The following is a 112,545-nucleotide window of genomic DNA, read 5'->3' on the forward strand; positions in this document are numbered from 1 at the left end:
CACACACACACACACACACACACACACATGCACGCACAGTGGTCCTGCTGACAAGCTCTTCCACGCCAGATTAATCTGGTTTACAGTCTTATCTGAGCACAGATAGCACCTCCACAGGCACATACACACACACAAACACACACACACAATATAATATCACAAACCACATTTGGACCGGGAGAAGCAATGAACAGGAGACATGCAAACACACACACACACACACACACACACACACACACACACACACACACACACACACTCGGTTACACACACAGACGCTGGTCACAAGAATACAATTGCCTGTTTACCTGCAGGTGGGCCAGTCAGGAGAAAACAGCCAAACAAAACAAACAATAAAAAAAAGAGTGAATCAAGAAAAACAACGGCTGAAAAGAGAGAAAGAACTTGTCCATGTGAGGGCTGCGAGCAGGTGGGGGGCAGCAGGAGAAAGTTTGGATTCGACAAACATCACATTAGTCACAGCAAGGAATCTCCACTCACTCTGCCAGCCAGAAAGAAATATAACCAAAAGAATATTGAGGCAGTAATCCTGCAAACTTCTCTGTCCTTTATGCCTCATGAAGGTCAACTCGCAGTTTAAAACATTCCTGTGCATCTTTCACTTCTTCCCATTGTATTTTTTTTATTCTTTTCATGTCTTTACTGCCAGGCTACCTGGCTCTGAAATGTTGATTAAGATTGTATCATGCACAGAACCATCCTATCATTTTAACAGTTATGATTCCTTCTCCCAAAAAGATACTTTACAGAATAAGTAATATTTTATTTGTCTTTTGTAGTTCACGAAGTTCACGAAGTCCAGTTTCCTGGAGAACCACCACAGCGAGAACTGCTGTACACACTGGCATTAGACAAAGAAAATACAAAGAAATATTCAGTGAGAGTGCAAACAATTTCAATTTGCTAGTGATGTGTATTTACCATAAAATCCTAATGAGGGTGAGAGTTGATAAGCTGAGTGTAGAGTACATACTGTAAACAGATGGCCAGCTGTAAAGTCAGTTTTGTACCAGAGGACTTCTTCCATGTTGTAAATATCAGGATAATAATAAAGTCAAACAAAACATTTCCTGCATTTAGTCTGCCTCCTTTGGCAACCCTCCCCTTCACCTTCCTTTCCTCCTCCACCTCCATCCTTCCTTCCTTCTGCTTCCACAGAGGAGACTTATTGATTTGGCGTCTCCTTTCCATGCTCAAGATGAAATAATTAGTTAATGTGGAAGAGAGAGAGAGCGGGAGGCCGAGCTCACTGAGGAAACCAAGAGATGATATGGAAAAAGGAGAAGAAAGAAAGAAAGAAGGAAAGAAAGAACGAACGAACGAACAAACGAAAGAAAGAAGAAAGAAAGAAAAGGGAAAGGAGGACATAGAAATAAAGATTTCTCTGCTGGGAGAGAAGCTACCAGCTAGGAGGATTAAGATGATTTCATTAACTATCCTCTGCGACTTCCCCCTTAAACCCCAGATTACACACACACACACACACACACCCACACACACACACACAAACACACCCACACACACACACACACACACCCTTTGCTCCAAGTTAAGTTCATCAGTTGTCTACACTGACGCCAACACAGTGAGGGCAAACATGTTTCAGCCCACGACCAAAGTATATAAATGTAAGACTTTAACAGTGTAATTTAACTGAAAACCCTTATTACATTCTTTAAACAGATTTCTATATTCATTCTTTACTTTAGATTCTACATCACATGCTCCCTATTTTCTTATGTTAATGATGCCGTATTTTAACGATCTATGATTTAGTTTCCATATTTTTTCCTGAAACTTGCTGACAGATGATAGGAATAATGATTTTCTCTCATACTGTTTGTGTTTTTAATTAAAAAACAATCAACAATATATGTAAAATGCACGAACACACACACACACACACACACACACACACACACACACACACACATATATAAAAGAGGCAAGACACAGCCTGACAGTTCAGTGCGTTAGAACACTAGCACACAGTGTGTCTCTCTCTGTCTCTTTGTCTGTCTCTCTCTCTCTCTATTAAATAAAACACAAGTACTATGAACATACAGTATTTAAAATGTGAAACAACAGACAAAACAAATAGCATTGTGAATGTGTTTTGACTGTTTGCGCATCATCACACACTCAGTCAGAACTCTACTTCAGATCAATAAGGTTGGCTGAAGCACATACTTTCAGAAAGATAAATAATTTCTCAGCTTCTGGATGTCCTCTCTTTCTGCTTCCTCTTCTTCTGTTCTTCTTGTACCTTTCTCTCTTTCCAGGTCATATTCCACCTCTTTTATGTATCACTGTATTCTGTCTTCGTCTTTCCCTCACCTACTGGATATGGAAACAGCCAAAATGAAACAAAGAAGAAGAAGAAAAAAAAAAAAAAAAAAAAAAATATATATATATATATATATATATATATGGCGTATATCAAAGTACTGTGAATGCACAACATCAACTAGAAAAACAGTGTTGTGTATTATTACAGTGACGGCGGGAAACTAAACTCCACTGTTCACTCCTCACAGGGAAAACTGGATGAGCGTCAATCCCAATTTCTCACCAATTTCTCTCTCTGCCTCAGTCAAAAACTGTGATTGTGAGCAAAGCTGAGTTGACAGGAAAAAAAAGGAACAAACAAAATGAGACACGCCAGCATCAGCGCTGTCTCTACCTTTATTTCTACATGCCTATAATTCCCACTCTTTACTATTTATGCTTCCCTCTCTTTTTTCTCTGTTTTTTTTTTTTGTATTATGCTCACTTCTTCTTGCTCCCTGCATCTCCCCTTTCTACTGCTAACCCTCTGTGCTCACTTGTCCAACCTCTCCCCTGCTTTGTAATGGACAGCTGTCGTCAGTGTGCGAGTTCATGTGTGAGTGTGTGTGTGCTGTCTGTCTGTACTGAATGCTGTGAGTGGCCTCTACTGGCTGACTGAAGGGAATTAAAATGATTCATAGAGAAACTGAACACAGAACTGTTTAACCACAAACACCCGCACACACATGCGGCAAAAAAGGTTTAATGCATGGAAAACTCACATTTTAAATGTGAAATCCCTTTTTATTATGAGATTGTGCAGCTTGCAGTGTAAAACAGAATAAAGTTATCTTTTTGTATGTCTGCTTTTGTACATATACAGTATACTGAATGTATACGTGGGTGCGTGGGTGCGTGTGTGCGTGGGTGCGTGTGTGCGTGTGTGCGTGTGGGAGAGAGAGTGACGCTATGCTGGGTACAGTATAAGGAACAGTAGGCCATAGATTTATTGCTTTCAGGGGAGTAGAAGGCTGTAGGCCCCAGGGGTCTGTCCTCACATCAATATAACAATGACACACATCGACCCAACAACGGCCCGCTTGCTTCATCACTAGGACAAAGTAGCATCAATAGTTACAGAGTGTGCCAGCATGTTGGTTAAGAATAGAAAAGAACAGAATAGAATGGGAAAGTAGATATGTAAAATGTTATGTAAATAATAAAGTAAACAAAATATGTGAGATTTGTATAAAATGGAGAAAATTTTGTAACTTTTATATGCTTTTTTTGATGCTATTTTGCTCAGGCAGAAACAAAAAAAACAACCATATATATACATGTATCACACAGGCTGCTGTAGCTTCCTTTGAGGAAACCAAGGTCATGTTTTAGTATGTGGTAGCATTGTGTCTAGGAATTTGGTAGTTTTAACAACATTAAGAGGAGTTTACATTCTACAATATTATATATAATAAAGGCTGATTTTGATACTTATACTTGATTAGTTTTAGACAACACATATAAACTTAAATCAAAATATAATAAAGGGATTTTGTGTTTTTCCCGAAATTTTCCCAAAATTCTACCACATGGAGAAAAGCATTTAATTCACAGAAAATATAATTTTACAGTTAAATGAACGAATAAAATAGGAAATAAAATTAAATCAATAAGAAAGTCTTTTGGTGGAAAAAAGTATCTATTTTTATTTCCAAAAATTTCAGGGGGTAGGTTGATTGCATACAATTATATGTTATGTAAATGCTTGAAATATGGATGCTGTGTCTGTAGGAAAATATGTCTTAAAATGCAAATAGTAAGCCTTAACTATTGCTGCATCTCCTACAACCTTCATACATAAACAAACACACCTCCCACAGTCACTACCAACAGCTCAACTCGCTCAGTGATAAATAGACTTATTCTGCAAAAATCAACAATGGTCAACATTGTAATCACCTCCTTTGCTCTTTTCTACAAGACTACACAAATTTCAAATGTGTGTGTGTGTGTGTGTGTGTGTGTGTGTGTGTGTGTGTGTGTGTGCGTGTGTGTGTGTGCGTGTGTGTGTGTGGATGCGCACACACATATGAATCCAGTAGTGGACCTTCTAGTTGTTACACACTCACAGCAGTGGCAGTGCGGAGACACAGGGAAGCAGCAGTAGTGGTGCAGAGACATGACACATTTACATAGTGAAATTATGCTTTACTATACAATCTAATCTCAAAACTCTCCTCCATGTTACAGGAAAAGATTAGCCAGATTAGGTTTTCCACCACATAACCCCCCTCTGGAAGCACCACCAGCTACACTTACTCTGTTTCCAGTAGCCTGTGAGTCTTTCCAGGACTTGAAAGTACAACATGATGCCTGAGGATTAATACTACAACATGAAAACGTCCAAATGGTCCGGCTACTCAGAGGCCTTTCCACTTGGTCCCTAACTAAATAGCTCAAAATTTGGTGGCCTGCGTAGAAGTTCTGAGGTTTGATTTTTATCAGGTTCAGTGAATTCTGAAGTCCAACATCCAAAGTAAAGACTCTCAGAAATACAGCGCCTAGATGTCTCACCGAATCCCTCATGTTGTTATAGGACTGTTTTGAAAATTTAGAGGTTGTGGGCTCAATTCTCAAGTAAACGATTGGCCTCAAAAGGCCTAAGAAACACTGTTCAAATGGTCCTCACCTTCAGGCTCGAGGAATGTGAAGGGGACTGCTGAGAAGTTTCGAGGTTAAGGCTTTGATCACAGTGATGCTCACTAAAATTTGTCCAGTGTCCAGAATTTCCAAGAAAAGAAGTTCAAGTGTGTCATGTCATATAGGTCAGGCTATTAGAGTCCCATTAATTTTTGAGGTCTTGGGTTCAATCCTGATGCACTGTTCAGCACCTATAGATTCAAAGGCTCTAACAAACATCGGTCAAATGTCTTTTTATAGCTAGCTCACAGTGTTAGAGGAGATGGCGGAAACCAAAGTGAAGCTGAAAAGCTCTCAGAGAGAAACTCCTGCAGCAGCAGCAAGGTGGTAGGTTATAGGAGGGGAAAACCATGAGCAGTCAGAGTAGATCCCAGCCATGCACATAGAATGTGTCTTACTATAATCGCAAAGGCGATATGGTCGTTGTATGACGATGTGGTATCAACATGCCAAGTGTCAACATGGTGTGTGTTGTGTGCAGACACACATACACCACATCAAATTATAAGGCATTTATATTCAAATGGACAGTGAATGCAGATAAGACCTTCATTCCCAGATCATCAAAATGAAAGGCCAGGAGGAGGTCAGGGTTCATGTAAATAAAATAAATGTCCTGATACCAATAGGAAGAAAAGCTGTCTCATATGAGAGACAAGCAGAGTGAAAAAAGAGAGAGAGAAAGAAAGAAAGGGAAGAAGTATATTTTCTGACTTCAGAGCAAATTAAAATAGGAAGGGATAGATAAATATTGACTTAGCAATGAGACATTCTTGTAGAGGAGATGGATTCTCAAGTAGATCCACATATCAAATGACAATGACTTTTTTTTTTCTACTTAACAAGTCTTTCTCTTCTGGTAATATCAGTAATTACTAAACGCTCTGAACATTACATAAGCTTATTTAAGCAAGAAGCTGTTTATCTCAGAGACCAAGTTGGAATAAGACTAAGAGCTCGGAGACAGAAAAGGGAAGAAAAAGAAATAAAAACAGGGAAAAGAAAAGTTCAGATACAAAAGATGAGAAAGACAGAGATGTGGAAAACAAATGAGAAAGAGGAGGGAGAGACAGTATGCTGTAACATTGAGTGGAGAGAGTTTGTTGCCACTGAGTGATGAAAAGTCCATATGTTACAGAGCCATCATAAATTATGTCCCAAAATGTATTGTAGAGGGGGCATGGGGTATGGTGTGTATGTGTGTGTGTCATCCAGAAATAGGACACCCACCCGGCTAGTCAGACAGCTAGCCCAGGAAACAAATAGCTCTCCTCGCCACCAGGACAGACCTGCTGCACCTATACCTGCCACAACTATTACTGCCCACACATACACACGTGCGAGCTTACTGCACACACTCCGAAACATGTATATGTCTATGTGCTAGCTGCAACTTACACATTCTGAAATACATACAAAGTGAGAATTTTTGTTTTCATCAGAACAGCATGTGAAAGAGAGAGAGAGAGATGATTCATTCTTGGTATAAGTACACCATCATTATCTTGTCATGGGTCCAAAGGTGACCTGTAAGGTTAAAAGACCTGTCGCAGTTTGAAGCAGTTCAGATGGATCTGCCAATCAGCAAGGCACTGTCCATGCTCACAGGCTTGTTCACAGCATCTCGAAGTTGTGAATGTGAATCGATGCATGTACAAACACTTAACTAACAGGTTTACCATCAGCTCTCGGCACTAACCTGATTTCTAAAACCTCATGCAAACAAGAAAACTAGTTTCTGTAATCTGGGTAGAGGATTGTAGAAACCACCTGCAACTCTTTTGGGGACAGGTGATTTCTCTGCCATGTGTAAGGTTGAATACGTTTCTCATTTTCTTTTACCATGTACACATGTGAATGACAAAGCCCTGAGTTGGGAAAGTATCAAAGTGACAACAAGCAGAAGGATGATAAATGCACATGAGAAAAAATGATTTCATTCACAGTCAAACTGAAAGTACAGAGCTTCTTTAAATCCAAGTTTGTCAGTTTTCACTGGTGAAAGATTTGCACTGTGAGGACAAGCTGTACATTGTCTCTCTACAGGCTCTGTTGTCTTGCTGCCCTGGCACACACACAAATACACATGCACACACACACACACACACACACACACACACACACACACACACACACACACACACACATACATGTACACAAAATCAGTCCTCATAAATAGACTGAGGGCACTAAAATGCACTTAAAATTATTATGCTGTGGTTGCAAAATAGTATGTGTGAAATCTCCTTTCTGATTCACTCAGAGTTACAGTAAGCACGTAACCACAGTATGTAAACGTGTTCTCCAACTACCTGCATATACCGACTCCTCTGAATGACCTGCTTTTCTTGTGTGCATGTGAGTGTCGGCTACTGTAGCAGCAGGGCATTGCTTGATAAGAGCAACATGCCCACTTGACTTTCCCAGATTAAAAAGATAAAGAGAAGAAGTGTATATACAAAACTAACAATCCTAATACAACAGCCTGTAGATCAGCCCCAGCCTGCAATATTTTAAAGATGCTTGGCACCTCTGGGGTACTGCATCTTCACTCTGATCCAGTAGGACACAGCCAGAGGTGGCTTGTGATCTTGCCCCAGTATATGATCCCAGACAAGAGAATGCAGTGCTGCTACCTGACTGTCTGTGTCCCTGCTCTGTTTGTGTGTTTACTAATAAATCATCCCATTACACATCATAAGTAGGCCATCATAATTAATTGGCCAGTCGAGAGAAGCTCTGATAACAAGCCCCCAGCGGTGAGCACGCATACACATACACACATACTGTATGTAGAAGCTTTCACACAAGCCAGCAATCACTTGTATTATGCAAAAGTATGCACACATAACAGCAAGAAACTGTATATGCTCATGCATATGGACGTGCCGGCAATCACGTATGTGTACACAAACATCAGTGCAAACAGAAAGTTACTGCTCTGCCACATTAGAAGAGGAAAACTTTGAGCACAGTTTGTATACATTACAGTAAGTACCTTCAATTTTACCCTCACTTTTACTAAAGAAATACTTACTTTTCATGTAAGAAAGACTACTGACAAAAAACTGCATGCTGTATGGACATGTATTTGTTACTGATTTTATTTAACATCATAATGTGAAGGGAGAAAGATGCAAAGTCAAAAGACCAAGCAAAATCTTAACAGTCTCCTTACCTCCTCCCTGTCTCCCTTCTGCCTCTCCAGTCTGCCATCTACCTTTCTCACCTATTGTTGGTACCACACTAAAGCAAGCTGCATGAAGAGCAATAATGCTTCACATCCTTGCAGTCTACGAGAAGGTCAGGAGGTATTCAGATACATGGAAACACAGGAGGAGAATGAACAATGTCCTGACACACACAATAGAGCTCACTGCAGGGGAGCCAGGATAGCCTATTCAATGTGTGCGGCTGTAGGTATGTGTGTGCCATGTGTGCATCACTGAGTGAGAGTGTCTATGCGTGTGCAGATATGCACACAGCTGCTTTGTTTCTTAATGTCTGCGTGCATGCACATATGTACCAGCATGTGACCATGACAATGTCCTATATAACATTAGTGAAAGAGATAGGGAGTGGAAGTGTGTGAGAGTGTTGATGCTAAAAGGAAAAGTGGGAAAGGTGACCCTGGAAGGAAGAATGAATGACCTCTGATACCCATCTTTAGATCAGAGGAGAAAAAGACACCTGATTGGGCTTTGAATAATTTAAAGGGACATTCCACAAAGGCTTGTAACCCCACCCTCTAACACCGAGCTAAAATAAACAAATGTTACTCTTGACTTCAGGTGAATGGCTGATTCAGATCACGTGTTGCCTGTGTATTCTTCAACTTTTATTATTTTTTAAGTTATTTATTATTTCATTTGTTTTTTCATACATGAAGGAGTTTTTATCTGAACTATAACGTATTCAACAGGGTAATCCGTTTTTCTAATCAAAGTTTTTCTGCGGGATTGAAGGTCATAGGAAGAGAGACGTGTGTTTTCGTGTGTCTTGATGAAAACCCAATCTCATGTGTTCGAAAAGTAAAGTCTAATAACATGAAAATATAAGAGAAACAAAGATTGTACGAACCACTGTACCATCTTGGTCAAACAATATATGAAGCTGTGATGATATATGAAAGAATAAAATACAGTGTATGTTGCAAACACACTGGCAATTTTGAAATCATCTTATAAATCTCAGCAGAAACTTCTAGCATCTTTTCAACCTGCAATAAAGCTCCCGTACAGACCTCGGACCTAATCAAACACCAAATTGTTTTCCAACAGAATCAATTCCTGTGCAGCAAATACTGACATTACTGATGACTAAATGGCAGCCCATTGAGATGCTTCATTTAACATGTCAGCTCGAGCAATAGCTAAAGACATGCAAAATGAAATGCTAAGTCAACAAAATCAGTCGACCATTCATCACACTAAACCTACTTTCTGTGTATAGAAAGTGTTGCTCCACTGGGCAGAAGTGCTTCAGAAAAATGGTAATTACTGTAATAGCTGTTAGGACTGTTTTAATATGTTGAAATGCAGCTCACTAAAAACTCATGAGCTGAAGAGGCTACTGGGAACAAATTAAAAAAGAAACACCATATACTATAGTACTTAATGACGAACAAAACAGACAGTACATTTTACGTATAATACACAACCTTATTAAAATGCCTCTGAATGTGTGACAGGTGGGATGTAGAGACTTTTAGAACTTGTTTATATCATGAAACTCACTTTGTTACCTTAGAAGCTCCAAACACCCAAAACAGATTTATCGGCTTAATTTGCTGACCTTTGCACCCACATGAGAGAAGGGAGAGAAAGAGGGAGGCCAAGGTCAGGTTTAACAGGGTCAAGTTCAGTCCTCCCAGCTGCATTGCATTATGCAGTCAGCTGACTGAATTAGCATGACAACCAGATTTAGCCAACATTTTTTCCCCAATTCATCACTGTAACACATGCACACACACAAAAGCACACATAGGCTACTTTACTTCACAAATGTTATGGAAATTGAATCTAGAATGAATACCTAGATAAATAGATTGATTACAGTTTTACAGTATCACAGTTTTTAACTCATTCACTTTGGTACACAATCCTTTACATTTGCAAAACAGGAAGTGCCTTTCTCAACAACAATTCATACAAACAGCACCACACAATAGATTACCCGCAAAAACCCATAACTTGCTCAAAATCCTTACTTTATTTTTTATTGTAAATATCTATTTTCATGAGATGCACCTCTGAGCTGTTAGAGAACTGGTTGATCATTGGTTGACCTAACGCAGAGGTCACTAATCGGCGGACTGCGGTCCGGATCTGGACAAAACAGTCAGACAGACAGACAGACGGATAGATAGATAGATAGATAGATAGATAGATAGATAGATAGATACATAGATAGATAGATAGACAGACAGATAGATAGATAGATAGATAGATAGATAGATAGATAGATAGATAGATAGATAGATAGATAGATAGATAGATAGATGGCGCAAAGGTACCTTATGCCCAGAGTTATTTAATCCAATAAACCTTATATGTTTGTTGGCAGCTGCTGAAGTTCAGAGAGAGAGAGTCAAGCGGGAGACAGAGCAAGAGAGAGGGAGCGGGGGGACACAATCTCCTCTTCATTGATCAAAAATTCAATTCAAAGTCTATAGACAAATATAAATGAGCTGTGCTGCCAGAAGTGTTTGTCTTCATACATATATACCTGGCCACACATATGTATACCCCAAAAACCCATATACACTCACAAAGGTATGTCTGTATGTGTTTGAACAAAGAGACCAGCAGGGTACAACTCAGAAAGACAGCAAAACATCAAATAAAAAAGATCAGTCAAATACTTCAAATGCCAACACTACCACTATCACACACAAAATCCATATAGCTGGTTGACTCGACAAGAGATTGAAATATATATATATAATATCTCCAGAAATGTAAGTGCAATATTCTTGACTTTTTTTTCTCTTTTGACTCAATGGCTCAATTAAGAATTTTTCCAAAATTGGGTATAATATATTAAAAAAACTTTAATTTTCTTATTTGGAAGCCACCAATCCCCCATTATTCTTAATATGTGTCTTTTCCCGTTTTAGTGGAAACTAAACTAAAACAAGTCAGCTTTTACTTTTACTTTTGCTGTTTCTTTTACTTTTACTTTTCTTTACTGACTTCTATCCTCTAATGTCAAACATGTCTTTGACTTGAGGTTAGGGAAAGAGCATCGGTTTGGTTAAATGTAAACACGTCCTATCTGAAGTCACTATGAACTTATTCCGTATTAAACCAGATCACAATCTTTTACAAACTTTAACCAAGGGCTGTGAGAGTCTAAACATAACCATAAAAAAGTTTAATAATACTATAGTCACAACAAATGGATATTGTACTGCAGGACTAGACAGACTGGCCAAATTTGTAAATTATCAACATATCCTCTTGATGTTGACAGGAAATGTAAATTGAATCCAGACAGAATTATGTTTCCTACCAAAGTCAGTGAAGTCTTGATGTAATAAAGAAGGTGAGATTCATGACTGGCTGGTTTTTCAAATCGTTTAGACAGACTACATATCACATATCATATCTTTGAAATTAAAAACTCGCTGGTAAAATGTATAAAAGAGCTAATGAGTGATCAGTGGAGTACAAGTGGATTAATAAGTTAATTTTGCAAATAAAACTGAATGGAAACCACAAATTACGAACAGTATATCATGCATAGACAGACTTACGGGCTGTTTCCATCCAACTGTCAACAAAACTTTATGTAAACTCTTTAAATGTTACAAAACACAAACAATCAGCCTTCATCAGCCATGTGAAGCAAATTGATAGGTTCCTTTACTGTCCAAAAATAAGCAATTTGCTAAGATATTTACATGATCAGTTAATAAGAAATACAAAGAAGAACAAATACATAACAGGGATGCATAGCAGGCGACAACTGCAGAAACACAGGCCCAGGAATACACACTCATCATTCAGCAAGGCAAAGAGAGATAGAGAGAAAAAAAGCTAAGTCTAAATTAAGATGTTGGATGCTGGCTTTCCAATAGGACCTTGACACAGCTGTTGACCTACTCATGACAGGATCCCAGTGCTGCGGATTTGGAATTCTATTAGTATTACCAGCTGCAGGGGAGGGGGAAAAATGTCATGCAGTCATCAGGAAGAGGCCAATCCATAGCTTCTATCCATCAGCCAATTACTGGTGCTAAAGTGGAATTAGATAGGTATTGACAATGAGAGGAGGTGGAGGGAGATTAGGGAGAGAGATGGAAAGAGTATGGGGGGGAGAAGAGAAGAAATGAAAAGGAGGTAGGAAGAGGAGAGGAAAAGAGCAGAATAAAGAAATGGGAAGTGACTGAAAAGGAATGGCAGGAACAGGAGAGAAAGGGAAGAAAAAAGTGCAAGAAAAGATATAAGGGCTAAAAAAAGGGGAGCGGGATGAAAGGGAGGAGAGGGGATTTTGGCTGGAGAGAGACAAGAGAATAGAAGAGTTGAAGGGAGTGATTATTGTGTCAAAAGATAACAGAGTAGCAACTGATCTTTTTATATGCATGCAGTGATAGACAATGATGTAATCTTTTAAAAGTTTTAAAAGTAAGTTTTTAAAAGATTATACTGACTGCATTCCACTTGCTTTTATACTTTCAATAACTTCCGGGAAACTCACGCCACCTGTGAAACCAGAGAGGAAATTTTTTTTTTAGTTTTGTAACATAATTGTTTCAGTAAAATTTAGGGTAATGTAGCAAAATATCAGTTTTTATGCCCTAAAACATGAGGCAAGAAATGTGCAATGCATCAAATCAAGGTCATTGTGACATACTAAAGCAGGGAGGGACAATCCATCCATTGAAATTACATTAAAATTAATCCACTGTTTGTTTTCACCTTGGGCCTCATCAAGTGTTGGGTGGAGTCCTTTTGGACAGGCTTTTTTGTAACAGCAGGGAGTGCTGGTCGTCGATATCCATCACACCTGAAACAGCAGCAAAAACAGCCTCCTGTTAACCCTTAAACTGAGCAGTAAGAGCTGCGATGACAAGAAAACAAAAGAGCAAGACGGTGTGTAAAAGGAGACAGGGAGAGACGGTAAAAAGAAAAGACAGAGACAAGAGTAGTAGAGGGAAAAGAGATGGAAGAGAAGGAGACAAAATAGAGAGAGAATATAAACTCAGAGCAATGTAATGAATTTATGCCTGGCTGGCAGATCTTTATAAGTTATTGGAAAAATAGCCGGGGCGGCGTATTGACACAGCTGGGCTTGAGATCAATACATTGAGAATGGGCAATACATTTTAATTTAAAACTGTTCAAACTTTAGCAGCAAATCCATGCGGCTCAGCACAGCTTCTTGCCCCATCCAAGCACACAGATACTTACGCATAGTCTCACACATATATGTACACACACACACACACACACACACACACACACACATACACACACACACAAACAAGGTTTGGTTGCGAGAGATAGCAACTCAATTCGGCTTGATCACAGCACAAACGCGCAAAACACACACACATAGACACAGCCAATAAGACGCTTGAACATTCCATTGTAGACTGTAATCAGGTCATATGTAAATAAAATAGCAAAATAACAGATTAACAGACAAATTTTGAAATGACCATGACTGTCAAGTCGTAAAGAATAGCTGCTGACCACCACAGTTCATTACAACTAGAAGGCAAAGTCCGAAGTGTTGAAATCCTACACCCAGGGGCAAAAAATATCTCAATAGATAACTAAATAAAAATCAGAATACAATTTGTCTTCCAGTGTGTCCACAGTTTAAAGAAAAAGAAAAAAAGGTCAAACTAGGATCAAAAGTAGAAGTTCTCTGCTTATTCTCTTACTCTTTGATAATCCTTTCCACCTTTTCTCACTGGGGATGTTATGTAATGTTTATTTCAAAACAAGAGCATGATGTTATCCATGAATATCAAATCTAACCTTGTCATGTGTCCTGGACTCTGTCTGTTTGTGTCAGTGTGAACACGTAAGCTTGTTTAATTGCGAGGGTGCATGTGTGTGTGGTTGTGTCCATGTGTGTGTACTGTGTGTAAACATATGCATGCATTAAACCAATAGCATCAGTAATTAAAGGGCCAGTTTTACCGAGGGATGAGTAGGAGGGCACTTTCGACATCTGTGTTCATCCTGCTCAATTAGCATAATTAATTAACGTTAATCAATCCAAACAAATTATTTTTTAACACCTAGAATAAATCACGACACATCTCTCCTTTCCTCAGCACTGACTGATCCAGCACTCTGCAAAGCATTCATTGATCAGCCAACAAATGAGACAATACTGGGCGATGAGGCTTTTTGTATTGTATTCCTATTGTATTCTGCTGTCTGAAGTCTTACATCATCCATCATTACCCTGCCACAAACAGATAGACTGTGATTAGAACTTGGTGAAATGAATAAAGACAAAATTTATAAATAGCTGGGCAGTGAACAAGGACACAAAACTTTCATTTATTTTCTATTTTTCAATAATGGGGAATACAGTATGCTTCAGAGAAAAACAAAAACCACAGATAGTTGCCAAAAATTTATTAAAACAAATAAGAAAGCTAATCAAATCAGATATGCAGGAGAACCGAAACGTCTGTTGGTTTGTAGCGATGATAACTGTGTCTGTAGTATTCCAGCACATTGGATCATAAAAACTAAAAGCAGTTTCACTAACTTTAGATGTAACCTCTGGAACGATCAGAAGGCCTGTACCACATGGATTAAGACTGAATATTTGATGATGTCTGTTGAGTTCCTTTCTTCCATTTCCACTGTCTTAAATGTAAAAGAAACATTTCTTTTTATACCAATGTCCTATTTAATAAGCAATGATGTCATGATCTTTTAGCACTATTTCCTGCACTTTCCCTGTCTCTTTTTCTCCTCTTGTCTTTTCTTTGTGTGTGAATGAACACAATATGAACAAAGTTGTTATTTATTGTGATGTAGTTGATTTACTCAACAGATGCAGTTGGTTTACATGTTTCCCAGACACTAAAGTTAAATCTGTGTTTCATTCTTAACTCATTCATTTTATTGACCTCATTTGCATAGAGTGCTCTGTATGGAGGTGATGTTAGTGTATGGTTGTATGGTCGCTGCTTTGTAACCATTGCAACTGCCTTGAACCCTTGTAGTATACATGCAATGTGTAATTTCCTTCTTTGCTCAGGATGGACTATGGTCATAATTAGCTACTACAGCCACTAGAGGGCTCTGTCACTTGAATGTTAACATGCGTCATTTGGGGCACTTGCTGAAACTATTGACTGTTGTTTTTCTTCGGAGGCATGTGTCACCATCAAGCGGCAACCTCCATGAACCAAATGAAGCCAACACGGAAATGCCAAAGACTGCAGTTCTTCAAATGGCCACTTGAGGCTGGCTCCAAAAGCGAGTTAATCCCAGTAGACTCCTATGTTAAAATGCCAAACATTTCAGCAGAAATAAATATGTTTACAGCCTGGAACAACTGTTTTGGTCTATATGGCTAATAACCCCCTTCGGACAACTGTGCGGGGATTGAATTTTTCTACAACTCATCCACTTAAATTTTATTAAGGCTTAGAGCTATGCATAATTGAGGGTGTGCCGCCTTGAGTGACAGATGGGTGAGCGTGCGCTTGCCACAAACAGGCATGCACCAAAGTTTCGGCTCCACACACACCCCACCTCTTTGCTCATTTTTCAATTAGCCAAGGGTTAGGCGGAGTCAGCACTGCTAAGATGGCTAAAGCAGAGTAGCCCACTTTGAACTTCAAACTCGCCCTTCATTAACCTATGGTTGACATCACGGAGGCTACGTCCATCTTCATTAACAGTCACCATACTGTAAAATTAAAAATTGGAAGTGTGTGTTTCATAGACTTCGGGTAACTGGCATTTGTCATTTGACTACAACAATTTGGATTGCGATTTTTGAGCACTTGCTCAGTCCAGTTGATATCATATGGAGTTCGGAATAATTTGCTAAAGCAAGTGTATTTGAGTTTGTTACATAAAATAGCATTCAATATCACTCAGTCAGCTTGTGATTAATGAAAACTAAGGACAAACACTAACATTATCAAGAAAATTATTCAATTTGGAAAGCCTCTAAAATGTGCAGTGTACATTTTACACTGGACACACTATAATTACTGTAACTCAGCAGTAATGCCACTCTTATTGATGATGATATTAAAATACACAAAAGATTGTTTCAAGTGTACCTTAATGAAAGCGCCTTTTTTCAGGCACCGCACTATCGTTTTCTTATTTTCAATCGTCACGGAATGAAATGGAATCTCGTAAGTTCTCTTAGTTTTTTTCATGTCATTAAAGTGAAGCATTCAATGCACTGCAGGAAAATACCACAAATATGAGGCAGGAAAAAGAAAGGTTCTACTACTTAAAATGTTAAGGAGCTCTTTAACACACACACACAGACACATATGTACAGTAGATAAGCTCAACACTGCATTCACACACAAACAGAAACCACACTCATTCCTGTAAACATGGCTATGCTTGGAGGGTGTACTGGTAGCACACCTGGTTAAACACATACCACATGTGAAGGCTGAAGGCTGAGTCTTTACCACAGCAGCTGGGTTTGAATCCAGCCCGCACCCTTTGCTGCGTGTCATCCCCTCACTCACTCTCTCTGCCTTTCCATCTATCTCTACTATCGCTGCCAAAAAATAAAGGGAGAAATGGTCAAAACATTTATATATATATATATATATGGCTGTGTATGGACCCTGAAGGTTTCATGAAAAGATAAAGGCAGTTTCAAATAGACTTTGGACACATGCACACAGAGCTACAGACATCTTCACATACGCGCACACACACAAACACACACACACACACACACACACCTCTAATATTGTTATATTGCTGTCAGGTTTTCAGTGGTGTGGGTTAATCAGAAAGGCAAGGGGAAGGGTGCTATCTACTCACCACACTGCCACATTTATCGATTCTATTTACACACAAATACACACACAACACACACATGAATTGACACCCATTTTCACCACAAGAACAGGCACCCATAACACCCCTTTAACTATTCCATTGGCCCCAAATAGATTTTCCCATTTTACGCTGTAGAGGCAGGGGAAACACTGGAGCAGAACTGAAAGTGATATAAATGTATCAAAAAACAGATGAACAAACACTGAGGGAAGATTTATTACTGGGGATTTTAATAAAAATTGGAGGCGGATGAATTGATTTTGGTTTAAGGGAGGGTGTTAGAAGGAACAATTTATCGAGATGGCCCAGGTAAGATGCATTATTTTCCGATTGTTATCCGGCTTCCCTGTTTAAGGGGCTGATTTGTGTTGTGTATTGCATTTTATGGGTAAGAAGGAAAAGGGAACTTTCGATGATTTAGGTGGGATGTATTAATCAAAGGCAGCCGGTGTGAACCATAGATCGCCAAGCAAAAGAGGTACAGGTGACAGCTCATTCTGCTAAAGAATGTTTTGGAGCTGCACATCACCGCTTCTCAGTACCCCCTTCTTCTTTGCACTCTCCTCCCTCTTTCGTTCTCTCTATGTCTCACTATCTTTCTCGCCTCATCATCTAAGTCTTTCTCACTTCCCTTCCTCTCTTGCTCTCTTTCTGTATCCATGCCTCTTCTCCACAGTTCAGTGCACACTTGGTTTTAATTTTATGAGGCTGAGAGTAGCTTTTAACCATCCATGCGGCAAATAAACGGGGGATTAGGAGTATTTAGTGTTTTCCTCCTCCCTAAAAGCCTCATACTTCCTCAGTGCTCAGTGACCTTTGCTGCTGCCTCTGACATGTGAAGAGACAAGCCCATCATCATCAGGTTTATACATTCACTCTGCTATCAGTTGGTGTGGTAATGCCTGTAAATGATGTACTGTTTGCCTTTGTACCAACTGCTTGGTTTCTGCTCTATTTTGCTCATGGTGTTTTGCCAGGGAATCTCTCTCTGTTACTGTATGTAAAAATATAACATCATATTTCCTTCTGTCTGTCTATTGCCATGTGCTACGTTACATCCCATTGTCTATTTTATTTATCTGTCCACATGCTGTGATTGTTTTGTTCTGTGATTAAGTCACATTTTTAACCACTGACAACTTACTCCATAATGCACACACACACACACACACACACACACACACAAACATAAAAAAATATATATATACTTTGCAAAGTGCAATCATGGGACCAGTCATAGACACCCCTGCCCTCTAAATCTTTGAGCCCAAAGCAAAAGACATAGACCAGTAAACACACACATGCACACACACACACACACACACACACACACACACACACACACACACACACACACACACACACACACAATGAAAGGCTATTTGGCCAGGCCAGTCACCTGTGGCCAGGGCTGATTTCTGTTGATTTGAAAGTTAGATTGGTCCTGTGATGAATGAGGCTTTTGTATGTGAGTGGGCTCGGTAAGAGTGTAATGGACTATATGAACTCTATAGTAGTACAATCTGATTACACTGTGCTCACACTTGATATTTTTGTATCTTATGTAACCAATTAAATTAAAGTAAATGTTGTATGGAAAAGACTCAAGGAAAGTACCTTTACATCTATATAACATACTTTAGGAAGACATTTTAAGGTAATTGTCCCATCATGGAAATCAGTTAGCGGTGAAGTGGGAAAACAAATCTGTCTGTGGGGATAATGGCCAAAAGGCCAAACCCAGTCAAAGTTCCTTGGACACACACAGTGAACCACAAATGCAAGTGTGTTGATGCGTGTTATAGTGTGGTCAATAACAACCAGTAACTACTTCACATTCAGGAGCATGGCCCGAGTCAAGCACTCCGAAAGGCATGTGACCACTAAAGTTCACCATACACTGTCTTTTATGATAAACACACTGAAGAATTCCAAAATTGAACGGGCAAACAAGGTTACCAGGCACACTCACATAGCACCATCCATACAATACATCCAACATTCAAGGATTACAACTTTTTTTCTTCTCCTTTACAGCAGGAATAAGATTTTTGTTCAGGTTTGTTCTTCCTCGTGGACTATAAGTGCTCTTAATGTTTATATCAAGTATGAAAAGTTAGTCACTGTGAGCTTTGTTGGCAGGGCAAGTTTAATTGTTTGGTCATTGCCATGTGAAGCTCTACAGGAACATATTATACAACTGAAACTGGCTGCACCTGAATGAGCATGCACACATCTACACATACAAACATTCGATAAACACTTAAGGTCAAACATGTAATGTATACTCCCACATGTGCACAAGGCACCATCACATCCCCACACACACCACAAACAGATAAATGGGATCAGGGGCTTCTGTAGCCCATGAATCATGCACAGAGGCCCATAGGGGGCAAAGGTCAAGGTCTTTATGAGGAGCTGAAAGCCCCCTGCTCTGAAACAGAGAGTTGTAATGTACTTTTTGCCCCCTCTTTTTCTCTCTCACTCTGGTCAGATAAGAGCCAAGCAATTACAAGATAATTCAGGAAGAAAAAGCTCTATCCATCTACAGGGATGGTGGTTATTGTGGCAGTGGGGTGTGGTTTTGGTATCAGTCTGGTTTGGGAGGCAAAAGTGGTTGGCATGGTGCTGCACTCGCAGCTGCTGTCAGTTGGTAATTAGTGCTCATTTCTATTTATCTGTCTAGCATAGGGACTGGAAGTCTGTTTTCCTTGGACCACACACATTTTCAGTACACCTTCTGCACCTACTAACATGTAACTTAAAAGTGAACTTAGTAGTGGCCAGTTTTAATTTCTGTGTTTTAAATAATCTAACTGGGGTGTGCAACTCCCTATGTGATCCTGTATCTGCCAAAACACAGCCAATTTTATCATATTGGAGGGGTTTGGGACCCGGAATATGGACTAGCAGCCATCGGACCAGACCCCACTGGGACAAGCACTGGACTGCCTTGCCCTGCTACAGGAAATCCTAATTCTGGGCACTGATAGAGATTCCTGCACGGTCTCCCCTGTGTCACATGGAACCAGTTTGAGGGAGCACTTTCCCAAACAGCGTTTTCTGCAGCCTATGTGGATGATGTCATCATTGTGTGTGACAACTGGGAGCAGGATCTGCAGATGGTGGCTGTAGTCCTGGGGTCCCAAAGGCAGGACTCATGGCCAACCCCTAAAAAGTGTGTAATTGGGCAGGGGGAGATTCAGTGTCTGGGGAACCTGCTGGCCCAAAGGCAGGTGCGCCCCCAGCTAAGATAAGTCCATCGCCATTACCGCCTGCCTGAGGCCCAGACTTAAAAATGATGTGAGGTGGTTCACATGGCTGGGTGGCCTCTGGCTGTTGGTCCTTCATTCTAAACTTTTTAGTGTTGACCAGTCCCCTGACTGATCTTGCTCGGAAGGGAGATCCAGTCCAGTAAACAGAGATGAGCCAGCAGTCATTTAAGAAGGTTAAAGTGTCCCTCTGGTGAACCATTGTTAACTCTTGTCTCTTGTTTCGTCTCTGGACGTGTAACAGACAGACGAATAGGAGCCCTTTTGTCCCACCCACACTAGGGAACAACAACAAAGCTTTCACCATTCACTGGGTTAATGTTTTTAATGGGATTGGTTTTGGTATTCTTGCGGGACCAAAGCTAGAAGTTATAGATACTGTGAATTGGTAATTAGCGCTCATTTCGCCAATTAAGGTTGTAGCTTTCCTCTCTTTCGACTGCTCAATTTCTTGCTCAAACTTACTTCAAAACAAATGATGCTTGTCAACATAAGGGGCTTCAAACAGATGCTGAAGGTCACAAAACTACATTAATGTCCCATTCGTTCTTATTTCCAGAGAAGTACCCCATCCTCCATCTATCATGAATTAGGCAAGGTATTACAGCAGACACAGAAGTCAATTTGTCCTCCTTTTAAATTTCATCAGAAGTTCCCCAACCCAGCATCTGTCCAGCATTAAACTGCTTATGGTAGACATGGTAGAAATCTTCTGCTTTTCCCCATACAGCATAATGTGCATTCATTCTACAGGAGAAAAAAAACACATCTCCAGAGGGCAGAGCACAAGTTAAGAAGCATGCAAAAAGGAACTTTGACAATAGCAACATATGTAGCTACAGATGTTCACACAAGAAGATGTTCAATTAATCATTAAGTAACTCCACATGTCACTGCCTCAACTAAACAAGGTCCAATGTATCTGAGCCAGTATACGTTCCTGTGTGTGTGCATGTATGTGAGTGTGTGTGCATGTGTGTGTCCCTGTTTGTGTGTCAGGGCTGATTGCTCTTGACTTCATTAATCTCTGCAGTGTGGTTATGATTAGCTCTCTGAGGCATGCCAGAGGACATCTGACACGCATGCGCGCACTCACACACTCACTGTCAGGTCTGGCCACCTCTCCAGCCGATCTCTCTCACGTGCCAATTAGCTGAGAGCAAAGAGAAATAGACTAGCTCTTGTGATGATAGCACATTCACAGTACACACACAGGCATGCTCGAGGTTTGTTATACCTCATAAAGAAGCAAGAGTGTGAGAGTGTTTGAGTGTGTGTGTGTTTGTGAGTTCAGAAGTTCAGACTACAGTACTTTTAGAAAAGATTCATAATTAAATGCAGGGCAGAGAAAACAAACTCTCCATACTAAATAGCCATACAGGTTGCTTGTTCCTATGCTCTGATACAACCCATAGGAGCATACCAACTGCCGGCATAACAGACATTCATTATCTTGGAAACAATAATATGACCTGTAGGAACGTACCAGTGGCAGGTACACTGGACCTTCGTCATCACGGTAACAATAACAAACATACAGTTAAGGTTGTGGAGTGGTCACAGTTTGGTTAAGTTTAGGCACAAAAATTACTTGGTTATGTCAAGAAAAGGTCGTGGTTTGGGTAAAGTGCATCCTTAAGGACGGGTTAGACTTAGGGTTAAGGTTAAAGGACATTTGTTGTCAAGGACATTTGTTGCCAAGGTTCCAATAAAAACAATGCGGTTAACGTTGTATAACAGTATTGAATAAAAGAAATGATGATGATTATTGGTTTCACTTTGGAAATGAACAATAAACTCTTGTGTGAATGTCCTGTGTTTTGTCAGCCCATCCATCCACGACAACCCCTATTGCACTTTTTCAGTCTTGGTCACCCAACTTCCTCCTCTGCTCCTGCCATAAGTATCGCAGTCACTAGCGGTTGCCCATGAATAAAATGTAACCATGGGTCATAATAAGTCGCTTGCACAGACAACCTATGGGGTTGTTTTATACGAGAAGACAGTCCCACGAGAAACAAAGAGACAGAGGTTAATGTCAAAGAAACAGAGAAAGAGACAGTGCAAAATGTTAAAAAGCCTGGCCAGACAAAGATAAAGCTAGTAAGCAATGCAAACCAGACAGAGCACACAAAAGACAGACAGGAATCAGAACAAGAGAGCAAGAGATGAGCGCATTAGTGGATGGGTGTGGGTAGATGAAAAGAACAAGTGAAGTGTAAGTGGTGAAGTGCTACAGAGATGGAGAAGACGGAGAATCCTCAGATGCATGCCTACTCCCCGCCATGATCAGAGTATGCACTGGGTGATTTATTTTCCCTCTACAATATTGAGTCCATGGAGAAAAAAAAATCTACATTCCATTAAACTACTGAGGGTTTTATTTTGAAAGGAGAATGTGATTGTGGGTGTGGATGTGTGGGGGTAGAGGAATGGCCATCAGATGTAGCAATCATGCAACTTAAAAATGTCTGCTCTTATCTTTATTCTCTTCTTCTCCCCTTTGTTTGCTGTTCTGTTGCTTTCCTTCCTTTCTATAAAAAGTGAAATGATATAATTAAAAAAACATTACTTCAAAATAGGAGAGGCTTAAAACAAACTTTTTCAGCCACATTCACTAAAACCTTTGCTAGTGATGCATACGCTGCATGTAGTTATTGAGCAAACTTGTCCACCGGAGTGTAGTTTGTCTGCCATTTGAAATGCACATTTCAGGACTGATTTTGCATAGGATATACTTTAGAGGGGACACTGTGCAAAAAACAGGAAAAGATATTGTAAGTGTTAATACCTGCAATGGATAAGGGTCACACAATTTGTGAGGTAGGTAGGTTTGGAGAGTGAGATGGAGATTTGGAGATGCTGCACTTTTATAATAATGACTTCTATCTTGGCATATCATTACATTTAGATTTTTTTTTCAAATCCAATTCAATACTTGTAATTCTTGCCTTGACCGTCTACACAGAAAACATACTGCCACATGAATGTGTGTGCATGCGTGTGTCAACACAGACAACAAAATGACAAATTGTTTAAAAGAAGAATGAGAGGAGTAATGATGGAACAATGATGCCACATGTGTACTGTAGCCCATGTGTGTATGTGTGTATGTGTGTGTGTGTGTGTGTGTGTGTGTGTGTATGTGTATGTGTGTGTATGTGTGTGTGCATGTGTGAGTGTGGTGATGAATCTCTCATTGTGACAGTGGGGCCGGCAGCAGCGAATGTCCTTCTGGGTGGGACATACACACACACACACACTGAGACACGCATACACAGATGGAAACGACCACACTAATGGATCACCCCTGTCTGCGCGCAATCCGCCACAAATAATGATGAACCACCCCTGCATTAAACTATTTTATACAATGCTCAATTCATTACTTCTCTCTCTCTCTCTGTCTCTGTCTCTCTCTCTCTCTCTCTCTCTCTCTCTCGCTCTCTCTGTGGGTATAGGTGAGCTAATAAAGGTATGATATTTCTCCTCTACCAGCACAATCATAGTTTTTATCCATTAGTAGGATATTAGGATGGGGAATGAGGAAAGGAGGGAGGGGATGGGATGGAGAGGGAAAAAGAGATGGCTTCAAATTGGTTTAAAAGCATTGCCACTGTAAAAAGTAACAGCAGCCCCAGGTGGAAAATATGAATGAGCAATTTGCATAGTTTTGGTTTAGAAGACTGGGGCTTCCCTCAGGCCTTTCTGAGCTCTAGGTGAGCTTCGGGATCTGGTTCTTTCCATATTTTCACTAACATTTTTAGTGTCACATAGATAACATCAGCTCAAACTACACGTGCTTTAATCAATTTTTGGAGTTAGCACCGTGTGTGTTGTGGGGAATTTTAATTATCTTAAAAGAAAAAAAGATGGGAAACAGGGCCTAGGATGAAAATACCCTGAATGATCCTAAAAAAAAGATTCAATAAAACTTGGTCGAAACAGTTTGACCAGACACTAAAGTCATTTTAGAGAAACAAACATTGCTATCCTGTTTTGTATTTTGTCCATGTTGTAAAGATTAAAATGAACAACATAGAATACATAACAACAAGTATTTTTGTATCCTTTTTTAATTAACATTTCACCACTATTGAAATGATTGAAATGATAGAATTATCCACAACCCCAGTAAAATGTTGACAGTTATTTATTGGTATAGAAATTCAAATGGACACAATATTGACATTAAAATGATAAGATGAAAAGTAAGCACATACAGCCCATACAATGTTTGGGTATTAATTGATTTGGGACAGATTCTATTAAATACTGATCTAGTGTTTGCACCAGATGCCACCATAAAGTAAGCCTAAAAAAAAGAAGAAAAAAAGAAAAGCTTTGTACAAAAGAAACAATGTGGCCTCAGCCTCATGTTCTGGCATGGGGCAAAAAAACTTAAAACCATCCATCATGTAATTGAGATGAATATGTTATTTTGTGCTAGACTTCAATCTAATTGATTCACATAGACATGTCATCATTAATCTTCTATCAACTACTTTTTAATTGTAATTATTTGGTTTATTTCTTATTTTCTACCTAATTTCATTATTTTATTTAAGACTATATTGGGACTAATTCATCAATAATCAAAAAAGGACATAAAACATTTATTTGGTTTATTAATGAAATGTGAGTATCATTTATTTTGTTTTTCACAAAATCAAAATGTTGTGTGTTACCTTCAAAATGTCTCAGGCTGTTAAAAAGTATGACAGTGGGTGAGAAAAAGATTTGACAGTAGCTGGTACAAGCCTCTTTTTTTGTCTAAAATACATTTTCCAGCTTCACTTTGCTCAGTGTGGGAAAGAAGAGAAGAAAGAGTCATTATGGATTTCAATTAAGTGATCCCTGGGCAAAGAGGGATGCATCAGAGTGGGGGAATTAATGTGCTGCGGACAGATGTTTAATAATAATGGCCGAACTGGCCCTGCCGAGAAACACACATTCCATCCGCCGCACCCTACTGTGGCTTTAGGGACACACAAGCACAGACAGACACACACACACACACACAGGCCCACATACACAGACACTAACATATAATCACTCATACACTGACACACACAATAATGATTCATACACACGCATCGTGCAGAGCAGTGTATGACAGTCTCACACATGCACTCACACATTTGCTCACAGACACTGGTATCACCACTGGTGTGCGCATGGGTCTTTATGACCAGTGCTGGCCACAGCGCATATGGCCCTCATTTAGGAACAATGGGCATGGAGAATGACTCGTTGGATGAGCTTCCTGACTGTGAGAGGTGACTGGAGGCATGTTAAATGACATGCCCCGTATGGAGAGATAGAATGAGAGATAGAGAGAGAGAGAGAGAGAGAGAGAGACAGAGAGAGAGTGCGTATACATTAGTAATGCTGGATAAGGAATTATTGCCCCAGTGAGCAACAAAAATGGTTTCATTGAGAGGAGTTAGGGGATGAAGAAAGAAAAAGAGAAGCAGAAAAGTGGAGAGAACAGGGAAAAGTGCAGAGAGAGAGACGGAAGGTGAAGATATCAGAACAGATGAGAAGGGAGGAACTGACTTGATCGAGGAGTGTATTACAAGTGTAGAGGGATGTGGAGATGGTGATGGTCTGGCTGGGTCTAGAAATGGGTCATTAGACAGAGTGTAAGCATCATGCCATTTTATGAAGTGCTCTCACTCTCCTTTCTGCATTGCTGTCTCACAGATACACACCTGGTGACACCTAATCAGTGTTGTAGCAGGACGAATGGCTTCCAGCCATCCTTACAGTCTTGTCAAAAACAACACTTCCCTAAGAATCTCTCTGTCTCTCTCTCTCACGCTCACATACAGTCTGTCACAACAACATTTCTCTGGTAATTACCAGGATGGCCTCTCTCCTGCCGCCCCTCGATGGATGGGCTGAGCCACCATGGGTTCACCCCTCCAGCCATAACTCTACCTAGGACGTCTGCCTACTGCTCTTCACCACTGTGGTGGCCCTCAGACAGCAAATTGGCCTCAGAGAAAGACAGAGAGACAGAATAAGATTCTCAACAAGCATACTGGCTTACAGAGAAACATGCATGTCTGCACACAGACATGAAAGAGCATGGAGACAGATATACACACACGGGAAACATTCATTCACTTTTGCTGTTTGTCGTTTTCCTGTCTCTAAGGAGCAATCTATAATACAGACAGTCCTTTCCTCTGACCATTGGCCAGACAGATATCTTTCCTTGCACAGATACAATAGTGCACATACAAACACACACACACCCTGCTGAGGTGATCATTTTGACAGGTGAATATGGCTGAGGAGGAGTGGAGGACTGAAGATGATGGGAAATAGGGAAGGGAGAAATAAACTGATAACTGAATGATGAAGGGTGATAACGTCAGGTAAGGGGGAAAATAGATGGAGGGATGAACTGAAGAAGTGAGGCAGCTGGCAGATCAATACACAGATCCAGAATCTGCATCCAGAGAGTAGCCATTTTTAAAGTGTCTTTTTTTTTCTTTTTTTCTCCAATCCTTAGGCTATACTATTTACACTGTATTTTTGCTTCAGTATACTAGGCAGTACAGTGTCTGGTGAGAAGAAGCGAGTCCATCTGAACTAGGACTTTCTTTTTGTTAAATCATTCCTTTTGTACAATAATACATGCTGACCCTATGCTTAAGCAAATTCAGACTTTTATAAATGCATGAATATTGTTTATTAGAGTGTCCTGCACCTTATATGGTGCCCAGCCCGTATGGGCTTACAAGACACTTAAACATAAACTTGATGGCAACATAACAAATCATCACATACACTTCCAAAATTGATAACAAATCATCACATACACTTCCAAAATTAATAACAAATCATCACATACACTTCCAAAATTTATATGAGGTTCAAATCCATCAATTTTGCTGGATACAGCATCCTCTGTCTCAACAGCCAGGCTTCTCCCATGAAACAAAAGTCTCTACATTAGAAAGCCCAAAAAAAAAAAAGGTCAAGACTTTTAAGTGCATCTAAGTAAATTAAAATCTAGAGGTAAATTCATGGAATTGTCAATTTGTTCATTTTTTTAAAACTAGATTTTGTTTTGCTCTTTTATTTTTCTTTTAGAAATCAAATGAGAAATATAGAACACAGAAAGTGAGGTCTAAAGTTATTTCTGTAAATCAGGAACTATTACCCAGAAATTAAAACAACACTTACAGAAAACAGAAGTGTCCAAGGATCTAAATAAAATGCTAAAAACCTAAATGTTGTGAAAAGTTTTTAAAACCAACAATCAAAGGGCAGATTTTGCAGTTAAGCACCATGGTGCCTTTTACATATATATACAGGTGCCCTTAACCTCACAGATTATGTCGACATGTGTCAACATAAGGTAGGTATTAAGCATCATGTTTCCCAAGAAAGTTCCTATTTACTAGATGATTCTGAACGCATCTCTCTGACCCTGGGAAACAGCTGCGTCGTCAAGACAACAAGTAAACTCACGTCTGAGTAGATATGGCGGAGCTGCTGAAAATAAAAAGTGAAGCTGAAGAGTTAAGAAAGGAATACTTCTTCAGAAACAAGTATGTATCTTATGTATGAGTAAGTTTTATTCAGTTATCAAAGACCATTGTGGCTGTCGTTAAGCAATATTGGCGTCAAAGCCAAACCATTACGTTACCTAAAATGTCAGTTATGCTTTTGTTGGGAAACCTGCTAACTAGCTTGTCATGTTTGTAGTAAGCTAGCTAGCTGCCATCGCTTTTATCTGTTGTACTATTGTGAGCTGTTCCTTACAAACACGGTTGTGTATATTAGAATTTGGGCACCATATTCATATTGTTACGTGTATGCAATGGTAGTGGTGCCATAAGGAAGGTAAATTATATGGCCATTAAATAATAAAACTCTAAAGCACCTGTAGAGCAAACAACATAGGACCCACAACAAAGTCCGTCTGTGAGCTTTGCAAGTACCGATTAGTGTTACGACATATTGAACGTTAATATGCTAACACAGTGAGATAATGTAACTATAGTACACTGTTTTATTTTTTGTGTCTTCTGTGTTTTAGCCAAGCTGAGGAGAACAGACAGAAGGAAAACCAAGCTGCCACCCGGATTCAGTGCTGGTTCAGAGCCTGCAAGGTGCAGGCTTACCTCAGGTATAACGTATGGGCGGTGGGTGTGTGTTAGTCTAATGAGACTTTTGGTACTCCTTTGTGTGCCACAGGCAAAATAGAATACAAGCCTTAATATTTCATATACTAATTTGAGGTTTGCTTTTTCCTTTGGGGGTTGAAAAACATTCAGACAGGACTCAAAGAGTTAATTTCAAGGGAAACCCTGATACCAGCTCACTCCCATAATTATCCCACTTCTAGAGCTTTGCAAATGGCCTGGAGGAAGAAATGTCGCTTGCACTCTGTGCTCCTTTCACACGCAGAGAAATGAATGTCTCTATCTCTGTGCCTGTTCCTATGCTGTGACCCCAGCACCATTCTGCAGGGTCAGCAGACAAACTTCCAGACAGTAGGTTAATTCAGATTACTTTAGTTAATTGATCAATGCGTTAAGTGGATAATTAGCAACAATTTTAGCTGCCTAAGTGCAACTCCGGGGTTGTGCTATACCCACTATAAGCATTGATTTTCTGGGCATATAAATGGCCTTTTGGAAATTGATGGCCTCATTGGAAGCAGAGAATCGCAGTGGACTTGCATTTAGAGTATGTTTGAAGATGAATACAAATGTGTGCTGCTGACTTAAAGGGGGTGAAAGGCTCATCGGACATGATCGAAAAGCCTGGAGGAACAGAAATGGTGTGTGTGTGTGTGTGTGTGTGTGTGTGTGTGTGTGTGTGTGTGTGTGTGTGTGTCTTTGTGAGAGCATGTGTTTGTAAGGGTAATGTTTCCCTGACCTTTTTAATTGAAGTCCTTTACAACTTATCATTTGTGTGCAGGAAATCACTCTTTTCTTTATTGTTTTCCACCAAAAAAGAGAGCACAGTATATTACATCAGTAGCAATGTTGGGGTTGTATAGTGAATTAATTATTTGCATTGCATTATATACATGGAAACCAAATCTTTTATCTTTTTTTAATTTTTTTATTTGCAGCTCCCTTGTATTTCTAGTGATGATTAATTAATTTTCTTGCTTTTTGGGTTGTAGGTTTTTTTGTTCTCAGTTTCTTAGCATAAGCAAACAAATGATCAAATAAAAAAATACAGAATTTAATTTACTTCCATCTGTATCTAAATAACTTTCTTCAGTGTTTTCCTTCATTTTAACTACTGGAAAATATCCATCCCTCGTCTCCCCAATATGACTTTATTGCAGGCATCTGCACGAGAAGGCAATCATTATACAGAAGATATGGCGAGGCTTCACAGCAAGGGCACGTTTCAGACAAATGGTGAAGGTAAGCAAGCGCCTGGAAAGGCTATAGATATATTGATTATGTTATGATAGCATGCATTAGAATTCAATTGCTATATTCCTAAGTCCCTGCGTCTGACCTTAAGAAATATAATTCACTCATTACACATTGGGAAATTAGCACTTAGGAAATATGATGCAATATGATAAGGAATTCCATCTATATTGCAACTCCTGGGATGCATATAGAAAGAGTGTGGAAAAGGAAGAGAGAGAAAGAAAGAGTAGAAGTGTGTACGGTGTGTGTGTGTGTGTATGTGTGTGCTTTAGTAAAACAAGGCCCCATTTTCAGCATATTGCCTGCAACTGCTTCTTAATTGAACAGATTGTTGATACCGGATCCAATACCCAGCGCTCTCACGTATAATTTTCCCCTGGATTGAGTTTTGTAAACGTATCACAACAAGCTATTTATCATGCCTGTAAATTGACTGTTTGTTAAAGCATAACTGCCAGCCGCCGTTTGGGAGACGTTCAAGAAATGGAAAGGGGGGGGTGTATGGGTTGGGGGGCGAGGGGTGTTGAAATAAACGATGAAGGATGTGTCACAACACACATATGGGCTAAAAAGAGGCTGTTTGGTCTCATTTGGAAACAGACGAGCACTAATTTGAATCACTCAAAATTGCCACAGTGCACTATTTTGAATTAGTCTTGAAATCCTGAAAGATTCTGCTCTTCCGTTCCTCTCTCTCTGTCTTTCTCTCTCACTCTTGCGGACCTTATCATGTGTAATGTGACGTGCACAAAGCCTCATCTCAAAACATCAAGCTGAATTTACGGCCTCCTTTCAAGCCTTTGTCTTCCTTCCCCTTCCACTCTTCCCTCTCTTCCCTGTCGTTATTAATAAAGACATGTTGAGATATGAATCCCTTTTATGGCCGACTCTCCAGTTTGCTGCTGAAATGTGCCCCCAGTGGTCGACTGGCACGTTTGGTGTGCGACGGCTTGTCGGGTGCGCTGCTGAATATTCTCTGGCCTTTTGTTAGTCTCTTCTGGCAGTGCTGTCATTGATTATGAAATCCAGAGGAGAGCGTTTGGCCGTCATACATCTCCATTAGCTCACTGCTTGACTACCATAGATTTTCTTGGCCCTTGTCTGCGTTGGTGTATTAAGAGAGTACCGTTCTCCCCTTGATACAAAGTCCCACTAACCACTCTCTCTCTCTCTCTCTCTCTCTCTCTCTCTTTCTTTCCTCCTTTCTCTCCCCCTCTTTCTCTCCATTCCCCTGACTTTTTCTCATTTCTCTTGTCTCTCTTGCTTTCCCTCTCTCCTGCCCCTTTCCCTCCTCCCTCCCTTCTACAGTGGCCCTATCTGTGCTGCCTCTGTGCAATGTATTATGTATAAAGAGCTCTTTATCTTTGACGCCTGCTGTGGACAGATCAGAGGGCCGGGAGACAAGGTGTAACGCCATCTTTTCCTTTGTGTTCACAGGCGGCATATTTTATCATGAAGATGAATTTCTACAACGAGATGGCGGTCAGGGTAAATATCACCACAGTGTCTTATTTTAGCAAATGGAGTGTCGTGGTGGGGGGACACTCTGTTTCTCTGTGTGCGCTGTAAATGAGAGGCCCCATGAATAGCAGCCTGTGAGCACTTAATCACAAAATTTCATCATAACAACTTCTTTAATCTTATCTTCTTCCTATTTAATGCAGTATTTTTTCTTGCTTTTTAACATTTGTCTTCATGTTGACATCCCTGCACAATTTAATTTGTATCATCATTTAAGCCAATTACACACAGTTAAAATACACAAAATTCTGATTATACTGTTCTGCTATTTCAAAATTATTCTACACATTACACGTTAATTGGTCCATGTCTACTAACAACATTGTCCACTTTTCATGTATAATCTTGATCCTTATTTTGTTCACTCACAAAGTTTGGTAAGAGGCCTATTGGTGAATGCTATCCTTTATATAAATACATGTTTCACAGTCTTAGCAATATGTATTTTATATTTTTATTTTTCCTCAGTCTTCATTCCCATTAAAATGTTCCCCTTATTCCCTTCAGCAGCTACTACTGTCTGACTCATAAATCATAGCACTGTGGCTGTGACTGATACTTTGGCATTTTTACACAAGGATATGGCAGAGAAACCTTATATTTTTACAGTTCCATATAGTCTACTCTTTTGGCTAACAGTTTCACTCTGCCTAAACCATTAAAAGGTTTTATTGGCTAACAAAAAAACACTAGTGTTTATTGAAGAGTGTGTGTTGCTGTCCAGTTGGTTACAATATTTTCATATTCGTGGAAGAGCCAGGAAATTGAGGGCTTCAAGTTTTAGTGTTAATAGAAACCCAAACAAATCAAGCTGACCACCCTGTTCTTTCAATAAATGTCACATTACAGGAGCGACATGTATCTAGGAGTAGTGTTTGACCCAGCTGTATTATGTCACAGGGTGAAAGTTTAGGGGTGATATCACCATGTCGAGCAAATTGGAAGTTTCTGAAGTTAGAGGCCTTTATTACTCGTATAAAATAACCAGTTTCCTATAGGAAGCAATAGGAATTTTAATAGAAAAAGAAATGTATGTGATTGGAGAAACAAAGAGGCTTAGTCGTTTGCAATGTAAGAAGGTACAGGGTTTGAACCCCACAAGGGCCAAATTATGCTTTTCTTTGCAAAGTGTGCATTTTACTCTATGTGTTTGTCCAGGTTTTTCTTTGGGTGCTCCAGTTTTCTCACACCACAAAAGACATATATGAGGATATTAGGAACATTTCTGCCACTGCCCTTGACCGAGGCTTTGGCCACAGAAGTGGTGTTGGTCCCTTGATGCTGCACTGTGAACTGCCCACAGCTCCTAAACACATACCATGGGACATATAGAGAGAAGAAATTCTCCAGGCTGATCAATTAAGTGTAACTTTAAACTTCTAACTAAGAGTAGTTACAAAAAATAATAAAAGGATATAGTGAAAATATATTTAATAACTGAACCTGGACCAGTCTTTTTTATGATGCCACCTGTTGAAAGACTTAATGATAGAGTATGTTAGGATGTTAGGATTGCTCATATCCTACAAAATATTGGCAGAACTGTGAGCAATCCCATGCAATCTCAGTCTCTCAGAATCTCTTCTGAATAATTGGCCTTTTGGAGAGACTAAAGCAATAGTCTTTGTTCATGTGTATGAAAATGAAATAGAGAGCGGGAGAAAGAGTGAAAGAGAGAATAAAAAATAAATGAGGGACATCTCTACTCTCAGACCATCTTTTACCAAAGAAATATTCAGTGTGTAAATAGAGAGAAAGAGAGACACAAAGGGAGAAACAATCATCTTAGAATCCCCTTGTGACATTTCCTTTGAATCAATTTGGGTCTTTTTTTTTTTTTTTCCCTCCTGTTGTCTTTATCACGGCGTGGTAGCTAACAGAGGATAATGTATTAGGGCCGTAATAGAAACCAGTGTTTACATGCCGCACCCTGGATTTGTATTAGATTCAACAGCATTGATTTCACTAGTCAACAAAGGTCAGCAAGAACTTGGGAGGGGCAATTACTTTATTTAAAATTATCTATTGACTGGCAGATCAATGCTAATTCTCATTTTGCTCTTTGTTGTTTTTTCCCATCCTCCACTCCTTCTCTTCTCTCCTTTTCCCTCTTCTCATAGTGTGATTATTCTTTTACCTGCCATTGTTTTAATCTCCTAATTAGTCTGAAGGACATCCGCCCCCTTGCTTTAAAATGGTCCACTGGTATATGTGGGTGTGCTGGCTGCTAGCAGCCTCCACAATCAATGTGGACTGATACAGTTAAACGTATGAAGCTGTGACAGCTGTCTGTTCCACCTTGGACTGTCCCTCCATCACTCCAGGGGGAAAAACTGCATGCATGTTTATACATGGTTTAAAAGTTTTCTCCCATATACATATGTTAATATGTATTGTTTTTCATGGGTCCTTCAAAAGTTAAGTAATGAGAAGAAGCATTGGTAAGATGGTACATAGTATGGCAGAAAATGAAAGGAAATACAGTATAACAATGTCTTTGTCTCTGTGACTTAGTACTTTGCTGGTATTTGTTTTATTTTTCTATGTTGGAAGAAGAAAAAATAGATTAGCAAACAAAACAGAAAAAATAAGGACTGAAAAGATGTAAATTGTTAGTGTCATTGTTTAATTTTAGTTATTTAAATAATTGATTTCTTTCATATTCGTAAATAATTAAGCAAAATAATTACCGCACTACCACCATGTGAATAAAACCTCTGTCATGTTTTAATCCCTCACAGATCCAGCGAAGATGGAGAGGATTCTTTGTGAGGAAGTCTATCCATAACTTCTATGCACGCAAGAGCTATCTGGAACGACTTTCCATAAAAAATGAACTTGTCAGGTAAAATAGGAAAACAAATGGTTATGAATATTAGAGAGCAGATAGTTTAACATCATTGCAACTGAATGAAAGCCTGCTCCTCCCTTGCTCCCAGTTTTTGAAAGGAAAGGAAATTGTTGAACACAGTACTTCACTATGTCTCATGTTTTTCTCCACTTTGCTCCTCTGTCCTCTCTCACTCTCTGTCTCACTTTCTATCATTTACCCTTTATGTGCTTTGTTGAAATATATTTTTGCCTATGGTCTACATTTTAAACAGGAAGCGGGTCAGCTAGTACATATCAGTCAAGATGAATTAATCTGATTTGTGTAAAGGCAATTGGTTAAAAGGTGTACTTGTGTACCCATAACCTTAAAAAGTGTGTGTGTGTGTGTGTGTGTGTGTGTGTGTGTGTGTGTGTGTGTGTGTGTGTGTGTGTGTGTGTCTGTGTGTCTGTGAAAGCTGTTGATAAGATCTTTACTTGCATAGTTGTTAACTCAGAGGAACAGAACAGGGACAGGAGAAGAGGAAAGGAAAAGTGAAGGAATGAAAGAGAGTGAGAAACAAAGAGGTAGAGTGGAAAGAAGAGAGAGAGAGAGAGAGAAAGCGAGAGAGAAGTCCTCTAAAATGCTCGAGGCTAAGAGCGAGAGAAGTGAACGATGTGAAGAAATTAAAAATTAGCCTCTGATTTGAACCGCAGCTCATGCATTAATAAAACATCCTGTGCTCCAGGGCTTACTGCTAGAGATACGCCATCTTTTATTTTTGACAAAAAAAAAAAAACATCACGTTTAGCTAATAGTCACATTTTTAATGTTGCTAATATATTTTACCAGAAAATATCTTTAGGCCTCAGCTAAAATTAAATGTAAATTTGTTAAAGTGCTCCTTGGATCACTGACTTCCCCCCTCACTTCCCCACCAGCGTTCCACACTCCTTGCCCCTTTTAGAGGTAGGCAGACTAGGCTGTTGAAGTCCATTAAAGAAGTGTTGTCACTTCAGTTTTATAACACACAAAGACTAACACACACAACTTTGTCAAATATTCAGATATGAGTACTACACTAGTGATGAAAGATAATTGTGCGCATTATTTCTCAAGCAAACTTGATTATAAAGTATGTAGAATGAGCATTTCCAGAAGTCATAGTGAAAATATATTGGTAGTTTATGTGTAGTTAGACCAAAAGTAACACAACTTATGAAAACTTGTATCATAAAAACCATTCCAAATGATATTTTTATTCAAAATAAACGCTATGTTGTAAGTCTTGGGCAGATCAGCTTACATATTGCAGCCCATAACAATACCATTTTGTAGTTTGCAGTTTTTTGGACCCTGCCTAAAAGAACAATAAGGTATCGAAAATTGCTATACTGTTCTCCTTCAAATTTATCTCTTTTCACCCTCTTACATAGTATATTTTGAAAACAGTTGAATACAAAGTTAAACTAGATGAGACAAACATGGAAGTGAAGTGTGACGTGATGCCATTTTACTGATTTGGTTGTATTGTTTCAACTGAGTTACATCCCCAGTCTCTTGAAGCACCCCCTCTCCTCACACACACACACACACACACACACACACACACACACACACACAGCCCCTCCTCCACAGCGGTTTCGGGTGTTGAGGTCACTTCACTTCTCCAGTTAATCACATGTTTATTTAGTGCTGCTGGGGTCACGATCAATTAACGCCGTGCCGGCATTTATTTAAAATATCCTTTCTGTGTTAGCCACCGAGCCCTTGGATCACACGCTGCCTGCTCACTCACCTTGCAAAGGTCTACTTTTTAATCCACCAGCATGCTCCCTTCCTCTGTAAGTCTGTCTGTCTGTCCAACCCTCTGTATAAATTATTCAAAGTTGGACTAATGGTCCCCATTTAGCGCAGGCTGATCGGCTGCGCATGGTAATGATATAGGAGTAATACATAGACTGCCGAACCTCTCTCTCTTCTCTCTCTCTCTCTCTGACTCTCTGTTTCAGTCTCTCTTTCTCTCTTGTGACAGATCTCCCCCACACAAAACCATCTGTGTCATTTCATTAGGTACAGCATCCAGCTCATACATGCTACCTGTACTACCCTCTTCTATCCCCTGCCCTCTGTCCACCTCTCTCCTTCAATCTCTGCCTCTCTTCTATATCTTTCTTCTTCTATTTTTCAATCTATTTTGCTCTATATCTATCCCTCCCTCTCTCTGCCACTGGTTCACTGTGCCTCAGTGTCCATCGTCATCCATCCTTCCTCTCCTTCTGCATAGCCTAATGAAGTCAGGACCCCGGCGCAGTCCCCACTCTGCCACAGTTTTCCTTGATACCCCAACAATTTATCACTTTGTCAGGGAGACACTTAAAGTTCCTGGGCTTTAATAAGGGCATGCAGTGGGAAGATGGGGGCAATTAGGAAAGCAGAGCAAGCCCGCTTTGCATATTTACTAAATGTGCTGGTGTCATCGCTACCGCCACCAACATGGCCTGTTGACTACATGAATTATTCCTCTATCTGCAATAAACAGCTGGGTAATTATTACTGCCATAATCAGATGAATAATTTTCCCTGTGATGTTGCAACAACATGGCAAAATCTTTTAACTTATCCTAAAGAGAACAGAAAAAAAGGAATTTAATGGAGAATATACAGTCTTGGTGTTGCTAGGCTGAGTAACACTAGTGTTTTTTTTAAATTTTATTCTTCTTTTCTCTTCTCATGCTATGGTGTCTCTCCTTTTCTCTTTCTACTTTTTCCTGTCTCTCTTTACTCCAGCCTGCTTCATTTCTCCCTCTCTTGTGTCCCTCTCAAGGACATTCATGAAAGGAGAGCTGCTAGGGTGGAGAGAGGCCTGCCTGCACGCCTGCACGCCTGCCCTGCGATCACTCTCCGCTTCTATGCGTCAGTCTTTCTTTAACTGCTCTTTCTTTCTGATCCAGTTTGGGTGGAGACAAGTTCACTCCTTCAGTCTGATTGGATTTGTATATTCAGTGTGTGTGTGTGTGGTGTGTAGTGTGTAGTGTGTGGTGTGTGTGGTGTGTGTGTGTGTGTGTGTGTGTGTGTGTGTGTGGAAGTATAATCTGGGTGCTCTCCATGCCTTTTTAGTAAATTACTTTTGAGAGTGAAACAGTGGAGAAAAGTATAGAAAATGTATGAAATTGAAAGTCTTTATTAAGAATATTCACTGGGGATCATTTCAACACTGGAATCATTGTTTGCTTCCACATGTTTTCACAGCATTGGTTTTACTACTTTTGTGAACTGGTTAATCAATCAGTCAGTCACTTAAATGGAAACGATGTGTTATGAGGGTGCTGAGGGCTCAATACATTGAGCTGGTCAATTTCTAAATTGACCAACTGACTACCCCCTCCTTGCTAGCTATTGAATCATTTAATTGGAGCAATTAAACAGCCAATCAGGTCAAGTCTCCATTAAATATTTAAAACCTGGCCAATTAGCTGCTCTGGTGCTGGCCTGGACGACCGCAGGTGTGGCCTGCTGTCCCACAATGCCTCACTCTCTGATATCCCATCAGGCCTTTATGCCCCGTTGTGAACCAGGGAGTAAATAATTGACGAAGAAGTGAGAAATGTAGCTGTACTATATTAGCCATTTAAATAAGTTAACAGTCCAGGGTGAAAATGTCAGTTAGGTTTTCAGTTATTTGAAAGTAGTTCAAGTATGCTTGATTAGCTTGTCCAACAGTTCAGCAGCCATCAAAAGTAAGTGCTCACACTGCATTATATTGCATTCTTAAAACAATACATACATATGTGTGTGCGTGTGTGTGTATGTTTGTATGTATGTATTCATTCCTCTAAGGTCTAAAAATCTTGTTCACTTTAATATAATAGCTTAAATTTCAAAAGCTAAATCTGCATCAGTGTTTTAAGAGTCTGGCATGCTGTTACTACTGTCAGTTCAATTTTTATGCGTGGCTCCGGTTTTGCTATTACGCACCGTTTGTGGGGGTTTGTTTTGTTCTTTCCCTCATTCTCCCCACTCTCCCTGTCTCTTTCTCTCTCTTCCTCTCTCTGGTGCACTCTCTCTATACCTGTTTCTCCAGTAGGTGTAAAGCATCTTCTGGCAATTAGGTTTCTGACAATAAAAGGAGTGACCTGAGGAGCGGAGAGGGCTGCTGTCATATTTGCCACATGTTTCGGGAGTGGACTCTCCCCCCAGTGTTTTCTCGTTCCTCAGCACGGTCCAAAGCTGGTTATTTTAGTTTCTTATTTTAGTTACTGGGTTGGAGATCATTGGTAGTTCAATTATCAGTTTTTGTTTTGGTTTAGATTAGTTTTTGCTGAGTGCAACAGCCCAACCTCCCCTTCTTTTGTTTTCTTTAGCGTTATTAAGCACATTTTTGCTATATTTAAAAATAGATTCATCCTTGGTTTTCGGCATCTCTGTCTGGATTCTTTTTTTCCCACACTGTTGTTGTGTTTGTAGGCTTGGTTTGTAAGTGGATAAGTTGCTGGTGGCTTTGTGTTTTTCACATATTTTGTGGTTGGTAATTGTTTGACATTTTCTCTTGATGATGGAGTTTAGTATTAACAATTTTGTGGCACAACCCAGTCTTGATGGATTCCATTGGTGCACAAAAGAGCACTTGATTGTCATTGCTGATCATTATGGTATTACTGTTTCTAAGTATTTGAGGAAACAGATGATAAAATTGGAGTTGTGGTCTGCGCTTTCTGACAAGGGGATTTTGCCTTGCGATCCTTGTATGCCAAAGATGGGCTCACCTGTTGTTAAACACAATTCGGAGTCTGAAATGTTTCGACTTAAAGAGCTGGAGATTGAAGTGCGCTGCTTAGATATCACGGAGAAAGAACTTAGTAATGAGTTGGAGATGCATAAGATGGAGGTGGAGACAAAAAGTCAGCCTCATTTGAAGGAGCTTTTATTACAACAATCTTCCTCTCTTGCTGTGCCTACCTCTCGTTCTTACGAGTTTGACTTGAACAAATGCATTCATCTCATTCCTCTATATAGTGGGAAGGATGTGGATAAGTACTTAACTTTGTTTGAGCAAGTTGTGAATACATTAAAATGGCCTAAGAATGTCTGGCCTTTGCTTTAGATAAGGCTCTTGACTATGATGCTGTTAAAACTACTGTGCTTAGGGGCTATGAACTGGTGCCCCAGGCATAGCAGCAGAAATTTTGGCATTGCAGAAACGCAGACAGTCAGACTTTTGTTGAATTTGACCACAAGAAGGAAGCTCTGTTTGATCGTTGGTATCTCACCACTAGTGTTAAGGATTTTGACAAATTGTGTGACTTAATACTTTTGGAAGAATTTAATAAATATAAATATAAATGAATGTTTGAATGTTGTCTTCTTTAGTGTCTCAAAAAGGCATTAAGGAGAAAAATCGTACTGATCATCGCTGAGATTCAATAATAAGCTTAAACAGCAGATAAGTTTTAATGAGTCGTTGTAGTAGCAGGAATATGTATTTTAAGGTTTAAGGAATTAAGGTTTCTCATGATTGTATACATAGACTCACATTTACATTTTGCTTTCCAACCTTCTCGCTCAAGGATGTTTATTTTCTTTCTTTCTTTCTTTCTTTCTTTCTTTCTTTCTTTCTTTCTTTCTTTCTTTCTTTCTGTCTTTCTTTCTTTCACTCAGTCAAACACACAGACACACACACACACACTCACACACAGAAACACAGAGGGCACGTGCCGCGTGCCGAACAGGGCTAATGAGGGTTGTATGTTGTGGCGGCTGGTTGGGTCGACACAGATCGAGGTGCCTTCAGCCGTTACAAATCTGTTTGGCTTTTGTCCACTACACAGCAATTAATAACACTGGGGATGGGGGCAGGGAAGCAAAGGTCACCCATTCAGCCTGACACACACACACATATGGACACAGACATGTCGACACACATACAAGAAAAAGTGTGTGAACACAAAGCATTGATACACATACATTGATCATACTATCACACATAAATACTGGCAGCCCAGCCACACACAAATACACTGGTCCTGACCCCTGAAAGCATTACCAGTCATTGCCATCTTTTTTCAAGGCAGTATTAATGCATGCACCAACAAAAATACACACATATTGTAAACACACATATGCACCAATTGGTAACTGTACCACAATAAACCAAAACTTTATATTTTACATTAATAAGTTAGCCAAGTGGACAAATAGAGGCCAAGGAACCTCTATATTTATACACACAAACATGTGTACACACACACACACACACACACACACACACACACACACACACACACACACACACACACACAAGCACACAAGCACACACAGACATACACCCACACATCCATACACACAGACTTACTGTGCTTAATATTACATAAACACACAGAGGCACATTTAGACTTGCTCTCATTCTCACACCACACCACAGCACACACACACACGCGCACAGTGCTCTGCATATTTCATTTATTTTGTAATTTAATCTGGTGCTGAGGAAGGAATGAGAATGCAAAGGCAACAAGAACGGGGTTGTGATTTCTTTTTAAATGTCAGTAGCCACAGAATGTGTTAACCTCACATTACAGACACACTATGAATATTCTGATTTCTCTGTGGAGGTTTGTAATTGAAAACAGAAGTTGGGTAGAGAAACAGAGAAACAGTAAAGAGGAAGGAGAGAAGAAAGGAGGGATAGGAAAAGACAAAAGGATTGTTGATGAGCTATGACTAAACTCTTATTGGTATTGCTCTTGTGGAATTAGATTGGTTTTACTCTTTGCCTTGTGTGTGTGTATTACCATGGCATGTGTGTTTTAGTAATTGTTTCCAATTCCCTTTTTAAGTTATTACCCCCTTGTAACAATAAGGCTGTGTGATTGCGGAATGAAATTGCTGTGTATGGGCTTTTAATGCATCCCATTTAGCCAGCTTCACTTAACAGATGTCACAGACAGACCTGTCCTGGCTGCGGTGATGAAATATATCCATCATCCTCCCACTTATAGCCTCTCGCACTCTCACTTTGCTTTTTTCCCTCCATGCAGTCTCATTCTCTTGTTTTTCTCCCACAGCTCTTCTACCATTCCAAGTCTGTCCCAGTGTCTCTCATATCATTAGGCAGTTATTTATCCATCTGAAGGACACTTAAGGGAATTGTCAAATTTGTGACTAAAGACTGTGCTCCAAATACACACTAACACATGCACAAACACACTTGCAAGTTTAAATTGTGCACAAGTCTTTCATTTATATAGTTTTAAGCTATAAGGTCAGCTGAATTTCCAGATAATATGCAATGTGACAGGTTTGTTTGATCTGAAAAGGGTGTCATTAAAATATTAGTCTTATATGATTGTTAGTGATGTAGAGTTAAATAAAAAGTTAGGAGCAGTATCCAATCAATCATGATCATTCAGCAAGCATACATTCGTTATACGATGATCTATTGCTCACAAATGATTTACATACTGTATGTCAGTTAGTTTTAGTGTGAAATGTTATATTTATATATAACAACATTTTTCAATTACACTGTATATATATATATATGACTGTGATACCCATCATCATATAGATTAATTAAATGGAATTTTGTAATTTGGATTGCAAAAATATTTATTTATGATTTTGCTTTCCCTGCAGGAGGGAGTTGGATGAACTTGAGGAACTCCAGAAGAGAGAGAGAGATTGTCTGGATATGATAAAAGAGCAGACAGTCAAGCTTTACCAAGCTCACAGGTTACACCACCTCCTCAGTACAAAACAGGTTGGTTTATAGGAACTCAAACATAAACAAAACCTCACATATTTGATGAAGAAACTACAATGATTAGACCAATACTTTACCAGAGGCAAATTTAAATGGTGGTTCCTTCTTTACCACAGCTACATAAAAGTGGTTAAGTCAGAAATAATTAGCATTATAAATCATTTTACTTGATGACCCCATTTAAATCAACTTTGAAATTCAATGAGAAAGCAGTGTTAAACCTCAAGGAGCCTGCATCAGCAGAGTGTCATAAATAAAAACAGTAGCTGCAACATGATAATGTTTTCAGCTTGCAATGCAGCAGCAATTATTGGCCAATGAAAAGCAGTTATTAGTAGTGATTACAGTGGTATGAATGTGGTCTGTTATGTGAAGGATTGGGTAGTGAGTGGTATTTTAGGAGATCAGCTGCTGATCCATTGAACTCAGTGATGCAAATGATGATATCATGCTTCTACCTGAACCGTGTCTACACAATTATATAAATATATATATTTTTACAAAATGTATACATTTGTCATAGATACACCAGATAAGATTATTTGGTGTCACTATGTCAGTATAAAATGCATGTTGTAGAAAATACAGGAAACATCACTGACTCACTAAACTTTGTTCAAGGAGAGTTAGTGCATGCTTGCCCATACACACGTGCACATGTATGCAGCTAAACATGCAGGGACTCACACAGGCAATGAATTACAGCTAGGGAGGGGATAAACTGGCTACAGAGAAAGAAACATCTTCTGTCTTTTCTTTTGTTAACATAGGTAGGCTGTGTGCAGTTAAGTTGTGTGTGCACACATGAGTGAGTATGTGTCCTCATGGCTCTTCTGATGTGCTGAGTGGATTATTTTAGTGCTTCCCCTGGCACAGGTGTGTGTGTGTGTGTGTGTGTGTGTGTGTGCGTGTGTGCATGCGTGCGTGCGTGCATGTGTGTGGCATCCACACATCCCTGTGACTCCCCACTGGGATCATAATGAAGACAAAGCACACTGGTCACTGTTGATTCAGCACCACCACTTCTCTCGCTCTTTCTATCCCTCTCTTTCTCTCTCCTTCATGCCTGTGCAACCAGCATCGTCATCATCTGTCTCACAGCCTTCCTTCCTGCAGGTATCCAAGTTGTCCATGTTCACTTAAGATGATCACATACAAACAACTTCCAAATATTTTATTATGAATATGGTGTACGCTGGAGAGTTTGCATTTTGTCACATCATGTTTGACACTCTAGATGCTTTGGAATGACAGTGTACCCAAATGTTCATTGTTTTCATCATTTTATATAGAATTATGTTGGGTATTTATGAATAATCAAGAAGGAAAGAAAGCAAGTAGAAAAGTTTGTCTGTTCTTCCCTGCCCTCTGTCCATCTCTTTCTCTCTATGTATCTCTCTCTCTCTCTTTCTCTGCATATGGCAGGGGACTCTTTCCCTTCGTAGCTCTGACCTTGTCAGCAGTGAATAGATGGCTCTCCCACACAGTTCATCCTTTCTCACTTCTCGGACCCCAGCCCACACACACACACACACACACACACACACACACACACACAGCTTACCAAAAGGCCCCAAGTCCCTCTGACAGAGACAGAGAAGGTGTGTTCCTGGGGTCAACATCATTGCTCTTCCCGTAGCTAGGTTGGTACGTTTGGGCTTGCATGCGTGTGTGTGTGTGTGTGTGTGTGTGTGTGTGTGTGTGTGTGTGTGTGTGTGTGTGTGTGTGTGTGTGTGTGCGCGTGTGCGTGCGTGCGTGCGTGTGTGTGTGTGTCTTTAGGAGTGGTGAGATTTACGTGTGTGTATGCGTTTGGGTGTGTATGTCCCCAGCGGTCCCCAGCCTTCTGTCCCTTCCCTGTTGGAGGTAGATATGTACACTCATCCCAATTGCATTTTATAGACTAATAATGAGCACTAAAGAAATATAATTGAAAACACAAATTTCTGATAGTTAGATTTTTGGGTCAGTGTTTCTCATATTTAAAGTTCAATGCAGTTCTTAAGATGCTGTGTTTTAGATTGTTCACATTGTTTTTGTGGTTATTCTGTCACTTAATTACTTGTACATCGTCATGTACTGTATGGCCTTAAAACATTTGCTTATGTGCCATTTTGCTTTTTTTGAAGGGTTGGGACCTTTTCATTTAATTTGAAGCTCTTAAAAATGACTGCATGCAAAAGAACAAGTTCAGTACTGTTGTAGCAGCAATGTAATACAGGAGGAATACAGTATCAGCGTGTGGAGTTGGTGCAAGCTTCAGTAATGGTTCTCTGGAGGGACAGATTGGCAAGGCACAAATATACAGCACCTAAAATGTTCTTTCAAAGACATACAAAGTCCCATTTTTAAAGTTGAGTTTATGTTTGAGTAAACACTGAAAGTCCTGTCTCTTGTCTTAATTAAATTATTTTAAAAAATACAGTTAATTGTAGGAGATGTATGTCATTATTATTGATTATATATTAATCTGTTGTCTGTTATTTTCTGCAGTGATTTTATATCATATTGGAATATACATGTACACAATACTGTTGCTACTGCAAGTGTTGAAAAAACAGTAATGGTTTGGCCACTTTCATGAACATATGAAGTGAGAACTTCCCTCAATTTTTCTATAACCTACTTTTATAAGCTGAAAGAAAGGACCTTATACATTCTGCAAGTTGCTGTGGAAGACATTATTGGAAACACACATTAATCTAAACATGTTGTGACTCTGGCCCGAGTACATTTAAAAATATGAAAATGTGTCAATTCATCAAACTGAAAATGGCAAAATTCTAAATATATTAAAAAGTTTTTTGTTGTTGGACAAGTCTGCATGTGTGCCTCTACTGACTAGAGTCAAGAAAAGTGCTCAAATTTTGAGAGGTGGTCCGCCCATTGTGACCCAATGAAAATAAGGCATTAGCTTCTTAACATAGAGACCCATCAATAAGAAATCAGCTGTTATCCAGTTGAGTCTATAACCCATGGTTAAAGAAATCAGGCTCAGTGGAGTTGAATTAATTACTCCCCACTCATTCTGAAACACTTGACATTTACATCAAAAGTACTCATGGCCTAATAATGAAACATTTACTAATTAACCAGTCTGTTAATATGTTATTTTAAAAAGAGTGAGGTTTGGGTTGATACAGTTGGAGCAATTTCCCACTTATGCCCTTTCTCTCTCCTCTCTCTCTGCTGTCCCAGTCTTTTAGAGTGGCCTAAATAGCAAGTAGTGTTATTAGCATATAGAGTAGATACAGAGTACTCCAACTCAAAGCTTTGGTCTGGTAATTAACACACAGGCAAAAGGATCACTGTGATTTGAATAATTATTACTGAAGCTGTCTGTGGCAAATCTCTACCTCACTTCAGAACAGGGGAGGCAAAGTTTTGTATGTGTGTACATGTCTGCATTTGTCCTTTTGAACAACTACATTCAAGTCATGTATGAATCCACATTTGAGACAGCAGTTATCTCTGTAGTATTTTTTGTTATCTATCCATTGTCCTGTGTGAAGTGCATACACTGAATTGCTCCAGCCAAATAATTATCCTGGCAAAAGCATTTGGTTGGCCAAGAGCCATGGTGTATGCATTAGAGGTAGTGAAGATCAATAACTGTTGTCAGTATGAACACAGAACGTTTAATTTTACAAAGTTTGGGTTAATATGATGATGTTAATGATATGATAATAAAAAGGGCAAAAACAGGCAAAACTTTGATGAAAAACTGTATTAAAAAGTTGTTAACAAAACTTATGTTTCAAATTACCTCTGAATATTGTCTGTAATAGTTTAAATGACTAACAGTTTCATTTTAAGTTGTCCCAGGAGGTGGCCATTCTACAATTTGATGGTCCCCCTGATAAACAAAATTACTGTTTGGTTTTCCCAAACTTCAAATGGATTTTAATACGTTTTAGTGACTAGGGAGTAAAACACCCAGGAGGACTTCTTGGTGCCTCGAAATCCATGTCACATAACTGCAGTATCCTTGGTTTAAATCTGGAACCTCTGCAGCATGTCACCCCCTCAGCCCTCTCCCTTTTTCCCTGATATTTCAGTTGCAATACATTGTTATTTTAAAAATAAGGAGTATTGAATAAGAGTAATATCTTCATAGCCAATCAGAAATACATGTACTGACCTAATCATATCACCTAGCTCATGCTGATACTCTGTGTCTCGCTCAGTTTTACTTCCTCTATTATACAGGGTTAACCCCACTCTCTCTCTCTCTTTCTTACTTCAGTGCCCAGGGGTCTTCAACTCTCCATTCAGGCCAACTCCCCATGAGACAGAGCTGCTGCTGAGGCAGGTCAAGTACCAGGCCCCTACCAGACTGGCCCCCAGGGGCAGGGCTTGTCTCTTGGGCATGCCTGACTCAGCCCCGAGTTTCCCTGGGAGTCTTGGTTCCCCATGGATCAAAACCACTAGAACCTGCCGCTCCTCCAAGCCCATATTGCCCCCCATTGTCAGCAAGAAACAGCAGGTGAGATGGTCAAAGCTAGGATCATGTAAGACATAAACAGGTAGAGACGGGTGGGAATGATATAAATGAGAAACTACTGTGACACATAATGTAAGGGGGGAGAATGAGAAAAGACAGGAATAGAGCATGCACAAGAGGTGAAAGAGAGTATTAGTTTTAGAAAGTGTCATACTAATTATTAGAGCCCCACAACAACCCCTTCTTTTCCCGGGGGGGATAGTTCTTGATGAAAGCAGAGATCCTTTAAAACTCCTTTCAAAGAAGAATGACATCATTAAACCATGGCAGACAGCTCTCTCGGGGGATACAGCACAGAGCCGTTTAGTGTCTATATTTCAGTGAGTACAGTCCGTGTGACTGTGTGGCTATGGGTTGCTATCAAATGTTGGTGGACCACAGTGTTTTAGTGAGTCCCATTAGGGCCAAATGACATGACTTCAAATCAATATCATGATTATTTCAAACTTGTACCTCGTTTATGATTAATGAACCATTATTTTGGTATTTATCGGTCTGTCTCTTTTTGAAACATGCACTCTTCATATAGATAGATAGATACTTTATTTATCCCCTAGGGAAATTTCATGTGTCCATTACCTCACTGTTGATAATAATAAAAACAGTTAATAATAAATAAACAATAATAATTAAATTAGTCCACTTCCTTTGGCGGAGTTTTTGTATAGCCTGATGGCAGTGGGAACAAAGGATCTCCTGAACCTCTCTGTTCTGCAGGGCAATGAGATGAGAGTTTTGCCTCTGTAGTTGCAGCTCTGTCCTGCCAGAATGTTGGGGAGAGGATGGTTGGTATTGTCCAAGATGGCCTCCATCTTACATTGCATGCATCTCTCCACAACAGTACTGAATGAGTCCAGACTCCTGTGAAGCACAGACCCAGCCTTTTTGACCAGCTTGTCCAGTCTCCTTGTGTTCATGTCTGACATGTTGCTGCCCCAGCAGACTGCAGCATAAAAAAGTACACTGGCCACCACTGACTGATAAAACATGTGCATCATTTCACTGCAAACATCAAAGGACCTGAGCCTCCTATTTGGCAATGTGATTGTGTTCCAAGTGATTTAACAAGTTGGTGGTGTTAGCTTTGGTCACTATCCATGTTGCATTCACTACTGGTAGTCATTACTGATCAGACCCAATCAGGAAGCCACATAGGTGTCTGCGCAATTGTTTCCAAAATCTTAGTTTCTGTCCATCCAGACCACAACCCAACCCTGTAGATTTCAAACTAAAATGGGGCCAGCAGCATTTCCAAAAGTCTGGGCTCAAAAACTCATAAAAGTGATGCATTTTAAAATTAAAACATATTAGTGTGGATGTAGGCTAGGGTGACTGAACACAAGGTATTACTTTTTTAAAGGGACAGTTCATGAACGCATACATTGGGGAAAGTGTTAACTAAATTAACCAACTTCAACATGATTAAGTTGCTGAGATGATTTAAATGTCTGTGTTCATACTTTTTTGGTTAATTGCCCAGTCCTAGTTCCCATGCACAGCTCTTGTTTGTGTTCCTCATCAATTCAATGTGACTTATCCAACCAGTATGATCTGTGCTGTGACAGGCACACAAGGATTTATTTGTAAATTCACTGGAATTCTGAAAGTTGATTGCATTGGATAATTCATTTTTGTTTGCATTGGGCCACTGGAAGAGAATAGCCAATGTATAATATGCATCAGAGAGATAGATGGAAGAAAAAGTGAAAGCTATGTTATTTTGTATCCGTAGGGGCCTCCACGTTACTATATTAAAGCTACATTAAGCAACTTTTGACAGAAAAAAGCAACATGGGAATCCCACTGAAGTATTCTTTCTTGCTACCTGTTGGATCTTAGTCCAATATTAACTCGCCTTTTTGGCTGGACCGCAACAGCAGGGCCAGCCCTGTAAATGCGAATGTCTATGACTGACTGACTGACTGACTGATTGATTAGTTGCACCATTGGTCGTCTGGCCGAGTGTTGGAGTTTATCGATTAGCCGATGCTCTTTCAAAATGTATTGGCACAGTTTCTATTAGGGGGCATATATAGCCGGCAGTGTTGCCAGCATAGTGCATTTGTCGCTATATTTAGAGTCATTTCCTTAGCGACAAATCAAGCAACTTTTTGGACAAACCTTAGCTACGTAGACAGTCACCAGTACTAGCCCGTGAGTGAGAATCACAGCAAAGCTGTTGTCTTTAACTTGTGTGAATGGTAATTTTGTTTGATGGCGTTGTCATTATAAAATCAGGATCTTAGCAGGGCAGAGCAGTAGCTGAAAATGGCTAGCAGTCAATGGTGTGACTGCTAGTTAACATGTAGTTTTAATGGGCCATGTAACACTCACTATTTCATACTTGTTCCATTGTCTAACAAAAGAAGCAGAAAAACATGTAAGTGAGAACAGCTTTATTGGGAATTCGGCTGTGTTAAAACACTGTCTATGTAAGCACAGAGAGTTGCCCTTTACCTGTTTGCTCAGAGAAGCAAACAGGTAAAGGACTGAAACCAGCTGACACCAGGCAGAATGCAAATATAATGCAATGTTATCAGTTGTTTACAACGGTTCTACAACGGTTTCTAACTACATCCTCAATTACATTGACCATGCGCAGTCCAGTCATATACTAGGTTTTGAGCTAGTCTTTTTTTAAAACAGTGAGTGGTTGGAAAGTGCTGTTGAGATTTAACAAAATGAATGTAAAAACCAAAGCAGTGAGCTGGATGGGTCTGAAAGACAGATAAAGCTGAAGACTGAATGGGCCTTTTTGATGGAGAACATTTTGACCTGTCACTGTGAAAAAAGGGTGTAAATAATGAAATTAATGATGACTGAATTCAGTTTAGCTGCTTCAGTTTCAGGGTCCTGCTGGCTCACTGTCACACTGTCATAGCTCATTGGGACTCTTGAATAGAACCAAGCAATCGTTAATATTATTTGTAACATCTGTGTTTTTCCAACAATAACCAGCCAAAATGTCTGCTGTGAAAAACACCTGTAAATTCAGTCTTTATATCAAATCTGCTTTATTTTTAATGGAGCTGTAAAGCAGTGCAGCAGTTGAAATGGAGCTGATTGAAGAGTTCTTTCAGTTGCTGTCAATTGAGTATTCATCTACGTACAATCTATCATAGTCCAGGCATGTGTCTGTGGCTATGTGTTGAATTTGAATACTTTTCATTTCTTTATTGTCATTGTACCTGGTATATGCAACGAAATTCAGGTGCAATACCTGAGTGCAACTCTTACAATTATAAAGAATACATAAAAGTACAAGAATAAGTAAAAAAGAATAAGAATTATTTAAAAAAACAAATAAAACTATACATACAACTTATATACAAGACTCCTACACACACACACACACACACACACACACACACACACACACACACACACACACACACACACACACACCATGGATACACACACATGCTTACGTATGCGTATATTAGATACATTAGATATAATAGATATTGCATATCGGTATTGCACAGGATATGTATTGCACGGAGGTTGTTATTGCAAAGGATAAGTATTGTTTATGGGGGGGTGGTTTTTCAACACAAGGTTTAGTGTGGTAATGGCCTTGGGGTAGAAACTGTTCATTAATCTTGTGGTGAGGGGTTTGATGGACCTGTAGTGCTTTCCTGAGGGCAGAAGGGTAAACAAATGATGGGCAGTTTGAGATGGATCTTTTAAGATGCAGGATGTTTTCCGCAGACAACAGGAGCCGTAGATGTTTTCCGACGCTGGTAGATGTCTGTCGTGATCTTCTGGGCTGTGTTGATGACTCTCTGCAAAGCCTTCTTTTCAGCCTTGGAAATGTTGCCATACCACACAAGCATCCCATGTGTCAGGACACACTCAATGGAGCAGCAATGGGAGGACTCAGCCGTTGTGGCATGTTAACTTTCTTAAGTGTCTTTAGAAAGTAAATTTGCTAGTGTGCCTTTCTGTGGGTGCCTAGCAACCTGAAACTGGAGACTCTTGTGTGTCTACTCTTTCTCTGTCTATGTACAGTGGGGGATGGTCATCTTGTTTTCTGCTGAAGTCAATGACAAGCTCCTTTGTATTTTTGGTGTAGAGTACCAAGTTGTTTTCTGAACACTGGCTTGTTAGCTTCTGTTCCTCCTCCCTGTACGTGACTGTTCGCCTTCAGTGATCCACCATTGTTGTGTTTTTTGCAAATTTAAGTATTGTGTTTTATGAATTTGTATGCTGTCATAGGTGTATGAAGAGTAGAGGAGGAGGCTCAGCACACAGCCTTGTGGAGCTCTTGTGTTTAGTAACAAGGTGGAGGACTGGCGGGGACCCATCCTGACTGATATGTTGTGTTCAAGCTGTTAGGATGTTGTGTTCAAAGCCTAGGTCGCACAGCTTGGAGACCAGTCTGCTGGGTAGGATGGTGTTGAATGCAGAACTGTAATCCACAAACAACAGCCATGCATGTGCTACCCATTGTTCTAGGTGTTGCAATACGGTGTGGAGGGCAATGCCAATGGCATCATCTGTTGATCTGTTCCTCTGCATGCATATTGATGTGAATCCAGGGTGGGTGGGAGAGCAGTCTTGATGTGCTTAAGGAGCAGTCTCGGCAGGCACTTCATGATTATTGGTGTTAAAGCAACTGGTCTGAATTCATTGAGGCAGGTTATGACTGTCTGTTTCAGGACTTACACTGTTGTAGAAGACCTTAGGCATGTAGGAACAATGCACTGTGCCAGGGATGAATTGAAAAATTTTGGGAAGACTCCAGCTAACTCAACAGCACAGTTTCTGAACTCCAGAGTAGCTGCTTTCAGTGTGTTGGTATTACAAAGTATGTGTGTGACCTGTTCTGCAGTCTGTACGATAAGTGTCTGTCTGTTGTAAGCTGGAGCTGGAACAGTGGGCCATATACTTTGCCATGCACAACGGGGATCTGATGTGTCAAACTGGCTCTAAGTCTGTAGCTTATAGGCTGCTTTGGCATCTCTGATGCACCTTTCATGTTACACCTGGCTGCACTGAACAGCTCTATGTTGTCAGACTGGAAAGCCATTTTGCGAGCTTTTAGCATCAGTTGGACATCTTTGGTCCATGGTTTGTTGTTGGAAAAAATACTGATGCATTTTGTGGTGCTGACACAATCTACACAGCTTTCTATGTAAAACAAAATATTGGAAGTGTAGGTCTTAGCGTCTTCATCTGCAAAGAGGTCCCATTGCATTTAAAACAGTACTGTAGCTGCTCAGAAACTCCCTCAGGCCATACTTGTATATCCCTGGCAGGTGTTTTGACCATGTTGGTAAGAGTTTTGTATGCTGGACTTCAAAACAGGGATAGGTTGTCCTCCTTTCGAATTGTTGGGTTGAGTCACGTTTCTGTAATAACACAGCAGTCCTGTATGTTCTTCTCTATAGATATGATAAGTTCCAGCTCTTCCATTTTGTTGGCCAGTGATTTTGCATTTGTGATTAAAACACTTGGCAGTTTGTGGAGGTTTTTGCGAGTGTTTCCTTAGCCCAGCATGTATTCTGGCTTGGCAACCCTGCTTTTGCTTCCTTCGCTGCCTTAGTTGCTTTCAGGGTGGGAAGTTCATCCACAGAGATCCCGGCGATCTGACAAGCTCTGTCGGGATGTTGTAGTAGTTTAAATTATCAATGTTAAAAACCACAACCACTGCACATCGAACTGATGTTTAATAGTTCATGTCGAGTGTATGATATGTTAACTGATGCATACATAGCACTCAATAATAAATAAACTAAAAGAATACTAATGAAAAAGCGCCAGGAGTGTTGACTCGCTGGACATACGTGTGCCGCCATGTTGCATAGCACATGTGTCAATGTAGGTCTGTGATTTTGTGCATGCATATGTGTGTGTATGTTAATGATTTGATGAGGAGCCATTTCAGCATTTGTGTTATTTACGCTCTGTAGCTCTTTATGGCAAAGTGCTTTCCCTATTATTAGTTTCTAGTAATGTAAAACATAAGTGAGCAGAAATGAGGCGTGGATTTGTCTCATTTTATTAGCTGTACTTCACACACATGCACACAGACAGCTGGCTGTAGTTAGGGTGAGTTCATTAATGGTGTCAGGAAAGTCTCCTTGTCCTGACATGGAGAAGAATACATTATTTATCTATATTTATACATGTCTGTCTCTCTCTGTCTCTGCCTCCCTGTGTTTCTTTGTTGTGTATGTGTGATTAGTGTAGGAAGCCCCCCGCCTCTTTCCCTGGTGTGATAACTATCTAGTGGTGATGGATAAGGTTGAGGTGCTGGCTGTGGAAGTGGTCAGGCCAGGCCACTGATCCCATGGCGATAGGAGCAAGGACAGGGTCCCTGTCCTTCCCTCTATCTCTCCCCCCTCATCCTCCCTCCTTTTTTAACACCAAACAACAACTGAAGGTCACCTCAAACAAGGCAACAACATTTAAGTTAATCTGCACTACACAAAGTTTATACATCATTCTCAGAAAAGAGCGTACATACAACCACAAGTTAGAGTAATGCATGTTTAGATGAGGCAGTTTCTTATTCTTCTCCAGACACCTAAAAGTTTCAATACGCGTTTGGTATTAACTGAAAAATGTCTTGCATGTTGGATTATTAGCATTTCACACAACTAGTGGATAGTGAAAACAGCATCCCTGCTATTTGTCCAAAACTAGAAAGTATAAACATAATTTAGCGTTGATTTGGAAAATGTTTGCCTTTACTTTTAAAAGGCAGTAACCATTTTATTGAAAATGTTTCAACATGTATCCAATGTCTTTCATGCAATTGTGTGACAATCACGATGAAGTCTTCAGGGGACGCAGGGGGGAGTAAGGTTAGGCATGGAATGGTACAAAAACTTCTTCCTAAAAACGACTTGTCTTTGTCTTTGCAACTTTGATGTATCAGTAGACATCAGAAACATATCACTCCAGGGAAGGAGCCACAATGTCAAGTAGATGTACAAGGAATAAAATGACAGACAGCTTTTTCAAGTTTAACTGACTTTTTTGAGATTGCTCCCAAAAATATACATGGAAGTTGCACATCAGTGGGAAGTTAGAGAGGAAACAGGCTGTACATTTCATGCAAATACAATTCAAGCACTCAAAGGAAGAATTACTGATAATGATGATGGTCTTTTATCTTTGTATTTTTACTATTAACAAATCACCAGAAATTAATATTAAATCTCTTAGAGTCTATTATGACTTTTATAGCACTTCATTGTTGTCAGAAATTGTTAAAACACATAAAAAGATAGTCATCATGCTTGTAATCTTTGGAGCATTAAGTGAAATACTTGAAAATGATTTTCTTTTTTATTCTCATTTTATACTAATAAGATTTTTCTTTGTTCCACGTTATTGGTTTCACACAGTGATGACAAAGTTAGATGGCAGGCACAGTGAAATTTTCTTCTATTTTTAAAGTGCCTTTTCCAAGAGATCAGTACTGTGATGATGTTGCTTTGGCACATAAGACAAATCCAAAGAAATGATAAATAAAACGAAACCATAAAAAGGGGGAACAAGGGAAAATAACGCCTGATTAAGCCACTTGTCTTTGAGGCTAATCAGACAAGATAATAGATTAGCAGCTATTTTATCCATCTCTCTCTCTCTTTGTTCCTCCTCTTCCCTCGCTTCATCCCTCCCCTTTACTCTGACTTGTTTGGTTTTATTTTTCAGATGTAATTTTCTTCACTCTGATTTTCTCTCTGTTTCCCCTGCTTCTCTCTTGGCCTCTGTGTCACAGGAGGAGAGATGAAATGGATTGGCCTCTGGTTTTAGCACTAAGCCATAACTACCTGTGAGAGAGGAAACAGAGAAAAAAAAGACAGAGAAAGAGGTGGGGCCTGAAACAGAAGGATACAGTGATCATTATCTGATTCTCCTGTCTGTCTCTGTGTGTGTTGTGGTGGTTGTGGTTATTCCAGGGTCTGTTCAGAGAGCCAGGCGAAGTGTGGGAGCAGCGTGTACGTTGTCCTGACCTGACATTGCATCTGCAGAACTCTTACACACACCTGGAGGAGACCCAGAATCAGCTACGACAGCACAAGTAAGTAAAACTCAACAGTGGACATGTATACACACGAATAGACACACAAAAAATACCCACACAGAAAATTAGACTATTAAGGCATTCTCATATACACCCACACATACATGAACATAAACTATAAGTGTTTCATAAAAGCTTTTCTGTAATTATTAGATTTTTTTTCTTTCATATATAGCAAGGCATGCAGTGACATACTTGTGAACACATACACAAGTGAGTACATGTATATTGTATGAACTCAACACAGTCACTGGCAAATTCATGCAACATTAAGTAGCTAATGGACATATCCTTATTATGAAAACTAATGGGTGTATGCCATTTGATTGTTTTAAGACCACTTCATACTGTGTTTTATTTTTCTTAATAAACAGTGCCACAGTATCTCCCTGCTTTATTCAAGGCTTGTATTAGTTTTAATTAATGATTGTGCATGTGTAGGGTGTGTTTATCTTCACTAAAACACTATAACCTCATTACCATTCAGGATAATCTACTCAGTCATGTGTGTGTGTGAGGTACTGTTATTAACTGTTACTAACCCTCTGTTTGATCTGTCTCACACAATAATTTCCCCGATTACAGTACAAAAGACCACCCAGTTTTCTTGTCACTCTAGCCTTTTTCAGTCCTTTGTCCCACTAAAATCAAATGACTAAATAGAATTTTATGAAGAACCTTGCACATCTATCTTTTAACCCTGTGCCTTGTCAGTGTCTTTTGTTTTGTTTTTGTGTTTGCTGCATTTTCTGCATTTTCTGCATTTTCTGCATTCTTGATTCATGCTCAATCCAATGGCTATTTTAGCTGAACTTAAACCTTTATGACATTCAACTTCTTTTTGTTGTGTCTTGCCATTTGCCAACCAGAGGAGGAACAGGAAGTGTGCTCCACCATCTGAGCCACAGCAGCAATTCCTTTACACAGCTAGCCTAGGTCAAGAGCTTCAGACAGTAGATTCCACACTGACTCCAAAGGAGGTAGGTTGAAAACTACAAACACGAACATCATTCTTGTTATTATTATTATTATTATTATACATTTAATTATCGGGTATATGTATATGTACCTAAGTGAAGTCATCATTAGAAATCACACTCCTAGCCATCACGCTGTGCTGAGATGCATAGCTGATGAACGCTTCCTTTCCTGCCTGGCCTCCACACATACAATCTATCAAGGTGAAAAAACATAGATGTAAACCTGCATAAGACCCATTTATACCTGAGTGCTGTCACATTTGATTGAAATTGTTAACCAAAGATCTAGTGAAGAAAGCATATTATAGCTAAAACACACAATTACACAGGACCATATACAGACTGTTTTGTGAATAACGAAGCTATTGTATATCACTTCATTTAAATGAGTTGCTGCAATATTTTTGCTGGAAATTCAATGTGACTGCATGGAAAAAGAGTTTTTTTTCTTTACTGGTCACCTCATGTTAAGGCAACAACCCAAACTATACCTAAACCCTAAACTAAGAGTCAAAAGTCTTTGAGACTGAGAAGCAAAATTAATGGTTGAAAGGGAAAGAACTTCTGTCTAGTAACTACTTTATAGTGTAATTTATTATGATCATACTGTTAAATTGTAGATATCGTTCTCACCGTTTCACTGTTTCAATGTCAGACCTACATTAAACCCAGGAGCTTGGTCATGAGGCCACCTCAGACATCACCTTTCAACCAAAGGCAGACTGATGGCAGTCATGGGTTTATCCTGGGGTAGCCTGGGTTTCGGTCTGAAAGGTATAATTCTCCTCTAAAAGAAAAGAGGAAATGGAGAAGCAGTGCAGCCTAACCCTTTCAACTTGAGTTGCACAAATTTGTCAAAAGTGACAGCAATTTAATAAATCGCCGCTCTCCATCACACGCATATGCACACCCACCTACACACATACACACAATTCCCAGTTATGCCCTCCACTGCCCCCTCTCCATGTATACGTAAATGAGGTATATGCATGGGTGTGTGTGTGAGCGTATGTAAGAGAGAGAATGTGTGTGCGTGGGCCCTGCAGTCTGGTCCAGGCATTAGGTAATTGACTGTGTCTTTGCTCAAGGCCTTTCATGGATCACCGTCCTTTATTAGCTCACTTCCCAGCACACACATACACACATATATGCGCACGCACACACACACAAAGTTCCCAGCAGCTCCACCCCAACCTCTTACCCCCACCACCAGCACCCAGACCCAATTGCCCGGAAACGAGGAGTGAAACAAGAGAGAGAGAGAGGAGCAAGGGAAGGAGGAGAGAGCAGCGACAGGGGAATGAACTAACACGGCCCCAGGAACTGGAGATAAATAAGTATGGGGAGTGAGTGGGCGGGTGAGAGGGGTCTCCTGCAGCTGACAACAGGGGTTGGGGGAGTAGGATCAGTTTTGCTCGATGCATCTATGCTGTATTTGTTTAACACAGTATTGATGGAATGCTTGTAATGTCTTTGTGTTTGACCATGTGTGGTAAATTCAAATTTTCACTTATGCCACTGAAATTGAAGCCAGCAGGGATAATTTGGCTCTCCATTAAAATTAGAAATCGCTTTTTAATTTTGCATGTAGAGTGAGTGAGACTGTCCTGTAAAAAAATCAGCCCATAGGTCGTCTGTGCAAGCAGCTCATTACAACCCAAAGTTTTATTGTTTTTGTCTATTGATGAAAGTAGGGAAGAACTTATCTTTCCTGAAACCTAATCAAGTAATTTTTGTGTGTGAACCTAACCACATTGTGACCATCCATAAATTTAACTGCATGTTTATATTGTAATGATGATGATGAAAGCCTGGTACACTGCTGACAATACACTCTGTGTATTTATTATTGTATCTATGACAACGAAGGTCCAGTCTGGTCTGGTCCAGACTTTTAGGACTTGTTGGGTGAGACTACATTTCAACTTACGTTCAGACATTTGCATTGTATTGCAGGCCTCAACTCAAAGCATCAGCCATCAGTGAACCCTGTTTTTAACTGAACAAATAAACAAGCAGACAAAACATATACTTCGCAGTATGTCATAACTGGAAAGTATGATGATGATGTTTATAAGATAATCTGACTTTTTCTACCGGTACAGATTTTGAAATACTGTTTTATGTCATCACATCATCCCCTCACCCTTGTGGTGTGCATATGCTTGTTGGTAGAGCATCAGATACAAACAATATTGGAATCCGCTTTTCAAAATATTCTTCTGCATCACCTCATCGCAAATGAATGTACGGACAACGCCACCATGCCTCACTCCCCTATGCTGGCTTAACGTGACCTTTCTTTTCTCTATGGTAACTCGGCTGCTGTGTAGGAAGTTGTTGAAGAAGATAATAAAGATAGTGGTGACTGCTCTCAGCTCAGTCATGTCATGCTGCTGTCACTCAGAGCTCATCAGACTTCAGATTTCCCCCCTCTCGTCTCTGTTTGTTTCGCCATCTTTCTGTAGCCCTCTCTACCTCTATTTACTCTCTCTCTTCTCTCGCTGTGGTAATTAGTGCATTAGTCCTATCGTTGGCTTCACCCCCAGCTACAGCAGCAGCCAGCAGAGCTTCTTGTCACAGCTCAGAGGGCCAATGGAGTGGACAGCTCAACCCTGGTACTCATCATCTTCATACCGTGCCCAGCCAGCCTCCCCCCAGCCACATTATCTAGCTATGTTATCCAGCCATGCTCCTAATTATTTTCAAGCCCAGCCACAGCCCTCTCACCCAGCCTCTGCCACATTACCTAGCCCTGCTTGTAATCATCACCGTAAGCATGCTTTAGCCCTCCACACAGCCCGAAGCCTCATCATTAACATAGCCCAGTTTTTTTGTAGTTGTAGACCATAGCTCTCTGGCTTGACCATCACAGCTCTTGGCAGTATGTACACAGCATCCCCAGTCCAAACCAAGCCCTAGAAATAAACCATGACTCCTGGACCTTTATTTACCTTAGCCATCTGTGTCACAGTAAGAAAGGCTATCAATTCAAATGTGGCCCAGTCTGTCAGGACACACACACATATCCACACATAATCACATGACAGTCCCCACCTCTCCAGAAACCCAGTTGCCCTCAGCCTAGGCCATGAGAGGCTGTGTAATTATTGCCCTTTCTCTAGCTCCAATGTGGCCTTGCCTTGGCTTCCCAGTAACAGCTTCATAGACCTCAGACCTCCTCTGCAGCTCTGTCCTTTAGTCATTCACATTCCTCATCACCAGTTTGAAAATTAAAATCTCTCATCAAGAATTTTACCTCTCAAATTTACTGTTTTTGTCATACCAACAAAGTGATGCTAGTTAAGCTTACGCATGTGGTTGACCTAAATGGGTGAACATGTGTCATCAAAGTTGGCTTTGCAATCATCCTCTGGACCAGGGTGTAATGTGGGTGTCACTCTACACAGCTCTTGTTAGCGGGTGTGTCTATCTGGGATGAGAAATCAATTTAAAGTTATGACAGTTAACTGACATGTAACTGACTAGTTTAAAAAAAGTGAAATTTAGGGAGCGATAGAGAGAAATTATGAGGGAGTGGGTGAGGAAGAGAGAGTAAATATGTATAAGAGAGAAAATTATCTTCATTCAGTCTTGAATTGATATAATTGACTATAAGTCTGTGTAATTCTATGGTTCAACAATAATGGTTATGCATATGGATCTTCTGTTGTAGAATGGATACCACTGACAACCAGAGATTAACCTTATGACAGCAATCTCATATATAGGTAAAACATTTTGAAACAAAGTGAACATGTTCAATTCCTTATAAACACAGACTTTGTTTTTTATGTTTTAGGATCAATTAACCATTGTAACAGGAAACACTGGAACAACTGTGTTCTCAAGGTCAAACTAATCGTGTGCTTTATGCCACTTTATACAATATCATTTTGTTATTGTCTTAAATCGTACTGAATGGCTAAAACGACAGTGTTATATTAAGGTAATCAAACATCTCACTGAACAATAGCCAGAATATGAAATACTATATGAATTGTTTGTTTTTAGGGAAGGCTATGAAAAGGTTTTGTGAGCGAACAGTGTGTGAACCTCTTGAAGTTGGAAAGTTTAATTAATACAGCCAAACTGTAATGTTCATTGTGAGAGAAAATACTCAAAGGTTTTAGCTTCTGCACCAGCTAAATACACCAGCAAAGACAAATTTCAAATGCAGATATGGGAAAGCCCTCTCTGTCCATGCTAATTTTGTGGTTGTGTTATTAGCCATGTCACCAGCGGTACTGCCTGTAACCAAAGAGGATAGCTAATTAGGAGGCTACGTGCTAATCAAGTACACTACAGTGAGTGGTCACGTCTGTGTCTGTCTATGCTCCAAGCCTTTCCTTCCCCTCGCATTAGACTGACACCCATCACAACTTTCAAAAGCTAGCATCTGAGCAGAACCAACGCACATGAATACACACTAAAACGCACGTTTGCACAGGCTACCTGTTCTACAGAACACATGCACATAGACATATACAATCACACGTATACACATTAATTCATGCATATAACAAAAACCACCACGATAGCCCACCCACATAGACTCTTTAATGTTACCCCAGTATTGTCCTTGTTACCTCCTCTCGCCACAACACACACTCAAACACACACCCCTTCTCACACCACAGTCTCCTCCCAGCTACTCTGGTGTGGCTTTATGATTGTCATTATTGTGTTGTGGGTACAAAGCTTCAGGCAACGGGGACAGGAAAAGTGTGTCTACACACATACACACATACTGGCTCACTCTTAATGGCCTCAGCCGTAATGTATCACCGTGATGCATACAACTGATGTATGAGGGATCTTTTTAATGGGAACAGTGTTCATTAGCAATTAATACCTAAACTGAAATAGGCCACAAGTAGAGACAATGGAATTAGGTGGGGCAGGGGCAGCAAATGTGTGAACCCGTATGTCTCCACCTTTTATGTGTGCGTCTGTGTATGTATTTCATATGTTATCATGTCCATCCATCTATCCAGCTCTGCTGCATTAGTGTCCAGGTTACTGCAGTGAGAGAGAAAGAACGCTAATTCTCCATAACCATTTTACGGCGTGTGTAAAACTCTGCAGCCCCTTCATTTGCACAGCCGTAAAACATTCCCCCTGCCACACTCCTTCCTACTCATGACCTCGGATTTATCAATTAACCCAACACTTCGCTTCCATTATGGTGGCATTTTGCACTGTGAGGCCTGCATACAGAGTAACGATGAGGGCCGAGTGCACACAGTGTGATATTAAATGGACAGTCGCAATCAAATGATTAGCAGTCATATTTTGGTGTGACTTAAGAGAATGAATGACATTAGACTTTATTATTTATGTTCAAAGCTGTTGGACCCGACTTGACCAGATTAACTTGGGTCACTTCAGACCAATTTTTTTACTTAATTGTATGAATTTGTGTCAAGTGCCTGTTTAAAACTAATAAATAAAAAAACGGCGATGCCAAATTATCATTTAAAATATTCACAACTTCTGCCCTGAGTAGAAAGTCTAGATTTGTGATTTTAGGCTTGAATGCACCTTAAGGCCGAAGTCAAGGCCTCTCCACTCCAAGTCTGACACAAATTTATAAAATGGAAAACAAAATAAACCAATAACAAAGCAAATAAAAAATGAATTGAGAATTAAGTAACTATTTTTACACAGAAGAGGTCTGGTGTTTTTTTAAAGCAATTTTTATGTGATCTTTAGTGTTTATTCTAATTGTCTTTAGTGTTGTTGTGAACATTGATAGAACACAGCTAAGAGATAGAGCTAGACAAGTAAATTATTTTAGCCAGAGAAATGTAGTAATTCATTAACTATAACATGAAGTATGGCAGACTCAACTACTAAAATTCAGCTGGGAAATATATATGATATAAGTGTGTTGCATTAGAATACAGAGATAGCATGTTAGTAGTGATCCATAATATTTGCATTGCTCAAAGCATCTTGCCTGATACATGAGTTCTCTATTCCAAACAGAAATTAGTTTTATTATTAGCATATATGTACGGTCATTTGAGAAAAAGCTTTATTTCGGGAAACAACAATAAGCCCAGACAAGATTTAAGATAATACTGTATAAAATGCTTAGTCATCATGGTTATTCTGAGGTGAATTCAAGATTTAGATATTTAGATAGTTTTCTCTCCATGTGCACATGGATGTAAGAGAAAGCAGGCAGACAAGCAGGATAAGGATGTCAATGCTTTAATGGACCGCCTGTCCCTGTGCGGATATGCTCCACTGAACCATACTGTATGTAGTGTGGTATAATCACTGCCTATCTCTATCTCTATCTATCTCCTGCCATCACTCTTTCTTTCTCTCACTGTCTTGTTTATTTGCACACTTGTTCTCTTTTTCCCTGCCTTCACCTGCAGTACCTAGCTGCAACTTTTTTCAGCCCCCCGACCCCCACCCTGTTTCTCTCAAACTATGTGTAGTGTGTGTGTGTGTGTGTGTGTGTGTGTGTGTGTGTGTGTGTGTGTGCTATCAAATAGCTGAGTGCACAATACTCATACAGAGACACACGCAGACTTACTTGAGGAACATGACAGCCCTCTCATACAGCAGTGTGTTGGTGATAGAAGTCAACACTTGCTGTGAAATGCAAATGGATGTGATGAAGCTTCTGCGGAGACGGACACAAAGAGTACAGCAGACAGGATACATAGGCTTACATGTGTGTTTTGCCATCATAAAAGCAAAGGAATACATTTTCAAATTGCTGGTCTATGTGGTAGGGTTATTCTCTTACGTTGCCTGTGAATGCTTACTGTTCTGTTTGTCCTGAGGAATTTTTGTCTGTCTTGTTTTACTTTGAACTCATTTTATAATTATTGATAATGAGATTTCCCCTCATTCTTTTATTTATTTTTCTATTTTGACACTACCCTTTTATACAGCCTGTTCAAGTCGCGAATGTTGCACCTTTATTCTGCCTCGCTGTTCTGTATGAAAGGTACAAACTGAATTGGGGGTGGGGGGGTGGGGGGTTGGTTTTTTCAGCAATAAGCTGGCAGCAGTGGTGGACAAAGCCAGATCGACATTGGTGTAAATGGGAGAGGTGACATGGTAGGACAGACGCAAACACTGTTGTGTTACATGTCACACCTGGAATACCAGTGTACTGTCTAAAATAACACACTGGAATGGAATGATGGGGTCTTCTTAACGGCAATATAGCGGGATCTCTGTTTAAAAGAGACAACTGTGTGTGGGAACATTGTCTTTCCAATGTGTGCGTTTGTGTTTTGTATACTTTGTTTTGTGCACTTGGTACGCAGCCTGGTGTTTATGTGAAAGCCACTCCTTTACCTATGCTATTAAATGGTTGATATATAGGCGTGTGTGTATGTCTGTGTGTGTCTTATTGCAGGCTCATATGGTCAGCACAGGGAGTGTGTGTGTGTGTGTGCGTGTGGGTGGTTCGGGTGGCAATGGGATCTGGAAAGGGAAGCAATCACAAACACTTAAACCTGCAAATGGCCTTGATGTCCTGTGCTAAGCAGCCTGTGTTGACTGATGAGCCTGTTAACCCTGGCTGAAACAACTCCAGCACAGGGGATTAGACAGCAACGCTGGTCCCGTCTGTTCCTGGACCATTTTGCATGGGAATTGTGCATATTTAATCTAAGGTGTTCTGAGGTGCAAAGACAAGCCCCCCTCTTCTCCCTTTCTCATTATAGATGTGTAATAGCACCCTGAGGCGGGAGGGGCCTTAATTCACCAGCCCTAGCCCCAGTCTTAATCTTACCCTCAGTCTCAGCCCCCACCTTCCCCCAGAGTCTACTGTCAACCCAAATCAAAGTCCTAGTCCCAGCCCTCTTCCCAAGCTTTGTCTCTCCTAGTCCTTTCCTACTGTATGCCTTAAGGTGCCAGTATGCTTCAACCAAAGTGCTTATCAGATGGTCAAATAGTGTTCGTAACCCCCTCTCCACTTCTGACGTCAGAACTGAGGGATGGGTCTAACAAATTTATGTAAGTTTGCGAAACCGATAACCCAACAAGCATGACCACTTTACACATAAATTGGCCTCACATTTGTGTCACTTGTTCATGTGAAAAAAACTTGTACAACACTCCAAGGAAATATTTTGCAAAGTGATGGTGTTTTGTCCCGTCTTAAAGCATGGCCATTTGGAACTGCTATCTACGCTGTTGCCTCCAAATGTGTTTGTTTCCAGAATACCCCAGCCTTCAGCCTAGCCTAGAAATATGAGGCAGAAAGTCCAATCTGAATAACACGTTAATCGTTTGAAGGCTTAACAGATACCAAAACACTGCACAACAGTTTGTGAGGTAAACAGTAAAAATGCATCCACATTACAGTCATATACCAGGAATGTATTGGATGACATCACATGAAGTTGCAGTAGCAGTTGAACCTGGTTCACCTTTTTGACAGAGGAGACTGTTTTTTTGCCAAAGTTGATGGACTGGCTCTTTTCTAAACGATAGGGTTGTGTTTTTTCATGCAGGGTTAGAGTTTGAGCTCAGGGTTAAGGTCTGAGCTCTAGTGGTCAGCTTCCAGTTACCCTCTCCCAAACCAGTCATCTACATTTATATAGTACAGAACAGAGTAGCTTTGTATGGATAAGTTTTTTATGTATTACACTGCAAATGGTATTAGCACTAACTGAAAAATCCTCTAGTATGTCAAGCTTAACTCAGGCCTGAAAATGTATCCCCAAGTGTATCCCAAACAAAAACTGACTCGATCCGTGCATGACATTATTTATAAAAAGAAGACAAAATGAAAATCCAATCTTTTGCAAACAATCATAATCATCCATACACCCTTGCCATTGCATACTAGCTCTATTTTTTCAACCAAATCCTCCCCCTGTTGCACCTGCAGTGCCATTACTGCTGGGCTTTACAATATATCCTACTACTTGAAGAACAGGAACTGGCATATGTTGGAAGACAGTGGATAAAATTCATGAAGCAGGAGTGGGGTTTGGTAGGAAAAATTGACTTATTTTTGGACCCACTTCATTCATGGTGCTGTGGAAAGGTGAGGTCAATAAAGATGTTAAGTTATGTTAATAGATTCACATGGGGGCTGCGTTTTTGGAATGGTGATGGATGACTGTTTTCCTGTCACTCTAGCCAGACACTTGCCCACTGTAGCCACTCATTCCTTCGGTATTTGTGTCCTTGTCTCGAGTTGCTGCTGCCGCTTTTTGTTTAAATGGTTTCTCTCTTTTTTTCTTCATGTTGCATTAGTTGTGAATTCTGCATCCGTTCCCTGATTAATGCGATTGAGTGTCAATGACAAGAGCTCTCTGAAGCATCTATCTGTCTAATTCCATCTATCACTCCATCTCACTCTCTCTTCCCTCTCATCCCCTTCTAATCCAGCCAACACTTCTCTCTGCAGGACAGAACAATTAATGTGCCCTCTCATTTACTCGCTCTCTTACCCTTATGTTTTCTTTTTTCCCTTCATATTCCTCTTCAAACAATGTTGCTTGTCTTGCATCGCTTGCGCATCATATTACTACCTTATGGGAGAAAACTATGTGTAGAGCATGTGTTTGTGTGTGTGTGTGTGTGTATGTGTGTGTGTGTATGTGTGTGTGTGTGTGTGTGTGTGTAGGTGCATGTGTGCATGTAAGAGGGACCCCATGCTGTGTGTGTAATTTCTTGTTTGTACATGGTTCCAAACATCTTTGGCCACTGCAGATCAGGGGAGAGATATATAGAAAGACAGAGAGGTTGAACAAGACAGGAAAAGATTGAGAGAAAAGGAAAGAGAGGGGGGAGATGGGAAAAACAGGATGATAACAAAAGCAGCTCGGATTTCACAGACGCATATTTCATCAATCATGTGAATAAGTCGTGGTGATTATGCATGGCGGTGGCAGGCCGAGGGGGGGCTGATTACCATACACCATAAAGGCTGCTTTCTTATCTCACACACACTGATTAGTTTCTGTCTGCCGATAGCCTCTCACTCCTCGCTCTTTCTCTCTCTCACACGCACACACACACACAGGCACTCATGTGTAGCTCTGGCATACACATACATAGAAACACAAGCATGCACACACACACTCACAAATGCATAGACATAATACTGTTAAAATCATCGGTAAATTGGTGGCAGTGGGCGAGCCCCAAGCCAGATGAGAAAAGTTCACTGTTCTTCTCATTGCTAACTGGTTTTACTTAATCAGGAGTCTTCTTGGATCTTGGAGAACTGAACACTTCTCCCAAAAATGTACATTAGAGGTTTAGAATAGCACAAATGACAACCAAGTATGTTTTGCAAGCAATTTAAGAAGAAGGCAGTCAAGCTGAAAAAAAAAAAGTTCTCATGCCGCCACACTGTTGGGAGAGGCACCAAATTAGATTTTGAAATGGCTCCTTTTGTGGTGTGGTGTGAAAACCATGTTCCAGCAAATTTTCTGCTATTTCTGCCAAATATTCCAATGCTCATTTTTTATTTCATGATTCCAGTGTGCAGGAAACTGAGTAACAATCCACCATAAAAAAAGACCGTTATTTCATATCTTAAATTAAGGTTCTTTCAAAAAAAAGTAGAAGCATGCACAATAGGCCTTTTATACCTTTGCAGCTGAAATTTATACCAACATATATGTTGTCTACTTTTTCTTAGTTTTTTCTTTGTTGTTGTTGTACTGAGTTGTCACTATTAAGCTGAATCCAAATCATCTTATTATTTCACTCTCCTCCAGATTTGTTGTGGATCTGGTACTCTAGGTCATTTTCCTAGAACTGTGGCCTTTACATGATGCAGAACAAGAGAAAGAGAGAGAGAAAGTGAGACAAGAGGAGGATAAGGAGGTGAGGCTGGAGCAAAATTAGCTACGTATGAAAGGCCTCGCTTTGTGTCTCAACCAGGGAATTATAAATTACTCTTTTCTCTTCTGCTCCCCTCTCTCTCCCTCACTCTGATATATAATGTAAACTAATTTGGTAACCAGGCTGGAGCTGCGTAGCGCTGTCTGAGTGCCTGCATGTGAGAAGTGCGCCTGGGACGCATTAGGGCCTCCTGACAGCGGCCTGGGTGAAATAAGTGAAATTAATGGAGCTCCTTTCATGTCGGACAAGGCCGCGGCACCCCTTTCACGCCGCGTACAGTCACAGAAAAGTCAATACTTTTTTATTACTCCTCGCTTGCCCTACATTCCCCGCTACAAGTGCTCTGCTCACTAATTGGTTTCAGTTTGCAGAGAAAGAGAGAGAGAGGGAGAGGACTCCATCCCAAAGAACACTGAAGCAAATAAATCAATCTCATATTTTTTCTCCCCGCTGTCTTTTTTCATTGAGTAACATCATGGCAGAGAGAGGGAGAGATGAGAGAGAGAAATAGAGGGGAGAGGGAGAGGGTAAATGGTTGGTTAGAGCACGCCTGGTCCCAAGGGAGCATAATGATATCTAGGAGCCTGTTAATGGAGACGAGTGGTTAAAGTGGTCTGGGGCCCTGGCCAGGTCACCCTTGGGGGTTTCTAACCAGCAACTCCACTTCAGTTGGCTGCTTGCGCTCTGGGCTCAGAGGCACAATGGAGCATCCCACCAAAATACAATTTCAGACAAACGCTTTGACAGATTTGTAGAAAATGACATTTAACTCAACTCTGTGTGTGTGTGTGTGTGTGTGTGTGTGTGTGTGTGTGCGTGTGTGTGCGTGTGTGTGCGTGTGTGTGTGCGTGCAGATATGTGGCAAAGTTGAAATAAGTTTTCAAATGCATAAAGGCCTCTGTAGCGACTGATCACATTGTGTTGTGTTGTGTGTATGTGTGTGTGTGTCTTGCTGCACTGACGTCATCTGATTTGTAAAATTATCACAAATATTGTCAGTATGTGTTGTTATATTATGACATGTGCTACTGAATTGTTTACCCATAATTAACACATATTTTTCTAAATAAATAACTGTTTTGAGCAGTTATGAATTTGACTTCTATAGACACTTTATAACTGCATTTTTGCACTTCTGTGTGTTTCTGCAGGTATATACTTGTATAAGTGTGTGTGCATTCATGTGTGTTTGTACTGTATGTATGTGTCCTGTCTGTCAATAGGGTTTTCACTGTTAGGCTAAGCTTAAGTGGCAGTGGGGTTAGCCTCTTTCAGAAGCAGCACAGCCACAAAATGATGTGACACTTTGAACCCCCACCCCACCAGCCCACCACCTCTCAAAACACACACACACCAATCAGCCTCCAGTTGAAGGGAGGTTCCACCAGTCTCGTTTTCTTTCTGCGTCCCAGCTTTCACAGCTCTAGAGTGCGGGCTAGGGTAGGTTTGGGGGGCTACAGCATGTGTGTATGTGTGTGCATGCGAGTTTGTGCATATGTGTGTGAAGAAGCTGTCACACAGGGCTGGCATCACCATCCAGTTTGCCATCTCTTCCTCAGCTTGACAAGTCCCTGCTCTCTACCCTGTGGCTAACACACACACACACACATGCAGACATTATGTCTCTGTCACTGTCTTACTCCTCTTTCACACACACATATCATATGTGAACACACCAATCGCAAACTCCCATGTATTGTTTAAATGCATAAAATGAATAAATTCATGAGCACACACGCTTATTCAGATGCACAGACAAGTATGTGCTGCATATTACACGGTGAGTGTGTGTGACAAAACATGCAGTCTGCGCTGGACAGTGACAGTAACACATCAAATCACATCATTGTTATTGAAAATTGGACCTTACATTTTCAATTTAAACCAGGATTTGCTTCATTTGTTTTTTTGTTTTATTTGTTTGCAAGAGCTTCTATTGTGTTCTTGTGTGTGTGTGTGTGTGTGTGTGTGTGTGTGTGTGTGTGTGTGTGTGTGTGTGTGTGTGTGTGTCAGAGTGAGAGATCTTCTCGGCAGTTGTTGGCGTCAGATCGCGGAGGGGTTCTGTTTGTTACAAGGACAGGCTTGTCCCCGCCCCCAGGCATCGGCATTACGATGATTGTCATGGCGATGGAGTGTGAGTGACAGGCGGGATCACATGTGGTAGCCGGGGAGCAGGAAGCCCGAACCGCCCCAGTCCCTGACATTAGTTTGTCCTTCATCAAAACTTTACACTCGTTTATAACTACTCACTCCCTCTGCTGCAAAATGTCTCTCGTTTACTTGTTTTTTTTTACCATCTGTCTCTCTCATGTTCTGATCTCTCTTTTCCTCTTTTATTTCTGTTTCTCCTGCTCTTCTCTCTCATTTACATTTCATTTAATATTGTTGTATTTCCACTCATCTTTCCCTCCTCATCTCTCTCTTTCTCTCTCCCTCGCTTGCTCTCTCTCCCTCTGCCACTCTCTCTCTCACTCTCTCTCCCTCTCTCATTTACTTCTTAATATCTCTCTCTCTCTCACTGTCTACCTACAGTGCCAAGTTTAAGATATAATTTTTTGGGTTTTTTTTGTGGTTATCGCACAACTTTCCAGGTAATATAAATGATCAGTGGATAGGGCAAATTGAAGAACAGGTCATATCATTTTATACCTATATTCAGACACACACAGTCACATGCACAGTGCATTCCCCAAGCATCCAGGCAGTGTTTTTTTTTTTTTTTTGTCAAGATGTATGTTGATGCAAGCCTGTGTGTGTGTATCTGTACATAAATGCGTGTATATGTGTGCATTTTGGTGAGAGTTACAGCTTTTTGTGCATCACAGCAGAAAAGGAGGTCAGGGTTTGCACGGAGACTCAGGCATTCATCATTAGCCTGCTGCCGCTGCCGGTAATGTTGCCCGTTACAGCCGTGATTAAGAGCCCCGCTTAGTTCCAGCAGCCGGTGCAGACGCACAAACACACGCATATGTGTGGTACCAACTACCAGCTTTGGTACTTTTATTAAAAAAAAATCTCTTTTACACCATCACCCAGGTCAGCATGCGTTCATGCGATTGTGTGTGGGTTTGTTGTTTGGGGGCTGTACTGTACATGGTCTATAACTGCGAGCAGGCTTCAGGGCCTGATGAGAAACCTGTCACAGTCACTCATGAAAAGAGCAATTCACACACACACACACACAAACAAACACACACACACACACACACACACACACACACACACACACACACACAAGATGCAGGAAGTTGCACACAGTCTTGGTCAGTGTATTTGGAAACCATAATGGATGAATGTACACCTTAATCCCCATTACCAAATGCAAAAAACGTAAACTACACCACATTACATTGTGACAGCTCTACTAATTCTAACTAATTCAAACTCACCTGTTAGATTTTCACAATGATTCAGTACATATCCAGCATATATGATGCAAATCCAGCAGATGAGGCACAGAGCCACAAAAAATGTATTCATGTAAATTGAAAGACACAGTCTGCTTTCCCTATTGCACAGGTCATCCCCTAGTTGTCTTTAACTTATGATTGGTTTACAAAATTGAAGTGGGTGACCACTGGTGTTCAGTTTTAATAATCTGTTTAGTGGATTCAGAAAATTGATATTTCAGTTTAATTGATGCTGATTTATCCCATTTTTTCATTTTTCTCTCCATCCCTCCTTCTCTTGTCCTCTCTGCCTTGCCTTGCCTCCCCTCCAGCCGTTCAAGACAGCATTCACCACCTACGTTTTTGATAAGTTCACTTGTCTGTACTCCAAGGCAGTCAGCATTGTGTGATACACCTCCCCCTGGCCTGCGAAAATGAAGAGAAGTACAAATAAAGAAAGGTTTTCCTTATTATTTTGTATTTGTATTTGTATTATAATGTAGCCTTTTTGTTAAAGAAAAACAAACTTCACAGTGTTCTGCTGCCTATTATGTTAATTTTATTGTCCAGGATGTGTGTGTTAGTCACTGAGTGGGAATATGCGACTCAAGCAGGTCTAACCTGGTTTCTGAGATATAGCATGTGTGCCTGCAAGTAGTGATAGTGCCAGCAAAGGAGAAGTTTTCTCATACTATTATACCACTATACCAACGGGCCTGCACAGTTAAGAATGTATTTCTTGGGCCACTGCATACTGCATATTAACATACACATATCACCATATCACAATGCACAGCATAGAATCAGAAATTGAATAGCTGACTGCTTGTTGTGTCGTAGGTCACAGGTCAACACAAAGCAGTGCTGGTACTCAGAGGACACATTTGATGATTTCACAGCTGTTAACTGTTGTTTGTCAATGCAGTCAACAAAATAGTTTATAAACGTTTTTAATTGCTTTAATAAGGTGGTATAGTATTTTAATGATATAATATGGGATGCTATTGGTCATTGATGCTAGATCACACCATAGCTGAAAATGATGATACTGTTTATGTTATGATTTTATGATGAATCTATTATTAGTAATGTACTGTTGAACTGTAGAATAGCTACCCCATGCTAGATTATAAGGATGGCTTGGTGGGGGTCATTTATGACCATAATTAACTTTAAAAAATGGGATTTAGCAACAGCTTAACAGTGTCTAATTACATTGGATAATATAATAAATAAAATGGGATCAACACTGTGAATGGTGAGTTGAATTACTCTACTTTTTTATACCTTTTATTTATCAAGAAAATGTGAACTGATATTGTTTTTCATTATCTTGCGATTTGGAGTTTTCATATAGCAAACAGTAAAATAATTAGGCCTGAAATTAATGATAATTTTCATTATTGATTAATCCATCTGTTAATTTCACAATTATTTGATTGGTCTATGAAATATATGCAAACTGTGAAAAATAGCCATCAAGTGTTCCCAGAGAACTATTCTGACAATTTTCTTGCTTTGTCTGACCAACAGTCCAAAACCCAAATATATTCTGTTTAATATCACATAAGTAAATATTCACATTTGATAGGTTGAAACCAGTGAAAATTTGCCATTTATTGTCTAAAAACAGTTGATTGTCAAAAGAGATTAAATTATTGAGACTAACGCTCAACTTTTGTCTGGAAGTGAAGACTTCAGATGACAACTCCTGCCCCTGGGCCCAGAGGCAGAACTTCCTCATGAAGTTGTCTGTTTTGATGGCGAAGTATTAAGTGAGTTCAAAGTATGTGCTCTCTATAACTCTCTGTCCCTGGCACAGACACGAGGGTTTTACCATTAAATCTTCTTTTTAATTCTCTTACAAAAACTCCACCCTTTCTCTGCCTCTTCATCGTCTTCACTCTTCCCTACACCTGTTCTTCCGTTCTTCCCTTTCTGTCTGTCTCTGCACTCTTCTCCTCTCCCTCCCTTCCATGTTGCTGGCATTCCCCTGGGCCTGTGCTATAAGGCGTGGAAGAGGAGCAGAGACAGAGCATTTAGTAATGGCTTCTTAATGGGCTTGTCGACAGCCACATTAGAGCGCACAGACAGCGGGCGAGGCCGGGCAACGATATGCCAAGCCAGATGCCATGCCAGCTGTGGCACTCCGCTCTCTCACTCACGCTCTCATTTGTAATCACATCTCTCATACGGATGGACGCCATGTGCGTAACGGAGAGAAAGCAGACAGACAGGCATGTCCCCTCCCAGTTCCTGTCAGTATATTCTTTTCATCTGCGCTGGTATGTGTTTTGTCCCTTTTGTTAGTTTCTGTTTTTTACAGCGATGTAGTGGTATGAAAATGCATAGCTAAACTGATCACAAGATCTGAAAAACCAGCTAAAAAGATGTATCTCAGGGCAAGAAACACAAGCCACCCGAGGCACGTACAGATTTGAAACAAACTCCAAGGGTTAGACTTGTTCCTGAAGATACAACAAAGGCAAATAGTACAGTTATTTCATCCACAACATCATTTATTGGCCAACTACCTGGTTCTTCTGACCTACTGAACTTGCTATAGCTCAACCGATTCTGGATTTTTTTTTTTTTAGACCAATATGATATCAATATTTGAGAATCATGAGCAACATGCCTTCACATATAAACAAACATTTTTGATGAGGAACCGTTAAATTTAGTTTACTTATAAGAATCATGACCAAGATGTGTGAGTGGACATTTAATAGTTTTAACCAACATCATGTGTTTACTTTAGGTTTTACTTTCACATGAATTGTTTTAGATTATCTGGCTAAACAGCTGTTTTGTTTACAACCTGTCTGACCGGGCTTTCTGTTCTCTCTGACTTCATTTTTAGCATTGTGAACGTTTTCCCAAATAGCAATTACTTTGGTTACTGTAATGTAACACAGACATAAATTAAACTATGAAAATAAGTTGTTAATCATACAGAATCATTCTTCAAGTTGATTTTCGATCAGATTCTTGGTTATTAAAAGTTCTATGTATATGTCCAGAAGAGACTCGTAGAACATTTTTCAGCTGGTACAACTAAATTAGAAAGATGCTTTAATCTTGCATAATAAACCGATGCAGGAAGGAAAGAAGGAAGTGTGATAAAGGAGTATGATAAAGTAAGGGGAAAATGAAGATAGAGAGAGGGAGGAGTGATTAAATGAATAGATGGATGATTGAATCAATTAATGAATGTTAATGTGCTACAGTGTAACCAGGGACTGGGATGTCATTGCCAAAGGTCTTATAGGTCTCCAGTAGGGGGAGCCATGTGTCAGTGACTCCAGTCTGTGTCAAAGACCTTCATCAGTACAATAGTGTGTGTGTGTGTGTGTGTGTGTGTGTGTGTGTGTGTGTGTGTGTGTGTGTGTGTGTGTTTGTGTGTTTGTGAATGCCAAACCGTGTATGTGCATGTGTTTGTGTGTGTTTATGTATTGGCAGCTGATAGTATTTTAGGAGTTGAAGCCTACATACAGACTGGTGGCCCACAACACCATATCGACAGCTGCCAATTGTCACTTCAATGACTGACAGTTCTGTATTGACGGACGGGACCTGCTGACAGAGAGATGGAGGACAAAACAAGAGGAAACTGAACACCATTGGTGGAGGGTTGGTGGAGGAGAGGAAGAAAAGAGGCTGGCGCAGAACACAACACTGACTGGGACCTATGAAAGTTTCTCAAGGTCATGGTAAGGAGAGAACAGAGAAGAGGGGTGGGAAGGGACATGTCTAACCTGGGTCAGTCTACTATCTGCTCTGTCATGAGGGTGTAGATTTTTTTAAGAAGTTCAACATTGAAAATTGTTTATTTACCAAGGATTCACTTATGCAGCATATATACTGTGTATATATATATATATATATTATAGTAATGGTGATGCTCTATAGCGAAGACTGTTTATGCCATATAGATTCATACTGTGATGTAAAGACATTTTTTTCACCGAATCAAAAACATACAGACCATGTTAACGTCAACTGTGGGAAATACTATATTAATATCATTGAAATAAAACTCATTTTGACTTTGGCCTTTAGGCTTTTTGACTTGTTATACTATAGGGAAAGTGTTAGTGTTGCTAATACCATGCACCTGAAACTGAAACAACTAAACCAAATTCAGTCATCATTAATCTTTTTTATTTACACCTGCACTTTTCTTACTGTGATATACCAAAAGGTCTTCAGTGAAAAAGGCCTAATGATGCATCTCCACCTACAGTAAGAGCATCCTTTCCAAACGAATAACCAAGAGTGTGTTGAGTGCTACAGTACAAATGTTTTGTTTTGTTTTTTTGATGTATTCTTTTTTCCTGGCATGATTAGATGTTGTCTGGAAAAGTGGCTTTTCATCCTGTTGCAGTAGATGGGCAGTCATAAATCAACATAGGCGACTGCAGAGGCATGATGGGATGGTCAGTTGTCCAGAGGATTTGACCATGGATAGGAGTTAGAAAATGCATGTGGGCTGCATTTAGAAGCCAATGCAGTCAAAACTTAATTATTTCTAATTGTAGTTTTTGTGCATATACTATATATGCATTGAAGGTGCTATATAACATTTTTTTTTCAAGCCTGTCTGAGTACAAAACTTTCTACTCATTGATTGGCTGACTTCCTGCTTACTGATTGGCTTGTGTTTTGTTTTTAATCTGAAAGACATCATAGCTCTGCTGAGAGGGAAAGGACTAATAAGCTTTTGTTGTTGTTGTTTCTCATTGTTCTGGCAGAGTAGTTTTGGACTGAGCTGACATCTTTGTGTCTTTTTATTGACCTTCGCAGCCCATCCTTAAAAAACACACACACACCTCACCACCATAATATTTTGTATATACACACACATACAGTACTACACACACTATAGGTGTGTGTGTGTGTGTGTGTGTGTGTGTGTGTTGTGTGTGTGTGTTGCCTCACCTCAGGAAACTTGTGGCTAATTCCATTAGTGGGAGGAGAGAGTATGTAAATGAGGGGAGACAGCTGGTGGTGAAGGGAGGTTGATGGAGTGAGCCTGGGGGGTCACAGACACACACCCACACACAAACAGGGGGGGAATGATGGGGATGATGTTTATACTGTATGTGCACTATTGTACAGCTACACCCAAATTCTATGATAAGTTTTATGAATGTTTCTGCCACGTTGCAAAATGTGTGATATACGTATGTTCATATCTAGTGTTAACGCATGTTTAGACACTCACAGTCTTGATTAAGGAACTGGGAGATTGAGAGTGGGGTTGGTCAAATATTGAGAAAGAGAAAAGTGACTTGAAGGATGAAATTTCGATGGCTCACTTTACTAACTGAAACAACAAGCATTTCACAATCTTAATAGAAGTTGGCTTTTTAATGTCCAAACCTAATCACACACAAACTGAAGATGTGAACCCTGGTCTGCAGCGTCAGTCCTGCAACTTTCACACCCACCATCCACCCCAACCATCTCCCTTCAACTTGCGGTAATATATGTAGCTCTTCCTACACTGGAAAAAAAATTCTACTGAGCATGTTTCATTGAGTGACTACATTTCCATCCAGACGTATTTGGCAAAACTAATTAGTAATATATACTGTATAGTCGCTGTCCTAGGTACTAGAGATGTGATTCTTCCAGGACTGATGTAGGCAGTAGCGTCCTAGTGTGACACCAAACTTGGAGAGAACAAGAAAAGGAAGAGGGCAGGCACAGTAAACAATATTAACAACAAGTGGAATTACAGCAGTAAATATAGTTGCAGCAACAGGTCGGCGGCGACTTGTGGAAAAAAAACACAGCATGACTGTTGTATGGAGATACTGTGCATTTGACGCAGATCATCATGGACAGCGCAAAGGCCAAACTTATCTAAGCAGCTCAAAGACAGGCATCCGCATCTGTACACAGAATCCAGGGTGAGTGAGTTTCAGTTGTTAACTTTATATCAACAACATGTCCTCAAACTGTTCACTCCTGAAATGTTACCGCTATTGTTTGTGATTTGCGACAGCTGACATCTGTTGTTGAAACGCTCCACACACAATTCACACTGGCTAACTTTAGCTTGTTTAGGCTAACGTAACAAAAGCTCGCAACATGAACTAAATGCTCACAACTTGAGCAGGCTACAGTCATTACAGTTCTTTCTGTCAGGGTATAAAAGTGACTTTTTTAAATGAATATTTTCACGCCATGGGTCTGTCACCATGTAAATTGCTGGTTGCACGATGACTATATGGAGGTGTGTGTGCATGTGTGCATGCATGCATGCATGTGTCTTAGAACACTGTGTACAGCAGCCTCTCTCGTTTTCTGTGTTTTGCTGTGGTATTGAATTTGGTATTGAGAATCATGGAATTTCAATGGTATTGGTATTGACTACCAAAATTCTGGTATGGTGACATCCCTAGTGTATACTTATGTATGTGTTAGGTCTGAGGGAATGTGGGGACAGAGGGTCCTGATGATTGCAGAAATAGATGGAGTAATAGATAAAACAAAGAAAGAAACAGGGAACAAAGACAGTTGCAGTCTCTGTTTATCATTCAGGAACCTCCCCTGATGGTCACTGCTCTGCTTACACACACACACTCAGACACACACAGGCAGGTGTTGGTCATAATCCTATTGTGTATCAGCAGTGACCACAGTACAGGGCTGGCTCATCACCTGTCACCTCACGCATGCACGCACACGTACACACACTATAATCCTGTCAGTAACTGTGATGGAATTTAGAGGGGATTTAATTTTTTATAAATCTAACAGCACACTGTGAATCATGGGAGCAAAAAGTAAGGTTCTGTACATGCGTATATATACGCACACACTTCTCCTTTCTATTCTTTCTGAAATATGTTTTTATGTCACTTTGATCCCTCTTGTGTCTGTTATTCTGCTATTGCAGTAAATCCATTTGCAGTCTGTTCAAAAGTCTCTATAACAGGTGACAATTTATATATTCACTGCTTCCATAAGTTTTTACAAAAATATTTATGATTCTTTGACTCCCTTGTGGCAATTTAGCATAATATTAGATCCAAATTAAAATGAAAGCTGCCTATATGGGACTGGAAATGGCTGCAGGGAAATGGCTGTTGATGGGAGCTGTGAGGGTAAGGGCTACTAAATCGTGCTGAATGTTCACAGACACACATTAAACTGTCCTAAAGCACAGGAGCAGCATGTTAAAACTGTAATTGGGTGGTTTTGCTCTTTAGAGTGAGGTATTGTTGGCTGAAAGTGATGTACTGTGCTTGATTGACAGGAAATGAGAGAGGAGGCTGGGCAGTCTGTCATATTGCTAATGTGATAGGTAATGCCCTGAGGACACACACACACACACACACACACACACACACACACACACAGACAACAGAGTGACTCTCTTTCTATCTGTCTCTCTGTACACTCCCACACACACCTCAGTTTTCTCAATCTCTCTCTGTCTCAATCTCCTTCCCACACACACATGAACACTTTGTCATTTTCCCTCCTCACACACACTCTGCCTCTCTCTCTAAATCACGCTCACACACCAATATACGTACTCTCAGTGTTTGGCTGTGCTGCGTTTTACTGCAGGTTAATAATGAGAGGAGAGGTGTGTGACCCTGTCAGAAGTGTGAGAAACTGACCCAAAGAAATCAGACAGGGGCCGAGACCCCCCAACCCTGGGGGCATAAAGTGTGAGTGTGTATAAAAGAGAGAGAGGAAAAAAAGGTGTGTGTGTCCATCCCCAGCTTCTCATGGATGACATATGTGGAGTCATTTACATACTATTACTTTTGTACTGGATATGAGACACAGCGCGCACGCACACACACACACACACACACACACAGATCGGTGGATTGGCCTGGTGTGATGCCCCTGTCAGATGTCAGGATGCAGATGGGATGGGATGGAGGGGGGTAGGTCACGTCTGTTTGCCTCTCTCTCTCTCTCTCTCTTTCTCTCTCTCTCTGTCTCTCTCACACACACATGCACGCATACACCTGTCTTGCCCCCCTGAGGTGCCCACTTACTAAGAGAGTTGTCAGCACGTCTGTGTGAGGCTTCAACTGTTTGACATCTGCCAGCAACCCCCCAAAACACACACACACACACACATACATATACATATCTCCCCTACCACCTCTTTTCAGAACAACAGAGCATCTCCCAGTGATCAACATTTAGACACAGTCATCACTTACTGGTCCCAGCTGCCAACACACACTCATCAGGAGAAAGAGAATGAGAGAGGTGGGGGATTGGAGCCACAGACCAGAGACAAGTTGGAAAAAGAAAGAAAGAGAAAGGAAGTGTTGCTGTTTGTCCCGGTGTGTGTGTGTGTGTGTGTGTGTGTGTGTGTGTGTGTGTGTGTGTGTGTGTGTGTGTGTGTGTGTGTTAAGGTTCTTGTCTTTTCAGCTCTCCATACTTACACTCACAGTGATAGAGAGACAAGCCTCCATTTGTCCCACTTTCATACAAGATAATGAAGCTGTCATTCTCAGACAACTTCATTGGATTGGTACAGGAGCACAGACTGCTGCTCAGGGACACACACACACACACACACACACAAACATACTGAAACCTACACGAGCACACAATGCTGCGAGCTATCCCCCCGGCCCCCGTTAAGCATATGTCAAATATAACCATGTATAGAAATTGAGATTGTGTGACATATGTACAGCTGGCTGAATGGCAGAGACACAAAGCACAGAGCAACACACACACACACACACACACACACACACACACACACACAGACATGCAGACACACGTGCACACCCAGCTCATATCTTTAACATGCAAACAGACAGACAGCCCTGATAGCGAATAAAATGAAATCAACCTTGAATAGCAAAACCCTCTGTGAGTACTTGTCTCTTTACAAGTCAATTTCATATCCTGTAGCTCAAGACAAATCTAAAGAGATTTGGGAGCGATGTAGAAGCAGACGGAAGAGGGAAAGGAATAAAAAGGGTTACAGGGAGAGAAATGTAGAAAATGAAAGAGAGTGTGATAGACAGAGAGGGAACGGAGACCTCGGTGGTATTGTGTGTTAAATTGGGGTTGAAAAGTCATAACAGGACCATCGATTCATAACTACAACTACATGGAGTTGTACCACAAGATTAGATAGGATTGTTATTCTTTCCGACAGCTCAGTGGGCTAAAACACATGGCATTACTTAATGATGTTGTGCGTTTGAGGTCTTTGCCTTTTTGTCAGGCTGTCAAAATGAGTAACAATTTGGCTTAAAACGGCCTGTGGTATTTAGAGACAGACAACACTGACTTCTTATTTTGAGCCTCAACACAACAACAATTTGATATGATATAATCAATATACAATTGTTATTGCTTATGTTGCTTATATTGGCAAAGAAGTAGTTTTTTTTTTAGATTTTGTCTATTTTTTATTGACATCTTATTAGCTATTGTAATAAAATACCTTCTGTTTTATGTATTAGTACTGTATTATCGCACCATCTTTAAATACATAGTTTGACATATTTGGACATGCACTAATTAGCTTTCTTGTGGAATTAAATGACAAGACTTATGTCTGTACAGTTAATATGAAGCTGGAGCCAGCCGTCCCTTAGCTTAGCTTAGTATGAAGACTGGAAACAGGGAGAGACAGCTAGCCAGGACTTTGTCCAAAGGTAACAAAATCTACCTGCCAGCACCTCAGAAGCACATTAACTAAAACATTATATCTCATTTGTTTAATTCATGTTACTTAGTCAGCTTTAGAGGTGCTCTTAGTGGATTTGATTACTTTTGGTCAAGCCAGGCCAGCTGTCTCTTCCAGTTTCCAATCTTTCTTCTCAGCTCAGCTAACCATCTGCTAGCTTCAGCTACATATTTATGTACGAATATAAGAGGGGAAGTTTCTTCTCATATAACTCTCAGAAAGAGAGCGAATAAATGCAATTCTGAAAATGTCTTAACTATTCCTTTCAATAAATACTGAATAAATAGCAATTTTACTGCACATCCAAGTTGTAATATTTGCTGGAAATAGATTTTAAAAAGAAAAAGTGAAGAAGGTGAGATTTCCTGCCAAGCTCTAAAAATATTGGACCCTACATTTCCCATTATTCAGCTCAATAGCATCGTTCCTTAGACCCACATCTGTCAAACTCTACACCAACCATTTTTACACAGGCTTTCTTTGAGATATTTTGAGTCTCAAATCCCAAGCAAACATAACTTTCATGGCATCACTGGGTTTATTAACTTTATTAACAGCCATAGAAGACATTATACAGGCAAAGTTGACTTAAACAAACAAATATTATGTGTAAAATCAATGGACAGCCCCTTAAATGGGCTTGAATAATGCAGGAGAATATTCTGCACTCTTCACCTTCTCGTTTTAATGGACTTGACAATGGAAAACTCAGACCACTACAGAAAGAGAGGCAGAACAGCAAGTGAATGTGAGCAAATGAGAAAGAAAGGGAAAAACCAGGGAGGCAGTTAACTTTTTTTTATCCGATCATCCTCAGACCCACTCATCTCTGTCTATTCAAAGAAAGACATAATTACAGCTTTGAGTATTTAGCCTCATAATTTACTCGTTCTGTCACATTATTTACAACTCTCGCTCTCTCTGTCTCTCTCGCTCTCTCTCTCTCTCGGCAGGGGTTCATTCACCCCTATAATCTAGTCTGTTAGGTCCAATCCATATTCCAAGTTATTATCACTCTCATTTGCTTATTAAGTGCGCCCTTGTTTTCTTCAAATAAAGTTATAATTAGAGATTTAGTGTCGGCAGCTTGAAATACTATCTTCTCTTTATGGAATCTTGGGTGGGATGAGAGAGAATCGTGTTTTATCATACTCGAGGAGTTAATGAGGATGTGCACAGCTTGATATTGTGTTTGTATGTGTGTGAGGGTGTGTGCGTGTTTTCTAATTATGTCTCTGTGACAGCTTTCTGGCCTCCAAAATACCCATATACTGCATACCCTCTGTTGTTTTGTCTTCCCACTGATTTATGTTAATGAAGTACATCACAAACGTGGAAATATATAAGCTTTTGCTTTATATATTGCTTGAGATAGAAATAAATAAATAAAACATTGCAGCCATATTGATTTCACACTTCAGCATTGTGCTTAGTTTCATAAAAATAATTTTATAAAAATAATACTAAAATAGGGTATTTTGCATCACATAATGTCCTCTTTAGTGGCGTATTTAGCCTTAATTACATTCATTGGAGCTGAGAAGACTCATAACTCGGACCGCATTTGCAGCTTTGAATACCAATCACCAATGTTTCCCTAGGATGATCCACTGATCCATTCTTACCTTCTCATGACCCACCCTCTGGGCCCAACCCTGTCTTTGAGAAACAGCAGAGTAGAGTACATTAAGACACGCCCCAGCAACACACTGATTACATATGCTAGCTACGGTAATGAGCTGAGCTGGACAGTGGAAGACTGCTGCTGTTTATGGCAACTCATTATCTGGCCCATTGACCAGAACTGTTCTACACATCATAGAGTCCCGTGTCCTCTACATCTACTCGACCATCACTCTCTCTACTTGTCTGGATGGGGGCTGCAATGTGTGTGTATGTGTGTGTCAGTTGGTGGTTGGTTGAATGGACTGGTTCGTGTGTATGTGAGAGGTAAGATGTGGTAGATGGATGGATGGATGGATGGATGGATGGATGGATGGATGGATAGAAGTGGAGATGTGTACGTGTGTGCGTGCATATTAGCTTACATGCATGTTTACATAATGAAAAGTTAGATGATTCCTAAGCTAATGATCTCACACCCGCACAAGCAGCATTACACACTCATCTGACTAATACTTTGTGCTGTTAGTTTCATTTAAGTGTGTTTGTGCATTTCTGTATTCGATTATATGCTGAAGTGTCTTTCTCAAGAGTGTGTGTCTGCGTGCATCTGTGCGTGCACGCGCATGTTACTATGATCGCCTGCCAAAGTAAAGTGTTTGCAGCCGAGAGAGACAGGGGCGCTAAGCTCAAGGGCACATTTGTTTCAAGCTAATGATAGAATGTAAATGGAGCAAATTTCCTCTGCAAGAACAGAAGCGCTCTCGTTCAACACGCACACACACACACACACACACACACTTTCATACTTTCACACACACACTCACATAAAGACACACACTCTTTCACATGCACACATACACACACGGCGGCATCATGTTGATGGAGTGCAGAATCTCATTACACATCTAATAGAATAAGTGTAGTGTGCGTATGGGGAGAGGAGAGGAGCAGCCAACCTGATTAGCCTTATCACTTTATTATGCCGCTCTGCACGCAGCACACAGGACAATTGCATTAGAGAGGAGCAGATGAGCTGAAGGCAAGGAGAACTCAGCAAACACAGCCTTAATTGATTCCTCACCAAATTAGCAGGGACAGGTGGGGGGCTCACTGGCTGGGTGGCTGCTTGACTGACTGGATGCTTAGTCGGGTGCTTCACTGAGTGGCTGACTTGTTGACTTGTTCAGCGGTCGGTTGACTGAGTTGACTGTTTACTGACTGGCTGGCTGCATTAGAGGCCTTTAGTGGAGTTAAAGGTGGGAACTCAGCAAACTTTACAGCTTTAATTGATTCCTCATCACGTTAACAGGGACAGGTGAGGTGACAACCTTAATGACCTACTGACTGAGTGGTTGTTGGATGGGTGGCTAGTTGACTGACATGATGGCTGACTGAGAAACTGACTTAGTCATGTGTTACTAAGTGGTGGTTTAGTAACAACGTCGCCTTGTATCTGGCTACACCACATACTACGTCAATATAACTGAGGACATAGTTAAAAACTGTTGTGGAACTATTGTAAACTACTGATATCAGTGCTTTGTATTTGCATTTTGTGGCAGCTGGTTACAGCTGTTTATCTGTTCTCTCCTACTCTCTGTGGTCACATATACAGTATTTAAAACAGCTGAATTCCCAATAAAGCTGTTCTCATTTACATGTTTTTCTGTTCCTGTTGTCAGACAATGGAACAAGTATGAAATAGTGAATGAAACGTGGCCCATCTACATATTATAACTTCCATGCCATTTCCAAGTTGCTGCTCTGTACTGCTAAAATCCTGATTTTTATAACCACAACGTAGTCTGACAATATCACGAAACACATAAATTAAAGACAAGGACTGCTGTGATTTCAGTTATATTTACTTGAGTCGTAGTTTTCAACTACTGCATTTCCTCAAAAAGTGATCCGGCCTTTATTTACCTGAACTACAGAAGCTAACAGGCCTTTATTTGAGGCAGGCTTGTATTAGAGGCAGGTCTTTATTTCTAATTCCGTCTGTTTGATATGTATTTTAGTACAAAGCTGCCCGTGTTAAAGTAACTGTTACGTGTTAATACAAACTCAACACAACATTTCAAATTAAATGCCCTTCAGCTTTTCAGTGGACAGAAATCCTTTATTTCTTGGTTGTTGGTGTTTCTGTTGTTTACATGCTATTCAGATCTGTTAGTGTCTTTAACTTAGCATTTACCGATGACTTCTCTCTCTCCCTCCCTCTCTCCTGTTCCCTCTCCTTGGTGTGTCTTATGTTTAGTTATTTCCCGGGCTCCTTAAGTAATAAGGATACATATAATGAAATTTTATTTGGTGTAATTGAGGTGAGGCTCAGTGAATTGAAAACGCTCTTTCGTTTTCCTGCAGCTCTGAGCAGCCTGGGAAACCAGGGCGACTGGGTGACTGCCTGTAACAAAAAGTGTAGCCCTAAGCAGGTAGTTGGCATCCATACATGGTCCAGCTGTATACTAGGTATATACCTAGTCTTTTTTGAAAAAAAAAAAGTCTAGCGTCAAATGTGCTAAGTTGGAAACACTGTAAATGCTCCCTAATAGAACCTGTTTTTTTAAAGAGCAATGGCCAATGGTCATGTGGCATTCTGCTGACCAATGGTGGAAATATGATCACTCAACTATGATCACTCAGTCAGTCAATCGGTCACTCACCATTTGCAATTACAGGGCTGGGCCCTCTGTTGTGGTCCAGCCAAAAATGAATAGCCGTCAGTCAGTGTAGGTATGGCATGTTCATTCTTATTATTATAATCATTATTATCCTGAATTTTGATTAAAAACTTAAGTTTCACATATTATAAATGTATTTTTGACCCACGCTTCCAAAACTTGTATTCACGAAAACACATTTGATTTCATTTTGCACTATTCTGTAATTACTGATTAATGTAAATTCAAATGTGTTCATTTATTTATGGTTTTATATGCATTTTATGAAATGTAACTATTATGATATGGGTGAAAAATTGCATAAAACAATCAAAATTCCATATGAGCCCAACTCAAGTCAATCTCCGTACAGTACATATTCGATTGTAAGAACAAGGCAAACCCTCAGACTCACAGTAATTTAGTAGTGGGAGATTCCTTTAAAAAGTGTCCTGTTGTCAGAGTTCTTAGGCTTTTCTATTTTGATGCAAGAAGCTCTTATGGCGTACTTTGTTAATTGTATTCCTGTTAGTTAAATTCTGTACGGAAACCTGGTTGTTGGGTGGTGTGTGAGGGAGGGCAGGTGGACTGGGTGGGTTGTTATGGGAGGAGGACATGGGCGTGGGGCGTGGGGGGTGGGGGGAATACAGGACACAAGGGGGAGAGAGTTTGTCTTTGTCTCTGTAGGTCCCCCCAGGGGATTGTGGGGTAGTGGAGGTTAATGAATCTGATTGGTTGGTGGGAGTTTTTCTGCTGGTGCTGCGGTTTGCACACTCACAGAGCTTCACTTTTTTTTATTTTGCCAAGTTTGGCTTCGACACACTGCTGCATGAAGGACAGAATAGCAGAGAAAAGATGTGTGCTAAATTATACTAAGTGTGAAATAGACTGAAACTTTTGATTCAACACTGTCCGGGCACTGAGTTACAGATGTTAATAGATATAGTTTATATGTATGTGGACACTAATAAACAAAAATGCAGTGATACAAGGCAAAGAACAGAATGGTGTTAGAAACTTTGACTATTTGCTTTATTTTACCACCAAAAAATACACATTTGCTTAACGTTTGACATGAGAGTGGTATTTTTAAAGTAGTAATTTACACTTTAGATTGCTTTCTCCTCCACTATTGTAAGACTTAATCTGTCTCTGATGTTGATTGTATTTTCTATTCATCTGTGTCTTTAGGGTGGATTGATAAAGCAATAAAACACAGTTTTACAAGTTGACACACACACACACACACACACACACATACACACACACACACACACACACACACACACAGTTTGATTGTGCATGTGGCTTTTTACCTCGCACACCAAATACACACATACATATATATTTATATATATATGTATATATATATATATATATAATATATATATAACTTTCTGTTTATTTATATTTTTCTTACATATTTAAATAAAACCAGTGAAAATTCTGGGCATCAATTTCTTGGATTGGTCTTTATGCTAACATCTGCCCACATGTGGTAGATTTTTGACAACTTTTAAAGTTGGCTGCCCTTCAATTGACTACACCTCGATGAGCACCGATGCAGAGTACCATGATTATATTTTGGTCTGGTCATCTAAGAACTCTTTTGTTTTGGAGGGTAAAGTTAATGTTTCATATTGTTCAGCACCATTATGCCTTCTAGGTAAACATCCATAAAAAACAGCATTTCTGACAAACAACAAGCAGCTTGTTGAGCTGAGCTACTGAGCTTTTACACATTATCTGTGATTTTGTATAGAATAATTATAGTTATTATAGTTATAGTTAAGTTATTACACATAAAATTAAGTACAGATTTTTGCATTTTTAGTCAACATTGATGTAAATGATTGCACCAAACTGCAGCAAATCCATGGTGACTGCTGTGTGTACCAGTACAATCAGCATACATCTTTAATTGTCCATCTCTTAATCTCTAATATTTTTGCAGAAAACAAATAAGACAAATCCTAAACTAAAGAAAGATCAAAGTTTGTATAGATACGTCTAGTTACATCTCCGTATGTGAAGCTATGTGTCTGCACACACAAGTGCATATATTACCATCCGTGTCTGTGTGTACGTGTGTGTCACTCGTTGTGTGTGCGTGAAACTGTATGTGTGTGTGCTAATGAGAGTAGGGGGGAGCGGGCCGTCGCAGCAGTGCGTCCTCTGCTCTCCCGGCAGGTCACTAGCGACAGATGTTCTCAGCATATGTGGCGAATTAATTAGCCGCTAGTAAACAGAGGGGGCTGCCGCCATGAGCTGCCGGTCTGTGCTGCCGCCGAGTCGCAACGGGCCGCCTTTTGTCCAAATTCCTCTTTTCTCTCCGTCCTCCTCTGGTAGATAGTTACAGGCAGCATCATTCATTTTGATCAGTGCACCCATAATGAGTAGGGGTCACGTGCATGTTTAAGTTGTGTGTGTGTGTGTGTGTGTGTGTGTGTGTGTGTGTGTGTGTGTGTGTGTGCGTGTGTTTCCAGGGGAGTGGTGTGTATGTAACTGTGTGTGTATGCAAATGTGTGTGTATTCTGTGGATCAGTGTCTCTTGAGTTCGGAGCCAGAGGAGGATGGCAGTTTGTCTGCATGTGTGAGTGTGTGTGTGTGTGTGTGTGTGTGTGTGTGTGTGTGTGTGTGTGTGTGTGTGTGTGTGCACCAGGGCCTCAGCATTCCCAGAGCTGGGAATGTTTTCACAGCCTCAGAAAAACTTGGCAGAGGGTGGAAACACTTTGAGAGCTGTCTGGATAAACACACACACACACACACACACACACACACACACACACACACACAAAGGGACTTCATGCTGATACACCTGAGCTTGTTTTTGTAGCCCTTTAAAGAAAATTAAATTGCTCTAATGTAATTTTGTTATCACCAACGTATGTGGGTACGTCCATATCACCAGTGGATATCAAGCCGTCTCTGGCTGTGAATCCCCGTTGACTGCTGGGGGAGTAAACTCTAAATCAAATGTTTGAATATTAAGAGCTTGTGAGGTCTTTTCAAAATAAAAGTGAAATTAGATAAGTCACATTGTAAAACTTTCTGACTCAATGATATTTGTAGTAAAACAAATCTATAGTGTTTGAGTTAGGGCATGGTTTGGTGTGTGAGTGTGAGCTTGTGTGTGTGGCTACAGTAATGAAGTTGTTAGTTAAAGTGGCCCCCACCCCCTGGGACTGGCTTAAGCTGTGTGTGATTGCTTAGGGATCGGGCAGATACACACACACTTATCATTATCCACACACACACACACACACATACACTCAGAGTCATTACTCCATTACGCACATGGACTATTGATTTTCTGCCATCTTTCCATCAGGTGAGAGCTTGCCAGGGAATATGGGAATGAACGCCTGGCTAGGAAAATCAAACTGTCACTCCTCCTTTCCTCGCTTCCTCCCTTCTCTCCTTCATTACAGACAGATGACAGGTCAAAGCTGCTCCCGTTCACTCCGTTGTTTTTCCACCATCCGTCATAGCTCAATCACATCTTGCTCTCCTACATCTTCATCCAACAAATCGCTTCTTCTGTTGATGCCTTTCTTCATCTCTATCATCTGCTCTTTTTCTTCTGTATTTTACTTTTACCTCTGTATCTTCATATCTTCTCTGCTGCTATCTTTTCTCTGTCTTTGCGTGCCTCTCTCTTCCTCCCTTCAAGTGATGGATTCAGTCCTCTGGTTTATTTTCCCTTTCCCCTTCTCATCATCCCTCTTTCCTCAAGTCTCCAATACTCCGAACAATCAATCAGCTGGCCCCTCCTCCCTCCATCCATCCCTAAACCCCTCAGTCCCCTCTGTAGTCCCTCTTTCCCCAGATTTCTTCCAGTCCTCCCCTTCCTCCCCTTTATTCTCTTCTAATCTGTAGCTCCCTGCACTTCTTCTGTATGGTTCAACTCCATCTAATCACTTATTTTCCACCTTTTTTTCTTCTTATTCTACCATCATTCCTTCCCCCGCTCTCTTGATCTTCCTTTCCTCTCCCTTTTCTTTGGTCAAGTTAAATATTTATGAGCCACTTTTAACAAGACACATCTGGCATAATCCTCTCTGTGTCCTCTCTTCCTCCTTTTCCTTTCCTCTCCTTTCTAACTCATCTCTTCATTTCCTGATCACGTCCTTTCCTGCCTTGCCCCTACGTTCTCCATCCTCATCTTCTGTCCTCTCTCCTTACTCCCCCTCTCTTCCCATGCCCTAACATTCCTCACCCCTTTCCCACCTTCCTCTCTCTGTCTCTCTCTCTCTCTCTCTCGCTCTCTCTCCTTTTCACCTCCTGTCCTCCTCCTCTCCCGTCCTCACTTTATCTCTCCCTTCCTTCACCTCCTGTGTCTCTTCTCTCCTCACCTCTCCTCCCCGAGAGGAGGATATGGGATCAGAGGATGTAATTCACTGACAAGGGTATCTATATTTAATATTAATGGGCGCATAGGACCCTTCACTCTCACACTCACACACACATATGGACACACACATGCTCAGTGCCAAATAAAGAGTGATCAGAGGCTGTGTAAGGTGCTGTGTTGTAGCCCCCAGGATAGACGCCTTGTGGACACACACACAACACACACACACCTACCCGCGTAGCACTTGGCGCTCCAGGATGGATGTGGCATCATTAGGCAGAGGAGTGTGGCCGTTCTCAGCAGAAACGGCCACGCCGGCGGTACACATCAATCTAGCACCGCACGCTCCCTCAGATACTGTCTCTTTCACGCACACACACACAAACAGAGAGAGAGGAAGGAATAGAGGAGAGCAGTGAAGGTTTCTCTACAAGTACAAACATACACACACACACACACCATGGGCCTTGTAACGTGTCTGCCGCTATCTCCCTCGCTTTGTGTTTTTCTCTCACTCACACACACAAACACGCACACACACTTACTTTATCTAATTTATTTACTGTTGGAAAGTGCCACCAAGGAGAAAGGGACAGAGAAGGAGAAAAATAATGTTCATCCTCTTCATCGTCCCTGTTGTTGTCTTTTCTTTCATTCTTTTTTCCTCTTCTCTTCTCGTCTCGTTATGCTTTACTGTCTTTGAAAGAACTTCTACTGAGTGCCACTGATTGATACATTTGTGTACAAATTCTTTTACAGTAAATGAAATCATTCAGTAAATATTTATGTTGGACATCACAATACACAGTACAAACAATAATTGTTGGAAAAGACTGATTCTAAACCACTGAAGAGTATTTTCACATATTCACACTAGTCCAATTAGTCTGCTACTACAACAGTTCAAATCTTTATGGTCCAACAAGAGGAACTTCTCGCAGTACAGCAGCTTAAAACCTGAAAGGTGAACACAATAGAAATACAGTAATACAATAAGATCTAAAGACATGAGTCTAAGTGCTGGTAAGCTTCGATCCATGTAATTCAAACTAGAAAAAAAAACACATACTGCTCTAAATCTGACACTATTTAACCTCTAACTTGACTGTTTACTTCTTACACATCTTTGCAGTAATGAACGTGAAGCACGTTATTGGTTGTTAAAAATACTCAAAACTGAACGCTTGCTGGTTCCTGCTGCTTTGAAAGTGTACAATACACTGGTGCATATGAGTTATACTACTTCAATGACATCCTAGCACATTTTAATAATTTATTTTTGAGAGAAATTTCACTAAAATATGATACATCAACTTAATCTATAAGTTTGTGGATACAGCAATATATTTAGCACTGAACACCAGTGATATGTGTCTCGAGGGGGACATGAAGGGGGCTGCTCTATCTCGGCCATTTTCTCTTTGTATTTCTGACAGCATTCTACATTTTGAATGACATTTTCTAAGTACCACATATCTGTATCCCCATCCATTTTAAAATCTTCCTCACATCCTAATAATCTCCATATGTGTTGTTTTTAGCTGAGGCATGTGTGTTCAGTGATTTAACAGTGATATATTACGGTTAAAAATCCCACACACGTCTGCTTTAATATGGTGATTTCCAAGTTTAAAGTTTTATCTCGTGTATACGCTTCAGGTGTTTCACGTATTTTAGTGTTTTCCTTGTGCTAATGATCTCCATATCAGAGTTGTTGAGAATAACAAGCGTCTACTGTAGATACCATCTGCCTGCAGGCTACACACAGCCTGGTGTCTGTGTGTGTGTGTGTGTGTGTGTGTGTGTGTGTGTGTGTGTGGTATCTCCTTGGCTTCCATTGATCTGTGGGTATCATACTGTATCAAGTAATAGAATGCATTGAGACAGGGGCAATATTTAAATGAAAGGGGATGTGTGTGCACATCCATAGACACAAACATCTACCGGTGTTTGTGCGTGTGTGTATGTGTGCCCCTGTGTGTGTGTGTGTGTGTGTGTGTGTGTGTGTTGAAATAAAAAGAGAGCGGTCGTGGGACGAGTGCAGAGCAGAGTTTCCCTCCGTTCCTCCAGCCGAATAGACGGCCCTATTGGGAATCAATGGTAAAACTCGAGCCATTGAACAACTGTCCGCCTTTTCAATTGTGTCCCGTTTGAGAAACAATTTGACAATAACGTCAGCTTGAGAAAAAAGACACACAGTCGATATACAGGGAGAGCTGTGTGAAGGACAATTTAGAGAGCGTCATCATCTATATGTGAGTGTGTATGTGTGTGTGTTCTTTGTCCCTGTGTTTTTTTTTGTTTTTTTTTTGGACAGACTGACAACAGAGCATTGTATACCCTTCACTGATAAACAGCTTCCATAGTCATTAAAACAGAGTTAGTGTCTGCATACACAGGCCTGCATGCACACACACAGACACACACAGACACAAAGAGGTGAAACTGCACAAGACCAAAGACAAATGTTTCAAATAGAAATTTAATCACAGCTTAATGTACAGTGGAAATTCAATTTTCTATATCAAGTTAAAGTAAGGAATGGATTTATTCAGATAGTGAAATGATGACGGTATTAAATGACTATTATTGAACACTTTGGGTTAGCAGATGAATATGAAAAACACTACACACTTAAGGATCTTAAGAGTCTTTATCCTGTGAGAAATATGCTCATGAAAACTGGTTTAATCAGAAATGATATTGGGACATTTTGGTTCATAAAACTACCTCTTTAAATATTAAATCCTTTACAAATAAAAATTGTGTGCTGTTATTATATTAATGCCAACAACATATTTTAAATCTTAATGCTGATGGCTGATTTAAACACATTACAGTTGATAGATTTGCTGGAAAATCGAGTAAAAAGAAAAATCTTTGAATGTAATTCAAAAGCATTTCCAAGGTTTAATTATATTTTATTTCTCTAAATTCTAAATTAATTTTAAAAAAAAACCTATATTATGATTTATTATTTATTTATTATATGCCTACTGTTCCTGCTTCTCTCACTCTCCCGTTCCCTTGCTGCCATCTTTTGTCCCGGTCCATCGGTGCCTCTCATCTTACACGGGACCTCGGTTCTCAAAGGTTCTTCCAAGGAGAACGTCTACACACACGGAGGTTGTATGCATGTGTGCAGAGAACTCTATATGCCTCTATTTCTGTGTACACATGGGTGCCTAAGGATGTGTGTGTACCGTATGTCTCAGGCTGTTTGTTTCTGTGCTTTTGAAAAATGCACACAAGCTTTAATGACCATTATTCAAACTTTTTGATTCTAAACATACTCAGGTAATCACATGCACATAGCACTGTCTTGTCTTAAGTTGTTAGTGTTCAAATTGTTAATGTGTGTGTGTGTGTGTTGATTAAGGCAGGGGTCCCAAGGGCTCTGCCCCCCTCCCATCCATCAGTTTGATAAGTCCCTGAACAGGCAACATATTGCCTGAGACACAAAGACACGGGCAGGGATATCAATTTTCAACTGTCTATGTGTGCTGTCACACACACACACACACACACACACACACACACACACACACTCACACAGCTACATACTGTTGGTTGCACATGGTAGGTAAGGGTGCAACATACTGTAAGCCAACTGATTTCAGCAGACACACACCCCAAAGCCCAAGACATCTGAGGGGAGGGTGGAGGTGAATGGGGAAGGGGAGAGCAAATGTGTGTGTGTGTGTGTGTGTAGGGAAGCAGTGCGGTTTCTTTTTTTTTTCCAATATGCACCTTGTAAATTTTTTTGTTTTCTGCTAAAAGCGAGCTAATGTTATACAATATAAAGAAAAGCTCAAAGAAGTGGCCTCTGTATCAGTTTATCTACTTTGTTCAATCATTTTTATTTTCAATTATTTTATTCAACCATCATCCTCAGTTTTGTCTCATTAATAGTGTAAGTGTTTCTTCATCCTCCCATCCTGTACGTTTGCATCTTGTTCTTTATAAAACCTTTCAGGCTGTGACCGAAAATGTAATAAATTCGATCTTGCAGTTCCGTCAGGTATTGTAAGTTTATTTATAGGTCCCCACACTGTAACCCATCCAGACCCATACTGGCCCTGTTTGTCTCATTAGCTGCGGACAGAGCGGCCAGGCCTAAGCTCGTGTGTGAGTGCATGTGCGCATGGATCAATAACCATCCTAGAGGTGTGGATAGTGAGGGGCAAGGTGAGGGTCAGGGTTAGCCGCCCAGTGTTAGGGTAATAAGTGGATAATCAGATGAGAAAGAGAGCGAGAGAGAGATTGAAGAAAATGAATTACTGAAGACAAACAGAGAAAAAGAAACAGAGATATTGAGTGTAAGTGGTGATATGATATATTGTCATTAGACTTATTGTATTGTTGAGAGTAAAAACACAAAATATAATATTGTAGTTTTATTGTTTTTGATTTGTCAGTTTTGATACAGTCTTATGAGGGTACTTAGGTAATATGTATTGGTGAACACAAATCTTTTTCTCAGTTTTTCTACATGTAATCTTCAAAAAAGAAAAGAAAAAAAACATAACACAACAAAGTGATTGTTACTTTTTCTTTGTTTTTCTACCCAGGCTACAAATGCAGCAATGTTTGAAAGAAAATACAAAAAGAAAAAAAAAATGTAAGTATGTAAGTAATATAACATATTATTAATAGTATAATTTTGGAAAAACTAAATTAATTCTCAAAAATCTTTACATGACAGTGTTAGGAAAAGGTGGAAAGTAGCATTCTTTTTACAGCCCTGCTTTTTTATTGCACCAAGTATTCAGGTTTTCTTCGCAGCTGACAAAATTCTTTTTCCGGTGATAGCGTCACATGTCAACCACACACACACACACACACACACACACACACACACACACACACACACACACTTAGCCCACACTTCAGCATGTACGGCAACTACCACATCTTGCTCTCTATGTAATTAAATCAAATTCTCTGCCCGAAAAAAAAAAAAAAAAAGTCGGTGTCAGCATCTTTTCTTCCCTTTTTGCATGGCGACAGATTGTCCTTCCTCCACTCTGTAAACTATAATGATACAAATTACTCTACAGGCCAGGGTGAACGGACCAAACCTTCTTCATTGATCACAGATAGACACCAGGAAGTTCTCTGCATCTTTCTCTCTCTTTTCACCCTTCTCCCCCTCTGATCATCTCTCTCTTATATGCTAACTTAGGTTTTCCATATGGCATAACCATGTCAAGTGGAGTCCACAGTCACACACACACACACACACACACACACATACACACACACACACACACACACACACACACACACACATCTACATGCGCACACAGTCCTATTGTCGTGATAATGGATTTTGTGTTGTTGGCTTCAGGGTCAGGAGGTCAACATAAGCTTCTTAATGGACTGTGAAATAACCCTAACTGCATTAACCTCCCAGATCTCACATCTCACACATACACACACACACACACACACACACACACACACATGCATGCATTCTCATACATATAAGTGTATACATGCAGAAACACATACACCGGATCACACACATGCACATGCTGCTCCCCCACACATGAACACACACAGAAGCTCAGAAGCGATTGGATTGGTCTTTAATTGGCGGGGTGATCACACCTTGAGGATGGAGAGAAGATCCTTCAATCAGATGGAGTGATAGAGCAAGGGATGGAGAGGAGGGAGGAAGGGAGTAATGGATGGATGGAAAACAAATGAGCGAGCCTAAAAAGAGGACACTGTTGAGTCACGCTGGGCCGTGAAGCTTGTACTGTGCCTGGACTCTGGTAGAACGCACACACACACACACACACACACACACACACATACACAGCTTACATTAAGATAATGTGCTGTGCAAATACTGCTTTGCCTTTTAGAGTGTATTAGAAAGTGGATGATGTTCAAGTGCAAGCTCAGTTGGTATATAGGGAGCCAGTGAGTGGCTGCCGCTGGCTAAGTTTGACCTCAGCCCAGTGTCATTCTCCATATGCTCTCCTCTAATACAATTATTCCACTGGGTCTTTACAGTTATCAAGTGCGAAGTGGTGTCTATCTATCTATCTATCTATCTATCTATCTTCAGGAAGATTCTGTATTTTTTTCTCAACTTATTTACTTGTAAATAGGTTTTCATGGTTATAGGGTTCAAGAACCACAGTCACATTTTACTCTCACATTAAATAGAAAACCAAAGATTTTGACAAATTTTAACATGTGATATTGACAACACGCTTTCAAGACTAAATCAATTTCAAATCTCTCTCCTCTCCTCTCCTCTCCTCTCCTCTCCTCTCCTCTCCTCTCCTCTCTTCTCGTGCCAAATGGGTGTCTCCCTGAGTGGGGATCACAGAGGATTTTGGGGGAGATTTAGCTCGGTGTCTTAAATCAGTCTTAATTTTTGCTCTATGCCATTAAAGAGCCACCATTAAGCTTTTCTCTTCTCGCCTCATTTCCCTCTTCCTCTTGTTTCACTTTTTCAATTTGTGTGAGAGGGGGAGTTCACTCCTCATAAAATTTCACTTTGGCCAGCCTATCATTTGCATCTGGGCCAATAAATAGCAATTAGCATTAACAATTAAACCAGCCAGTGGAACCGCGGGCAGCTCCCTGAGATGGCCTGATGGATGGGAAGGTGGATAGGAAGGAAGGGAGGGAGGAAAGGTTTAGTGTGTGTGTGTGTGTGTGTGTGTGTGTGTGTGTGTGTGTGTGTGTGTGTGTGTGTGTGTGTGTGGTTACTTACATGAACTCTCACAGGGCAATCCAGTATATCTTGCACTTTCATTTCCTTCCCAAAGCTAATTTATCTACTGTCTCAGTGGCCTAATCTCAACACACACATATGCACTGTGGGTGCAAGCTGGCATACCATTTGGTACTCGGATATCGTACAACTTTTACTTGTTAATTACACTCATTAAATAACAACTGTTTTCGGCACTACGTATTATTTTATAGTTCTGTCTTTCAGCACCACCGAGTTTTTGAGATTTATTCATAAAGATGTGATGTAATGAGGTCACCTCTGGCCGATAATGTCTGTTAATATATTGTTGTGTCAAGCTGTGTTGCACATCTTTGCAACATCAAGCAGCATAAGATCCCCAAAGGAGAAATTTGTCATGTTAGAAATGTTGGAATATGTTGGAAATGTACCACTTGTCAAGTTGGTTCCTTGCTTCAGCTAGATTCAGCTGACACCCATGTGCAGGCACGCTGTCTCCATGTCCCGTACCCGCTGTGTGCACCTCCACTGCACCGGCGGTGAGGATATTGTTGGTGGCTGGTGACGATCAGTCCATCTCCATACATTAATCACCACCAATAGAAAGCCCTGACACAGCAACTACAGCAGTGCCACTGCCCTGCCTAACAAAGCATAGAGCAAGGACACACAGCGCCAACAGCAGAAAGACAAAAAAGAAGAAGAGAGGGAAAGTGTGTGTGTGTGTGTGTGTGTGTGTGTGTGTGTGTGTGTGTGTGTGTGTGTGTGTGTGTGCGTGTATGTGTGTGTGTGTTTTTGTGTGTTTGTGTGTGTGTGTGTTGAATATCGGGTAGAGAAAGAAAGAGAGTGGAAACTAGATGGGGAAATATGGAAATGTAGAAAGAAAACAATCATGCTTGATGTTTCGCTCTCTGTCCTAACCTCTCTCCTTTTCCCTCTCTTTCTCCGTCTCTCTTTTTCTCTTGTTCTCCTGGTTTTTATTGTTATTACCACGGCAGCGCCATTAGAGAGCTCTACGTTCTTCTCCACTGGAGCAATAAATGAAGAGGGCCTCACTCCTTTTTTCTCCTCGTACCCTCCTTTCTCATCCCCTCTTCAGGTCCCCGCTCATCTCCTTTCTCACCTCCCGTCGCCTTCTCTTCAGCTCTTTTCCTCACTCCTCTCCTCCTTTCTGATCTCCAGTTATCTTTCTCATTTCTTCTCTTCTCTTCTTGTTTTGTCTCACTCAGCTCACTCTCCTCGTTCCTCTCCTCTTTTTCTCTCCACTTGGTTTTTTTTCTCATCACTTTTCAGTTTTCCTTTCTTTCTTTCTTTCTTCTTTTCTCATACAGTGTCTTCTTTCTTACTTTCTTGTCATCTCTTCTCATTGTAATCGTGATCTAGCGTTAACACAAACCCTATGACCCTATCCCACTTTGTAAATGACACACACGGAGGATGTAGAGTGCACTAATACTTGTAAGGGACAGATGTTGCAGCCGCGACAAATCACCTGTGATTAAATGCTGGTTTGTTCTGAGTACAATGGAAACACGTTGGGCCATTAATTAGTGGTTGAAACGCACAAACACAGCAGTCAAACACCAACTGAAGGGTCATTGCATTACACTTCCTTAATGTCATCACTGCTGCGGTACCACGCTGTCATTACTATAACCAGCTCTCTGACAGGCTGACCGTGTGTTGAAGAAAATCTGCATCAACTGATACTTGTGGCAGTAACAATGAATCAAATAACTCTGTGTAATGTAAAAGTGTTGCTCATAGTGCTAAACCCATGGAGAATCAACACCAAAGTCTGAAGCTTTATCAAGCTTTTAGTTCATTGGTTTTCTGGCACGTAGGCTGTGGTTAAATTTCACTGCTCTCACTAATCCAGCATAATATAAAACTGTGATCAGCCGTTTCCAACAAACAGTCTCAGACAAGCCAACTATACACCTACTTGCCCAGCAGGAAGCTGCAGAAAGCTAGAGGAAATAAGTGGAGAAAGTTTATCTCAAGAGTTTTGAGGGGGTGATGAGGTGATGAACTTGACATTATCTTGTAATTCAGGGACGGGGTATATCTGGCATCATCATAGATTTTTTTGTGGTCAACAGGACAGGATTTTCTCTGGAAAAAGACAAATAACTGATGTTGAAATCACTGACTGGGAAGAAAGTGGCTGTACACACAATTCACTAACTGTGACGAGTGAGCTGACATGTAGACAACAGGGATCATGAAAAAAGGGTCATTAGGATTTTAGCTGTGTTTATGGTAGTTTCATTGTAATGTGTATTTTTATATTCCATTCTTTTTATTTGCTTTTATTTGTAGTATTTTTATCACTATAAATATATCGGTGTATATCTCTCCCTACAAGGCTCAGGGCTCGCAAAGTTAACAGAGAGGGTTACAGACAGAGAGTGTTTCCATGCTGAGAGAAGAAAAAGCTAAAAGACACGAGGGGTCCCAAAACCAAAAGCACTACAATCAAACTCCTGCCAACAACACACAGAGATTCATGCGAGGACTTTGGAGTGAGCTGCCCTATCGAGTACACCACATGGTATGAGACGAGACACAGACACAGCATGCAGACGGAGAATAAAACAAGGAGAAGGACAGAGACGTAAAGTGAGTAAAAGAATAAATGGAGTTGCAACGGATGGGACAAAGTAGGAAGACATGTGAGAGGTGGCTCAGGGAGCAGATGCCAAGGCTGTATGACAGTGAGTGTCAAACAAGGAGAGAGTGAGGGTGGAGGGAGCAGTGGGTGGCTGCAAGGAGAGGTGAGAGAGAGGAGACTGTGGGAAGTGCGTATTAAACAAAGATAGAAGGACACCGTGTTGAGGAAAAGTGCACATGCTTTGTATTCATAACACTATATGTTGGTTTTGAATTTGACCTTACCAATATTGTTTTTATACTGAAATTTGTAGCAGACAATAAAAAAGTTTGTCTATAGAGTTTGTCTTTTGGTGCACCCCAGCATAGGTACTATCCTATTATAGTCAGTTTTTTTATGATACAGAAAAAAACCTTTCCTGAGCTGGAATCAGGTGAATGTATGGAGGGAAATTAATAGTGACAAATGCTCCAAATGCTTTCAAATGTTTATGATGGATTTGTGGGTAATTGGAAAATGGTGCTCACAATGCATTGTCCCATCCACAAAAATCCCCCAAAAAATGTTAACAAATGTGAAGTTGAACATACTCTATACATACACTACATAAATAAATACATTATACATGTCTGTATATTTAATATACTTTATATAATATCAAGAAAAGTGGATTTGAGTATTTGTGTGTGTGCAGTCTCTCTGTGAAGATTCTGTTCATAGTCACTGATCTACAAACGGATGCTCCATTTAAGTGCTGGTGGAAAACCCGAACATTTGGCTTTTCAGTTCATTCATGCAGTTTATAAACGTGAAAGTTGTTCTTCCAAAAAGATTAAATAGCTTGTTGTCTTGTGATTAGACGATAACTAATTACCTCTGCATGGAATATTCTCGTGTCACGTGGCTTTTACTTTGGCAACGTCAAATTCACTGATTCTACTGTTTTGATCACTTTTTTTTCGTGCATCACTAAAATCAGAGGAAAAACCCCATTAATAAATAATCAGTCATAAGAATAATAATATGTTTGAGCAGCTGTGTTTAGTGTTTCTTCTGTAACTAAGTTGTTAAACGTCACAAAGCCAGCCAGCGTTAACAACTGAAAGTCCTTGAATGGTGGGAGATGTAAGGGAGGAAGTGATGGCAGGCTGGAGAGGTGAGAAAGAGAAGAATATGTGGTAATAGGGAGTCCAAAAAAAAAGTTTTAAAAGTCCCTCCAGTAAAAGTAACAGTTTGTGGAGACTGTGGAAGAATATTCTGTATGTGTTGGCAACTGCCTTATGAAAACACATTAACCCTCCAGACAAAATCTAAATAGCAGATAGCAGTGGAGGGTAGATGGGGGCAGGATTAACAAGTCCATACCTGCTCTTGAAGACAACGACAATGTGCTAACATTTTACTGACACATCGCGCAGACAGACAAATGGGAAGGAGGGAGGGAGGGAAAGAGTGGGGATACCAAGGTCAAGGTCAATAAATCAATGAGAAAAGTCAGGAGGGCCCTCAGAAACTGTGACATGTGACACAGATACCATTCTACTCATATGATACGCCTCTGCATTTTACAGTGTTTTTGACTTGTCAGTTATCCGTCACGCTACAGGTCTTCAGTGTCTCTGACTGTCTGTCTGCTCTCTCTTCCAAACACTCCACCACTTGGTTATTTTGGGTTCTCCATAGGAAGTGCTGCTTCTCACCTGACGTCCCTGAGACATGGATTCATTACTGAGCCCGACGCCACCAGGATGCTGTGTGTGTGTGTGTGTGTGTGTGTGTGTGTGTGTGTGTGTGTGTGTGTGTGTGTGTGTGTGTGTGAGAGTGTGTGAGAGTGTGTGAGTGTGAGTGTGTGTGTGTGTGTGTGTGTGTGTGTCATGTAACACATCTCAGGGCAATCAGTTGTTTAGGAAATTGCTGAGAGAAGTGTAATACACTCCCTTGTTCACTGTAATTTTCACTCTTTTCCTCTTTCACTCCTCTTTTTCTCTCTGTTGTTATTTTCTAATTTGCGGAGAACATGAATCAGTATTATGCCGCTTGATTCGTACGGCAGTGGGTTTCCGGCTAGAGAACGAGTTATATCTTCTGGATCCTCTGGGAGGTGTTTACTGAGAGGCAGCTGCAGGAATTACAGGCAGCAACCCTGGTTAGCAAAGGTTATTAATGTGATACCAATGATTAACAAAATTTTTACTCAGCAGATTTAAACATATTTGAATGTTCAGAGTTGAATTTTTACCTTTATTTGATAGCGGGCAGGGAATGAGGGAGAGAGGAGGGTTGTGAGATGCAACAAAGGTCCCTGCTGGAATTGACCCATCTTGTGTGCTGAGCCCTCTCTGCACAAGTGCAGGGATGGAAACCCGAAAACTGAGCTGTGTTAGAGCTGTTCTGGAGAAAAAAACACAAGCAAGAATACAAGATGTTACAAGATGTTGGAGTTTGAGCAAACCTTATCGCATCTGATCAGTGTAACCGACACTTTTCCCTGCGTCTCTGCGTTGTTGAGCCTGTGGCTGCAGTAAGTTTTTCTTATCAAGGTTCTTTTGCTTTTTCCCTGCTAATCCCTTCTATCTAACCTTTGTATCTTTCTACTTGCTCCCCTCTCTGTCTCCATTTCTTCTCCCCCTCTCCCTCTTCTCCTCCCTCTCTCCTTCCCTCCCTACTCAGTCTCCAGCGTCTCCCTCAGCGCCCCCAGTGAGAGCAGCTAAAATTAAGTGGTGCCACTTCTCAATGACACTTTAATGATAGCACCGCTGCTCCGCACACAGAGAGACGGGAGAGGTATGAGCATCTGCTAAAGATAGGCCCCTCAGACACAAACACACACACACACAGACACAAACACACACACACACACACACACACACACACACACACACACAGAGACACTCACACGTCCGAACGAGTGAGCCTCCCTTTGTCTCGCCTGCCACAGGGACCGTGGGGGACGGGTGGAGTCTAATTAAGAGCGTCCGTAGGGAGACGTTTGTGTGTGCTTGTGTGTGTGTGTGGCTGTGTGTGTGTGTGTGCGTGCATGTCATTCCAGCTTGGCATCACCATCACCTGCCTGGCACTGCCATTATGGTTGGCAACTGAGGGAGGGAGGGAGGGAGGGAAGGAGAGAGAGAGAGAGAGAGAGAGAGAGAAAGAGAGGGGGAATTGATAGCAGGCCAAGATAATATGTTGCTTTTTGTTGTATTAACATGTCAGCGAGGTGCAAAGAGAAAGAGAGTTTGCCTCTCCTTTCATCAGTGATGTTTAGGGCATCTGTATCTAACTTGTAGACTTTTTGAGCAAAACCAAAACATGTTCTGAATATCAAAATCTTAAGGAGAAAACGTTGGCACTGAATGCTTGTTGAGATTCTTAGATATTTTTACATATTCTTCGATAAGAAATTTTCTGATCCAAATCACCACTTCCTTAATTTCAAACCATTATATTTTGGTCATCAGTCTTGTTATCCTTAAGAAAATATATTTCTGGTTTTAAGTACCAAAAACCATCAAAATGTAGTTTTACATGTCCTCTCTCCCACTTCTCTCTGGCGCTCTAGCAACAACCGGGCAACATCCAACGATTGTGCAGCATTTCCTCAATGCTTTATTCACCTAACACTTTATCTTTTTGTAGCTTGCTAGCTCAGTGATGGAATGACAGCTTGGGGGTGTGTTGTTAATAAAGTTACACAGCCGCCGTTTCTGAATAAGGGCTAAGTGCATTTCTCCATGGATTGAGCGCTTTGATACGTTCACAGTATTCATACAGCACCTAGACCTGCTTTAGGATCAAAAAAGACATTTCACTTTCTACAATATGGGACCTTTAAATTAAAACAAAGGGGTTTCATTATAAAATATATGGCAAAAGGCAAACATTTCTCTGTCAGTTACAGTGTGTGTGTGTGTGTGTGTGTGTGTGTGTGTGTGTGTGTGTGTGTGTGTGTGTGTGTGTGTGTGTTTCCTGTCAGGCTGTTCAGAGCCTCCTGGTAATGGAGTTCCAACATGTTCTTAATGTTGTCAGCATTAAGCACGCGGTTGATCAATTAGCCCACTACTACCCTTACAACATCAATACTGTGACTTTAAAACCTGTGTCAATAATGTAACGTTAACTGCCAAAACACTGGTGACCAAATAACACTGACTGTTAATACAATGGCAGACTGTACACTGGAGTTTACACAGGTAACCAAGACTTCTCCACTGATTCACTGACATGACATTAGTATGACAGAGACAATGTGCTTTAAGTCGCTATGTGCTGCTTTCACAGTTGTTATTTATTATCCGTTGACAGCTTTTATTTCTGAAAAAGGAGAGCAAGGAAAACTTTAGCATGCATGTGTGTTTTTTTTTTTGTGTGTGTGTGTGTGTGTGTGTGTGTGTGTGTGTGTGTGTGTGTGTGTGTGTGTGTGTGTGTGTGGAGGTTACCGTCAGGTCAAAAATGCAGCTGCAGGCATGAATGCCAAGTGACATTTTAAGACTCCCTCTCAACACACACACACACACACACACACACCCACTGGGGGTCTGACTGGACTTGACAGGTCATCAGCACTCTGATGCAGGCCCTCACCCTGACTGGCACTACAAACACACACACACACACACACACGCATAACAGACCATCGCATGCCACTTTTGTGGCAGATGAGATCAGAGATGTTCTCTTTTCAGCAGACGTCATGTACTGAGCTATGTCTGTGCTCCCCCCAAAACACACACACACACACACACACACACACACACACACACACACTACACAGACACTCATGCCAGACAAGGCTCTTCTCTTTCCTTCTGTCACATCTAGCTCGCTCCCTAAATTCAGTTTTCTTCATAATAATAATAATAATTTAGCACACATGCTGTATTGGAAAATAACAAACATTCTCAGCAATAAATGATTTGTGCTGATTACAATGAAGAAGTAAAAAACACGCAACTAAACAAGTATTTCTTGTGGATTCTTAGATCTAATTTTAAAATAAATGAAAACAAAAGAAACTGTTCAAAAGAAGGATGTTAAATGTTAAATCATTAAGTTTTCAGCTTTATAAATGTTTTTTTTCATGTTCGTCTTTGAAATTGTTGTAAAATGTGAATGAAGAATGCTGTACACCCACACAGCTGTTTTCACTTCTGCTCAGGTTGACATTGGACAGAATTACACGAGGTCACAAAACATCATGAACCAATAAGAATGATGACAGTGTAAATTGCCCCACTCTAACCAGTGGGTGTGTAGGGTCTTTACTATCACTTAAACATTTTCTACAAAACTGCAGATAGTGTCTGGTCTGTTCTGTCAATTCAAGGAAACAAATGAAGTAATATTAGTATATGAATTACTCACACAAATTATTAATCTGTGGGCACAAAGTTATGAATACAAATTATTAAAGATGTCACCTCTGATAACTGCAAGCCTCTACAAAAACAAAACAAGCAAAAAAAATTTAAAAATTCTTCAATATCATTCGGCCCTATTGTCTAACCTTAGCTACAACGTACAGTACCTGGCCACAAACATAATGGCAGATGGTATTAACTTTTTTTTTTAATAAAATGCTGTACCAATACTCAATCTAAACTATGATGAGAAGTTCAGAGAGCCTGGGAGTTTGGAGCATTCCCAGCAAATACAAAGAACTGACCTGACTGCCTGACAAGAGAGATCTGAGCAGCCATTAAGTAAACCCACATAGAGGCTGGTCATTTTTTGCACAGAGCCAGTAAGACAGTCAAGTCAGTAATACTTAAAACCACATTTGGCAATTAATAATTGCTAAATATAAACTAAAATGTCAGTCATATACAATCACAATGCAGGTTTACCACTGGTGGTACCACTGGAAATTGAGCCCTCAGCCCAGCAGTGTTAGTGTCACGTTGTTCTTATTGTGCCATACACCGCCAAAGGAAAAACAACTGTTGCCATGATTCAGAATAAAAGCAGACACAATGTAAGCCAGCAACCACCTGCAGCAAGTGTGTGTGTGTGTGTGTGTGTGTGTGTGTGTGTGTGTGCGTGTGTGCGTGTGTGCGTGTGTGCGTGCATGCATGTCTGTGTTGACCTCAGGACTGCGCTGCTTCCCAGCTTCCCAGTGAATTGAGTTCCATTACACTTTGCTTTGTTCCAGTCAGGTATACTGTAGGCACATATGTGTGTGTCGTGTGAGAAAGGGGAAGATCAAGGTTGAAGCACATCAATACCTGAGTGAGATGAGACCCCTTCCTCCTGTAGACACACACAAACACACATACACACACAGTAGTTGGCTATATTAAATAAATAATTAATTACACAGCAGACTGAAATATTGGCAGCCTGCTGCAGAGATAGACAGTTGATTTTCAACAGGAGAAAATTCCCTCAGGGATGGACTTTGCGCACACTCAAAAGCTTACCACACATGCTACTGCTGGCTCATGGGGGTAGATACACACTCACACAAACAGTAATTACCCCCAACAGCTTAAAAAGACATTTGCAGCACATTTATAATGGATGCCAAATTACCAAAAGAATCCATTTAAACACACAAATACGTGTGTGTGTGTGTGTGTGTGTGTGTGTGTGTGTGTGTGTGTGTGTGTGTGTGTGTGTGCGCACACGTCAATGCTGAAACAGATGTGTGCACACATGCACGTATGTACACACACATTTCGTGTTATCTGCCCAGTGGAGTGCTATCTGCGTCCAGTGTGAATAATTGCACTTACTGATTTATCCTTTTAACAGTAAATGAAGTCATTCAATTCATTGTCCTGCTGTTTTGTGAGATCTGACCAGTTCATGGGCTATCAGATACAAAAGCATGCACACATGGCAGAAGCATATTGTGCACATTGACACAGACAAGCAAATACATACACATGTACGAAGACTGCGTATACATCAGCTTTTACCACTGCCTTCTTCTTCCAGATTTTCCACTTCTTCTCCTCTCCCTGTCTCTCTTTCTCTTCTGCCCTCCTCTCTTTTCCTCCCTATCCCAACCTCTGTTTTTTCTTGCCTCTCTCTTTCCTTCCTCTGCTGCTCTTCCATTCATTAATCTCAATCTCTCTATCTGTGCTCCTTGAAATGCAATGTCAACACAGAGCAAACATGCACACACACACGGAGTGATGTGACATATCATCAGCTCCACTTGCAGCCGTCGTTGGCGTCACAGGCAGGCTTGTAAAGAGAATCAAATCACATTTGTCTGTCCTGTCATATTTTCATCAAAGAGACTGGGTTGACTGTGTGTATGAGTGTGTTTTTGTTCAAACATATATGTGTGTACAAGGTTTTGTATTTACAGTGTGTGTGTGTGTGTGTGTGTGTGTGTTTGCAAGCATGTGCCCGTAAAACAATCACATTACCATGTAGTCAAGCAGAGCGCAGCAGTGAAACAAGACAGGGACATATTACACTGCAGGCTCTTATTAACTCTACACTGATGAAGGGAAGTGGAGGGAAAATCTAAAAAGTAGCTTAAGAGAGAACAACAAGGAGTGACAGTGAGACAGAAAGACAGAGGTGAAAAGACTGTATAGGAATACTTTAGCACTGTTTCCCTGTGTCCCTGTTCGGTCAATTTGTTTGAGTTTCAACCTGTTTCAGACTATAGGGCTCGAAAGTTTGAAATAAGTAAATAAGAGTAATTAAAGGTGAGATGTTGAGGTAGTATAGATAGGAATCAGCTCCTCAAATGATATTGCTCTTTTAGTTGCGCTGCTTATAAAGGCAATGGCTAACGTTCATCAAATGATTTCTTTTTCTAAAGTTGAAGAGATTTGTTGGTGACTCTTACTGAAAGTTTTCTATTTGGAAATCAACAGTTATTTCATTGTCTGAGTAGATATGAAAGGATCTGAACAGACTGCACAGCAAAACAAAAATCAACTTGTGGTCTCATGTCACTCATGAATAATTTGAATTCACTGGATTACTTCAACAATGGTGTCACAAAGTCTTCGTAGGAGAGGCATTGTTCATACATTGAAATTTATTGTAAAGGTTGTTGGTAGACACTGTAATCTGAGTGAAATACGTTGCTCTTGTCTGTGTGAAAGACCTTTGATTATATAGTATGTTTTGTACTGCCACTACCAGAAACACTTTCGTTGTATTTCTTATGACATCTTGCAGTTGACAGCACCTCCAGCTCTGCAGTACGTGCTGTGTGCGAAGGTCTTTTCTATTTTTCACTGATTTGTTTATAGATCCTTTTTAAAATGTCCAAAAAATCTACGATGTCTGAGATTATATGTTCAACAATGGGAAAAACTGAATAATAGAATAATGTTAAGAGAAAAATGTGGTTGTCATCTTTCTTTCTTTTTCTTTCTTTCTTTCTCTTTCTTTCTTTCTTTTTCTTTCTTTCTCTTTCTTTCTTTCTTTCTTTCTTTCTTTCTTTCTTTCTTTCTTTCTTTCTTTCTTTCTTTTTTCTGCTTTTTCTTTGACTCTGTGTTTCTTTCTCTCCCGGCAGTTTCAGTGGAAGCCACATCTTCTCAAGGACAGGTCAAAGTCGTGCACATAAACACACACACACACACACACATGTGCACACGTGTACGCACGTGCACAGGCACAGCCACAGCCTCACATGTATAGAGGAGGTGGTGCTGTATGTATTGTGGCAGCTCTGTGGGAAAGGCCTGTGGGTCTGGCCAGAGAAAAAAGGCAAAAATAGAATAGAGCCACTGCGTTGCTGCGACTCCACTGGGCCAATTCAAATCTCTTTCAGTCTCTCTTGCGAGACGCCACACTCACAATCCCCCCCCCCCCCCCCCCCCCACACACACACACACACACACACACACATGTTTCGAACTACTCACACTGACAGCATACCTTAGTCTCTGCTTTGGTTTTGTTTCGCTCGTTCTCTCTCCCTCTTTTTTACTTTCTATATCTAGATCTTTCTCTTGATTTTATTTTTCTGTTATCTTTGTTTGAATAGAGGAACATTTTTGCAGGGTGGAGGAGGGTGGTGGAGTTATCAAACAGTTAGTGTCCAATTTACGCCTGTTCTCTTTCATCAGGTCTGCTCCCCTCTCACACACTGACTGAGATTACCTGTGTGTGTGAAAAATAAACTTCTACAGGCAGATTTCAGAAATTTAAGATTGCCAATCCTCAAATGTAGTCGGGCGATCTAAACCAAAGCTTTGTGTCTGGAAAGCTGTGACATTGGGAGGTCTGGAACATTTTACGCCTCCAGTGATTCCATTTCTTTTCTTTTTGATGGTTAAGAACTTTAGTCAGAACCCAGATTTTGTTTTTGTCTCCTGGAATCAGGAGCTTGTCAGTAAGCTGTCGGGAGCCCTGGAAACGTCTGGGGCCTTATTGCTTTCAGTGGTAAAACTATTTTCTCTGTAGTAAAGCTGGGTAGTTATTTGAAGTGCTTAGAGACACCCATTTTTAAATGAATTAAAACCTGGTGTGCTGGTGTGTGAATTCTGCCATGTCAGATTAGATTTTGCAAAAATAAGAAAAAGGAAAGAAAAACCAACATTTTAGATTCATACTTAGCCAGTACATTTGTGTGTAATCAAGGATCTTTAAACAGGAACACAACCTTTTTGTAGTTGTGGCTTTAAGTGCTTGCTGAAAGTGGCTGACCATGGTAATAGTCAATGTGTCAATCTGTCTTTGTCTCAGCAATTTGCGACAGTTTGCTACAGTACATATACATCTAAAATAAACTGGCTGTGTGAATGATTTGCAGGATGTTTTTGTGATGTCTTGGTCATCTGCATCATTTACAGTGAGTGGCCCCTTCTTGATTTCATTTGCATATACTGTCCATGTGACCTCAACATCCTGCAGATTGGACTGTGAGGGAAACTTTGATAGAGTTAAACATTACTCACATCTCCTTTTTTTGTCCTTTTTTAGTATGTTTTCTCCAGCATCTGAATTTACACTTTGTGAACTCCCAGTGCGGTGACTGGGTCGCCTTGAGAGAAAAATGTAGGTTGACCCAGTGTGTGTGTGTGTGTGTGTGTGTGTGTGTGTGTGTGTGTGTGCGTGCGTGTGCGTGTGCGTGTGCGTGTGTGCGTGCGTGTGAGTGTGTGTAATTCATAAAGAGTGCCACACATGGTGTGTAGTGTGTATATGATAATGTCTCTGACTTAGATCACTTTTGGGGACAAAAGACCAGTTAATTGGGGACAAAAGCTGTGTCCCAAATTTTTTGGTCAATGGTTAAGGTTAGGTTTAGGTTAGTATTAGGATTAGGGTCAGGATTAGTCTCCAGGAAATTAATGCAGGTCTATGTAATTTCTCCAAAAATGACAAAAGTAAACGTGTGCGTGCGTGCGTGCGTGCGTGCGTGCGTGCGTGCGTGCGTGTGTGTGTGTGTGCGTGTGCTAGTGGTAGAAGCAGGGGAGTTCTGCTGAAACAGGCCGTCTGTTCTGAAAGCAGAACATGTGTGCGCGTTGGTGCTTATGTGTGTGCTGCTGCCATGCGCTCTACTTTCTGAGAACACAGGGCGGAGGGAGCGAAGTGGAGCGGGGCGTAATTAGGCCACAATTTGAACTCTCTTAGTTCCTCCCTGAGAGGGGGCACAGGGTCATGCCAACTATTATAAATCGAGCTGGGTTGTACATGTGTTCAGGTGTGTCTGTGTGGGTGTAGGAATGTGTGGATTTGTGTGCATATGTGTGTGTATGTATGCATGTGAGAGGTATTGGAGGAAGAGGGGAGGCAGCTTCTGATTGGTTCAAAGTCTACTGTTAAATATAGCTTCCTCAGGGCAGCCTTGTGTCTCACTGGTTTAAGGTGCATGACGGTTTAGTCATACCCTGAACTAATGTCACAACTGTCACACCACCCTCACTCTCTTCAACTTCTTTTCACTGACTGCTGTAAATCAAATATAACAGAAGCAATGCCATGATTCTGAAAGAGTCCCAAAGCTTGTGTGTGCTGCTAACAAATAATTTTCTCTAAATGCACCAAGAGGATTGTGGGAGTTGATTGTAGCATCTACAGGGAAAGTAGTGAGGTTTTCAGTATCTCACAATCTCACCAAGTTAGATGAGATTCATATAAACATCTCGGTGACATGACAGAGAAGTTCAAACCCTGACTGGTTCCTCACCTGCACACGTGGCCAGTCGCTGTCTGAAGTGGGTGTGTCAGTTTTGTCTATCCGCAGGGTTTCCAATGCTGTTCAACCATGGGACAAGAACTTCACTTGTAGCATACTGACCTTAATATTTTCATAATGTTGTGGCAGAGCTATAAGCGCTGTGATTAATCTGTGAATCATTTTCACTTTATTATAGTGTGAATTTATTATATTGTAACATACAATCTGTTACAGTAAACATGTGAGATTCCATTGACATCGGAGGGAACACAAACTGCTGCAACGTTGTTGGCCATTTCTGCTAATTTCCCACCATCTGGACAGCTGGATGAAAAATAAAATGCAGTATTGCAAGTGATAACGCAAGATAAGATTTCCTGGTTGAAGTCTGCATTCCCATTCCTCTTGTGTGAATTAACTGGTGTTGGCTGACATGATAATGACCCTCATCTAGTTGAAGTTTTAGTTGAACCAGCAGCGCAGTGTAATACATCTCTATTGCTGCTATGGTTTCCGTGTGGTAGGGGACTGTTTTGTTCCCAGTGTTGCCAGCTGATTGGACGAGGCCTTCAACCAAGTACAATCTGCACTGGTTGGCTTTCATAATTAGTTGGTGTGGAAATAAAACCGACACTATTCTATAAATTACATTTTTTTTGTCTCCAACTTGCTGATAGCCCATTTAGGGGCCACTGATCAATTAAAGTCCTTTTGTAACCTCCCCTGCACCCACACACACAAACACACTCTTCATTAATGAGCGGACGGCTAATTAAGACTCAAAAAAGAGGGGGAGTCACTTCCTTTAGATTGATAGCATCCACCATCTTTTCTTCCTGCTATTTTGCATTTTAATGTTCATTAATAAACTTTTATTGTTTTGTTAATTATAACACCACCCTCCCCCGTTGTGATAATAACTGAACACAGCAATTTGTTCAGAAAGATTTTCAGCTACATGAAGGAAGACGACGGATGAACTGGCGGGACAAAAAGAGAAAGAGAGAGGGAAAGAAGGAAAACAAAAGAAACAAAAAAATAAATGAACTGAGAGGAAATAGCAGGAAGTGGAGGGTGATGTATGGTAGTGAGAATTTAATTTTTTTTTTTTTTTTTTTTTTTTTAAACCAAACAATACAACAGCGTTCATGATTAGTGTTTAATTGAGTTTTTAGTAGCAGTGCCTTTGAAGCAGTGAGTGTCTGGGATGGCTGATTGAAATCTGTACAACCTCTTGAAATGTTTGCCCTCTACTGAGATGCAGTTTTTTTGCAGCAGCTATGTGTGTGGCCATGAAAAGCACAAAACCAAACTTTTCAAAAGCCATTGTGAAACTTTCTTTCTAATTTAACAGCAGTCTTATTGTAAATAGTGGTAGAAGCAGTGCATGAGAGAGACTGTGTATACAGTAGTGTGTACTGTTTACTCTGTGTCTGTTTGAAGGGAGAAACAAACTGGGAGTGCTGCAACATTTGATTGGTTTGTTCAGTGTTTTCATGCTTAACTACATCTGCTTGTGTAGGCATGTACTTTTGTGTATATTTAAGTGTATGTGTGTGTGTGCGCTCATTTGAATGTGCGCGTGTGCATGTGTACCGCAGCCCTAGAGGTGCTAGGCCAGGGACGCACATGATGGATCGTGGAGGCCAGTTGATAGCGCCATTACTCACTGACACACACACATACACACACACACACACACACACACTCTCCCTCACACACACACACACACACACACACGCACGCACTCACACACACACATACAGTACACAACTGCCTGACATCTGTCCCCCATGGGGGTCTGCCTGCCCCTGAGGCCATTGCCCCGGAGACGAGCAAAATTATTCTGTGTGCCAGCAAATACATGTAAAGTTTGAAAAAGGAGAGGACTTCAAAACTTTGTAGGACATTTGCAAACATTGTCTTTCTCTCCTCTCTCACTCCTTTTGCCACCTAACTTTCTCACTCTAAAATCTATCTATCTATCTATCTATCTATCTATCTATCTATCTATCTATCTATCTATCTATCTATCTATCTATCTATCTATCTATCTATCTATCTATCCTTGTGTCCTTGTTTCAGTCTCGCCCAAGCCCCTTTTCTCTTTTTGTCCCTCATCTGTCGTCTTCCTTCATGTAGCTGAAAAATAGCAGAGGCATCAAAAAGAAAGTATCAAAGAGAAAACTTAAGCTATCAGCACAGTTAGTGCCAAGAAACTGTGTGGAATTGATAACCGGAGGATATTACTGCAAAATGGTCTTTATGTTACAGTAAAATACAGTTAGTTGTACAGTTGGGTGATAATTCTCTATGAGTTTGTCACTACCAGTGATGCCTCTCACATCAAACGTAATAATTTGATCCATTGGTAGTGTAGCATAGAAATATTGATAAGTGGAGCTTTAAAGTAGAAGCTGAAGTCTGTGTGTGTGTTGTGGTAAACCTTTCACTGTGATTTGAGTACGGAACCTACAGTATTGTTACATGTGTGTCTACTGTTATAATGTGTTTGTGTCGCTGTATAAAGCATCTTTGTAGATGAGTGTTGAGTGAATAAATGATAGTTCTTCTCCTGTGTTGACTAATATTACGGGAAGAAAGAAAAATTCAAAAGAATAAATAACATGACACAAATTGAGGTTCATTGGCTAATTGGCATTAAATGGGGCACTTAATTGGTATCGAGCGCGATGAGAAAACACTCATATCTCACTTCATCTTCATTAGTGGGGAAAACTGATGTGATTTACTAGTGTGTGTTTACTTCAAAAGGAACAGTAACTAGCAGGCAATGATAAAAACAGTATCACGGGGTCATACACATCTGACCCAGTGATTTTCAGTCAGTCATGTTTTCCAAATTTTAGGTATCAAATTAAAAATGTGAATTCAACAGAATTTTCTCAGGATTGACTGATGCATGGCAAATGATTCAGTTTCATTGCTCAAAAATCCAAAACATCCCTTTGATATTTGGCGTCATCTGTAAATAACAAACCTGCCGTCACTTGCATGTTGGACAGAATCATTGTTGATTTAGCTGAATATTCCCAAATGCATCTCTCCGTTGTGTTTGGATATGAAAATATGGCAATCAATGGCTAACACACAAAAAAAAAGTTTAGGATGGATCTCTACAGTGAATGATGTAAAATAAGGTAAAATAAAAATCCACCATCTCATCCATTTAGTTTCAAATGTGTGCACCCCTCTGTGCACTGCTTTAAGTGGATTCTTATGTATAACGCCGTATAATAACAGGTTGAGCTCTTGGCCTGATTAACCCTGCGTTAGTGTCTCTTCATTCACAACATATTTCTGTGAAACCGTTCCACAGTGTCAGCTACAAATATACAATTACAGATGTAAGTATGTAAGCATGGAGTATGATACTATTTTTACTTCATTAAGATGTATTTCAACAAAATCAGCTATATATGTGTTGTGTTTGCTGGACTGACAGACATTTTGACTGACAAGCAGTTAAAAGGAGAGATCAAAGAATATATCACCTACTTTTATAATGTAATGTAAATGTTTTATAAATTAATTTACCACCTTTAAGTGTTGAAAACCAATGACAAAGTCAATTGGCAGACACAAAAGGTTGGAGAAAAATATTTGTATAACTCATAGATTCCACGTTTCCAACAGACAGACACACAGACAAAAACAGACAGACAGAAATGAAGCTAGCCTGGTAGACAGACAGGTAGCTAATGTTATATATAAGGACTCCCAGGGACTTGCTAAAGCACACGGCGGAGCACCTGGGGACACGGCAGCCATATGTTTAAGCTTTGTCTCGTCCTACAAAACTCAGTCTGCCCTTCATGTGATTTGTCAAAGGGCTGCGCACAGTGACAGGTACAGGGTACAGGAGGACCCGAGATACTGAGACACACAGCAACTAAAGGAGAGAGGTGGATAGAGAGAGAACAGCCATGGGAGGGGGGCAGGTCGGTGGGGGCTTCAAGACACAGAAGAAACAGAAGGAGAGTGAGACTATAGAGACTAACTCGGGAGTGCTGTGGTGTGTTAAGCAACAAAACTGGTTAAGAAAGTGTGTCTGGGGGGGGTGAATGAAGTAATTTAGGAGGATAGGAAGCAAAGAAGGAAAGGAAGGAAGGCATAAAGGAAACAATACAAGCAACCAGAAGACAGCTGGATGAAAGAGTTGATGAGATGAGATGAGATGAGATGAGATGAGATGAG

At 40.4% G+C, this 112,545-nt stretch overlaps 1 protein-coding gene across 1 annotated transcript; it reads left to right on the forward strand.

Moving 5' to 3' along the window:
- Positions 1 to 27,770: 27,770 nt before the first annotated feature.
- On the forward strand, positions 27,771 to 70,794 carry spata17 (spermatogenesis associated 17). The gene is made up of 10 exons (XM_023425007.2): positions 27,771 to 27,858; positions 28,350 to 28,439; positions 29,616 to 29,697; positions 31,150 to 31,200; positions 33,975 to 34,078; positions 41,678 to 41,801; positions 46,048 to 46,287; positions 54,222 to 54,343; positions 55,216 to 55,326; positions 69,893 to 70,794. Exons 1-9 carry the CDS (start codon positions 27,791 to 27,793, stop codon positions 55,280 to 55,282), a joined length of 948 nt encoding a protein of 315 aa, XP_023280775.1. The 5' UTR covers positions 27,771 to 27,790; the 3' UTR covers positions 55,283 to 55,326; positions 69,893 to 70,794.
- Positions 70,795 to 112,545: the final 41,751 nt, after the last annotated feature.

Source organism: Seriola lalandi, unplaced genomic scaffold (genome assembly GCF_002814215.2).
Source record: "Seriola lalandi dorsalis isolate HSWRI2012SDOR001 ecotype SW California unplaced genomic scaffold, Sedor1 jcf7180002054763, whole genome shotgun sequence".
Taxonomy (NCBI): Eukaryota; Metazoa; Chordata; class Actinopteri; order Carangiformes; family Carangidae; genus Seriola; species Seriola lalandi.

Bases quoted from the DNA above. Each gene is read 5' to 3' on its own strand.
- spata17 (XM_023425007.2), top strand. From the start codon at position 27,791: ATGGCGGAGCTGCTGAAAATAAAAAGTGAAGCTGAAGAGTTAAGAAAG. The intron at 31,201-33,974 runs GTAAATATCACC...AATCCCTCACAG, and splicing joins ACAACGAGATGGCGGTCAGG to ATCCAGCGAAGATGGAGAGG. The intron at 41,802-46,047 runs GTTGGTTTATAG...TTCTTACTTCAG, and splicing joins ACCTCCTCAGTACAAAACAG to TGCCCAGGGGTCTTCAACTC.